At 47.0% G+C, this 142,944-nt stretch overlaps 2 protein-coding genes, 2 long non-coding RNA genes, 2 other non-coding genes and 1 pseudogene across 14 annotated transcripts in view; 3 read left to right on the forward strand and 4 right to left on the reverse strand.

Moving 5' to 3' along the window:
• Positions 1–25,659: 25,659 nt before the first annotated feature.
• Positions 25,660–26,186, reverse strand: LOC116555382. The gene is made up of 2 exons (XR_004270514.1): positions 25,971–26,186; positions 25,660–25,804 (listed from the first exon to the last, which is right to left on the reverse strand). It is a non-coding gene; the product is annotated as an uncharacterized LOC116555382 (long non-coding RNA).
• Positions 26,187–26,537: 351 nt separating this feature from the next.
• On the reverse strand, positions 26,538–48,764 carry LOC116555557. Of its 2 annotated transcripts, XR_004270580.1 has the most exons (4): positions 48,426–48,764; positions 36,682–36,853; positions 34,811–34,845; positions 26,538–27,135 (listed from the first exon to the last, which is right to left on the reverse strand). It is a non-coding gene; the product is annotated as an uncharacterized LOC116555557 (long non-coding RNA). The 2 variants fall into 2 exon arrangements; XR_004270579.1 differs by lacking the exon at positions 26,538–27,135 and having other exon boundaries at positions 34,698–34,845.
• Positions 45,722–45,867, forward strand: LOC116555873. The gene has a single exon (XR_004270716.1). It is a non-coding gene; the product is annotated as a U4 spliceosomal RNA (small nuclear RNA).
• Positions 48,756–73,181, forward strand: ZFP90 (ZFP90 zinc finger protein). 8 transcript variants are annotated; one of them, XM_032284261.1, is made up of 5 exons: positions 48,756–49,018; positions 49,302–49,369; positions 63,733–63,859; positions 64,206–64,301; positions 69,057–73,181. In XM_032284261.1, the coding sequence occupies exons 2-5, from the start codon at positions 49,337–49,339 to the stop codon at positions 70,700–70,702; spliced, it is 1,902 nt and encodes a 633-aa protein (XP_032140152.1). In that variant the 5' UTR covers positions 48,756–49,018; positions 49,302–49,336; the 3' UTR covers positions 70,703–73,181. The 8 variants fall into 8 exon arrangements, 5 of the variants coding, with proteins under 5 accessions (XP_032140152.1, XP_032140151.1, XP_032140154.1 ...); XR_004270577.1 differs by having other exon boundaries at positions 48,814–49,028; positions 64,108–64,301; XR_004270578.1 differs by having other exon boundaries at positions 48,814–49,018; positions 64,108–64,301.
• Positions 73,182–115,338: 42,157 nt separating this feature from the next.
• Positions 115,339–115,469, reverse strand: LOC116555863. The gene has a single exon (XR_004270710.1). It is a non-coding gene; the product is annotated as a small nucleolar RNA U109 (small nucleolar RNA).
• Positions 115,470–133,975: 18,506 nt separating this feature from the next.
• The window catches only part of CDH3 (cadherin 3), a 51,391-nt gene continuing 42,422 nt past the window's right edge, over positions 133,976–142,944 (forward strand). Inside the window, exons 1-2 of the mRNA XM_032284266.1 lie at positions 133,976–134,708; positions 134,923–135,037. Coding sequence (XP_032140157.1) covers positions 134,664–134,708; positions 134,923–135,037 — 160 coding nt within the window. The 5' untranslated portion in view covers positions 133,976–134,663. The remainder of the gene's footprint in view (positions 134,709–134,922; positions 135,038–142,944) is intronic.
• Positions 139,681–141,887, reverse strand: LOC116555559 (annotated as a pseudogene).

A 142,944-nucleotide genomic window follows, 5' to 3' on the forward strand; every position in this document is an offset into this window, starting at 1 on the left:
TTTCACCATGTTGGCCAGGCTGGTCTTGAACTCCTGGCCTCAGATGATCCGCCTGCCTCAGCCTCCCATAGTGCCAGGATTATAGGCACGAACCACCACACCCAGTGGTTCATGAGTAGAGGTTTTATGAACCACGCAAATGATATGAACTTGGGCCGCCAATCTAAGTGATGGCCAGCTTGTGCTTACCACATCTCAGGGACATCTCCTCCCCTTTTCTCTTACATTCCCAAAGCAGGGAGACCTGTGAGAGTGCCAGCTTAATCTAGGAGAGCCTCCTGATAAATTCCCCACTGGGGACAGGCCTTTAGTTTCGACATTTGTCACACTGGCCCACAAGATCATTAAAACTGAGGTTCTTGGCTGGGTGTGGTGGCTCATGCCTATAATCCCAACACTTTGGGAGGCCTAGATGGGAGGATCACTTGAGACTAAGAGTTGGAGACCAGCCTGGGCAACATGGTGAAACCTTCTCTCTACTAAAAAATACAAAAATTAGCCAGGGATGGTCGCATGTGCCTGTAATCCCAGCTACTCATGAGGTTGAGGCAGGAGAATCACTGGAACCTGGGAGGTGGAGGTTGCAGTGAGCCAAGACCACGCCACTGCCCTCCAGGCTAGGTGACAGAGAAAGACTCCATATATTTTTTAAGAAGAAAAAAAAGAAAAAAGAAAACCTGAGGTTCTCACTTATATATCAGCAAACACCCACAGTGTCAAAATGACTTCAGTGCTTATTACTTGGCTAGGTTCTTACCTCTCCTTAGATTCTGACCTTACTCTTTTCTCTCTTGCCAGTTCTTCATTGCTTTTAACAAGGTGTTTTCATGTTTTAGCATTTTTGGTTGTTTTCAACAGTTATATCCTGTAAAACAGAACTTGGCAGATCTTGCTGCGTGACCTTGAATAGGTCACTTCCCCTCTCTGGACTTCAGCCCTATCTACCTCATGGCATGGTTGGGAGGATTAAATGAGAAAACGAAGGGAAAGGAGCTAGCACAGCGCTCAGCACTTAGGGCACTCAATAAACACAAGTTCTCCTCCCTCTTACTGCCTGGTGGGGTTGGGTCCTTGGGATAAAGCAGACACTCAGTCATCCAATCTGAGGCATAAGGTCTAAGTTACGGCAGCAGCTGGGGTTTGAGTGCCAGTGCCCAGAGTTCTTCATCCTTTTCCAACCCCTGTGGTACCAGCTAAAAGTTTGCTCCTGGAGATGGGAGACCTGTAGCCTAACCAAGCTAGGCCAGATGCCAATGGCAGGGGAGGCACATGACCACAGTGCCAGTGCTGGGGAGCATGAAGGGCCCCCGGGGGAGCCTGGACGCATGGCCTCTGCCCTGCAGCATCCCTGGAAGTGCTGCCGTTTGGCTTGTGAGGGTGGCTTAACTGCAAGTGGCTTGGAGTTACCTGGCTTGTGAGCCAGGTCTCTAGGGAAAACCCTCCCACTTGGATCTAGAAGCCAGTGGTATGTGTCTATCCTGGAGGGACCAGCTTCCTAGACCAGAAAGCCATGGTGCTCCTCTGCACTGTGGGGAGCTAGAATAAGAGTCTCCTGGGGCAGCACAGGCTTTTCCCTGAGTCAATTCTAACTTCTCTGTCCCCTCCATTACAGTCTCCCACCTGGCCACCCACCACCTGACCAGGGTCACCATAGCCCTCCCTGACACCAGAGGGGTTTTGTTTGTTTGTTTGTTTTTGAAACGGAGTCTTGCTCTGTCACTCAGGCTAGAGTGCAGTGGCGTGATCTTGGCTCACTGCAACCTCTGTTTTCCCAACTCAAGGGATTCTTCTCCTGCCTCAGCCTCCTGAGTAGCTGGGATTACAGGGGCACCTCACCTGGTCCAGCTAATTTTTGTATTTTACTAAAGACAGGGTTTCACCATGTTGGCCAGAATGGTCTCGAACTCCTAACCTCAAGTGATCTGCCTGCCTTGGCCTCCCAAAGTGTTGGGATTACAGGCGTGAGCCACTGCGCCTGGCCCACTAGAGGGTTTTAATGAGAGAATGTGGATGTCATTCTCTCCCCAGCGAGGGTTCCCAACACTCAGGATCAGCTGGCATGGCAGCCTCCTGTCCCCTCAGCCCCACTTGGAATTGGTTAGGAAGCCTCCTGTTCTTCCCTGATCTTACCGCAGTCATTTCTGTGCCCATGGCCCTTACACCAGATCCCTGGAAGGTGATGTCTGGCCAGGCAGGCTGGGCATGTCCACTCTAACAGTGTGCATCGGAAGGTCCCAGTCCAGAGAAACCCTTCTAGATTTCAGAATCAGGTTGGGGTGAGGAGCAGGTTGAAAACCACTGTATTGGCCACAGAGCAGCCCAGGTCTGGAAGAATGAAAAGTCCTCTGATCCTAAATCATTATAGACTATATTACAAAAGGATGCATTTTCAAATCAAATGCAGCACTTTAGCCATTTTACCTGTAGACATGCATAGACGGATTTTTAAACAAGCTCATCCAGATGGCGAAAAAAGGCACTTGCCCTTGCAAAATGGAAAATGAGATTCAAATATGGATCAGATGTATCAGTTAAGGAGTCCCGATCCCTGCGCTGCGGCAGTTATAGCCTTCAGAGACCGCAACCATTCTGGGAAGCTTCAACTACATCCTAATTACCCAGTGGGAAATCAGTGTGTCTTCGGAGGAAAACATTTCTAAGGGCTTTTAGCGAGAGCTGTCTCCTCCCTACAGAGGCAGAGGGAGGAGAATAAGGCCAGTGCCAGACTCAGAGGCACACATTCAGGTATCAAGAGGCAAACATCACTGCATCTTTTTCAAATCTGAGAATTTCTCTGGAATTCTTTGAATTCCCATAGCAAAGTTGGTATTTCTTTTAAGGCACTTCTTATCTTACACCGTAAGATGTTTTCTGAGATTCTCCCATGTTGTTTCTTTGGCCCGGACTGCCCCTTCTCCCTTTATTAGCCAGGCGAAGCTTTGTTTATGACTCAGGAGACTGTTCGAATGGCCCCTCCCCATAAAGCCTGCCCTGACCCTTGGCACTCCCAACAGACAGACCAGCTCAATGAATTCTGCTGAAGAGTCAGCTATAAATGAGAATGAGATAAAACAGGTGCTATTCCCACCTTCTTCCTATACACCTGTTCTGGAACATTCTTCCAGCAGCTCATAGAACATTCTGCATTGTGTTTGCCTCTTCGTGCCTCTACAGGTCTGTGAGGTCTTTGAGAGAAGGTCTGAGACCTCCACTTCTTGCACCCACTCTCCATCTCCCGAGACCCTTGCTGGGCTTGGCTCTGCAGGCTATGGCAGTCAGTGAGCATCTGAGCGAAGCTCCCTCTGGTAGGGTATTCATCTGCCGTCCCCAAGGCATCTAGTACAGGGCTCCACATGCAGCAGCCACCTTAAACATACTGTGAAATGCAAAAAGAAAACTGGCTTTATTTTAGATCCTTTGCAATGGAAGATGCCGAGAGCCTTAGCAACTTTCCTAAGCTAAAGTCTGTTGGCTTTAAAGTGAGTTTCTAGGACTTCACTTTGGGTACCACCTTGAGAAATTTTAAGGCAATGTGACATTAGGGGGCCCATCCCCCAAAAAAGGTGCCAAGGGGTACCTTCTAGGAGAGGCTGAACTTTGAGGAGCCCTTTAATGGGAAACCAGTTACTAATCCAGCTGGGAAGAGATCTGAGAACAACCAGCTCACATGGCTGGCTCTACTCAAGGATGAACAAGGTAAGCAGGCCCCGTGGGTGTCACTTGGGTTTTGAAAGAAGTGTTACATAAATGATTGGCTGCCTGTGGCATGAGGAAATCATATGACCACCATTGGACAGCACGTCTACCTCAGGCCCAGGCCTATTACACAGGCTCAGTGCCTCTGGCTCTTGGTTGCTCCTCCCCACAAATACGCTGCTATGTGCAGAGACTTTTGGCCCTTGGTACACATGTGTCTCTAGCTACCAACATAGCAGCTTGGGGGGTATCATTTTGGGGCATTATTCTCCTACATTTGATCCCCAAAGACTAATTCCCGCAGGGCTTCTTATACTTGTCCTCTGCCCTGTTCCCTGATTGATCTGGGCAGAGCAGGAGTTCTCACCTGCCTGAACGACCCAGCCCTCCAAGAAGGACCAGCTCATCTAAGGATGGAGCTGAACAGAAAGGCCAAGGCCATGGGGCTGTGTAGGGAAGGAGTTTCCCTTAAGCAGTTATCAGGCCATAGACCTGCTCAGGACCCCTGAACAGGCTCTCATGTCTGTAATATCAGCACTTTGGAAGGCTGAGGTAAGAGGATCAGGACAGGAGTTCCAGACCAATCTGGGCAACAAAGGAAGACCCCTTCTCTACAACAAGTAACAAAAGTAGGCATGGTGGCACACGACTATAGTCCCAGCTACTCAGGAGGCTGAGGTGAGAGGATCGCTTGAGCTCAGGAGTTTGAGGCTGCAGTGAGCTATGATCACACCACTGCACTGTAGCCTGGGCAACAGAACAAGATCCTGTCTCGAGAAACAAAACAAAAACAGCTTTATTAAGGTCTAATTGAAATATGTAAACCGCACATACTTAAAATGTACAATATGGTGAATTTTAACATATGTATACATACACCTGTGAAACCACTACCACCGTCAAGATAATGAACACATCCATCAACTCTAGAAGTTTCCTCCTGTCCCTTTTGTGATCTCTTCCTCCCGTCTCCACCATCTCCAGGCAACCATCCATCTGCTGCTCTGTTACTGTAGATGAGTTAGCATTTTCTGAATTTTAAATAAATGGAATTATCTACTATGTACTATTTTTGTTTCTTCTTTCATTCAGTGTAATTATTTTGAGATTCATCCTTGTTGTATATATTAATAGTTAATTTCTTCTCATTGCTAAGTCATATTCCATTGTATAGATTATACCACAATTTGTTAACTCTTCACTTGCTGATGGATATTTGGGTTGATTCCAGTTTGGGGTTATTACAAATAAAGTTGCTATGAATGTTCATATGCAAGGGTCTGTGTGAATATATGCTTTTATTTCCCTTGGATAAATGCCTAGACGTTAAGGCTGGGAGTGGTGGCTCATGCCTGTAACCCCAGCATTTTGGAAGGCAGAGGTGGGAGGATCACTTGAGGCCAGGAGTTCCAGACCAGCCTGGCAACACAGTGAGACCACTTCTCTAGAAAATATTTAAAAATTAGCTGTTCATGGTGGCATGCACCTTTAGTCCTAGCTACTCAGGAAGCTGAGGCAGGAAGATTGCTTGAACCCAGGAGTTCGAGGCTGGAGTAAGTTATGATTGCACCATTGCACTGCAGCCTGGGTGACAGAGCAAGACCCTGTCTCAGTCAAACAATCAATCAGTTAATACCTAGGAGTGGAATGGCTGGGTCATGTAATAGATATGTGTTTAATGTTTTGTTGCTGTTGTTCTTTAGGCCAATACAGCAGAATAGAAATATTTAACTTTTAAAGAAACTGCTGGCCAGGCACAGTGGCTCATGCTTATAATCCCAGCACTTTGGGAGGCTGAGGAGGGTGGATAACCTGAGGTCAGGAGTTCAAGATCAGCCTGCCCAACATGGTGAAACCCCGTCTCTACTAAAACTACAAAAATTAGCCGGGCGTGGTGGCTCACACCTGTAATCCCAGCTACTTGGGAGGCTGAGGCAGGGGAATCTCTTGAGCCCGGGAGGCAGAGGTTGCAGTGAGCCGAGATCACACTATTGCACTCCAGCCTGGGCAACAAGAGCAAAACTCCGTTTGAAAAAAAAAAAAAAAGAATGAAACTGCTGAAGTGTCTTCCAAAACTGTCATTCCATCTGCCATTCCCATCAGCATACATGAGCCTTCTGTATAGCCTTTCTTGGCTGGCTACAAACTACAGGGGAAGCTTCAGAACTGAGTCTCCCATTAGGTTTACCTGGCTGGTGACTACAACCAAGCCCTGAGGCCTGCACTCCCTGGGTCCAGGACAAAGAGGGAGGGGTGTGTCCTGGAAGTACTTCCTGAAGACAGTATCAGGAATCTGCATTCTCTAAGGAAGCTTTTTGGCACCAGGATTGCCCCAGGGGTTGGCAATATTCAGCAGGACCCAAGGGGTCCTCTAGCTCAGCATTGGAAAAAAATCCCTCTGCACCTGAAGAGGCCACAGTCCCATATTACAGCCCAACTTTCATAGGAACTCACTTTTGCATAACTAAGTATCTGAGCTGGTGTCAGGGCCCTCATGAGCTGTCATGTTCCAGGGAGGTGGTCCCCCAGCCAGACTTCCCAGGAATGAGCTGCAGAACTGAGGGCCCTAGAGCCCTGAGGACCCTCCTGGGTGGAATGATGCTGATCTAGGCCCATTCCCCACTGGAAGGAGTCATGGGGCAGTGCCCAGGACTAGAAGACAATGTCAACGTCCATGTCCCTACCCATCACTGCTGGGGCCTGGCCTTTCCAGCTGGCCCTACTTGTGGCTCAGGATAACCTGATGTTTGGAACTGATACAATCTGTAGGGTGTGAGTCCCTCCAGAGTTTGGGGTGTGCTATGCATTCATTCATCCATTCATTTCATAAACATTTTTCATGCCTCATAGGAGCCAGAGATGACTCAGGCAGGTTGGATCCAGTTGTGAAGCCTCCTAGTCCCTGCCAAGGGATTTAGACAGTATTTAACAAGAGAGACACCTGTTAAATACTGTCCAGGGTTTTTCTTTTTTCTTTTCTTTAAGGAGACAGGATCTTTTATTGCCCAGGCTGGTCTTGAACTCCTGGCCTCAAGCAATCCTCCTGTCTTGGCTCCAAAAGTGCTGGGATTACAGGTGTGAGCCACCACCTGTGCCGACCAAGGTTTGTGTTTTAGAAAGATCTCTGGCAGGCAACATGGAGAGTGGTTTAGAGCACAGACGGCAGTGGGGAAGGAGCTTATAAGGAGGAGGCGAGGGAGGGTCTGCTGGGGCAATGTGTCAGGAGGACGGGGTGGGGACACGTGGGGTGAGGGTGGAGGAGAGTCAGCACATCCTTGGTGCCGCCTGCCCTTTTCTCTCATGGTTTCAGTGATGCTGCTCTCACTGGTTCCCACCACACACTGTGTGCGTAAATAGATGGAGGGGTGGTGGGAGGGATGGTGGATGGGTGTTTGAGCTCAGAGAAGAAGTCTGGAATGAGCACTGTGAGGTGGCAGCAGGGCCAAGGCACGCATCTCCCCACCCACCCATCCCCCACCAGTATGGAGCAGCCATCCTCCAGCCAGGTTCGGGTGGGTACTGCAGGTGTGCTCCCTGGTCCAGCAGGAAACCACTGACTCATGTCTGACGGCTCTCCGCTTGGACGGGCTCCCGAAGGCTGTTAGTCACCCATGAAACAAGGGCACGTGATCCCTTCTTGCCCTGAATTCCTCAGGCTGTGGACTCCCTGGGGCCACAAGTTTGAACTTCTTGGAAGGAAAGGACTCAGGCTTTCTTGGAGAACCCCATCCTCAGGGGCGGGAGAGGAGGGGAGAGGAAGCCCAAGCCTGGTGAGGAGGTTAAAAGTCTGAACTTGATCCCTGCCAAGGAGGAGTTGTGTCTCAGCTGTGGTCACTGAGGCTTTGCATCCTGTAACCTTTTTCTGGTCACGCATGACGAGTACAGCACTGGCCAGGCACGTTTCTGTCATTTACACTGATCCATGGAAGGCTCCATTCGCAGATGACCTCAAAATGGCATTCACTATAAGCAGAGGTCACCTTCAAAACACTGTGTGAGGCCAGGGGGCAGAGGAGAAGAGGCCGGAGGAGCAGTGGGGTAGGGGCTGCGGGTCTCTGTGGCGTGAAGCTGCAACGCCGGGGATGTGCAGGGAAGCCTGGAGGCCTGGGTCCCAAGCCCCTGTACCACTTGCTGGGGGTCCACGAGACTCACTCCACCTTGCTGGGCTGATTCTGGACCCCGATCACAAGGGGCTGCAAATCTGTTTTCTCTCACCTTCGATCTGGGCCTGCCAGGGTGGAGACACAGCACAGACCCTCTGAGTTGGCTTTGGGAAGATAGATGGAAGCCGTTCCCTCTTGCTTCTCCGGTGCAGGCTGCAACTTGTCGGTCAGTTGATATCAAGTGTTATAGCACGTGAATCTTGACCCGAGATCTACAACAGGCAGCTGGGAGAATTGCATTTGATTGTGAGGAATGCGATTATTTGGCCATTGACCCCTGGCCTGTGAAACACTCACGAGTCTTGTCCTGTTCCTCGTCCTGTGGAACACCGGTGGGGCCCTCCTCTCCTTGTCCATCAAAGCTCTGAGAGAAGACAGCCTGGCTGGTCAGGCCTGGTGGGTGAACAAGGACTTCATGTTAGCCAGGCTATTGCAGCAGTAGCAGCCACAGGGCTGGGGGGGACTGTGCAGGTGCAGGGTCCACGCCCAGGTAACAAAGGTGGGGAGTTCAAGGCCAGAGTGGAGGCAGGGGCCTTGGCTCTGCCCCAGTGGCAGGAGATAAGGTTTGTGAGGAGCTGGGCCGTGCCTGGCACAGGGTGGAGAGCTGCGGCTGTATCTGCTATTCTCAGTCCAGGGCACTCCCCTGGGGCCTTGACAGTGAAGACTGGAGCCAGGCACTCAATGCGGGGCCAGCCTGAGGAACCCAGGGCGGAGGCTCCGTGAGGAAGGGTCAGCCTGGGGAATCCCCGCACTGGGAGCACAGAGTCCTGTCAGCAACTCAGGTGGAGCCAGCGGGGTGCCTCTCATGCCTCCTGTAGCCCTGCTGGGAGGCCCCCTGGGATGGCTGCCGCCTGCCTCAAGGGCAAAAGAATGCTGAGGAACCAGGCGGGGTGTGCCCTGAGGAGGGAGGCTGTGATCTTTGTGTTTACTTGTGCAGCAGACACTCCCCTAGGCCTCCTGGCACCACCTGGTAGCTACAGATATGGGGTGCACGGCCCGGGGGTGTGTGGTTCTGCCGTAAGTCTCAGTCACTCCCTCAAAGATCCTGTGGGCCTTCCTCTGTGCCCTCCAGGTGCCACCTGGGCCCTGTGAAGAGGAGTGGCAGTGCCCCTGGCTGCATGCCCCTACAGAGCCATGGAAGGTGCCCAGACAGATGGGCCCTCAGCCCCCAAGCCTCCACTGGCCCGCAGGGGAGGGAGGATGTCTTGGGGTTCCAGAGTGTCAGGGAAAGGAGCAGGTCAAATGAGTCACTGTCCTTGGCCTTCTTGATGGCCACCAAGCACTTCCAGCGTCAGACTGCTTGGGGCTGTGGTCAATGTCAGACACAGGACAATGGGGAAGGGCGAGAATCCTGCGTGTGGGCCTCTCTGGATGGTGGGGTGAAGGGCGAGGCCCAATTGCCTGCGGCCTCCCTTGGGGCTCTTGCCAGCAGGAGCTGGGAGGTGGGACAGGATGACAGGACCTGATAGGGAGTCACTGGGGAGCCCACTTTGGGTGCAGAAACAGACACTGCCCCACTTTGTGAGGCCCCAACCATTCAATGGGGCAGCACCCATCTCCTGACAGGTTTGGAGTGGACTCATGGGAGGAGCACACAGGACTTTAGCCTGGGCAGCTCCACCAGATCACTTACTCCTGGTACTACAAGCGCATCCGTGCTCTGAGAGCAGCCACTACAGATGGCTGGAGGAATTCTCAGCACCTGGTACTGCCTGAACCAGGTGCCACCCAGCAGCTGGCCTGTCACAGGTAAGGGACTGAGCATGAAGGGGTGGTGGGCACCACTCAGTGTTCAGCTCTTCCTCTGCTCAGGAGGTGTCTGTGTCTGCTCAGGTGAGACAGGAATGGCCTTGGGTATTAGTCTGTTCTCATGCTGTTAATAAAGACATACTGCTATGAAGAAATACTTGAGACTGAGTCATTTATAAAGAAAAAGAGGTTTAACGGACTCACAGTTCCACATGGCTGGCGAGACCTCACAATCATGGTGGAAGGTGAAGGAGGAGCAAAGGCATGTTTTACATGGCAGCAGGCAAGAGTGTGCAGGGGAACTGCCCTTTATAAAACCATCAGATCTCGTGAGACTTCTTCACTATCAGGAGAACAGAATGGGAAAAACCTGCCCCCATGATTCAATTACCTCATACATACTAACTTCTCAGTTAATAGGGTAGCTAAGAAAAAATTTATTAAAAAAAGAAAGATACATTTTAACTTTAGAACTTGGTTAGCTCTGGGGAGGACATTTGCAAAACAAACAATCAAAAGCAAAACACTGAAAAGCAAATATTATGGCAAAATGTTAGCACTTGTTAAGTCTGAGATGTCTGAGTTAAATTACGGAGGTGTGCTGTATATTGTTTTCTGTACTTTTGCTTGAAATATTTCATATCTTAAAAACAGACCAAATGAACCTTGAGAACATTATGCCAAGTGTGTAATCCCAGCTACTTGGGAAACTGAGGCAGGAGAATCGCTTGAACCCGGGAGGCAGAGGTTGCAGTGAGCCGAGATCACGCCATTGCACTCTAGCTTGGGCAACAAGAGCAAAATTCTGTCTCAAAAAAACAAAAAACAAAAAAAGGCTGGGCATGGTGGCTCATGCCTATAATCCCAGTTCTTTGGGAGGCTGAGGCAGGTGGATCACCTAAGGTCAGGAGTTCAAGACCAGCCTGGCTAACATGATGAAACCCTGTCTCTACTGAAAATACAAAAATTAGCTGAGTATGGTGGCTGGCCCCTGGAATCCTAACTACTCAGGAGGCTGAGGCAGGAGGATCGCTTGAACCTAGAAGGCGGAGGTTGCAGTGAGCTGATATCGTGCCATTGCACTCCAGCCCGGGCAACAAGAGCAAAACTCCGTCTCAAAGAAAAAAAAAATTATGCCAAGTGAAATAAGCCAGACACAAAAGAACAAATACTATATGATTCCATTAGTATGAGGTCCTAGAGTAGTCAAATTCATAGAGACAGAAAGTAGCATGATGGTTGCCAGGGGCGGGGAGAGTGGGGAGTTAATGTTTAATGCTACAGAGTTTCAGTTGGGGGAGGTGCAAAAGCTCTGGAGATGAATGGTCGTGAAGTTTGAACAATAAGGTGAATGTACTGAATGCCTCCGAATTGGACACTTGCAAATGGTTAAAGTGAAAAGTTGTATGTTATAGATATTTTGCCACAATAAAAATAAATAAAAACAAACCAAAGTAGGCAAATCTCTAGAGACAGAAAGTAGATTCGTGGCTGCCTAGGGCTGGGGAGGACGCCAGGAAAATGGCCAAGGGGTGTAGGGTTTCTTTCTGGGTTAATGAAATGTTCTAATATTGATCGTGGTAATGGATGCACAGCTCTGTGAATACGCTAAAAGCCACCGGGTGGAATGCATTCAATAGGTGCAGTGTGCGGTATGTAACTTAGATCTCAATAAAGCCCAAAGGGTGGGGAGATCCTTTCTGTGTCGGCTACTCTAATAGAAGCCTGTGATCTGTCTGGTCTGAACTGGGCTCTTCTGTGAGAGTCACAGAGTTATTAGGATCCCCAAAGCCTCCCTGATGTCCGTCATCCCATAACATGGGGTGGGAACTCTGCCAGCCGGGCTCCCAGGGCCGCAGCCATTGCTACATCCACGGGGCTCTGGCAGGAAAGCAGAGTCGTAGCCTCTGCCGAATGAGGTTAATGAGAATCTGCTGCAGGCTCCAGGGGTTTTGAGGCTTAATTAATACTTGGCAAGGCCCTTGGTAATTGTGAAATCAAAGGTTTTGTAAATGTGTACAACGCTGGCCTTATTAGCACCAGCAAATTACGCAGGAGAAAGAAACCAGTCTTCTTATCTCACTTAGCTGCCTAGTGGGGCTGGTCCCAGGGAGTCCAGGCCAGGCTGCCACTTGTCTTGCTTTCCAGGCCACTCCTAGGGTTGGGAGCTCCAGGGCAGCCACCCTGAGTGGCAGGCATGTCCAGACTCTCAGTGGACAGCGAGCAGAAGACCTCCACTTTGGGGATTTGGAGAGGCAGCAAGGCAGACCCCCTGCAGGAGTCTTGGTGATCCTCCCTCCAAGCCTAAAGAAGGACTCCCAGTGAGGGTGCCTGTCACCTTCCCAGATGGCTGCTCCTTCCTGTGTTAGATGTGCCTCTTTGGACTAAGCATGACCAGGCTCTCTGGAGCCCTTCTGGGAGGATTAGCACTGCCCTGTAGCCCAGGGCAGCCTGGTGCGGGAGCCATTCCATCTTGCCTCAGCTCTGGTCTTTCCTGCCTGCTGCCTACTTTCCACTTGGTCAAGAACCATCCCCCTCCAACACCTCCTACAGAAGGGTCCTGTTCTCCCCAGGCCACAGGGCACAGACCCTCTCCTTTGTTCTGACACCACAAGCAGAGATGGAACCTCAGACTGTTACCAGGAAGGAATCCCAATCCAGACCCCAAGAGATGGTTCTTGGATCTCACACAAGAAAGAATTCAAGGCAAGTCTATAGAGTAAAGTGAAAGCAAGTGTTTAAGAAAGCAAATAATGGTCTGGTGTGGTGGCTCACGCCTGTAATCTTAGCACTTTGAGAAGCCAAGGCTGGTGGAACACCTGAGGTCAGGAGTTCGAGAACACCCTGACCAATATGGCAAAACCTCATGTCTACTAAAAATACAATAATTAGCCAAGCATGGGGGTAATCCCAGCTCCTCAGGAGGCTGAGGCACGAGAATTACTTGTAGGAGGCAGAGGTTGCAGTGAGCCAAGATCACACCCCTGCCCTCCACCCCAAAAAAATAAATAAATAAAGTGGAGTAATAAATTAATGGCTACTTCACAGACAGAGTAGCCCTGAGGGCTGCTGGTTGCCCATTTTTATGGTTATTTTTTGATGATATGCTAAACAAGGGGTGGATTATTCATGCCTTCCCTTTTTAGACCATATAGGGTAACTTCCTGATGTTGCCGTGGCATTTGTAAACTGTTATGGCACTGTTGGGAATGTAGCAGTGAGGACAACCAGAGGCCACTCTCATTGCCATCTTGGTTTTGGCCAACTTCTTTACTGCAATCTGTTTTATCAGCAAGGTCCTTATGACCTGTATCTTATGCTGACCCCCTATCTCACCCTATGACTTAGAATGCCTAACCATCTGGGAATTTAGCCCAGTAGGCCCCAGCCTAATTTTACCCAGCCCCTACTCAAGATGGAGTTGCTCTGGTTCAAATGCCTCTGACAAGACCACATAATTCTGTAAGCCAAGAGCCTCTCACACCAACACAGGGTCCCCGGTTGATGGCAAGAGTGTCTAGATTCCATGTGGAACCCTCCTCACTCTAACAAAGCCTCGCTGTCCTTGGATACTGACCACAAACCCATTTGTAACCCCCAGGGTGGTTCTCTGGCCAGGGGAGTAGAAACTAGAAGGAGACATGGGCCAGGAGCCAGCATCTGTGGCCCCAGGCGCCCCCTACTCTGGGGCCAATAACCTTGGGGATCCTTTAATTTAGGAACCCTGGAGGCCCATGAACTTGAGGATGTGCAGCCCAAGGGATGCGTAGCTTGGGGTGTTCTCAACACTGGGGACCCATAGTCCCCAACCCCTGCTGACCCTGGGGACCTGTGACCCCCGGCCAGTTTCTGGTATGTTGGCTTTTCTAATCAACCCCCTTTGATGGGTACCAGTTGTGTGCACTGCTGCTGAGACACAGTGCAGCCTCCCCCATGTCGGATCCTGTTTCTGGGGACTAGTCCCAGCTGTCCCCATTTCCCCTAGGTATGCTGCATCTTAATGGATGTAACTCGTCACTTGTGCCAGGAGGCTCCAAGGATCATGAACATCATCCTCCACGTCAGCTGTCCCTCCTTCCCTCTCCCCCTACTGGCTTCCTGTCTTCCTCAAACATAGCCAGCCATTATTTCTCTCTTCCCTTATCCAGGGCCTGCCAAACCAGATGGGGCTGAGCCCATAGCCTGCTGGCTCCCTGCCGGAGCCATCCCTCCATAGGTCTCTCCCCCAGCCCTCTGGGGGAAGTGGTGTAGTGTCGTGGTTACACCAACAGGCACAAGAGACAGGTTCCTAGGTTCAATCTGTCTCTGCCTCTTACCTGCTGCGTGACCCTGGGCAAGTTGCCTAACCTCTCTGTGTGCCATCTGTACAATAAGGACAATCCTAATACTACTGCACATTGTTATTGAGAGGATTAAATGGGACCATTTATGGAAAATGCTTAGCATTGGGCTGGCGTGCAGTAAGTAGCCAAGGAAGGTCAGCTGACGACAGTGCTGAACCGCCTGCCTCTGGATCTCCCAGAACACCCACCATCCATACCTAAGAATCTGTCCTAAGAGCGTAGCCAGGAATCTTACACAAGCCCAGGTGACCCCTGTCCACAACCTGCCCCCAGTCCTGCTCCCAGCCCCTTGCCCCTACAGAGGAAATGTGGCCCACAATGGAAGGATGCTGAAACTCTCTCCCCAAAACTTTATGGGATGTGCCTGGCAAGTGCCCCCGCCCAGCCCTGCTAACAGCCTCACCCATGCCCATGCCCCGCCCAACTGCCTCCCAGGGCCCAAGGGAGGGCTGTGAGGCTGCTTAATGAGAGGGTGCAGGTCCTGCCTAAGCAGAAGATCCCAGGGGCAGCTTGGAGAAGGCCAGCCCTCTTCTATCTATAGTTCAACTCCTCTGCCATTATGGTCCATCTGTCATTTGGGAGGTCTCTTATTATGTTTTCTCTATGTTCTCATCATGTTGATCGGTGGGAAAACAAATGAAAGGGGAAATCATGGGTGCTGTGGTTAGGAAAAACTACTGAGGAGAAGAGTGGGCGTTGTGTATACTCTGCCTTGATGGCATGTCTGGGGTGTCTCAGGGCATCAGAACCAGAAACAGCTTTTCCTGGGCATATTATAAGGGTATCATGGGGCAGTACACTCATTGCTATAGGAATAGACTGAAGCTTGAATCCTGGCTCTGCCATTGGCTCTCTGGGTGCCCTTGAGCAGTTCATACCTCTCCAGACCTCAGCCACCTTGCCTTTAAAGTGAGAATAATGGGGCTGGATGGGGTGACTCATGCCTGTAATCCCAGGACTTTGGGAGACCAAGGTGTATGGATCACTTGAGACCAGGAGTTTGTGGCCAGGCTGAGCAACACAGCAAAACTCCATCTCTACCAAAACGAAAAACAAAACAATAACGAAAAATTAGGCAGGGGTAGTGGTGCATGCCTATAGTCCCCGCTACTCAGGAGGCTGAGGTGGGAGGATCACTTGAACCCAGGAGTTGGAGGCTGCAGTGAGCTATGGTCACACTGCTGCACTCCAGCCTGGATGATAGAGCAAGACTCATATCAAAATGAATAAAGAATAAAATGAAATGAGAAGAATGGGCTGGCTCAGCTTCCTGGTGGGCTGAGATGCAGAGTCCCACGGTGATGACAAAGGATAGCTGAGCAGCAGGAGTGGGAGAGTCTGAGGCCAAGTCTGGCCTGCCCTTTGCACCCAAGCCCCATCCTCATGCCTCTTGGGGCCCAGGGAACAGCTGCCCCTCCCTCCATTTCTGTTCAGCAGTGACCACTGGTCTGGGAGGCAGGAGAGCCCAGAATGACAAGACCAAGAGGAGAAAAGCAATGGTGTCTGAAATGGGGTACCCTGCAGCCTCCCATGGAGGCCGCCCTGAAGCCAGTAGCGGGAGACGTAGGGAGGGACAGCTGACGTGGGTCAATGTGGTCACCGTGGGTCACCAAGATGCATGCCTAGATCTTCTTGCACATTTTAGGAGGGTGGCCTGACATTTTAAACTGGGAGGAACAAAGAGCTCCGTGTCTTTGTGGTCTGTGGTCTGTGCACATGGCAAGGCTGTGGTGGGTGGGACTCATGGGCCTAGCTCTTGGCTCTCATCTGACCCCCTGTAGGCCAGCCTGCCTGCAGGGTGCCCATTCTTCACCCTAGAGATCTGGCTTGACTCCCCTCAAGCCCGGTGGGCAGGGTGGAGCAGACACTAGGAGTAGGCAGGTAGCCAAGGTCATGCCCAGAATCCATAGCTAGGTCAAAGTCACTCAGCCCTGGTCAATACTCAGGTCCTCAGGCCATGGGGATGGAAGCATCTTTGGAGATAGGCAAGGTGGGGTGGGGGTGCAGAGAGGGAAAGGCTGAGGAGGGTAGGTGGGAGGAATGGGTGGGTGCAGGTGCACTGTGGTTATACTGGACACCTGGGTTCAAGCCCCAGTCTGGTCAGTGTCCAGGTATGGTATAACCTTGGGCAGGATGCTTAACCTCTGTTTCTCTATCTGTTCATCTGTAAAATGGGGATAATAATGGTCACTTGTGCCAAGGATCATTGAGAGGGGTAAGTGAGTTACATGTGAAATACTTAACTCCACGTTTGCCATGTTGCCCAGGCTGGCCTCAAACTCCTGGGCTCAAGCGATCCACATGCATCAGCCTCTCAAAGTCCTGGGATTATAGGTATGAACCCCAGAACCATGCCTGGCACCTCCCAGCCCCTTGTAGCCCAGCCTTAGCTGGCCCCTCTCTGTGCTTCAGTGAGTAGATGAAGGACAGTCAGTCACCTGCAACCCCACCGCAAAGGACAGGGAAGGGAGTCCGAAACTGGCAGTAAGACAGTGCAGGCTGCCAGCTGCTGTGGCTCTCCCTGGTTAGGTGGTGGGCACTTGTAGGATTCAAGCCCCCCTCACCTTCTACTGACATCTCTGCCCCCTTTCATCTGCTCAGGAAGGAGCTCTGGCCAAGTTCTTAGCCTTCCCCATGACCTTGCCCTCAGGGTCCTTGTCGTTGTGCACCGTGTCTGGTGCCCTGCTGTGTTGGTTGGGACCCCCAGCGACCCTCTGGCACTTTGGCTATTTCTCTGAATGTCCCTGGTGAGTGGGTACCTGGACACCCACAGAGCCACACACAGTGTCCTCCACACAGCTCCTGGCATCTGTGTTTGTCTACAGACTTAGGACTGTGCCCCTGCTCCGAGCAGAGCTGGATTCCAGTCCTGGCAGCATCACTGCCCAGAGGACTGGGGCTTCCAACCAGTAACTGGGCTTCTCTGAGGCCCCTCCTCGCTGACTGTGTGGGGATGATAATTCCTACCTCAAGGGTCATTTGAGGATTATTCGGGAGAACAAGTGGGGAGACCCAGCATGGAGTCTGGTGCGCAGTAGGTGCTCAGCTCCTCCCACAGGCCTCAGTGACTCACTGGGGCATCAATGGGCCCTGAAACTAGTTTATAGCATGGCCTGCCAGTTTCACTTCCTTAATTTTGCACCATTCACCCCCGCTTTGCCAACTCCATCACCTCTGTCCTAGTTCAGGCCTCTCCAGGCTGTCCTGGCGTCTCCACCCCACGCTCCATACTTACAGCTGGTTGTTGACAGGAAAGCCTTTCCCTAGAAGGGAGACAAAGGTTGCTTCTTCTCAATGGGGCGGGTGGAATTTAGGTTTTGTTTTGTTTTGTTTTGAGGCAGAGTCTTGCTCTGCCACCCAGGCTGGAGTGCAGTGGTGCAATTTTGGGTCACTGCAACCTCTGCCTCCTGGGTTTAAGCAACTTTCTGCCTCAGCCTCCCAAGTAGCTGGAATTATAGGCGCCCGCCACCATATCCGGCTAATTTTTGTATTTTTGGTAGAGATGAGGTTTCACCTTCTTGGGCAGGCTGGTCTTGAACTTCTGACCTCATGATTCATCCACCTCAGCCTCCCACAGTGCTAGGATTACAGGCGTGAACCACCATGCCCGGCCTGGAATTTAGGTTTTAACTCCCTTTGTAAGACCTACCCCAACATTCAGAGTTCCAGTCAAGCCGGGTATCCCAGTAGGAAATAACTGGGACTCTCTCCCAAAAACTGGGGTTTGTAAGTCCTGAGGACACGAGTCATAGGTTAGCAGCCTCCCCTCGCCTGCAGTCTCTAGAACAGTATTGGAGATAGAGATGCTCAGTAATAGCTCTGCCTCGCCCTGTCTTTCCCAGGCACTTCACCAGCCTCTTCAGTTGCCAACAGTAGGCTCTATTAACAGGGGATGTTTCACATTAGCGCTAATGAGGGGTGATGCCCAGAGCGGGGTTCCCCAGATGCTGGGACATGGACTCCTCTCAGATTATTTGATGATTGAGGGGCAGTTGCCCCAGAAACAAATAATCTCCTTAGATAACTGTCTTAGAAGTGATTGCTCTTGGGGACAGAAGGAGGATACTGGTAGAGGGAGAGACTTCTTTTCTCTCTGCAGATGTTTGAGACCCCTGGATTCTGAGATGTGTGATCAATTACCCCATTGAAAGTTTTAGCACTGAAAATCTTGCATCCCAGGAAACCCCTCCGACCCAGGCAAAGCAAGACGATTGGGCTACCCTATGAGGAGTTGCCTGGGTGGTTCTAGTGTGGGGACCCAGCTGCCCATGCGGAGGCAGAAGGAGCAGGGGAGTAGATAATAGAGCGGGCTGCTTTTGGCTGGGAGGGGTTGGCGGCAGCAACTCGGGGCGATCACAACAGTAGCTAAAGGCAAGCCATTTCTGGGGCTTTGACTTTGAAAAGTCCTGACATCTGCCAATAAGCCCTGTCAGGACTGATCTGTCCGCCCCAGACAGAGAGAATCCCTTCTGGAAGCCAGAAGGGGGCCTTGGGGTGGTGGCTGGAGAGGCTGAGCATGCCACCTCAGAGTTGCAGGCAGCGGAGGCAGCGTGGTGGCTGGAGAAATGGCAGATGTGTCTGACACTCAGGTAAGGCCCCCGGAATGTCCCAGACACTGCTGGGGGGTTCGCCTGCATGGGGTGCTAAACACAGCCTGGCCCTAGTGGGGACTGCTGCCTCTGGAATTGGGCACAGAGGTTAAAGCAGAACATTCAACCTGTTTTCAAAAATTTGGAGAAATAGATTTTTTTTTAGTGAAGAAAAAATTTACTCCACTTACTAAGAAGAGTCCTCAAGGGAGAAGAACGTTGTCTCCAAGGCACCAAGTTCCTCAAAAGGAAAATTCAGGAGAGGCTCTTCCCTCTAAGCCCTGTTGTAATGTGAAGCTCATAATTTACATATTATCATAGACATACCAAAGAAAGGGAACACTATGACTGATATAAGACTTAGCGGCAACTGGCCGGGCACAGTGGGTCACGCTTGCAATCCCAGTACTTTGGGAGGCCGAGGTGGGTGGATCACCTGAGGTCAGGAGTTCAAGACCAGCTTGGCCAACATGGTAAAAGCCTGTCTCTAATAAAAATACAAAAATTAGCCAGGTGTGCTGGTGGGTGCCTGTAATCCCAGCTACTCAGAAGGCTGAGGCAGGGAATTGCTTGAGTCTGGGACGTGGAGGTTGCAGTGAGCCGAGTCTGTTCCATTGCACTCCAACCTGGGCAACAGAGCGAGACTCCATTAAAAAAAAAAAAAAAAAAAAAAAAAAAAGACTTAGTAGCAATCAAGGAGAGAATATCTGGGCATTTCTGAGTCTTAAATTTGGGGAAAAGTCCCTCTAAGCCTTAGTGTCTCCTTATGCAAGTTAGGATTGATTTGTCATAAATCATATGTGTATAAAAGAAAAGTGTCTGGCACACCTCACTGCTATGTGAGGGCACCTGGGGGCTCATTCTGGCTGCTGAGAGAAAGGCTGGCAGAGGTGCCAGTGGGGCAGTGGGGCGGCTCTTCCCACCTCTGACGACAGGGTTCCCATTGTTTTAGCCCTGGTTTTGTGGGGACCTGACTTTGCCAGGTGTGACCCTGCAGGGCAGGGACTAGCTGTGCCTTGTCCACTTGTACAGTGCCTGTGCCCGGGCCTGGCATGAATAGATGTCCCATGAATGTTTCTAGAATCTTACTGAATGATTCCTACAGCCCTGTGCAGTGAAATACTTAAGTGACAGGCATCCACAATTCTGTTGGTAACGGCTTTCTTTCTGGCCACCTTACAGTGAAGCCTGTGGAAGAAGACACGTGCCACTCTGGGCCCTGGACCCCTCATCCAGCCAGCTCCATGGATCCCAAGGCTGTCTCGATCTATCCAGAGCCCCAAAGCCACCTGCGGGCAAGCATGCCTGTTTCTCCCTCCCCTTTGCTCATCCTGGTGGAGCACTCATTGGCCAGTCAGTGTCCTTGGTGCTGGGAACACAGCAAGTCCACGAGACAGGCAAGGACCCTGCTTGGAACGCTGCCTATTGAGGTGCACAGAGAGAGAAGCTGGTCTTTGCTTCTCAGAGAGAGAAGGTGAAGGGACTCAATTGCAAGTTACCCAGGGACGTGAATATTCACTTCCGGGATCTTCTGCTGTCCATTCCCACTTCCATTGGTCCAGTCTTCCACATTTGATTTGGGTGTCTGTCCTTCCCCCATGCAGCTCAGGGACTTCTCCCCCTCTCCCAGCTGCAGAGACAGGCCTTGATAGACTGACACTCATCAGCATGTTCCAGCCACCTGGCCACTGTGGTTGACTAAGGGACGGGCGCCAGACCTAATTGGGACCAATCAGACTCACAGGACTTTTGATGGGCCCCTGGGAAGATGCTTTCTTATTTATTTATTTAGAGACAGAATCTCACTCTGTTGCCCAGGCTGCAGTGCAGTGGCACGATCTCGGCTCACTGCAATCTCCGCCTCCCAGGTTCAAGCAATTCTCCTGCCTCAGCCTCCCGAGTATCTGGGATTATAGGAGCCCGCCACCACGCCCAGCTAATTTGTGTATGTTTAGTAGAGAAGGGTTTTTGCCATGTTAGCCAGGCTGGTCTCAAACTCCTGACCTTAAGCGATGCACCAGCCTCAGCCTCTCAAAGTGCTGGGATTATAGGTGTGAGTCATCAGACCCAGCAAGGGAAGATGCTTTCTTGATCATTTGTAGAAACCACCTGGAAAAGGAACTCCTGGCTCTACTGGGCAGTCAGAGGGTGAACCAGGGTTTGGAGCACCTTTGACCCCTTTGCTGTGTTGGGCACGGCAGGCCTGGGGATAAAACCCATAGCCCAAGGCAGGCAGGTGAAAAGAATTTTAGAGCAGCATCAACAGTGCCCTGCCTGAACCTCAGCTGGGGCTTCAAGACTCTTTGGTTCTATGGGATACCCCATTTCCTTTAACTTGTGTTATTTTGGGTCGAGTGTTCTGAAAGCTGCAACTGAGAAGATGCTAGCTGATCTCACTAAAGAGGAATTTCCTTTCAGGTCACAGGGTCAGGACTGAGGCAACCTGGGCTTGGGAGAAGGAGGACCAGGCAGTTGATTGGTGACCCCCATTCAGGAACCAATATCCTTGTGCCCAGGGGCTGTGGGAAGGGGGATCTCAATGCAGGCAGAGGAGCAGCAGGTCCGGAGCAGAGAGGGACAATCATGTCCAGGGCCTTCGCTCCCAGTGCAGCTGGAGGCTCCCTTCATAGAATTCCACCTGCCTGGTAAATGCAGAATGCAGTCCACTTAAAGAAATCAGAGCAGCTGCCACGTCAAAGCAGAAAAGATGTGTGGAGGTGGGCGGAGAGGAGGTGGGTAATTATGCAGGAAAAATAGTTTTCTTGATACTCTTCTGGAAATATGCGTGGAACAGAGGGAACAGCGGGAGAGATGACAGGCAAGGAGAAAATGTATGAATAGAAGGCATGCATGGTGTCTCTCCAAAGGTAGACAGAGGCAATGCTGCTTTAACCACAGCATCCTTTTGTGGGGAGCACCTGGGACTCCATGAGACACTTCTGCAGGTACTCAATGTGGAACTTTATCCACGGGTCCACTACAGGATTTGCTGGGAATGATTGAGCCTTTCTTCACTCTGTAATCCTAGCACTTAAGGAGACAGAGGTGGGAGGATCACTTGAGGCCAGGAATTCAATACTAGTCAAAGCAACAAAGTGAGATCCGGTCTCTAGAAAAAAAAAAAAAATTAAATTAGAAGAAAATGAGTAGGAGGGGGGCGAGGGATAAAAGACTACACATTGGGTACAGTGTACACTGCTTGGGGGATGGGTGCATCAAAATCTCAGAAATCACCACTAAAGAACTTATCCTGTAACCAACACCATTGGTTCCCCAAAAACCTATGGACATTTTAGAAGAAAATAGCCAGGTGTGGTGGCATGCGTCTGTGGTCCCAGCTACTCCGGAGGCTGAGGTGGGAGGATCGCTTAAGCCCAGGAGTTCAAGGCTACAGTGAGCAATGTATCACAGAGCAGGACTCTGTTGAGAGAGGGACAACACAGAGAGAGAGAGCACGCCAGGATCTCCCCATGCCACCTCTATGCCCCCTTAGGAATCTGTGCACAGAACCCATGTACTCTGCATGCCCAAGTAGCAGAGAGGCACCCCAAACTCTGAGAAGCAGCTCCGAGGTTGTGAACACTGAATGCAGATAATTATCCAGCTGTGAGGAAGCTGAACATTTCTTAGGGCTATTTCTGCATAATTATAAATATTTGAGAATATTAAACTCCCAGGTTACATATTGAGGGTATTGTTTGAGTAGCAGTTGGCTGCAGAGCTGGAAACAAACATCTTTTCATTCCTCCCTCCTGGTGTACTCAGGATATGTTATGGGATTCAAAAGAAAAAGCCGCAGTTGAGAAAAAAAAAAGCACCAACAACCTGGAAGCAAAGTCAGTTGCTAATATTTCTAAATAGTTTTAAATCAAAGAGGAGGAATGTGACCACTTTAGTTAATTGTGCTGGGTTTGTGATGCATTTTCTTTATGGTTTAGGAAAGCAATTACCACGAAACAACCTACTTGTGCCTCGACGTGATAAAATGTTTCCTCTAATAGGGCCTACATGCCCAGCAGTAGGCCTTTACAAGCACTCAGCGCTTCAGGGAGCATTTTCACATGTGGGGCTCCTTGGGGTGCAGTAAGAGCCCATGACTCACTCCCTAGGGACTAGTCATGGTGCAGGAGGTTTTTTTTTTTTTTTTTTTTGAGATGGATTTTTGCTCTTGCCGAACAGGCTGGAGTATAAAAGTGCGATCTCGGCTCACTGCAACCTCCACCTCCCGAGTTCAAGCGATTCTCCTGCCTCAGCCTCCTGCGTAGCTGGGATTACAGGTGCCCACAACCATGCCTGGCTAATTTTTGTATTTTTAGTAGAGACGGAGGATTTTGCCATGTTAGCCAGGCTGGTCTCGAACTCCTGACGTCAGGTGATCCACCTGCCTCTGCCTCCCAAAGTTCTGGGATTAAGGCATGAGCCACTACACCACGGGGTTCTTAATAGAGATGGGTCTTTCCAAGCAGAAGCTGGTGTCTGGTCTGTGAGTGGAGGCTCTGCTGCCCTGGTTCTGTCCAGAGTCCCATGTGGTGAGCCCAGGGTCCTGTCCAGATTCCCACCCTCACACTCTTGGTCACCCCATCTTGTCCTCCCACCCACTGAAGTCTCATATCTTCTCACCCACTCCCCATGTGCTGTCCTCTATACCCTGGAAAGCAGGGACCATCTGTTACAGACACAGCCTCTCCTTTCATCTCCTGCTTTGCAGGTGTCCCCTGCTGGCCACAGCTTCCTCACATTTCCTGGGAGTTGTCCCTTCTCCAGACCCCTCAATATCCCTTGAAACCATTGCTCAATGGGTACCTTTGAACAATTCCAGCCCCCTCTCATCCCCTCCCTGCTGCCCCAGTTTTTGAGGCTCCTGTTTGCTGTTCTCTCTTCCCAGCCCTTGCTCTGGGGCTTGGCTCACCTTTTCTCTCCCCACCTTTTTCCCAGACTGGAGTGCAATGGTGCAATCTTGGCTCACTGCAACCTCTGCCTCCCAGGCTTGAACCATCCTCCTGCCTCAGCTTCCCAAGTAGGTGGGACCGCAGGTGGGCACCATGTCGCTTCATGACTGGCTCATTTTTTGTAGAGACGGAGTCTCACTATGTTGCCCAGGCTAGTTTTGAACTCCTGGGCTCCAGCCATCTGCCAGCTTCGGCCTCTGAAAGTGTTGGGATTACAGGCGTGAGCCACTGTACCCAGTCTTCCCTGCCCCACCTCCCCGCCATTTTTTTTTTTAAGAGACAGAGTCTCACTCTGTGACTCAGGCTGGGGCGCAGTGGCATGATCATGGCTTACTGCAGCCTTGAACTCCTGGCCTCCAGCAATCCTCCCACCTTAGCCCCCCAAAGCACTGGGATTACAGGCAGACACCCAGCCCCTTTCTCAACTCAAGGACCTGCCTTCATCTTGGGTAACTGTGACGGGTAAGAACGACCCATGTCACTGTCCAGGTCGCCAGCTTCCTTGGTCCCTCTCCATTCCCTGCCACATCCAAGCTGCCATGTCCAGCCCTGTACAGTCTTGGCCTTTAGGATGACACCTCTGCACACCAAGTACCCTGTGTCTCCCTCATCTTTGGCCACCACAAGAGGCCTCTGGTCTGCAGCCCCAGGATTTTTTTGTCCCTTCATTTCTGGCTGGACCCTGTGGCCATCCCATTGCCTCCCTATCAGGCTCCTGAACCCCATGGTCTACATCCATCCATCGCCCATGATGCTGCTGTCTAAGGGCTCTGCCTGGTAAGGATCTGCTGCCTGGTGACCCCACCAACCGATCCTGGTGGGAACCCCCGCCCTACAGTCTCTGGCTCCCCAACTCCCAGCCCTAGCCTCCATCTCCAGTTCCTAGGTCACGGTGAGACGCCAGTGTAGACGAGTAAATGTGCAAAACCAGAACTTCATTTCCCACCCCTCTCCCCCCAGAGGCTGGCAGCTGGCAGGGGGCGTCCTCCCATACCCTCCAGAGAGCGGCCCCGTTTGGCTCTGCAGGTTTGCGGTGGGCGGTGAAACTATCTGCTGACAAATCACCCAAGGTCGGTTTGGAAGCCCAGAGTCCCATACAAACGTGGGACGAAAAAAGACCTGTCACGAAGGCTGCGCTACGTGTCCGGCTGCCCGCTCCGAGCGCCGCTCCAGTTCACTGTCCTTTGGTAGGGGAGAGGGAGGAGGCTCGGGAACCAAGAAGACGAATCCAGGTGGACTACTCGGATACGAAGTTCTCCCGCCCGGACGCCACGGGCCGCCGCGTCGAGGGAGCGCGGGCCCCGGGCGCCCCCTGGAGGTTGTACCGGCCTCGGCCGCGCAGCGCAGACCGAGGAGGGCGCTGGTGTTACTAAGAACACCAGCTGGTCAACTGAAAACACACCTCCCAAAAAAACCGTCAAAGGGCAGGGACAGAAGCATTTGAAATGAAACACCAGGGCCAGGCGCGGTGGCTCACTCCTGTAATCCCAGCACTTTGGGAGGCCGAGGTGGGTGGATCACCTGAGGTCAGGAGTTTCAGACCAGCCTGGAAACATGGTGAAAGCCCATCTGTACTAAAAATACGAAAATTAGCTGGGCATGGTGGTGGGCGCCTGTAATCCCAGCTACTCAGGAGACTGAGGCAGAAGAATCGCTTGAACCCAAGAGACAGAAGTTGCAGTGAGCTGAGATGTCGCCATTGCACTCCAGCCTGGGTGACATGAGCAAAACTGTCTCAAAAAAAAAAAAAAAAGGAAAAGAAAAAAGAAAAAGAAACGAAAGTGTTTAATAAAACGTCAAGCTGATATTGACATGGACAGGATCTGTTGCAAGCCCTGGCACATGACAGACAGCTCCTTAAATCTCATAAACAATGCTACTAGAGAGGGGCAGATTATTCCTATTCTACAGATGAGTGAACTGAGGCACAGAGAGGCTAAGTGACCAGGTCAAGGCCACACAGTAAGTAGCAGGGCCAGAAGCCCAGCCAACGGCCTGACACCAAGTTCTATGGCCTTACTCACTACATGAGACCAATTCTTAACATAATGAAAAACATACACTGGCTAAAAACCAAAGTGTAAATGGAAACAATTCATTCAATAAACGGAGGGAATCCAAGATGGAGGATTCTGCACCTACTGATGGGCCAAGCCGGAGCCTGGGTGTGTTTCCATCTGTGCTCCCTTCCAAGGTCCAGGGTCGTGCTGTCTTACGAGACCTTGGAGGTACTTGGGGTTCGAAGCAAGCTTCCCTTCTGTGAGCCTCCTTGTCTGTTGGCCTGGAGTAGGAAGGCCAGGCTGTAGCATCCTTTCCTCCTGAGACAGAAGCGTAGAGGCGAGGTTAGCGGGAGGTCACTCCAGGGAGGTGAGCCCCATCCTCCCCTAGTGCCTGCCACCCTCCTCCTTGCTTTGGCCAAAGGGCCATTTTCTGCCTCACTGGTCTGGCCTCATCATTTCCCTTGTAGATTATACAACTCACTCTCTAAAAGCCACTTGTGTTTCATATGGTGGTGAACTGCTCCGTAGTTCCTGCTGAAAATCTTCTGTTGATTCCCGGGTTCTCCCAGGTTCAGCTGGGCTCTTTTGAGTCCTGCTTAGGCCACCTTAAGAAGGGCTGCGGGCTGGGAGTGGTGGCTCACAGCTGCAATCCCAGCACTTTGGGAGGCCAAGGTGGGAGGATCACTTGAGACCAAGAGTTGAGATTAGCCTGGCCAACTTGGCAAAACCTCATCTCTACTACAAATACAAACATTAGCCAGGCGCAGTCATGAGCGGCTGAAGTCCCAGTTACTCACTCAGGAGGCACGGGAATTGCTTGATTCTGTCAGGCAGAGGTTGCAGTGAGCAGAGACAGCGCCACTACACTCCAGCCTAGGTGACAGAGTGTGACCCTATCTCAGAAAAAAATAAAATAAAATTTAAAATAAGCAAATAAAAATCAGCTGTACATGTTGGTACATGCCTGTGGTCCCAGCTACTTGGGAGGCTGAGGTGGGAGGATCGCTTGAACCCAGGAAGTTGAGGCTGCAGTGAGCTGTGTTAGCACCATTGCACTCCAGCCTGAGTGACAGAGCAAGACCCTGTCTCAAAAAAATTTTTTTTAAAAAGAAGGGCTGAGCTTGCTTTCAAGATGAGTGCAACAAACTGGGACAGAGCCTGGACCAGAGGCAGGAGAGGGTGAGGCTCACTCTGGGGGCTGGCTGGTTACTCCAGCACTCTCCGAGTCACGTGGTCACTCTCTGACCTCTCTTCTCCTTTCAATTCCTGCACCAGCTGCTGGTCTCCTCCCTGCGGGAACTCCTCTTTCACGTTCCTAAGGCAGCCCATCTATTTTTCTGCCAAGGCACATGATACATCTCTGGATTGGCTGCCTTGGGTCCTGGTTCCCTCAGGGTTTATCAGCAAGGCCGAGAAGGGAAGGCGCTAAGGTGGCCGGCTCGAGACTGTCCCTTCAGTGAGTACTGTGGGTGATACACTGCACCATTAGACGGTCCACTGCAATCTTCAGACTCTTCTTCCTGTTTATTCATACTTGGGTTTCATTTGTTGACCTCTGTTATGGTTGCCTAGAGGTCTTTAAAGGGTACTTAAAAATGTCTTAGGTACTCACCCTTGTTCACGGTAGAGGCTGGCTACCCAGAAACCTGGCAAGAGACTCATTCATAGTTAAACAAACAGGAAATCATCTCTTCCTCCTTCTTTAGTCTCACCTTGCATTTAGAAAAAAAGTAGGCAGACCATACTTAATAAACACCATCCATTAGATTAGATCAACAGGCTCCAAATAGTGCATTTCTTCTAGAAACAGTATCTCCTGGTCTCACAGGAGAGCATGTGGTCAGGAGGAAATTGAATAAAGCCTTTTAATCAGCTGCAGTAGTATTTGAATCATTTAATTTAGAACCTGACAACCACAAATTATTTTTCTGGGCAATTTTAGCCAACCAGGAGAGCTAAGCCAGTCCAGCTCATGCTTAATAAATCACCCTCTTGCCTGATGGTGGCTAGTTTGGGGAAGAGGTTTTTTTGAGGCTTTTCAAAAATAATCAAAAACAAGCTGGGCGCAGTGGCTCGTGCCTATAATTCCAGCACTTTGAGAGGCTAAGGCGGGTGGATCACCTGAGGTCAGGAGTTCGCGATAAGCCTGACCAATGTGGTGGAACAGTCTCTACTAAAAGCACAAAAATTAGCTGGGCGTGGTGGTACATGCCTATAATCTCAGGTATGAGGGAGGCTGAGGCTGGAGAATTGCTTGAACCCGCGAGGTGGAGCTTGCCAAAATCGCACCACTGCACTTCAGCCTGGGTGACAGAGTAAGACTCTGTCTCACGCACAAAAAAAAACAAGGCTGGGCGTGGTGGCTCATGCCTGTAATCCCAGCACGTTGGGAGGCCGAGGCAGTGGATCACAAAGTCAGGAGTTCAAGACCAGCCTGGCCAAGATGGTGAAACCCGATCTCTACTAAAAATACAAAAATTAGCTGGGTGCGGTAGAAGGTGTCTGTAATCTCAGACACCTTGAAAGACATACTTGAAAGGCTGAGGCAGGAGAATCACTTGAACCCAGGTGGCAGAGGTTACAGTGAGCCGAGATCATGCCACTACACGATCAATAGAGTCTGGGCAATAGAGTGAGATTCCATCTCAAAAAAAAAAAAATTAAAAACAATCTCTCACACCATGTATGCCTGACATGAATTATTTGACACACTCCTTTCTCATCTCTCTGTGGCTATAGAGTGAACCCTTGGGGTGGAGCGAGACAAGACATGTGGCAGGGAGCTGTCATCTCTGCTGCTTGTGCTTTTTATCCCTGGCTCCAAGTTCTCATGGCCACAAAAACAAGTCAAATCAAATTAGACACAAGACATACACTGTCTCATGGCAGCTCACCCACTGCCTCCTCAGACTTCTCAACACCTGCTGAAACTCATTCACTGGAAAAAATGAAACAGGAGCTTCAAAAAAATAACACCCATTGGGCACCCTAGATGTAGCCTCTATCGGAGTCACATTAAATCACCTGTGAAGTCTTGTTAAAGGGCAAAATGCAAGACTCTTCCTTCAGAAATAGTCCAATGTCAGCTGCGCACAGTGGCTCATGCCTGTAATCCCAGCACTTTGGGAGGCTGAGGTGGGCAGATCACTTGAGGTCAGGAGTTCAAAACCAGCCTCGCCAACATGGCAAAACCCCGTCTCTACTAAAAATACAAAAATTAGCCAGACATGGTGGTGCATGCCCATAATCCCTGCTACTTCGGAGGCGGAGGCAGGAGAATCGATTGAACCTCGGAGGCGGAGGTTACAGTGAGACGAGATTACACCACTGCACTCCAGTCTGGGTGACAAAGCAAGACTGTCTCAAAAGAAAGAAAGAAGAAAGAGTCTAATGTCAAATAGTCCAATGTCTGCTGCATCTAAGCCACTGGCAGACATCTCTTCTGACCTCCAGGCACATGTGGCTGGGCTCAGAAAAACCCATGGGACTTCAGTGCACCCCTACTGCAAGCAACAGCCACGGGACTGCACTAGATAGCTGCTACTAGGCTGGCCTGCCCGTTTTCATCCATCTATTCCAAGGGAATGAAATGGCAGGAAGGAGGCTGGGGACACAAGCCAGGGCCTGTGGGCTTCTTGGGGGCCTGTTGCACGCTTGAAGGTACAGTACCCATAAGTAAGTGGCATTAAGAAAGGAAGGATCCAGTTCATACAAGAAATTTTAAATTTTTCATGAAATCTAGGTTTTTAGAATTTCTGTCTTGGTCAGGGATGTGTTGATGTGAAACCAGAACCATCCACAGCCAAGTTTGCAAAGGGAAGGGTGTCCCTGCAGAGACCCTGGGGAATCTCTGGGAGGGAACCAGAGGTAAGAGCCTTGCCAGGCCTCCTGGGAACTGTCCAGTTGCAGGTAGCATCCCTCTGGCACTGGGCCTTGAGCTGCTCACTTGTCTCCTGGCCCTGGACACCCTGTTCCCCACAGATAGACTCTTGGTTCTTACTCCCCGCACAACTTGAGCTCACTCAAACAAGGCTCTGGGTTTATCAATTTTGATGATGACACTTGGCCCACTGTTCATAGGGTCTTCAAGAGACAGAGTAGCTGGGTGTAATGCATGTCTGTAGTCCCAGGTAACCCAGAAGGCCGAGGCAAGAGAATAAATTGAGCCTAAGAGTTTGACATCAACATGGGCAACATAGTGAGAAATCTTCTCAAAAAGAGAGAGAGTAGGCCAGGCATGGTGGCTCACCCCTATAATCCCAGCACTTTGAGATGCCAAGGTGGGTAGATCACCTGAGGTCAGGAGTTTGAGACCAGCCTGGCCAACATGATGAAACCCTGTCTCTACTAAAAATATAAAAATTAGCCCAGCATGGTGGCACATGACTGTAGTCCCAGCTACTCAGGAGGCTGAGGCAGGAGAATCTTTTGAACCTGGGATATGGAGGCTGCAGGGAGCCAAGATTGCACCATTGCACTCTAGCCTCTGGTCAACAGAGCGAGATTCCCTCTAAAAAAAAAATAACAACCCACAGAGAGAGAGAGAAAAGGGGGGAGGAGGGGGAGAGAGGGAGAGAGAGAGAGAGAGAGAGAGAGAGAGAGAGAGAGAGAGAGAAAGTGATGCATCCTTGTCGAAGTCCTGGTTGCCATAGTGCCACTGTTCTAGAAGCATCTTTCAAAAGGCCCCATCCAGAATCTCCCAGAGGGCATCTAAGCAACTGCCTATACTTAAGAATGGAGATGTGACTGAGATCATCTGAAGGGGACTGCTGTCTTTGTCCATTTGGACTGCTATAACAAAATGCCATAAACTGGGAAGCTTAAATGCAACAAAAATTGATTTCTTACAGTTCCGAAAGCTAGGAAGTCCACAATCATGGTATCAGCAGTCAGTGTCTGGTGAGGGTCTGCTTTCCAGTTCATAGACGGTGCCTTCTCATTGTGTCCTCATGTGGTGAAGGGGTGAGCTAGCTCTCTGTGACCTTTTTTATAAGGGCACTAATCCCCAGCATGAGAGCTTCACCCCTATGACCTAATCACCTCCCAAAGATGCCCACCTCCTAATACAATCACACTGGTGAATTGTGGAGTGTTGGGAACAAATGCTCAGTGCCCCAAAGAAGAATCAGCACTGAGACAAAGGATCTCGCAGCAAGGCAAATTTACTTTCTGCAGAAAGGGTGCTGCTCGCGATGGAGCAACAGCGAGAGCAACTTGAACAAAGGAGGGAAGGAGTTTTTATTTCTAATGCAGCTCATTCCTGCTACTATGTCCTGTATCCATTGGCTGGAGTTGGACTGAGCAATCTAAGCTGAACCTGGTTGGCTAAAATGAAATTGCAGGAATTCTGTTATACCCACAGAGAGTGCAGTTTTGGGGGAAGGAGCTGTTGCAATGGAAAGAGTAATCTATAGAGTGGGTGACAGATGTAGAATGTGATCTCCATAGATAAGCACTGGCAGGAAGTTTGTTTACCAGGGCAGGGGATACAGGGAGTAAGGAAGTCTGGCCTTGAAAGCCGGTAGCAAAGAGCCAAGACGCTGGGCAAATTGACCCTTTAAGAGGAACTCTTTTTATACATAATATGGAGGGACATAAACATTCAGTCCATAGCAACCACTGAAGCCTGCTGCCAAAGCCCCTTGACACCCTCTATTGGCACCACCACTGCCTGCACCCAAACCCAAACGCCAGACCTGACTTTTCTAATCAACCTTGACTCTGTCACTTACTCCTTGGACCTGTTTCTTAATTTCTGATCCTCAGCATAGAACATGGAGAACAAGAGCCCTTTTCTCTCAGGGTTGTTGTGAAAATTAAATGAAATAAGAGTTTGAGGGCGTAAACCAGAAAATAATAAAGATAATAGATTGTTTGACCTAGATGCAATTGGAGATCATAGAAAATACAGATGAAGGTAGACTGGAGATGTGATCTTGTTCTAGAAAGATGCATACGTGTTGAATTGACACAAGAATAACGTATATTTCAGGCCAGTTACAGTGGCTTACACTTGTAATCCCTACACTTTGAGAGGCAGAGGTGGGAGGACCACATGAGACCAGTTGTTCAAGCCCAGCCTGGGCAACATAGTGAGATCCCATCTCTACAAAAAAACTTTTTAAAAAATTAGCCAGGTGTGGTGTTGCACACCCATCTACTCAAGAGGCCGGAGGATCAGCTGAGCCAGGAGTTTGAGGCTACAGTGAACTATGATTGCATCACTGCACTCCAGCCTAGGTGACAGAGGGAGACCCCCATCTCTTAAAAAAAAAAACAAACAAATTAGCTGGGCATGGTGGTGCCCCTCGGTAGTCCCAGCTTCTCAAGAGGCTAAGGTGGGAAGATCCCTTGAGCCTAGGAGGTTGAGGTTGCAGTGAGCTGTGATCATGCCACTTCACTCAGCCTGGGCAAGAGAGTGAGGCCCTGTCTCAAAAACAAACAAACAAAAGAATAAAGCACATTTATTTAAATAAAGACATTAAATGATCCTAACAAGAAAAAAAAAGAAATTAAATGAGATAATATATGTGTAGTCCTATAAATATGACTCATAACATGTAACTATAAAACAATTTCTATTTGTCTCCCTTTGTCCTTTAAACTGATCCTATGGAGTTACTTTTCCCTTTGTCCCTCAATGAAATTTAGGCTAAGTCCCCTGACAACCCCTTCTTCACCCCTTGGCCCAGGAATAACTTTTAGCTTCTTTCTGCTGACATCTTTTTGCTCCTCTCAAGACGCTTTTGTTTTTTGAGACAGACTCTTGTTCTATTGCCCAGGCTGGAGGGTAATGGCACAGACTCGGATCACTGTAACCTCTGCCTCTGGGTTCAAGCGATTCTCCTGCCTCAGCCTCCCTGGTAGCTGGGGTTACAGGTGCCCACCACCATGCCTGGCTAAATTTTGTATTTTTAGTAGAGACAGGGTTTCACCATGTTGGCCAGGCTGGTCTCAAGCTCCTGACCTCAAGTGATCTGCCTGCCTCAGCCCCTCAAAGTTCTGAGATGAAAGGCATGAACCATGCCGGCTGGCCAGGAGGCTTTCTTGATCAGGCTCTGAGATGACTCCATGCTGCTCTCTTATGGCAGCGGCCGCCACTCATCCACTAGGAAACTTCACTCATCCTCTGCCCTCGTGACCTCCCGGCATGCAGGCAGATCCTAATGCGGCTCCCCTCCTTGCTGCACTGCCAAGTCATCTGGCCACCATCTCCAGCCACTGAGATTCTTCTGGCATGAGTCACTCCAGTTCACTGTGTCCATGAAGCTCTTGGTCTTGTTACCCAGGCTGGAGTGCAATGACATGATCTCGGTTCACTACAACCTCCTCCTCCCAGATTCAAGCGATTCTCCTGCCTCAGCCTCCTGAGTAGCTGGGATTACAGGTGCCCACCATTATGCCTGGCTAATTTTTTGGATTTTTAGTAGAGATGGGGTTTCACCATGTTGGCCATGGTGGTCTCAAACTCCTGACCTCAGGTGAGCCACCTACTTCAGTCTCCCAAAGTGCTGAGATTACAGGCGTGAGCCATCATGACCAGCCAGAATGTGCGTTTCTGATCTCCTCCAACTATCTCCAGGGAGACTAATACTCCCCCGGCTACACTGTGAGAATGGGGGGTGGGCAGAGGGGAGAAGGGTACCCCAGCCAGCCCTGGGAATGCAGCAGGTGTGGCAGTGTCCCAAGCAGGCACCAAACAATTCCTACACTGGCTACCCTGCTAGATATTTTGTCCCTTTAAATATTTACTCATCAATCCCACTGAGAGAGGAATTATGAGGCCACTTGCTCCATGTGACCAAAGGGGCTACAGAAGTGCCAGGTCAGGAGGCAGAATGAAAACCATACCCAGGAAACAGAGGAGGAGGAGGCTGGAGAGGAAGGCAGTGGGTGGGTTGGGGGCAGGGAGGACCCTAAAGTCAGTTGCCTTGGGGAGAAACCTGGGATCTGAAGGTAGCCCAGACACCCTGTTCCCTGGGGGAGGGGTCTGGATCCATTCTCCTAGTGGCCCAGGAGGAGACAGATGGTCTGGGAAGGCGAGGCCAGTGCCCTAGGAACAGCCACACCAGCAAGCTTATCTCAGATGATTAAATGGCAGCAGATAAATTTAACTAAACGTGAGTAATGGGGACACAAAGGGGAAGTGAAGAGAAATAGAATATTTTAGCAACATAAGGAAATGAGAAGAAAATGACTTTGCAATGAAATGTCAAACTTCTGTGCCTGGAGGAGATGTAATCTGGTCATTGCAGGCCCAGGAGAGCGGGGAAGTCTGTAGTTATTTCAAGCAAATTTTAATTCACTTTAATTTAATAACATACAACCAAATACCTTTGAGACAGTGACAAGGGACAGAACTGGAAATCAGACAGTGCCAGCCCTGTGAACTGAGGTGTTTCTTGTTTGATTTTTGGAAAGAGAAGCTGTACTTATATTCATTCATTCATTAACTCATTCATTCAGGGTGTGAATGTTAAAGGCTCAGGATTAATAAAACATATAACTCAGCTTCCCCCAGCTCACAGGAAATCCTGGCCAGCTGGGACGACTGACAAGTGAACAGAAAGTTGCAATGTAGGGGCTGGGTGCAGTGGCTTACACCTGTAATCCCAATACTTTGGGAGGCCAATGTGAGAGGATACCATAAGGCCAGTTCCAGACCAACCTGAGCAATAAGCAAGATCCCATTTCTACAAAAAATACAAAAATTAACCAGGTGTGGTGGGACAGGCCTGTAGTCCTAGTTACTTGAAGGCTGAGGTAGGAGGGCTGCTTGAGCCCAGGAATTCAAGGCTGCAGTGATTTCACCACTGCACCACAGCCTGAGCAACAGAGTAAAGCCCTGTCTCAAAAAAAGAAAAAAAAAAAATTGCAATGTTAGGCCACATCCTGGGCCTAATATACTCAGTATTCAGTAGAAGTTTGTGGAATAAATACAGGATGGAAAGGGTGGTTTGGGGAAGGTGCCAGAAAGAGTGAACATCTAGCTGGGCCTTTTTCTTTTTGAGATAGTCTCGCTATGTGGTCCAGGCTGGAGTGCTGTGGCACACTCTTGCTCGCTGCAACCTCAGCCTCCTGGGTTCAAGTGATTCTGTTGCCTCTGCTTCCCAAGTAACTGAGATTATGGGCGCCCGCCACCACGCCCAGCTAATTTTTGCATTTTTGGTAGAGACGGGGTTTCACCATGTTGCCCAGGCTGGTCTCAAACTCCTGACCTCAGATGATCCGCCTGCCTCAGCTTCCCAAAGTGCTGGGATTACAGGCATAAGCAACAGTGCTCGCTCTTCTAGCTGGGTCTTAAAGGATGAATAAGCTCACCAGGAAGGCAAGTAAGTCCAGAGCACATCCAGGAACTGCATGTGACAAGGAGAAAAGGATCATGTGTGACAAGGGGATGCTGGTTACATTTGTTGGGCTGGGGAAGATTGGCCAGGGAATGGGGACAGGGTGAGAAGAAGAAAAAGGCAAAGAGGGGCCCTGATGAGGAGTGACACTCAGGAAGGCGGACTATGAAAAGAAGTCCTCCCCTACCCCTCATGCCATCACTGAGATCTCTAGCCCAGCCCAGCCCAGTGCCTTCTCATCCTTCAAGGCTCTAGCATCACTTCCTCCAGGAAGCCTTTCTGCCTAGCTCAGGCTGCAATTGGTCCCATCCTCCTCCTCCCATGTGGTGCTCCCCGCACACTGCGCCACCAACCTTGTGACTGCCTATCTCCAGTCCCCTATTGGGTTGGCTTGCCTGTATGCTTGCCTGTCTCTCAACTGAGCCTGCATGCCCAGTTCTGCTGATGCTGCCCCACCCCACACACTAGTGGCTCCCTGGATTCCGGCCAGGCTGCGCTGTCTATGGGATTCCATTGCACAGACGCACAAGGTTGACAGGGAAAAGTGGCTCCCAAAGCTAGACTCTGAATCAAGGGTTGCTAAGTGTGGGGTGGGTGGGGCGGGGGTGTTGGGGAGTGTTGGCTAAGGGAAAGATATTTTATTCCACATCACGTAAGATTTTTGCACTCATGGCCAGGAGCAGTGGCTCACGCCTGTAATCCCAAGGCACGGGGATCACTTGAGGTCAGGAGTTCAAGATTAGCCTGGCCAACATGGTGAAATCCCGTCTCTACTGAAAATACAAAAATTATCCAGGCCTGGTGGTGCACCCCTGTAGCCCAGCTACTCCGGAGGCTGAGGCAAAAAAATCACTTGAACCTGGGAGGCGGAGGTTGCAGTGAGCTGAGATTGTGCCACTGTACTTCAGCCTGGGTGACAGAGCCAGACTCTGTCTCAGAAAAATAAATAAATAAATAAAAGAAAAAACAAATTTGCACTCTCTCTCTTTTTTTTTTTTTGAGACAGAGTCTCTGTCACCCAGGCTGGAGTGCAGTGGCATGAACCTCTGCCTCCCTGGTTCAAGCGATTCTCCTGCCTCAGCCTTCCAAGTAGCTGGGATTACAGGCACCCACCAACATATCCAGCTAATTTTTGCATTTTTAGTAGAGACGGGGTTTCACCATGTTGGCCAGGCTGGTCTCAACTCCTGACCTCAGATGATTCACCCACCTCAGCCTCCCAAAGTGCTGGGGTTATAGGCGTGAGCCACCACGCCCAGCCAGACTTTTACACTCTAGAGAGGGACTTTGGAAGTGCCCTGGGTGACAGCCCTTCTGAAGTCCCCAGGAACCCTGGCTGGAAGGAATTTGTAGTTAGAGCTGTTGTGCCTGAGTGACAAAGCCAGAGAAGCCTGGCCCCAGGTGGAGAAACTGAAATGGCTGGAGTGGTGGGGCGGGTGGCCAGGTTCAGGATAGAGAGAAGCAATATGTGGACCGGGTAAGAGAGCCGCCGTCTCTGGACAGAGCTGCCAGTGAAATACACCGCCCGAGGGGAAGGAAAGAACTGCAGGTTCTGTAAGTGTCCGCTGGGGGGCTACAGAGGCTACACCAGATGGGTCGCCATGGTAACCACGGAGCTGCGGCTCTGTTGTCCCCAGACTGTGGCGGGGAGGTACCGAGAACGCTCCAGTGGCGTCCCACATCCCGGGGCGAGGCAGGGGGCAAGGGGGGATGGGAATGTTGGGGAGTGGGGGTAGGGGTGTGGGAGGGTGGGGTGACCATTAGCCCCATGCAGGCCGTGAGCCCAGGCCAAGGTCCAGGCAGAGATGAAGGACCCAGCTGACTTTCACCCTCGTGTTTTCTCACCTCTGCGCAGGTCACACCTTCACTGGTTGAACCGGGCTTAGCAGTTGTGGTAGAAAAAAATTAAAAAGGTGTTTCGGATCAACCAAAACAGCTCCTGCACTGTACAGATGAAATAGCAACCAGACAGGCAAAGGCGCTTGGAGATCACACAACAGCAGACCTGGAAACAGAGCTGAAGAGAAAGTGGAACACAATGGAAGAAAGCAATGCAAATGAGCAAAGCCCAGTCAAGCAATATAAATATTTATATATTTATTGAGACGGAGTCTTGCTCTGTCTCCAGGCTGGAGTGCAGTGGTACAATCTTGGCTCACTGCAACCTCTGTCTCCCAGGTTCAAGTGATTCTTGTGCCTCAGCCTCTCAAGTAGCTGGGACTACAGGTGCATGCCACGAGGCCCAGCTAATTTTTGTGTTTTTAGTAGAGATGGGGTTTGACCATGTTGGCCTGGCTGGTCTCAAACTTTTGGCCTCAATCGATCCGCTCGCCTCAGCCTCCCAAGGTGCTGGAATTACAGGCATGAGCCACCGCACCTGGCCCAATCTTGTTTAATTTCTAGCCCCTCATTCTTTCTCTGCCCTCCTTCTCTATTCTTGGCTCATTTTGTCCACTTTCTCTTTTCTTTTTTCATTTTTTTTTTTGTTTGTTTGTTTGAGACAGAGCTTGCTTTGTTGCAAAGGCTGGAGTGCAGTGGCATGATCTCAAAAAGCCACTAGGCCAGGCTAATTTTGTATTTTTAGTAGAGATGGGGTTTCACCATGTTGGCCAGTCTGGTTTCAAACTCCTGATCTCAGGTGATCCACCCACCTTGGCCTCCCAAAATGCTGAGATTACAGGCGTGAGCCACCATGCCCAGCCTTGTCCACTTTCTTGTCTCTAAGCAGAGTCCTCTGCTTGGCTGCAAAAACCCTCAGATGGCATCCATATCTTGAATGGCTGCATGGAATCAGACCTCTCCCCACAACCAGCCACATCCCAGGGTCATTGAATAAACTTGTCTCAGGTGCACAGAGGTATCTGGGGAAAGCCTTGCATGGGTGGACATTCTTCATGAATTCAAGCCCATGAGGAAAGCCTGGGATAAAAGAGACCAGGCCACAGGGTGAGGGCAAAGACGGGATGCTAGGGTACTCCTGGGGCCCACCATCAACTGACAAAGGGACAAGTGACTGGCCTGAGGAGGGCCTCTCTGGGAGACCCAGGTGGCTGAACTAGAGCCCAGTGCGAGGTCTCCTGACTGCTGGCCCTTGTTAACTGCAGGAACTACATCACCTTGAGGTGACACCACTTGCCTCTGGCCTGAGTCACCCCAGTTGAGGTGAATCAAGAGTGTGTGGAAGGTTGGGCACAGTGGCTCATGCCTGTAATCCCAGCACTTTGGGAGGCGGAGGCAGGAGGATGGCTTGAGCCCAGGAGTTCAAGACCAGCCTGGCTACATAATGAAACCCCATTTCTGTATAAATGAAAATATATGAAAAATAAAAAAGAGTTTGTAGAGCCCTTCAGATTGGCCCAGGGTTGCAAGAGAACACCAGAGGAACTCAGACAGCTTGGCCTCCTAGGTGCTCAGTGAACTTTTGTTGAACCGAAAGTCATCTTCTGGGGCTTGTGGAGGTGTCAACAACTTGACCAAGATCAGACCTATCAGACATCACCACAGGGTGTCTGTGACGAGGCCCTAAATGCTCACAGTGCACTGAGTGGGTCCGGGGAACTGAGTCCCTGTTTTTTTGTTGTTGTTGTTATCTGCCCTCCCCAGCATATATCTGAATAAGAAACTTTAATTAGACTGAACTAACAACAAAGTGTGGTATAGTTTTCCATACAAGGAAATGGTATTCCATACAATAGCACAGTCTTCAGCAATAAAATGGAATCAATTATTAATACACATGATGACTTGGGTGGACTTAAAGCGCATTATTCTAAGTAAAAAGTAAATACAATCTGGGCTGGGCTTGGTGGCTCACGCCTATAATCCCAGCACTTTGGGAGGCCAAGAAGGATGGATCACGAGGTCAAGAGATTGAGACCATCCTGGCCAACATGGTGAAACCTTGCCTCTACTAAAAATACAAAAATTAGCTGGGCATGGTGGTGCATGCCTGTAATCTCAGCTACTCAGGAGGCTGAGGCAGGAGAATTGCTTGAACCCAGGAGGCGGAGGTTGTAGTTTGCCAAGATTGCGCACTCCAGCCTGATGACACAGTGAGACTCCATCTCAAAAAAAAAAAAAAAAAAGTAAATACAATCTCAAGTATGCTGCATGATTTCATTTATATAACATTTAAAAGTAATAGAGATTTTAAAAGTATAGAGATGGAGAATAGATTAGTGATTGTCATGGATTAGAGAAGGAGCTAGAGAGGGCATCACCAAAAGAGAGTAGCCCAAAGGGAGTTTGTTTGTGGTAATAGGAGTTTTGTATCTTAAATTTATGATGGTTCTATGAATGTACACATATGATAAGATGCCATAGAATTATACACAAATACATAAAAAATATATGCAAAGCAGGTAAAAATCTAAGTAAGGTCTCTAGATAAATACATTGTGGTAATATCAATTTCCTGATTTTGAGAACGTACTAGAGTTATGTAAGGTGCCACCATCGAGGGAAACTGAGTGATGGGTACCTGGAACTTCTTCGTTCTACTTTTCCAACTTCTTGTGCATCTATCATTAACTCAAAATTACAAGTTTAACAAAAACTGTACCAACTTTATTCTGTTTTGAATATTTTGAGTTCGGGGGTGGTTAGTGTCATGGAATTTTTTTTTTTTTTTTTTTTTTTGAGACGGAGTTTCGCTCTTGTTACCCAGGCTGGAGTGCAATGGCGCGATCTCGGCTCACCGCAACCTCCGCCTCCTGGGTTCAGGCAATTCTCCTGCCTCAGCCTCCTGAGTAGCTGGGATTACAGGCATGCACCACCATGCCCAGCTGATTTTTTGTATTTTTAGTAGAGACGGGGTTTCACCGTGTTGACCAGGATGGTCTCGATCTCTTGACCTCGTGATCCACCCGCCTCGGCCTCCCAAAGTGCTGGGATTACAGGCGTGAGCCACCGCGCCCGGCCCAGTGTCATGGAATATTATCCAGGACTCTTTGGTTGCTGAAGTCAGAGAAACCATTTTACTTATTCATTGACTTTATTTATTTGAGACAGAGTCTCACTCTGTTGCCCAGGCTGGAGTGCAGTGGCGTGATCTTGGCTGACTGCAGCCTCCATCTCCCGAAGCTATTCCCCTGCCTCAACCTCCTGAGTAGCTGGGATTACAGGTGCACGCCACGACACTCGACTAATTTTTTGTATTTTTAGTAGAGATGGGGTTTCACCATGCTGGCCAGGCTGGTCTGGCACTCCTGACCTCAGGTGATCCACCCACCTTGGCCTCCCAAAGCGCTGGGATTACAGGTGTGAGCCATCACGCCTGGCCAGAGAACCAATTTTAAACTGGCGTAGGACAAAACAGGAAGAAATTATTGGTGCATATAATTAAACTGAAACGAGCAGGGCTAGAGCTGCACGCAGGGCTAGCTAACTTGGGATTGGCACAAAGAGAATTTCTCCCTCTCTCTCTCCCTCTCTCTCTCTCTGCCTCTTCCTTTCCCGTCCCTCCTCCCTTCCCCATTCCCATCCCTCATCTCTTCCTCCCCTCCCTCTCTCTCAGCCTGTACTCTGGACTCCTGTCTGTGTGTTGGCTTCCAGTTCTCACCGCTCTGCTATAATCTAGGGGGAAAGGCTTCCTTCTACAGAGTATCTACATAAAACATCCAGAGGGAAGCATCTGATTGGCCTGCTGGGTCACACGGAGTCTGTGACGTCACCAGAACTTCATAGAGGAGGGAGAAGAAGTGTCCCCAAAGGAAGAGAGTGCTGTTACTGAGAGATGAAGGAAGGGATGCTGGCTGGGTGGGTGGGGCAGGGGAGAGATCCCCATGACAATATATAAAATAGGTAAACGTACATGCTGATTCATAGAAAATTAGTTCCTAAATCTACTGGGTATAAGTAAACAATTTGCTAGTTCAGTTCAGGTTCTCGTGTGGTGGCCTGCACACATGGTGTTGGTCATCAGATCAGCGCCAGCCTGTCTCTCAACCCGGGGGGGGTGGTAGGCAAAGGGGCCTGAAAGCCCTGGAGAAAAACCGTGGTGAGCCCACAAGGTCAGAGGCAGGCCAGAAGGGCTCCTGGAGGGCCCCGGAAGACAGAATCACGGTGGGCTCAGCTGTGACATGGGAGGGTATATACAGCTCCGGAGACAGTGGCTTCTTGAATCCTGCATCTGACACTTGGCGTCAGAGTGGGCTTGGCAAGTTCCTTAAATTCTCTGAACCTGTTTCCCCAGGTGTCAAATGGGGATGAGAATATCTACCTCACAGGTTGTTAAATTCAGTTGAGATCATGTATGCGCAGTGCTTCGCCCGGGCCCCAGCAGGTAGGGCTGCTACGTGGTTGACTTTAGAGCAGTAGTGCGCCGCAGAGGACGGCAGGTGGCGCTCGAACTCAGCAGTTTTGAGATGGAACCCCGGGAGGGTCGAGGCAAAGCAGGCGCCTGGTGTCAGTAGAGGAAGGGTACCCGGGTGCTGGTTCACGTTTTCCCGGGATCGAAAGCAGGTGGACGCGCATCTCGGCCTCAGACCCAGCAGAGGAGGTGAGAAGCCACCCAGGCCCCACTTAGCAGTTCACCCTTGTTTTCCTGTCATGGGACCCGGGTTCCCTATTGCTCCGGGAATCCCAAGCCCTCCAGCTTAACAGTAGTGGACCTGGCTACTTTCGCTGGATCCCATCTCTTCTCACGGTTTTCGTGGAAACCAAAGGGTGGGGCACTTTAATGAACGTTTTAAGTTACCGGAACTTGGATATTCTTGTGTTATGGGGGAGGCCCCAGCCAGAAAGCTGGACCCACACCGGGCAGAGTGAGGAACTGGAGGTCCAGTGCACGTGGATGTTAAAGTTTTGTTTTCTTTCTTTCTTTCTTTTTTTTTTTTTTTTTTTTTTTTTTCAGAGACACGATCTCACTCTGTCACCCAAGCTGGGATACCCTGGCGCGACCATAGCTCACTGCAGCCTCGATCTCCTGGGCTCAAGAGATCATCCTGCCTCAGCCGCACAAGTAGCTGGGAATACATGCGTGCGCCGCCACGCCTGGCTAATTTTTGTTTCTGTTTTTTGTAGAGATGGGGTGGGGTCTCACTATGCTGCCCAGATTGGTCTCGAACTCCTGGGCTCAAGCCATCCCCCAGCCTCGGCCTCAAACTGTGGGGATTACAGGCGTGAGCCACCAAGCCCGGTCCTTCGTGGATGTTGTTTTTTTAATTTTTGTAGGTACATAGTAGGTGTATAGATTTATGGGGTCCATGAGATGTTTTGATACAAACATGCAACGCGAAATAAGCACATCATGGAGAATGGGGTCCTCGTGGATGTGAAAGATAGAGCAGGCGATAAGGAAGGCAACCGAACATTATGCTCTCCTTGATGCTCTCCTAGGCTGGGATGCGAGTAGGTCCTGCTGAGTGCCTCATCCTCCGCCCTCCAAGCCCAGGAGCACCCTCTTGCCCACCGGGGCGCGGGCTTTGAAGAGGCTTTGGGGCACCACTCGGGCACCTGGAGACCTCCGCCAGTCTCTCTGGTCCCGCCTCTGTGTTGCCGGTTTCCAGTGGATGTGCTAGTCGGCCTTTTTCGCCTCTGAACTCCGAGTAGCTAGCGGAACACAAGACCATTGTCATGGAGACAGCGCGCCAAACTACGTGGCTTCTGATTGGCTGGGAGGCACGCCCTTCCCTCCCCTCCCTTCCTCGCCCTCCCCTTCCCGTCCTCTCCTCCCCGCCCGCCGCTTGGCTGCGAAAGCAGAGGTAAGGATCCGCGGGAGAAAATGGCTGCCGGCTCTCAGCACCTGGGGAGCTCTGTGCCTTGCAACCCGATGTTGGCTGGAACGGAGTCCAGCTGCCGGTGACCCACTGCGGCAGGTGCTGGGCGAGGCAGGGCTGCACTTCCCACGCGACTAGTCTGCCGCTTCGCTCCCGGCGTCCCGCGTCCCCAGCTCTGAGCGCGGGCCTGGAGCGGAGAGGAGGGGGCGGTGCCTCGAACCCGGTACGGCAGTCGAGGGGTGCGCCTCGCTGCTCTGGCACTCACTGCCGACCAGCCCCCATTCCTCAGGGGCTCGGCTCCTTCCCCAGTGCTCAGGGAGTAGAGCCTGGGCGGGGCCCCCTCCGCAGCAGCAGTCGGCGGACTTGCACGAGTCAGACCCCACTTCTGGTGCACCCCTGACCCTTGGTGCGCAGGGCTGAGGGCTTACGGGGGTTCCTGATTGGGGCGGCGTTTAGGAACTGTGAGCAAGAGCCGATGAATTCTCCCAAGTGTGTGTTTTCGTGTGTCTCCGTCTATGGAGAAATCCGAGGCAATCACACTAGAGTTCTGTGAATGGGGAGAGCTTCACCCTCCAAAATATCCAGTTGGTCCCCTCTCCCATAGCAACTCCAGGTTTTATAAATAATAATCCTTGAGACCGGGCGCGGTGGCTCACGTCTGTAATCCCAGCACTCTGGGAAGAGAGGGAAGCGAATCGCTTGAGCCCGAGTTGGAGACTAGCCTGGGCAACCTGGCGAAAACCCGTCTCTATAAAAAATACAAAAATTAGCCGGGCATGGTGACGGCGGCGTCTGTAGTCCCAGCTACTTGGGAGGCTGAGGTGGGAGGAGAATCGCCTGAACCTGGGAGACAGAACCCGGGAGGCCCAGGATACAGGGAGCAGAGATCACGCCATTGCACTCCAGCCTGGGCGACAGAGCGAGACTCCATCTCAAAAACAACAAAACCCAAAAAAACTGTCAATAGGCTAATTTTCCCAGCAATTTTCAGGTGACACGATATTGGCTTTTGTAGGGCAGTTTCAGCATAACGTGGGGATAAAGGAATCAAGAGCCCTGGTAGGAAAAAAGTTCAGTTGACTGACTATGAGGTCTTCATAAAGGAGGAAGAGAAACAAATTCTGACATTCAGAGAAAGTAAGAGACCAAGAGGCCATAGGGACCTTTCTGACATCTAGTCAGCCTACTGAAGTCCCTCTTTATCCTCCAAAACAATATAATAACCTTAGAACCTTTAATCTCTCGTCAGCAGCACCTTGATTTTTTTCTGTTGACTTGGATTTTAGTTTTATCTTTTTTTAAACCCACAAGACATAATTGTTTTATACAGTTAATTTTAATTTAGATTTACACATTTCCCACTTTCTTTGTTCACTGTTTCTTTGTCTATATATGACTTTCCATAGGGAATCATTTTCCTTCCATTTGAAAGACACTCAACTTTAATGAGTCTCTGTTGATGACATTGTTTTTTTTTTTTTTTTTTTCCAAAAATGCCTTTATAATCCTCATTCATGAAGATACAATTCCAACTATCTCCCATTGTTGCCATCTTCTAATTTTGCTTTTGTTGTTGTTGTTGTCATTGTTGGTGTTATTTTGAGACAGAGTCCTGCTCTGTTGCCCAGGCTGGAGTGCAATGGTGCAATCTTGGCTTGCCGCAACCTCCACCTCCCAGGTTCAAGCCATCCTCTGCCTCAGTCTCCTGAGTAGCTGGGAGCCACCATGCCTGGCTAGCCATCTTCTAATTTTCGTTCCTTCAAAGGTAATCTATTTTTTCTCTCTAGGTTTTTTTTTTTTCCTTTTTGAGACAGTCTTGCTCTGTCACACAGGCTGGAGTGCAGTGGTGCAATCTCAGGTCACTGCAACATCTGCCTCGGGTTCAAGTGATTCTCCTGCCTCAGCCTCCTGGGTAGCTGGGACTACAGGAGCGTGCCACCACACCTGGATAATTTTTTGTATTTTTAGCAGAGACAGGGTTTCACCATGTTAGTCAGGATGGTCTCGATTTCCTGACCTCATGATCCGTCCGCCTCAGCCCCCCAAAGTGCTGGGATTATAGGTGTGACCCACTGTGCCCAGCCCTCTAGGTTTTTAAAGATCTTCTTGGGTGTTCTACAGTTTCACTAGGATGTGTCTCAGTGTAAATTTATTTATTTATCTGGCTTGGAGTGTCAGGATTCCAGAATCTTTAAATTTATATCTTTTGTCAGTTCTGGAAATTTTCAGCCTTTATCTTTTCAAATATTGCCTCAATTCTCTTCTTTTCTTCTTCTGGAATCCAGATTAGATGTGTTATAGCGCTCTGCTTTTTTTTTTTTTTTTAACTTTTTTTCATCTCTATTTGTGGATAATTTCCTAGATTGACCTTCTATTCACTAATTTTCTCTTCAGCTGCATCTAATCTATTGTTAACCTTGTGCATTACATTTTTAACTTAAAGATTTTCATTTTTAACATTCTATTTGATTCTTAAGATTTTAGAGTCTTGTTCTTTATTAATATGTCCATATGAATAAAGTTTGGTTTATTCATATGGACATATGAATAAATTTAGTTTATTGAAATAGATTTTTGGAACATATTAGACATAGTATTACAAATTCTGTGTCAGACAACTCTGTATATTTGAGGTTGTTATAAATATTATTATACTATTTTTTTCCTGTCATTCATGGTTCCATGTTTTCTATATGTGCTTTGTGTTTGTGATTCATGACTATGAGCTCCGATTTCTTGGGATTATATGTGGGGAAGTCCTTTGAAGCCTGAACTGAAGGTAAGTCCTCCCAGACTGGATTTATGTTTGATTCTTCCAGATGCCTGGAAGCACTGTTAGCCAAGAACCAATTTAAACTACATTCTCAGCTTGCAGGTTTTTGGACCACTCAGGGACTGTGAATACAGGCTGTAATTCCACATAGGAACCAGCTCGTGGTTATAAATTCTCAGGGAAGACATCCACCATGACGAGCCCCCCTACTCATTGTTAAAGTTTGAAAAAGGTAATTTACCTTGCAGTCTCTACCATGGGAGTATTCATCCATGGAGTTCCAATTTTTATTGCAGCATGGGGAGTGTCTCCTATTAGATACTCTACGTTGTATGGGGTCTGGGTTTTGTCACCTGGCTCTCATGCCTACAGGACTATGAAAAACAAAGCTCTTACCTTCATGCAATGGCAGTATCGTAACCAGTGAGGTTTATCTGAGGCGCAATTATTGCTAATTGAAAACTTTTCTGAATACACTGCCATAATGACTTGAAATATACTCGGCATTGGCAATTTAATTTTTGACAGTCTCTACAGAGACTGAAGAAAAAAAGAAAAAAGAAAAAGCTCAAGTTTGCCTCATTTGGCAAATGATTCCCAGATGAAAGCTAGTGTTCTGTGTTCTGCCTACTACTCTAAGTTATTCATTTTGTTTTGTTTTTGGCCTTTCTGTATTCCTTACCAATTTTCTAGCTCGTCAGTACATTTTAAAAGATTTTAAAAATATTTTATCCAGCATTAAAGTTGCTGAACCACACTCCCAGAAGCAGAAGTGCATCTGGTGAGTTCCTTAGGGGAAACCAATAGATACCTGACTTGGAAGACCCAGCTCTGCTTCAGCTTTCTTCCATCTTCAACTGGGTATGAGCTCCTCTCACACCCAGTTAATTCCGCAGTGTCTTACTGTTGTGAACTGCATACCTCTCCCCTGGGGGCTAAAGCCCAATTATTTTCTAGTACATCCACTTTCTACATAAACAGCGGAAATTCAGGTTGCTTTCCTTACAAACAGCATTGTTCTCTTTCCTTTTCTCTTTAAGAGGTAATAGGGCAGTTTTTAAAACCTCCCTCTCTCCTGGGTAGGCTCAATGTTTGAGTGCCTCCCTTTCTCACATTCGTCTTCAGGTGGGGGTGGGAGTGGGAGTGAACACTGCCTTCTGCACTAGGTGGAAGGCTTGCTCTTCCGAGGAATTCTTTTCTTTGTTTTGAGAGAGGGTCTTGCTCTGTCACCCAGGCTGGAGGGCAGTGGCACGATCTCAGCTGACTGCATCCTCAGCCTCCCCTAGCTCAAGCTGATCCTCCCACCTCAGCCTTCCCAGTAGCTGGGGACTACAGGCACACCACCATGCCTGGTTTTTTTTTTTTTTTTTTTTTTTTTTTTTTGTAGAAACAAGGTCTCACTATGTTGCCCAGGATGGTCTGGAACTCCTGGGCTCAAGTGATCCTCCCTCCTCAGCCTCCCAAAGTGTTGGAATTACAAGTGTGACCCACCGTGCCTGGGTAGGGATTTTTCCTTTTCTTTCTGATCATACTCTTATATAGCCTGGGAAAGAGGGGTGGGATTGAGGCAATGGTTAATAATAATAGGGCAAATTCAGAATTCAGCACCTAGCCCTCTTTGTTAAGACCTGAGAATTTCTCACCCCAAATGTTTTCATCTTTCCTTAGAATGCAAAACTTAATCCTCAACTCACTCTGAGTCCTGGTTACCTATTCTGAGACAACAGGAAAAATTCCTTTTATTCTCTCATAGTAATAAGTGACTCTACTGCTGTTACTAAGCCAGTGGCTCTCATCACACTCAGAGTAAAATCTATACCCCTCATCACGACCTCCAAAGCCTTGCTCCATCAAACCCCAGTCTACCTTCCCTACCACTGCCCTGCTCACTCTCTTATCCCTCACTCTGCTAAGATACATTAGGCATCTGTTTCTAAGCACACCAAGCTTGTTCCCACCTGAGACTTTTTCACCTCCAGTTCCTTCAGCCTGTAATTCTTTCCCCCTTATGCACCTGCAGCTCCTTTTTTTTTTTTTTTTTTTTTTTCTTTTTTTGAGACAGAGTCTCCATCTGTCTCCCAGGCTGGAGTGCAGTGGTGTGATCGCAGCTCACTGCAACCTCTGCCTACCACGTTCAAGTGATTTTCCTGCTACAGCCTCCCAAGTAGCTGTGACTACAGGGGCAGGCCACCACACCTGGCTAATTTTTGTATTTTTAGTACATGCAGGGTTTCTCCATGTTGGCCAGCCTGGTCTTGAACTCCTGACCTCAGGTGATCCACCCACCTCAGCCTCCCAAAGTGGTAGGATTACAGGCATGAGCCACCATGCTGGGCCCACAGTTGCCTTCTTAAGTCGCAACTACTAAGTCACTTGCCTCAGAGAGGCCTCCCAGACTACAGAACAGTGATAGAAAGCATTCATTAGTTTTTATATTTATTTTTTTGAGACAGAGTCTTGCTTTGTCACCCACGCTGGAGTGCTGCAGTGCAATCACATCCCACCTCAACCTCTGCTCCGGGTTCAAACGATCCTCCCACCTCAGCCCCCAAGTAGCTGCGACCATAGGTGCCTGCTACTGCAACCAGTTAATGTTTGTATTTTTTGTAGAGACAGGGTTTTGCCATGTTGCCCAAGCTGGTCTTTAACTCCTGGGCTCCTCTTTCCTCAGCCTCCCAAAGTGCTGGGATTACAGGCATGAGCCACCGCGCCCGGCATAAAGCATTTATTTTTGAATGTTCATACCTTTGATAAAGCAGTGTGACATCAGGAACATTTTGTTGCAGTCATTTTCTACCATGTTGGTATGCAATGCTGTAATGTTAAGAAATCAAACCGAAATCTAGGAAATGTAGACTGAATATCTGTCATATATAAGACATAATTACATAAACCTAAAGCTGTATCTAAAAGTTGACCTATCTTTGTGTTGAAAATTTCCATCACTGTTGGCTTGTCCCAAACACAAAATCCTGCACAAGGGGCTACCAAATAATGAAATAACGCGGCAGTAGCACAGTCTGCCTTTGCACACTGTTCAGGAGGCCACGGATTTATTCGAAGTTTCTCTTTTCTCTGAAATGAGAAATGGAAATTACCTTTTGATGAAGTTGCAAGTGCCCCGCGCTCTGACGCTGCCTCACTCCCTTGCCGTGTCCCTCTTACAGCATAAGTCAGGACCATTATCTTGTGGATATGTTTGCATTTTTATAGTCAGCCTTGTCCAAAGGGTCATACGCTTGCTCCCCGAAAGCAGGGTCTTTCCCACTTCCCCGGCTAGCAACAAGCCCATTGCACAGAGGAGGCGCACAGTGTCTGTGGAATACATGGACACACGCACACTTCAGCATCACCGGCCGCCTCGCTCGACCTTCGCAGGGGTCCCTAACTCGCCTTGGAAGGCCGCCTCTGCGGGGGCCCGCACGCGGGGCCCTCTGGGAAGTGTAGTTCGCGCGCCGTAGGCGGCCCGGGGATTGCGGGAGCGAGGCACCGCGTGCGCAGGCGCACTTCCGGCTTTGCCCTGCCGCTGCGGCCATTGTCCGGCCCCCGTGCGGCTGAGGCCCCTTCGGGCAGCCCCTCCGCAGATCAGATTTGGAGATAACCGAGCCTGCGGCGGGGGCGGGAGGAGCTGGCCCGAGGCTCTGGGTGGGCCGGAGGTCGTGAAATCTGGAGCCCCCCCCTCCGAGAGGCGGTGATTCCGAGTGCGCGGGTCGGGGCGGCACCCCTTCTGGGTTTAGGGGGTGTCAGCCGGGCCTCGCCCACCACCCTGCGAAGGGGACTGGGCGTGGCTGGAGGGGGGTGTCCGGGAGGCCGCTGCGCCTTTCGTTTCGGGGATGGGGAGCTGCAGGCCCGGGCGGGGTCCGCGGTCCTCGCCTGCGTCTCCGCTAGAGATGTGGCTTAGGGGCGGAGGCGGGGCGGGGTAGGGTGGGGTTGGTGTTGCAGCCGCGTGAGTGGGCCCTGTCCTCTCTCCCCAGCTCCTGCCCCGAAGCCGGGCCCTGGCGAGGCAGGAATGGCCCCGAGGCCTCCGACGGCCGCGCCCCAGGTGAGCAACGCGTTTCTAACTGCCTGGGCATCCCATCCATCCATCCCATCCCCGAGGGTGTTTGGAGCAGTCATTGTTCTCCGCCTGGCAGCTCCCTTGCTTAGCTGTATCGCCCCCTCGGAGCCTCCTAGCCTTGCAAAACCCCAATCTTCGGGGAACGGGATTCCCAAGGGGCAGGCTGCGCTGTGGGGTCTGGGGGGTGAGTGTGGTGCGATCTTGTGAGAGGAGTTGAGATTGGATGCGTTAGGATGTATCTGTTTTGAGAATCCGGAGTGCTACACCAGTTTTTTGAACTCAGCAATATGGAATGGAGAGAGAGTGGGGTGACAGGATGGAACACTGTAGAGGAGGAAGTGACTGTCGGCGAGTGAGGAGAGAGGAGCCCCAGCTTCTGACTCAGGGCTCCTAAGAGAGTCCGTGAGGGGCTGTAGAAGCCTGGTCAGAACATGTCTAGGAAGAAGCTGGAGATGGGCTTTCTTCAGCAAGGAGGCAAAAACAAAACAAAATAAAAACCAAAAACAAAACCAGAGCTGATTCTCCCAGAGCTTTTTGTGTCCATTTCTGCTTTAACAAAAATGTAATTGAGCACACCACCTCCCCCCAGAAGTCCAGCCTTCACCTTAATTAATATGAGGCTGATTCGGGAACCCATTTATTCTTGTGGCAGAAGGGGCCATTTTCTAGAAGCATCACAACTCTAAGGTTGATTTACATTGATTTACATATCGGTGAAAATACATCAAGATCCAGATGGTATCTGAATATTTGAATCTACACTCTTTAGGATTAAGGAAAAATGACCGATTGTAGTTGCTAGGTGTGTGAGACATCAAGATCAATCCAAATAAAAATACCAGGTTGCTAGGTACAGTGGCTTACACCTGTAATTCTGGCACTTTGGGAAGCTGAGGCAATAGGATTGTTTAAGCCCGGGAATTTGAGACTCTGTCTCAAAAAACAAAAACAACAACAACAAAAAAAACTACCAACTTAGTAATGTCCTTTAAAAGCAGTTTACAGTAAATTAAGCATACTATACATCATGGTTTTTTGTTTTTGTTTTTAAGATAAAGTCTCTCTTTGTCACCCAGGCTGGAGTACAGTGGCATGATCTTGGCACACTGCAACCTCTGCCACCTGGGCTCAAGCAATCTCCTGCCTCAGCCTCCTGAATAGCTGGGACTACAGGTACACGCCACCATGCCCAGCTAATTTTCGTATTTTTTGTTTATTCTATTTTATTTTTTGAGACACAGTCTCATTCTGTTGTCCAGGCTGAAGTGCAGTGGCATGATCTCAGCTCACTGCAACCTCCACCTCCTGGGTTCAAGTGATTCTCCTACCTCAGCCTCCCTAGTAACTGGGATTATAGGCACACCCACCACACCCGGCTAATTTTGTATTTTAGTAGAGTCAGAGTTTTACCATGTCGGCCAGGCTGGTCTCCAACTCCTGACCTCAAGTGATCTGCCCACCTCGGCTTCCCAAAGTGCTGGGATTACAGTTATGAGCCACCACGCCTGGCCTAATTTTTGTATTTTTTGTAAAGATGGGGTTTCACCAGGCTGGTCTTGAACTCCTGAGCTAAATGATCTGCTCGCTTCAGCGTCCCAAAGTTTTGGGATGACAGGCATGAGCTACCACCACAGTGGGCTGCCTTTATATGTAAATTTTTTATTATATGTTTCTGTTTTATAGGGATGCGCCTTAAGGAGTAAGACACCTTGCATTACTAAAACAAGACAGTTATTTGATCTGAGGAGAGCCAGAGCATATCATGATTATTATCTCCTTTAAAGTGTCTTCCATAGGCTGTGAGAATTAGATGACTTAACACCTCATCAGGGATTCTGGTCTTTTCCATAATGGGAGGATACCTTTTTAGTGGCAAAAGTGGATTCATATCTGAGCAGTGAATTTTAAGGACCACTCGAAACTTTACTTTTCAAAGTGTGTTCCCTAAGCACTCTGGCTCAGTTGCTTTCTCATGGAATGGCCTGATGTCCATGTGGGTTATTTAACTTAGGGTGCAGATGATAACCGGAGATGAAGGACAGAACAAACACTGGTCCTAAATGGGGCTTTTCAGGCAGAAATTTCCCTTTAGCAGTGATTCCCCTTCTCTGAGCATCGCCCTCAGGAGAATACAAAGATGAATAATGAGTCCTATGACTACTTAACTGGCAAGTTAATTTAGTGGGAGCAGACAGTCTCCTGCACAAGTAGAGCACGAGAGCTGGTGCCAAGTGTTGTTGATGAGGTCCAGAGGCTGCTGGGAGTTAAGAGAGGAGCCAGGACATTCTGCCAGTGGGAAGGAGTCAGTGGAGCTGTCACCTTTGAATAGGAACAGAAACTAAGCAGGTGAAAACAAAAGGGGACTGTAATCCCAGCAATTTGGGAGGCCAAGCCAGGCGGATCACTTGAGGTCAGGAGTTCGAGACCAGGCTGGCCAACATGGTGAAAACCTGTCTCTACTGAAAATACAAAAATTAGCCGACCATGATGACAGGCACCTGTAATCCCTATTTGGGAGGCTGAGGCAGGGGAATCGCTTGAATCTGGGAGGCAGAGGTTGCAGTGAACTGAGATCCAATCACTGCACTCCAGCCTGGGCAACAGAGTGAGACTCCATCTCAAAAAAACAAAAGAAAACAAAAGGGGAGAGGGGAGAGCTGATTGACTTGGTGGGTCAGGGGAGTTGGGAGGCAAGAAGATGGGTGCATGTTCATTAAAGCATTGTTTTGTGTAACATCAGCTGTGGGCTGCTGGCAGTGGGTAGAGGAGAATGGAAGGAGTTTGGACTTTTTTCTTTTTGGCCTTATAACTCATTCATCCATTCATCATTCATTCATCTACTCATTCATTTGATAGTCATTGAGCCCTATGATGTGTCAGGCACTTTTCTAGGCAGTTGAGATACTTTAGTGAACAAAATGAGAAAGGACTCTGCTCTTAAGGAGCTTACATTCTACAGAGAGCAGACAGAAGAACTCAGTAAATAAGTAAATTGTATGGTATCCTAGAAGGCAGTAGTATCTCAAGAGGGAAAAAAGGTGGAGAAACGTAAGGGGGATTGAGGGAGGAGGTGGGGGCCTTGTAGTAGGGGTGCAATTTAAAATGATGTGGTCAGGGCAAGCCTTATCCTTACTGAGATGGTGACATCTGAGTGGATTTGAAGGAGATGAGGCAGTGGATGTCTAAGAGAAGAATGCTCTGGGCAGAGGGAACAGTCTTAGCAGCAGGATGTGTGTCTGGTGTATTCAAGGAGCAGCAAAGAGGCCAGTGTAGCTTGAGCTGATGATTTTGGGCAGGGAACTAATACGACTTCTTAGATTTAAAGATTGCCATGAATGATGAATCCTAGGAGAAAAAGGTTGATATTACGTTTGATAATATAGTTCCTTTGGAGAGGTGTCTTGATGAGTGGGACCTTTCCCCTGAGCATAGTTAGCAGATACCGGAACTGGCTCCACCTGAAGTGGGATGGGACTGGAAGCAGAGATGGAGGAGCCAGGATACACTTAGAATGTTTACATAGATATAGCTATGTATCTATAGGATCATTAGGAGCTGTATCTATGTAAACATTACGTATTTTCATTTGCCTTTTTTTTTTTTTTTGAGATGGAGTCAGCCAGGTGGGGTGGCTCATGCTTGTAATCCTAGCACTTTGGGAGGCCAAGGCAGGTAGATCACCTGAGGTTAGGAGTAGATCACCTGAGGTTAGGAGTTTGAGACCAGCCTGCCAACATGGTGAAACCCCGTCTCTTTAAAAAAAAAAAAATTTGAATGCCAAGTGTCTACTTTGTTCTAAAACAACAACAACAAAAAACAAGAGAGATGGAGTCTTGTTCTGTCACCAGGCTGAAGTGCAGTGGTGCGATCTCAGCTCACCGCAACCTCCGACTCCCTGGTTCAAGCAATTCTCCTGCCTCAGCCTCTCGAGTAGCTGAGATTACAGGTATGTGCCACCACACCTAGCTAATTTTTTGTATTTTTACTAGAGATGGGGTTTCACTGGTCTCAAAGTTCTGACCTCAAATCAGTGATCCACCTGCCTTGGCCCCCCAAAGTGCTGGGATTACAGGTGTGAGCCACCGCACCGGCTTGTCTTTTCTTCATCACACGTGTACTACATTTTTAGTTAGGAAATGAAAAAGGCATTTGCCATTCTTAAAGCTGAAGCCACCAGAACAGTAAGAAATGAGGGAAGTTTTAAGCTGGGTGTGGTGGCACACACACCTATAGTCCTAGCTACTTGGGAGGCTGAGGTGGGAGGATCACTTAAGCTAAGGAGTTTGAGGCTACAGTGAGCTATGATTGCACCACTGCACTCCAGCCTGGCAGCAAAGAGACATCCCATCTCAAAAAATAAATAAATAAATAAAACAGAAAGAAAAGAGAAATGAGGGACATTTTATAAGAAAGATGTTACATATGGAGACCAGATGTCTTCATGTTAGAGAAGATATTTCCTCGATAGAGAGGAAATGGAGAGGAGGGGTCAGAGCCTGGTCTCTGTTAACTCCAGATCCCGAAACCTCTGTGGTTAGATCATCAGGGTGAACAGACCCAGCAAAACTGGGCTTAGGTCACCCAAACTCAGGCAAGATGCTCCTGGGCCACCAGGGGAAGCCAGGCCACTTGCTAAATCAGGTCAGGATGTTTGTGGTCAAGGATATCTGAGCTTCCTCTGTCCAGAGGTTCCCTTTCTCAGCTTCGGCCTGAGCTGACAAGAGGTGGTCAAAAAAAACACCTCAGCTCAGATCCCCTGGGTAAGGTTAGGTACCCATCCTGTGCGTGCCCGTAGCACCTGTGCACACCTATTATAGTACTGTTCTTACGTGAAGTGGAGTGGTGTGTTTACCCAGCCTTCTCTGCACCAGCCTTTGAGCTCCTGTAGAGTATGGCAATTTGACTCTTCCCTTCAACCCCTTGCCCAGATCAAACATGAGGTAACATGAACATTCATAACCACTTAAGCCCAAGCATCAATTTTATGCTTTCTGCTCCTAATGTAGCACAAATTATATTTTCCAGTCATAATGACTCCCATTTTATTTTCTGATAAAATGATTGCATGAAACAACATGATTCACACTGAACAGTTTTAAGAAAATTTGTCTTTAGGATGTCAAACCTGTTCCCCTAAGAACTGCTTCAAAAATAAGATAATTTTCCTTACTTTTCTGTGTTGTATTACTTTAATTTATTTTTTAAATTTCTATTTTATTTATTTTTTTGAGGCAGAGTCTCACTGTCGCCTGGACTAGAGTGCAATGGCACAATCTTGGCTCACTGCAACCTCTGCCTCCTGGGTTCACACGATTCTCCTGCCTCAGCCTCTCTAGTAGCTGGGATTACAGGCACACGCCACTATGCCTGGCTAATTTTTTGTATTTTTAGTAGAGATGGGGTTTCACTGTTTTTTTGTTTTTTTGTTTTTTTTTGAGATGGTGGCTCACTCTGCCGCCAGGCTGGAATGCAGTGGCGCAATCTCAGCTCACCGTAACCTCTGCCTCCCTAGTTCAAGTGATTCCCCTGCCTCAGCCCCCTGAGCAGCTGGGACCCTAGGCACATGCCACCACGCCCAGTCAATTCCAACACCTAGCCAATTTTTGTATTTTTAGTAGAGATGGAGTTTTACCATGTTGGCCATGATGGTCTTGATCACCTGACCTTGCAATCCGCCTGCCTTGGCCTCCCAAAATGCTGGGATTACAGGTGTGAGCCACCACATACAGCCAGAATCATACAGTATGTATCTTTTCGTTGCTGGCTTATTTCACTTATTATAATGTCTTCAAGATTCATCTAAGTCATAGCATATATCAGAATTTCCTTTCTTTTAAAGCCTGAATATGATGCTTTAAAATAAAAGCCTTCCTAAGGCTAAATACAATTCCATTTTGCTTATCCATTTATCTGTCGTTGGACATTTGGGTTGTTTCCATGTTTAGCTATTGTGAGTAATGCTGCTATGGTACTGAACATGAACATGAGGCATTGAACTATTAAATGTGGGGGTACAAATATCTCTTTGAGACTGTGCTTTCAATTTTTTTGCTTATATACCCAGAAGTGGAAATGCTGTGTCATATGGTAATTCTATGTTTAATTTTTTTTTTCCTTGAGATGGAGTTTCGTTCTTGTTGCCCTCTCTGGAGCAATGACACGATCTTGGCTCACCACAGCCTCCACCTCCTGGGTTTAAGTGATTATCCTGCCTCAGCCTCCCAAGTAGCTGGGATTACAGGCATGTGCCACCAGGCCCAGCTAATTTTTTTTGTATTTTTAGTAGAGACAGGGTTTCTCCAGGTTTGTCAGGCTGGTATTGAACTCCCGACCTCAGGTGATCTACCCACCTCGGCCTCCCAAAGACATGAGCCACTGGGCCCGGCTTCTGTGTTTAATTTTTTTCAGGAACCGCCATACTGTTTTCCAAAGCAGTGGTACCTTTTTACACTCCTAATGGCAGTGCACAAAGGGTTCCAATTTCTCCACATCCCCAACACTTGTTTTTTTCTGTTTTTTCTTGATAGTAGCCATCCTAATATGTGTGAGGTGGTATCTATCTCATTGTAGTTTTGATTTGCATTGCTCTAGTAATTAATGATTTTGAGCATCTTTGTATATCTTCTTTGGAAAAATATTTATTCAAGTTCCTTGCCCATTTTTGGATTTTTTTTTTGGTTGATTTTTAGAAGTGCTCTCTATATTCTAGGTATTAATTGCTTAATAATCTATGCTTTTTAATAGAAAAAAGACATTTATGATCCCTCTTCCTTAGGACCTCTGTATTTGTTTTGAGGAATTTCCTTTTCTCATGCATGTTTTTCCCCTTAAACATTTTAAATTATAACATATTTTAAACTTCCTATCAGTTTTATGAGGATTCTTTTCATGTTGTTGTTTAAAATCAGTTTTAATGACTGTATAATATTGCTTTGTATGAATGTACCAAAATTTGTTTAGCCATTTTTCATAGAACATTTAGGTTGTTTCTAAAATTTTTACTATTATACATAATGCTGGGATAAAATCCCATTTGGTTACATTGCATAAGTTTTTCAAAATACAGTTGATCTCTTTTGTTTGTTTGTTTCTGAGATGGAGTTTTGCTCTTGTTGCCCAGGCTGGAGTGCAATGTTGTGATCTCGGCTCACTGCAACCTCTCTGCCTCCTGGGTTCAAGTGATTCTCCTTCCTCAGCCTCCCAAGTAGCTGGGATTATAGGTGTCCAGGTTTCCAGTCTGGAATACTGCAGATGGTGATGCAGTTAGGAATCTCAGTGTGTGCAAAGGTTGACAGTGATATTTCTTCTGTCTGTACTCCCTTGTTAGTTAACGCTGTCAACTCTCAGCTTATTAAAACTGTGATCGGACTGGTATTAGAGGGCACTGACTGGGGACACCACACTGTATTCAGTAAATGTGATGTTTTCTAATTGGGCAAACTCTGTATTTGCACATGTCCCTTCTGGAAGTGCCCTTTTACCCCATCTGCTCATAAACTATTTCTCTAGTTCAGGGAAGTCATGTTATTGATGAGGTAATTGGATCTCCAGGAGGTGTGAGATCTCCTTAAAGATATTATGCATTTATTCATTGTTGAGCTTTTTAGGAGCCCATGGAATTGAGTCTTCTCAGCTTAGTGTATGCTGTTCTTAGTTCATTGCTTTGGGCTCCACCATTTGGCCAAGGTCCTTGTTTGTCAGCATGAGGAAAGGGAACATGTGATACTTCTTAATAACTTAGTTTTTAAAAGGGCTTGATGATGAAGTCCTGTTATATTTGGAAGAAGGATGAGCTGTCTGCAAGGTGTTACTGAATCATTTATTAGGGTTCAAGGTATGACTACAGCAAGAGAATGCCCTGAGGTTGATCTGACTCAGAGCGACTAACTTCCACCAAGCATCTCAGAGTACTTTTTACCTGTTTACTCTAGCAAACTTTTGATTGTCTTTTTTTTTTTTTGAGACGGAGTTTCGCTCTTGTTACCCAGGCTGGAGTAGACTGGTGTGATCTTGGCTCACTGCAACCTCTGCCTCCCGGGTTCAAGTGATTCTCCTGCCTCAGCCTCCCAAGTAACTGCAATTACAGGTGCCCGCCGCCACACCCAGCTAATTTTTGTATTTTTAGTAGAGACAAGGTTTTGCCATGTTGGCCAGGCTAGTCTTGAATTCCTGACCTCAGGTGATCCGCCCACCTCAGCCTCCCACAGTGCTGGGATTACAGGTGTAAGCCACCGTGCCTGGCCTGATTGTCTTTTATATACCAAACTGGTTCTGGCCTCTGGAGATTTGAAGGTGCCTCAGTCAAGGTCATGAATGACTCCCTAGGAGCACAGTTTGGTAGGAGTGATCACAAGGTAACAGTAGTGTCTTAGGAGCTGTGGTAGAGAGAGGCCCAGGGAGGAGAGCTGCTGGGATGGGAGGAGGACACAGCCCAGACCTGGGGTACGAATAGGGCCCCAGAGCAGAGAACTTGACCAAATCTTGGTGAACAGTGAAGAGTAAGTCTTAGCCAGGCTGACGAAGAAAGGCTGAGCTCTTGAAGCAATGCTTGCCGAGGTGAAAGAGCATTCTGGTTACGGGAGCACTCTTTTGCACGGCCAAATGTTAGTGTCTGAGGGGAGGAGAAGCCAGAGTGGGGCTGTGGAGGTAGCCGGGGTACTAGGCCATGAAGGGCTCTGAAGCTCGCACTGAAGAATCTAAGTTTTAATCAAGACAAATATTGATTAAATATTTGTGGGTGAGGCACAGTGGCTAACACCTGTCATCCCAGCACTTTGAGAGGCTGAGGCAGGTTAATTGCTTGAGCCCATAAGTTCAAGACCAGCAGTGAAGGGTGTGTGTGTGTGTGCGCGCGCACACACCTATACGCGTGCGTGCGTGTTTTGAGATAGGGTCTTGCTCTGTCGCCTAGGCTGGAGTGCAGTGGTGTGATCTCGGCTCACTGCAACTTACACCTCCCGGGTTCAAGTGATTCTCCTGCCTCAGCCTCCTGAGTAGCTGGGATTACAGGCATCTGTCACCACACCTGGCTAATTTTTATATTTTTAGTAGAGACGGAATTTCGCCATGTTGGCCACACTGGTCTCCAACTCCTGACCTCAGGTGATCCATCTGCCCGCCTCAGTCTCCCAAAGTGCTGGGATTACAGGTATAAGCATTTGTGAACATGACCAAATTTATGTTTTGAAGTGACTCTGATAGTGCCCAGAGAAAAAAAGGTTTTGGAATCAAGAGTTAAAAACAGAGGCCGGTGGTTTCCCTGTCAAGGCAACATAGAGAAACGCTGTCTCTACAAAAATTTAAAAAATTAGCCAGGCATGGTAGTGCACACCTGTGGTCCCAGCCTCTTAGGAGGTTGAAACGGGAAGATTGCTTGGGCCTCGAAGGTCAAGGCTTTAGTGAGCTATGATTGTGCTACTGCACTCAAGCCCGGGCAACAGAGCAAGACGTTGTCTCAAAAGAAAAATGTATTAAATATTTGTGGAGTACCTACTACATGCCAGGTCTGTTCTGGGCAATGGAGATTTAACAGTAAAGAAAATAAATAGTATTCCTGCTCTCTTGGGGTTTACATTCTGCTGTGGGATACAGACTGTAAACAGACATATGATATGTCAGATGGCAAAGGCTATGAAAAAAAAGTGAGAATATTGAATGGGGCGCTATTTTATGTAGGATGGTGAGGGAAGGTTGCTCTGATGAGGTGACATTTGAACAAAAGAGCTGAAGCCAGTGAGTGGGGAACCACAGGCATACATGCAGGAAGAGGCTGTCAAGTCGAGGGAACAGGCAGAACACAGGCACTGAGGAGGAAATAGGTTTAGTGTCTTCCAGGAATTAGAAGGAGGGCGGGGTGGGTGCAGGGGAGAGCTGCAGGCAGGGGAGGAGGCTTGAGGTGAAGTCAGGGAACTAGCTGGCACCCAGATTGTGAGGGGCCTATAGGCAGCTATAAAGACTTTGGCTTAACTTGGAATGAATCAGGGTGCCATTGGAGGCCTTGAAACAGAGGTGACTTGATCTGGCAGATTCTTTCTTTGTTTTGTTTTGTTTTTGCCCTGTCACCCAGGCTAGAAAGCAGTGGCATCATCATGGCTCACTGTAGCCTCAAACTCCCAGTCTCAAGCAATCCTCCTGTCTCAGCCCTCCAAGTAGCCGGGACCACAGACGCAAGCCACCATGCCCAGCTAATTTAAAAAAATTGTTGTGTGTTAAGAGATGGGATCTCATTATGTTGCCCAGGCTGGTCTGGAACTCCTGGCCTTCAATGAGGAACTCCTGCCTCCCACCTCAGCCTCCCAAAGTACTGGGATAACAGGTGTGAGCCACCGTGCCCAGTAGTCTGGCAGGTTTTAACAAGATCTCTCTGGTTGTCATATGGAATATGTACTTGGGTGGTGGGGCAAGAGTGAGAGGAGAGATGAACTAGGAGTTTGTGGCAATAATCTAGGTAAGAGATGATGACACCAACTAGGGTGAGGGTGACAGGAATAGAGAAGCTGGGAGGCAGTGAAGGGTGTGTGCGTGTTTTGAGACTGAGTCTTGCTTTGTTGCCTAAGCTGGAGTGCAGTGGTGCGATCTCGGCTCACTGCAGCCTACACCTCCCAGGTTCAAGTGATTCTCCTGCCTCAGCCTCCTGAGTAGCTGGGATTACAGGCACCTGTCACCACACCTGGCTAACTTTTATGTTTTTAGTAGAGATGGGATTTCGCCATGTTGGTCACACTGGTCTCCAACTCCTGACCTCAGGTGATCCATCTGCCCGCCTCAGTCTCCCAAAGTGCTGGGATCACAGGCATGAGCCACTGCACCCGGCAGCAGTGAAGCATTTGTGAACATGATCAAATTTGTGTTTTGAAGTGACTCTGATAGTGCCCAGAGAAAAAAAGGGGTTGGAATCAAGAGTTAAAGAACAGAGGCCAGTGGTTGTCTTGTCAAGACAAGAAATAATGAGTGACTTGGAGCAGAGGTTTGCTTGCTGGTCAGCACGTTCTTCACCATGAGTGCAGACTCTTTGGGAAAGCAGAATGAAACCGGGAGGCCGTCCAGGCTCAGAGGCTCACACTTGTAATCTCAGCACTTTAGGAAGCCGAGGTGGGAAGATCACTTGAGCCCAGGAGTCTGAGACCAGCCTGGGCAACATACCGAGACCCCATCTCTATTAAACAAAACAAAAGAAACCTCATATTTAACCTATGTTAAATATGAGGGACCAGTTAAGCAAAGGAGTCCTAGTTGGGTGACGACTGTAACTAAACCAAAGAGACAATATGTCTAGAGGGCAGAGTAGGCAATGGGAAGGAGATTTGACTTCTTACCACCTACCTCAAAATGGCTGGTCCAACCCCTTTGTCTTTCCTAGCCATGCCTCTACCAAGACCAGCCTCCCTTCGCAAGCCACCCAATCCCTGGATTGGATTCCCACATTTTCTTCTTCCGTGCAAATGGCACTTACCTCTTAGGACCCGGTACAGAGCCTACCTTGAAGTGTTCCCTCCCTCTCCCGCTCTTTCCTGCTTTGAGCGCCTGCAGCACCTCACCTTACTGTGTATCGTCTCATATTGTGCTCTAATAAATAACGCTTTTAAAATAAACTGAACCGTATTCAAGGACTGCAGTGTTTTTCTTTTGCATTTTTAGTTGGCCACAGTATATATAGTAAAGCCAGCCACCTCGTAAATACCTAGTCGGTCAGATCTCTAACCTTGGTCAGAAAAATGGCCTCTGTTTCAACCCTGCCCTGTTCCTGCAGGAACACAGCCAAGTATTGAGCAGGAATATGGGGCAGAGGAGGCACTATGGTGTGAGGATATGGTCATGCACCTCACTCAGTAAAGGGGCCACACTTGCCTTCTTTAATAATCAAATTTCATCCATCTCCTTAAGGCTCACCGCATTCAGGAAACAGATGTCTACTGTGAGTCAGGCACTTGTTGGGCAATGGTATTGTAGAATTTTAAAAAACAGCTAAAAGTATTATCCCTGTCCTTATAATGTAAGTATTATACCTGCCCTCATAATGTGTATCATCTAACTAGGAAAACATGCATTAAATAGATAGGTTTTAAATAGAGTAGGTTTGTTTGAATAATGTAGGTGTGCCAGAGTGGTTTAAAGCACATGATAGGGAGGCTGACTCTCCAGTGGGAGATCAGAAGACTTCACTGCAGATCTGCTAACCAGCACCTGAAGTATGAAATGGAATTAGCTATGGGAAATAGGAGGAGAGAATGATACCCTTGAGGAATTTGAGTGAATCCAGTTCAGCTATAGCTAAGCAAACAGGAGAAGAGTACAGAATAAAGCTGAAGCCTCCGTGAAACCTTTCCTCCCTGCTCCAGCTAACTCAGCTCTGCTTTCAATGTCTTTTTACACTAATTGTCTTTACCATACTTTATTATATACTCTGAGACAGAAGTCTAACCAGGAATTAGCCAGATGTGGTAGCAGATGCCCATGGTCCCAGCTACTCTGGAGGCTAAGGTAGGAGGATTACTTGAACTCAGGCAATCGAGGCTGCAGTGAGCCATGATTGTGCCACTGCACTCCACAAAAGGACATAGCTCAAGGAGGCCATGGTCACAGGTGACTCGTGGTTTAACAAGGCCAAGTGATGCTAAACAATCAGCCCGCAAGCATCAGAACTGACAATTGGGAGGCATGGGGCACCTCAGCCAGCCACGTGTCCATGGGATGGTGGAAGAAGTGATTGGAGTAGGGTAAGAAGCCGTGAAAGACCCTTGACCTAGCCTTTCTAATTCTAGCTAGCAAGTCTGGAGAAATGCTAGCATGTTCACCCAAAGAATATTTATTACAGTAATGTTTGTAATAGCAGAATACGGGAAAGAATCTCAGTACCTGTTAACATGGATTGGTTCATTGATTCAGCAAGTATTTTTCCAGTGCCCGCTATGTGCTGGGCATTGTTCTGGGTATCAGGCATGTAACTGTGATCAAGACAGATAAAGTCTCTGTCCCCTGGAGCTTACAGTGGGGAGACAAACAATAAGGTAATAAGCTCATCTCCAATTGTTGCTAGAAGCACAAGTGTCCTTTCTGTCAGAATCTGTTACATTCTTGAGTTCAGGTTAAAAGAATTAGGCAGTGAGATAACTGGACTAGTAGGAAAATTAAACACGTAACGTGATGGATAGTGGAGGTGCTAAGACAGCCTTTCCAAGGAGGTCATGCTTGAGATGATGCCAGAATGACTGGTAACTAGTTGTCAACCATGTGGAGATGTAGGAGGCTAGGCAATCACAAAAGGGTTGGGGTGGGAACAAGTTTGATGTAGTCAAGGAATATCAAGATCAGCATGTGACAGTCTAGTGAGCCATGAGGGAATTGCACTTTACTTTCTTTTTTTTGAGACGGTCTCACTCCATCATCCAGGCTGGAGTACAATGGCATGATCATGGCTCACTGCAACCTCCGCCTCCTAGGCTCAAAGTGATCCTCCCAGCTTAGCCTCCTGAGTAGCTGGGACTATAGGCACACACCACCACACCAGACTAATTTTTTGATCTTTTGTAGAGATGGGGTTTTACTGTGTTGCTCAGGCTGGTTTCAAACTCCTGGGCTCCTGTAACAAAGGAGGTGAATAGGCTCAAATGATCTACTGGCCTTGACCTCTCAAAATGTTGGGATTACAGGAGTGAACCACCATGCCCTGCTGCATTTTATTCTTAATACAGTGAGGTGCTGTTGGTTTTAAGCAGTGGGTACCTGTGGTACAGCTGTTCTATAGAGTACTATGAAGCAGTTCAATAAGAAGAAATTATTCCACTATGCAAAGATCTCCAGAATACATAGCTAAATGCAAAAAGCAAGTTGTAAAACAATATGTATGGTGTTCCATAAAACAGGATTCTGTGTTAAGGTGTGAGTATGATTGAGTGGGTGGGTGAGGTGTTAAAAAACATGGACAAGGGACTTTGTGATTATACCAAACTATTAAGAGTGTTATTTCTGGAAAGTAAAGTGGGATTGGTTATGGGGTAAAGGAGAGTTATCACTTAATACTGCCTACTGTATTTGGATTTTGTAACAAAGAAAGTGAATGGGCAACAAGGAATTGATGTTGTATAAAAAGGCTTGGCTTTGAAGGAAACCAAGAAGATAGCTAGGTAGGGATACAGGTTTGCAGGACAAATTGCCCATAGCTTTCCTGCCTGACATACTAGATTCTTTACACAATTATGTAAACAGTGAGTTTATATAACCCAACATTGCCTCCTCAGTCTAACAAATGTGTGATCGCCATTTCTGATAGATCCTATAGTATGCTCCCAGCGTTGCCGTGGAACATTTGTGGGGTTGATCCCCAGTTGAGCAGGAATGTAATCTTACAGGAATCAGTGACATTCAAAGATGTGTCTGTGGACTTCACCCAGGAAGAATGGTACCATGTCGACCCTGCTCAGAGGAGCTTATACAGGGATGTGATGCTGGAGAACTATAGCCACCTGGTTTCTCTTGGTAAGGACCACTTCTCTGAGTGTCTTTCCTGCTGTTGGGTCTTTCCTTCCTTGGTTGCTGTAGTGGTGGTGCCCAGAGTGTAGGTAACTGAGCAGGGTGCTCAGGGATCAGAGCTTGTTAATCTCATGGGGACCCAGCTTTATGGGGTTTTGAGCCTGCTCTTTAGGTAAAAGGCCTTTATTTTACAGAACTGGAAATAGGCAATTTGATTGCATGACTCCTTAAGTTGCACCTTTTTTTTCCTTCAGAGTTCCTGAGGATCAAGGACTAGTACTGACTTGTCCTTAGGAGGGTTCTTTGTCCACTTGCACAAACAACCAAATCTTGTGTATTTACCCATGAGCAGGATATCAAGTTTCCAAGCCAGAGGTGATCTTCAAATTGGAGCAAGGAGAAGAGCCATGGATATCAGAGGGAGAAATCCAAAGACCTTTCTGTCCAGGTAAATGAGTGAGAGTCAGGTGTTAGGAATGAATGCAGATAATGGCACAACTTAGGGAGGGAGAAGTACCTTCCTGCAGCTGGCTTGTCGCCTAGATCTGCATAAGAGGCTGAAGCCATTGCCTGGCTGACACCTTGTAGTTCTCTCCTCTTCCAAAAGGTGTTCCAGCTCTTGCTGGTTTATTTTTCCTCTGGCGGCCTCTGATTCTCTTTGTTAATTAGAGATCCCTTCTGTTACTCATTCGGAATCTAACTCTCATATCTCTTCCTTGTATTGAACTCCCCATCTCTTCCCTGTTTAATCTTGCTGCTTTCACTGTCAGAAGCCCCAGACTTGTAGGAAACACCCACAGCTTCCTTCATTCTCCCTCCCCTCATAACCTGCCCTCAGATTCCATGCCTCACCACCATCTTTCTTCCGTCTCACGTTCATGCTGAATTGACTCATTACCTCGCTCCACGGTTCCTGTAGTATCCTGCTATCCCAGTTCCTTGCCTGTTAAGTGCTTCTTAGCTTTAGGTCTTTAGCTTTTCTTGCTTTTTCCCCTAAGTGACTCTGCCTTAAGGAACCTGCCTAGCTTCCTTTTTCTGTTACCTCCTTAACAGGGTGCCTCCCTCCTGCTAGTTGCAGCTGTTTATTCTATGCAGTAGACTCAGAAGTCTTCCTTATTTGTGTGATGATGACTTTGTTTCCTTCTCAGAAGTCACATAGTTCATATGTATACCTAAAATCTAAATTCATCACCTTTCACCCCCCACCAGAATATTTTGCTACCTTGCCTATTTCCCATTTCTATCCTTGCCTATTAGAATCCAATGGATTCTTAATTGCTCAGGCTGGACACCGTAATTAGTTTAGTCTTTTATTTCAACCCAGGTTATTTTCTTCCTATGAGAAGTAGCTTAGATTTTCTTGCCTTTTAACTTCTACTAGTGGCACTGTAAACCAGGGCCCCAATTTTTAAATTATTTATTTATTTGTTTGTTTGTTTATTTTATTGAGACAGGCTCTCACTCTGTCACCCAGGCTGGAGTGCAGTGGCATGACCTTGGCTCACTATACCCTCTGCCTCCCAGGCTCAAGCAATCCTCTCACCTCAGCCTCCCAAGTAACTAGGGCTATAGGCATGTGCCACCATACACAGCTAATTTTTTGTATTTTTGGTGGAGACGAGTTTTCCCTATGTTGCCCAGGCTGGTCTCTGAAACACCTGAGCTCAAGCGATCCACCCACCTTGGCCTCCCAAAGTGCTGAAATTACAAGCATGAGCCACTGCACCAGCTTTATTTTTTATTTTGAGACAGGGGCATGCCCTGTCACCTGGGGTGGAGTGCGGTGGCTCAATCACAGCTCACTGCAGCCTTGACCTCCTGGGCTCAATTGGTCCTCCTCCCTCTGCTTCCCAGAGTGTTGGAATTATAGGTGTGAGCCCCTGCTGAGGTCCCAGATTTAGATTGCTATAATTCCCAATTGGAATAGCTCACTCTGTTTTTTCTTTTTATAAATCAAATGGATTTTTAAAATTATAGCTTTATTGTGATATAATTCACATACCATGAGATTCACCCCTTTAAAGTGTGTAGGTCAGTGGTTTTTTCATATATTCAGAGAGTAGTATTAGACAGTTATAACACTATCTAATTTCAGAATATTTTCCTCACCCAGCAAGAAACTTCATACCCATTAACAGTTACTCCCCATTCCCTACTCCTTTCAGTACCTGGTAACCATTAATCTAATTTCTATTTCTATGGATTTTTTATATCCTGCATAGTTTGCATAAGTGGAATCATGCAATATGGCACTGGCTTCTTTCACTTAGCATCATGTTTTCAAGGTTAATCATGTTGTAGCATGTATCAATACATCATTCTTTTTTACCATTGAGTAATATTCCATTGTATGGATATACCACATTTTGTTTAATTATTTATCAGTTGCTGGACCACACTGGATTTTATTTATTTATTTGTTTATTTATTTGAGACAGACTCTCACTCTGTCAGTTGCTGAACCACACCAGATTTTACTTACTTATTTATTTATTTTTGAGACAGATTCTCACTCTGTCTGCCAGGTTGCAATGCAGTGGCATGATCTTGGCTCACTATAACCCCCACCTCCTGGGTTCAAGCAGTTCTCATGCCTCAGCCCCCCGAGTAGCTGGGACTACAGGCATGTACTAACACGCCTGGCTAGTTTTTGTATTTTTATTAGAGATGGGGTTTCTACTAAAACTTCTGTTGGCCAGGCTGGTCTCAAACTCCTGACCTAAAATGATACACCCGCCTTAGCCTCCCAAAGTGCTGGGATTACACGCCTGAGACACCACGCCCAGCCACTGGGTTTTAATTCTTTATCTTCTCTCTTTATTTTATTTTTTTGAAATGGAGTCTCATTTTATTGCCCAGGCTGGAGTGTAGTGGTGTGATCTCAGCTCACTGCAACCTCTACCTCCCAGATTCAAGCAATTCTCCTGCCTCAGGTTCCCAAGTAGCTAGGACTATAGGTGCACGCTGCCACACCCAGCTAATTTTTTGTAGTTTAGTAGAGATGGGGTTTCACCGTGTTGCCCAGGCTGGTCATGAACTCCTGAGCTCAGGCAATTCTCCCACCTTGGCTCCCAAAGTGCTGGAATTACAGGCATGAGCCACCATGCCTGGTCTAATGCTTTATTTTCTTAAAACTTCTGACAAACCCTTGCTATTACTCTCTGTACTTTACTATAGGCAATAGAAACTTCTTTGATTTAGAAGTTCCCTATCAGCCTGGCATGGTGCCTCATGCCTGTAATCCCAGCACTTTGGGAGGCCAAGGTGGGCGGATCACCTAAGGTCAGGAGTTCGAGAGCAGCCTGACCAACATGGAGAAACCCCATCTCTACTAAAAATACAAAATTAGGCAGGTATGGTGACACATGCCTGTAATTCCAGCTATTCGGGAGGTTAAGGCAGGAGAATCACTTGAACCTGAGAGGTGGAGGTTGCAGTGAGCCAAGATTGCATCATTGCACTCCAGCCTGGGCAACAAGAGTGAAACTCTGTCTCAAAAAAAGAAAAGTTTCCTATCATTCAGTATTATCTTTCTATTCCTGCTAAAACAGATCCCCTTGGGTTGAACTTCTCTTAGTATTCTCTGTAAGTAGCATATCTTTTCCCTCATTAGGCAATATATTCTGCCTATCCAAAGCCATTTGTTATTTGAGTTCAAGGCCTGTCTAATCCATGAGACCTGATACTAATATATTTTTCTTCCTTCCCTGACAACAAATACCATTTATATCATGTACACTATAAAAACTCAGATTTAATAATATACCATCTGATGGTTTTACCCTTTTTTAGTTGCCAAAAGGTTGTCTTGTTTCTATTCAAGCTATTTAGGAGCTGGCTGGGAAGAGAACTTTTCTCATTTATTCATTTTAACAAGTATTTTTTGCAAGTCCCACTTAGAAGCATTCTTAAAAAAATACAAGGCATTCTCGGCCCTCAGGAGTTGAGTCAGTTCTCATTGTAGGATAAGGAATTTGGAGGTTTAGGGCCTTATTGTTGTGATTTCCTGCTCAACATTTTATTATGAAAATTTTCAAATAGGAAAGTTGAAAAAAAATTTACAGTCAATACCACATGCCTACCACCAAGATTATCACATTTGTTGTTGTTAACATATTATTTGCTTTGTTGGCATGTTGTTTTAATTACTTTATCATGTATTTCTTCATCTAGCTATCTATCACTCAATCTTACTTTTTTGATGCATTTCCAAGTAAGTTGCAGGCATAATTACATTTCACCCCTACACTTTTAGCATGTATGTTATGTCATTAACTAGAATTTAATATTTATTTTAGTTTTTAAAAGAAAATGTTACATACAGTGAAATGTGCAACTCTTATATGTACCATCCAGTTCATTTTAACAGATCCATTCACTTGTCTAACCCAAATTCCTATTGATATGGAACATTTCTATCACTCTAAAAAGCTCTCTGCCCTTAGTTTTTAAAAGTTACCATTTTTAAACCCTAAAAATTAATCAATTCACTTGTACCAGTGTTCTGAAGTAAAAGCAGGGACTTAGAGATCAATTTATTAGGCAGCTTGAAATAAATCCTTTTTGGTCAAGGGAGGTAATTAGTATAAAAGCAGAGCTCACATAGATGGAAACCATAGTACCAGTTGTAAAGACAAAGATGATTTCCCTCCTGATCAAGGATCTCCTTGATCTCCAAGGGTTATACTTTAAAAACTGAGAAAATGTAGTATTTCAAATAATCTTTTCAGTTATATCACTGGGTACAGATTTTCTCTGCAGCAAATGCAGAGGAATGAAACCTGGAACCTCAGAGTTGACAGTAAAGAAATTATGAAATGGATGTATTAGGAAGACAGATTTTGTGGTGGTTTATAAAAGGATAGGCATGGAGAGTTATAGGATCCTAAGATGGACTATGATCCTGTCGCATTTGTATCTGTGCCTAACACAGTCCTGCTCACTTACTTTTTTATTTTCTAAGCAGCCCTCCTAGATGGGCTTTCCTCATTCTCTGGACTTACCACCCACATACTCTGGATCTGCAGTGTTCAGTATAATTTATTCACTCCTCCCTTTCTCCATTTTGGGTCTTGTTCCCAGGATACAGGACTGATTTCAAAACAGAGTTATGTGTAACTTATATTTCTTTCTTCATTCCTACTGTAGCAGTTTGTTTCAACAGGAAGGAATAGGGGACTTTTGCACTTTGGATTTCTTTCAGACTGGAAGACCAGGCCTGAATTCAAATCATCACATCTGCAGCAGGATGTATCCCACTGTACAGATGATTTCTCACGTGCTACATTAGAAGACTCCTGGGATGTTAGCAGCCAGTTAGACAGGCAACAAGAAAACTGGAAGAGACATCTGGGATCAGAGGCATCCACCCAGAAGAAAATAGTCACACCGCAAGAAAGTTTTGAGCAAAATAAATTTGGTGAAAACTCAAGATTGAACACTGATTTGGTTACACAACTGAACATTCCTGCAAGAATAAGGCCTAGTGAATGTGAGACCCTTGGAAGCAATTTGGGACAAAATGCAGACTTACTTAATCAGAATAATATTCCTGCAAAAAAGAAACCCTATAAGTGTGATAAATGTAGAAAAGCCTTTATTCACAGATCATCACTTACTAAACATGAGAAAACTCATAAAGGAGAGGGAGCTTTCCCTAATGGAACAGATCAGGGAATTTATCCTGGAAAGAAACACCACGAATGTACTGACTGTGGGAAAACCTTTCTCTGGAAGACACAGCTTACTGAACATCAGAGAATTCACACTGGGGAGAAGCCATTTGAATGCAATGTGTGTGGAAAGGCCTTCAGGCATAGCTCATCTCTTGGTCAGCATGAGAATGCCCATACCGGAGAGAAACCCTATCAGTGTAGTCTCTGTGGGAAAGCCTTCCAGCGCAGCTCCTCCCTTGTTCAACACCAGCGAATTCACACTGGAGAGAAACCCTATCGATGTAATCTGTGTGGGAGGTCCTTTAGGCATGGCACATCCCTCACTCAACATGAGGTCACACATAGTGGAGAGAAGCCCTTCCAGTGTAAGGAATGTGGCAAAGCCTTTAGTCGATGTTCTTCCCTTGTCCAACATGAAAGGACTCATACTGGAGAGAAACCTTTTGAATGTAGCATATGTGGGAGGGCTTTTGGTCAGAGCCCATCCCTTTATAAACATATGAGGATTCATAAAAGAGGCAAACCTTACCAAAGCAATAACTACAGCATAGATTTCAAGCACAACTCATCTCTCACTCAAGATGAAAGCACTCTTACTGAAGTGAAATCCTACCATTGTGATGACTGTGGGGAAGACTTTAGTCACATTACAGACTTTACTGACCATCAGAGGATCCATACTGGAGAGAATCCCTATGATTGTGACCAGGCTTTTAATCAGCAAGCTATTTCTCATCCTGGAGAGAAACCCTATCAATGTAATGTATGTGGAAAAGCTTTCAAAAGGAGTACAAGTTTCATAGAGCATCACAGAATTCATACTGGAGAGAAACCCTATGAATGTAATGAGTGTGGAGAAGCCTTTAGTCGACGCTCATCGCTTACTCAACATGAGAGAACCCACACTGGAGAGAAACCGTATGAATGTATTGACTGTGGGAAAGCCTTTAGTCAAAGTTCGTCCCTCATTCAGCACGAGAGAACTCATACTGGAGAGAAGCCCTATGAATGTAACGAATGTGGGAGAGCTTTCCGAAAGAAAACCAACCTGCATGATCATCAGAGAATTCATACTGGAGAAAAACCCTATTCTTGTAAGGAATGTGGGAAAAACTTCAGCCGAAGTTCAGCTCTTACTAAACACCAGAGAATTCACACTCGAAATAAACTCTAGGAACCTTGAAGTTAACGAATTTTCAGAATGCTTTAGCTAACGTGTTGTTCTGATTCAGGATCAGAGGATTCTTAAAGAGAGAGAGTTTGGGAATGTAATGAATTATGTGTGTGTTTGTATGTTGTGTGTGGAGAAAACTGCCAATAGATAGATGTTTTTTTTTATATAAATAAAAGCCACATTCTCAGATCTGATTACAGACTGGTGTGAAAACATTTACATATATCGTATGTAGCTGGTTGAAAATTAAATGTCTGTATATTGGACTTTATAAAGCTTTTGAATATATGTATGCAGGAGATCATCAAGTTTCAACATCTTGACTTATAACCCCCAATGTTAACAGCTTAAAAAAAATAAATTCCTGCAGTAATGACCAAAAATCATTTTAAAAATTGCTTGACAACTGCACCCAACTGCAGCTCTTACATTAACTTCACCGTGGAAACCAGTTCCACCTCCAGGAAGTCACCATTCAAAGAATTAGATTAACTAGCCCAACCACTTCATTGTACAGATGAAGAGACTGAAAGCCAAAGATGTGAAGTGGTTTCCACAGTATGATACAGCCTGTAGGGGTAAAGCTGGGTTAAGAATGCAGGTTTCCTGGATTTGGGGCCCCATGGCCTTGTCAGAGAAAAGGTATTTTAGAACTCAGAGGGCTTTAAAATAAATTTTAAGATATATCAGATACCCAAACATTTAATGAGCACCTATGGGTTGGACACTTTGGGAATTCCTAAAAGCATAAGTGGTAGCAAAATGTATGTAAATTTATCACAAACTGTTTAAAGCAACTTCTTAGAGGCGTACAAACCACAATTTAACAGAAACTATAGATGGTTGAACTACTAGTGACTTTTTTTCCTTTTCCCAGTTACACTTATTATACTTTCAGCTAATATATGCCAGTTTCACAGAACTATTAAGTCCTCTTATTGTGATTTTTATGGCATGCCCATGAAAAAGCACTAGCTTAAGCCTGCAATATCAGATCAATGGCAAAACAACACAAAACTAAGAGGAGAATTTTCCCCTGTTAATTTTATTGTGGAAAAGTATAAGTCTAATTGCCCATTGCCATAAATTTTGTCTTTTACTCAATTTAGAGTAACACCATATACTGGCTCATTTTGTGTGTAAAGAAAATATTTCACCATTAAAAAAATTAACTTGGCTAGGTATGGTGGCTCACACCTGTAATCCCAGTGTTTTGGGTGACTAAGGCACATAGACTGAGCCCAGGAGTCCAAGACCAGCCTGGACAACATGGTGAAACCCCACCTCCTTAAAAAAAATCCAAAAATTAGTGGTACATGGTGGCATGCAGCTGTAGTCCCAGCTACTCAGGAGGCTGAGGTGGGAGGATTGCTGGAACCCAGGAGTGGAGACTGCAGTGAGCTGAGGTCACAATACTACACTCCAGCCTGAGCAACAGAGCAAGACCCTGACACACACAAGTCAACTAAAATTTAGTTCTGTAATACCTTTCCATCAGCTAAGCTTCAGTGGCCACACCATCCTGTAATGCCTCCCATGGACTATCCTAAAGGAATTTTGGGAACCTTCATTGGTCTGTTGACATTGACCATGCAGACAAATTTGGGCACAACTGGACACTGATCTCTTTTATACAAGAGCTGCCTCCCAAAGATAGGTAAATTTTCCCAGCCCTAAATATGAATTGTGGGGCAAGATGATGTTAGTGGTATTAATGGTGAACCTTTCCTACTGGCTTCTTTGCTTGCCTTTCTCTCATCCTGGATGGCATGAGGCAGCACCAAAGCATTCTTCATTCTTTGCAGGGAAAAAAAAATGTGCATGGGGGCTGAAATGTAGTATGTATAGCTCTATTAGTCTGTCCTCTGTGATGCAAAATGAAATATTCCATAGCAGATCTGCCCTTCTGAGATGCTGACCATCCAAAAACCCTTGTTTTTGGTACTCCATGATTAGGTCATACACTGTGCCAAGGCCATACTTGTATTGTCTGATAACATAGCTTGACAATGGGTAATTCTACTCACACCCTCCCTACTGATTGGCTAGGATGCCTGTCAGGAACTCATTTTGCTACTGGTTGTTTGGGGGTCCCCATAGTGAACTGCTTTCAGGAATGGCAAGAATTGTAACCAATTGAGTGCTGCCCCCACTGTTAATGGAAGTTTATAAAAACTTAGTTCCAGAAGATCCAAAGGAGACCACTGGTTTAAGTTTGGAGCCTGGCCTAGATCCAACCACCATCCTCTGAACTGCAGCACATCATCATTGACAGGGAGGGAGCTTAGGATGTATGTGTGGCTCATTGACAAGGTTTTCTTTTTTTTTTTTTTTTCCACTTAAGATTTCAGAGGACAGAAGGTTTTCTTAGTCCCAGCAGCCATACACTATGCACTTATAGATACCCAGCCCTTTAGGGCTATGTGAAATGCATCCTTGTAACATCATTGTATTCTTTCAATAAATAGCTTTCTGAGTTGAATGGGAGTCAGTTTGTCTTTTTCAATTTTCAGAACTTGGCTAAGATTAAAGAGTGATGCACCAAGAAGGAGGAATTAACTGCTAAACTCATCACAGCCAGGTGAGTTAATAATAGCTACCATTTACTGAATGCTTACTAATTTAAAGACATTCTGCTAAGTGTTTCACATCTGTCGTTTAATTCAATCCTTATAACTCCTGGTTAGTGGTGTTGTGGTAGCTATTGTCTTTGTCTGCCCAGCATTTTCCCCCTTTTCCAACAATCTGACTGTACTGACTGTAGGAACCCGTCAGGATGTCCCTGGAGCTCACTGATAGTTCTAGGGGCAGGCATGAGACCTAGTTCAGCTAATCAGAGTCCTTTGCCAGAATTTTTTCAAAGTAGAGCTGGAAGGAGCTCTACTTTGCTCTTTTCTGTTGCTAGGCCAAAAACATAAAGACCTAGAGCTTCCTGGAACCCAATTTCTTAATCAGAGATGGGAAGTAGGAGAGGACAAGGTTGATGTGATGGTGTTCTTGTTTCTGTTCCCTGATGTCCTTGGACCTGGCCTAATTTCTGAAGCTCTCTGGAATTTAGGGAGCTTCCCATCAGTCCAACAATTTATCCTTTTGCTCAAGCTAGTTTTTTATGTTTCTTTGCTTGCATTAAAGAAACCTGAAATATGTATGATATACTTGTATCTGCCAGAGCATCTAGCACAACTCCCTGGAAGATATGAAAAGACTTCTGCACTTTTAGGCGTATTGATGGTGGTGATGCTTGGTTTTTATAGCTGCAATAGGCTTTTCAGTATTCTGACTTCAAGATTGAGCACCTTTTAAAAATGCTAAGGTGGTTAATTCCTACTCGTCTGTTAAAATGCAAGTGGTGCTTCAGGAAAGGTTTTGCTGACTCTTCCATTTCAATTACATTGGTCTCCCTTTTAAAATTTTTCATAGATTACTGTCAGTGTCCTCCATGTTACCATAATTTGCATTATTTGGTTTTTTCCTGCACTAGATGATGAGATCCAGGAAGGCAAGGGTCCATGTCTGTTTTGATAGCTCTTTTTATTACCCTGCTAATTAATGCCAAACATATGGTAGGTACTTAATATAGTGTTTTAAGTGAGCAATTGAGTGGAGATTGACCAATAGATAAAGAAGACTGGCCAGTAAATAAAAAGATGCTCAATCTGGAAGTCAGAATATTGCAAAATAAAACAATGTAATATGGTTTTATACCAAGTAGGCTGGCAAACGTTGAGAAATCTGGCAGAGGGGTATTAGAACTTTTATACACTGCTGGAAAGAGGGTAATTTGGTATAATCATTTTGGGGATTAATTTGGCAATATCCAGTAAAATCAAAGCTAAGCATATCTCATGTCTCAGCAGTTTCACTTGGAGATATATATCCTAGACTAGAAATTCTCCCATGTGATCAAAAGAGACAAATACAAAGATGTTTATTGAGGCAGTGTTTTAAAGAGTAAAAATATGAACACAACAGAAATATTGGGGAGTGAATAGGTTAACAGTAAGTTGTGACATATTCTTTTTGAGACAGGGTCTTACCCTGTCACCCAGGCTGGAGTGCAGTGGTACGATCTTGGCTCACTGCAGCCTCCCCCTCCCAAGTTCAAGCAATTCTCATGCTTCAGCCTCCTGAGTAGCTGAGACCACAGCTGGATGTGCTGGACCATATCCAACTAATTTTTATATTTTTAGTAGAGATGGGGTTTTGCCATGTTGGCCAGGCTGGTGTCGAATTCCTGGCCTCAAGTGATCCACCACCTTGGCCTCCCAAATTGCTGGAATTAAAGGTGTGAACCACCATGCCTGGTCAATCATGGCATATTCTTATAATTTAACATATAGTTTTTAAGTGAAGGAATCAGAGCATCTGGCAAAACAATAAACAAGAAAAGCCTAGTGCTGTCTATTCCATTCCTATGTCCATGCAGCTCAATGTGACTGAAGAAAAACAGAACTATGACAGTTAGTCCCACTTTAATTTCTTGTATGCTAACCTCCAGCATTTGTTTTCCTAGTCTAGTCATTGTCCCACTGTTTTAGGTTGCTATTTTATGACTTCTCTCTTTAACCTCCACAACACTTCACCCATTCCTCACTCAGCTGGTAACCTTATTTCCTAGTTAACTAAGAACAATTAAAACGAATTAGAAGAGGCCAGGTGCAGTGGCTCACACCTGTAATCTCAAGACTTTGGGAGGCCGAGGCAGGCGAATTGCTTGAGCCCAGGAGTTCAAGACCAGCCTGGGCAACATGGCAAAACTCTGTTTCTTGCAAAAAAAAAAAAAAGCTAATCTCATAACCTGGTCTCAAAAAAATAATTATTATTATTTTAAAAAAGAAATTGGAAGATAATTCCTCTTCTCTGTGCATGTTATTCTTGCATTCTTTCTGTTGCTATGGTTGACACTTTGTTCTCTTATCTGAGACCAAATCCTCTAGTATATTAGATCCCATCCTTAAACTATGGCATCATTCCTACAGTTGTTCTCTTTCCTGCATCTTTTTTCTTATCTACTGGATCTTTCCCATTAGCATAATAACATGTATTTTTCTTATCTCAAAGATATATATATATATATGTTTTATATTCCCCTCTACCTACCTACCACTCCATTTTTTGCATCAGTTAATAGCAAGATTCCTCAGAAGTGGTGTGGAATATTCATTGTCTCTAATTCCATTCTTCCATTCACTCTTGCACCCTCTCCAATCAGATCTTTTCGTCTGCTCTTGTCAAAGTCCCTGATGGATTCCATGTGGCTAAATCCAGTGGTCCTTTTCAGTCCTATTGATGCAGGGCAGATGAGTCCATACAGGTGCTTTGCTTCTCCCAGGAAAGAATCCAAGGGCAAGCCAGTGGTATTAGCAAGTTTTATTGAACTGGAATTGCTTCTTGTGAAGCACATCCAACTCCTAAGCAGTGCACCCCAAGTGAGCATTTGTGGACAGTTGGCTAGCTACATTTATACCTATTTTTAATTACATGCTAATAGAGGGGAGGGTTATGCAGAAATCTCTAGGAAAAGGGTGGTAATTTTTGGTCATTGTCATAGAAAGAGGTGGTAACTTCTTGGTCATTGCCATGGTATTAATGTCATGGTGCAGGTAGGAGTGTCTTATGCTAATGAGCAACGAGAGAAGCTAGAGGTTGCTTTCAGCACTGTCTGCTGGTTCCCATGGTTTCTTCACTTTATCCTGTTGAGACTGGGAAATAAGTTCTGCTGGTATCCTACCTCACTTTTACTGGTCTTTTCAACATTGTTTGATAACAGTTGATCACTTCCTCACACCCATTTTTTTCACTTGGCTTCCAGGTTATACTTACTAGATTTTCTTATCGTTTATTGACAGCTACTTCTCCCAAGTGATCTTTCCTAGCTCTAGAGATAGGAATTCCCCAGGGCCCAGTTTTGTGGAAGGGCTATGTATGCAAAGCAACCCTCAAATGCTGAAGGAGCTGAGAAACCAAAGAATGAGGCAGACAAATCCAGTTTGTCTGTTTGGGTAATTTTTAGGAGGAACTTAGAGACAGAATTGTGGTCTTGGGTAGCCAAAAGGTAGATCTTCGCACCACACCCCATCAGAACCAGGGCTTGTATCTTGGGGGAAAGTATATGCTGTGGAAGGAATGTGCTGAGGGAATGCTCCAGGATATCACAGCCTATGATTTCTGCAACAGCATCAAGGGTTGTTTTAAGGGAAAGAAAATAGGTGTTTCCACATAAACAATAATACAGCAACTAGACATTTAGAGGCATTCCCAGAATAAGGGTTAGTCAGAAATCACATGGTGGATTAACATTTAAGTCACTCTTCTCCAAACTGGTCTTTATTAAACTCATTTGAAAGGCAAATAATAATAATAAAAGTTAAAACTCTTGTCCCCACAGTGGTGCATATGTATTTGTTGTATGTGCCTCTCTGAATGTTTAAACTCATTTACAGTTAAAGTTGGCTTTTTCTTATTTGATCCTTCGTTCCACATAACCACCTGCTTGGTTTCCTTCAGGGTATAAGCCTGGATGACTTGTAAACCAGCACATCTGAAGGATTTAGGGGAAGGAATAATGAGCATTGATGCTCCCTAGGGTGAGAAGCCGATCCAAGCCCAAGAAAGAAGGGAGGGACCCAGCATGGTAGCTCACGCCTGTAATCCCAGCACTTTGGGAGGCCAAGGTGGGAGGATCACATGAGGCCAGGATTCGAGACCAGCCTGAGCAACATAGTGAGACTCATCTCAACAACAAAAAAGATAATTTTTAGAAATAAAAAATAAAAGAAAAATTTAAAAAAGAAAAAAAGATCTTGGCGCTATCAGAATCAAGCAAAGCATTGCCACTCCCCAGATATGCCTTTTAAGACACCAATTAAAAAGAAGGGAGGGAAGGGGAGCAAAGGGCCTCCTGCAGATGAGGAGCGAAAGTAACTATTTGCAGGAGTTGGTGGAAGGATATTACTAATTTTTGCTAATAACTTTTAGTAAAACCCTAGTAATTTTGGAAAAACATACTTTTTCTAACAAACTTTTTTTTTGACATGGGGGTCTCTGATGCAGTGGTGTGCTCATAGCTCACTGAAGCCTCAAACTCCTGGGCTCAAATGATCCTCTGTCCTTAGTCTCCCAAGTAGGGAAGACTACAGGTGCATGCCACCATGACCAGCTGACAAAACATTTTTTTTTTTTTTTGCCATTTAGAATGGTAGCAGACACACTAAAAGTGTGACAAACACATTTTAATGGATAAAGGTGCCAAGAAATCTGGACCTGAATTATAATGGTATTTTATTATGCTGTGAACAGGGAAGTATTAATGTAGTAATTAATGGAGCTTTTGTTTTACTGTCTGCATTAAAGAACTGGCAATTTGCAATTCCAAAGTTAGAGTTCTCACAGGATCTTGACAGGGACTTTTCTGTTGGCTTGGAGTTGCTGATAAAGCTCCTAAGGTGAAAACAAAATGTTTTCCTCTGCTTTCTAAAGGGTGCCACAAAGACTGGACACATGGTCCCACAGGACTTGCTAGATGTAACATTCACACAGCCACTTGATCCTTGGCCCCTATAGATATAAAAACATGTAAGGAGGTTCTGATCCAGAGGAGAGGGGCCTCATGCTCCTGGGCTGAAGCCCCTACCCTGCCTCTACAGGGATGGGGGACTCAGGCACCAAGAATGAGATATTGGGGGATCTGAAAGCATGGGAGCTTGGCGTCTCCATCTCCAGCAAAACCACAGGCCCACTTCAGAGCTGTCACCTGGAGTTCTTGGGATAACTTGATGTTTTTTCCTTAAAATGTGATTCCTGAAGTGTGGAGGTGGAAGGTGGTGAAGGATTGAACAGGGGTGCTGGAGTAGCCCCTAGCAGCCGAGTGAAAGACCTCTAAAGGTCTGTATTTGTGTTATTATTGAGCAGAAAAGGATAGGACCACTCCCATCTGTTTTCCTTGACATCAGAGATCACAAGTCAGGATTTCAGTTGTTCCTGGACAGGGTGTCCTTATAATTGATTGTCCAAACAGGGACCCTGAGAGCGAAGGGGCAGCTAAGCAGACAGGAAGCTCGGACTGTGCGCTTAAAACCCAGATGTATATTCACCCTGTACCTGGTGCTCCCAGGAAGGAGGACCAGTGGGCAGGAGCCACAAGGCTCTTCTCCACCTTCCTCACCCTTCAATTGTCAATGTAACCTCAACCACTGGAAGGAGCAGAATAGGTTTGAAGCTTCTTCAAAGCCCCATTCCCAGAGAATTGTCATTATTTGACCTGTAAAGTGAAAGCAAGTTTATTAAGTAAGTGAAGAAATAGGGCCAGGCGCAGTGGCTCACGCGTATAATGCCAGCACTTTGGGAGGCCGAGGCGGGTGGATCACCTGAGGTCAGGAGTTTGAGACCAGCCTGGCCAACATAGTGAAACCTGTCTCTACTAAAAATATAAAAAATTAGCCAGGCATGGCGGTGGGCAACTGTAATCCCAGCTACTTGGGAGACTGAGGCAGGAGAATTGCTTGAACTTGGGAGGCGGAGGTTGTGGTGAGCTCAGATCACACCATTGCACTCCAGCCTGGGCAACAAGAGTGAAACTCTTGTCTCAAAAAAATAAATACATTTAAAGAACTAAAGGAAGAGAACTAAAGGAAAATATGAGAACAATATTTAACTAAATAGAGACTATCAACAAAGAGGTAGAAATGATTTTTTAATGACCAAACAGAAATTTGGGAATTGAAAAGTACAATAACTGAAATGAAAAATTCACTAGAGGGGTTCAGCAGCATATTTGAGCAAGCAAAAGGAATATTCAGCAAACTTGAAGCTGCATCAATTAAGAGTTTCAGTCTGAGGAACAGGATTTTAAAAGGAATGAAAAAAATAAACAGAACCTCAAAGACCTGTGGGACACCGTCAAGCATAGCAACATATGTGTAACAGAAGTCCCAGATGAAGGGAAGAAAGGGAAAGAAAGAGGAAGAAAGAATATTTGAAAAAATAATGGCCAAAACTTCCCAGATCAAAAAACATAAATCATATCCCAGAACCTCAAAAAACTCCAAGTAGGATAAACTCTTAAGAGGTCCACACCTAGAGACATCATAATCAAATTAAATGATACACTGGAAAATACTGTTTAACACAAAGAAAACAGTAAAGTCATATCAAAAAGACATAAGACCTGTAGATATAAATAGCAAAATGACAGATATCAACTCTACCTTACCAGTAAATACATCAAGTGTAAATGGATTAAGCATTTCAGTCAAAAGGAATAGATTGGGCCAGGTGCAGTGGCTCATGCCTGTAATCCCAACACTTTGGGAGACCAAAGCAGGTACATCACTTAGGAGTTTGAGACCAGCCTGGCTAACATAGCAAAACCCCATCTCTATTAAAAATACAAAAACTAGCTGGGCGTGGTGGCAGGCATCTGTAATCCCATCTACTCGGGAGGATTGCTAGGATAGATTGGCAGTATGGTTTTTCTTTATTGTTTTGTTTTGAGATGGAGTCTCACTCTGTCACCAGGCTGGAATGCAGTGGTGCAAACTTGGCTCACTGAAACCTCTGCCTCCCAGGTTCAAGCAATTCTTGTGCCTCAGCCTCCTAAGTAGCTGAGATTACAGGCACCCACAACCACACCTGGCTAATTTTTGTATTTTTAATAGAGACAGGGGTCTCACCATATTGGCCAGACTAGTCTCAAACTCTTGGCCTCAAGTGATCCACCTGTCTTGGCCTCCCAGAGTGCTTATGGCTTACAGCAGCCGCAAGCCACTTCCCCACACCAGCAGAATAGATTTAAAACCATGATTCAACTATATGCTGCCTGCAAGAGACACAAATTCAAAGGTACAAACAAGTTAAAAGTAAAAGGACAGGAAGAAATTTATACCACACAAATAGAAACCAAGAGAGAGCTGTGGTGACTATACCAATGTCAGAAAAAAAATAGACTTTAAGAAAAAAGTTTGGCTGGGTATGGTGGCTCATGCCTGTAATCCCAACAATTTGGGAGGCCAGAGAAGTAGGATCTCTTGAGGTCGGGAGTTCCAGATCAGCCTGGGCAACACAGTGAAATCCCATCTCTTAGAAAAAAATTTTTTTAATTACTTGAGTGTGGTGACGTGTGTAGTCCCAGGCACTCGGGAGGCTGAGTTGGGAAGAGTGTTTGAGCCCAGGAGTTTGAGGTTGCAATGAACTATGATTGTACCACTGCACTTCAGCCTGGGCAACACAGCAAGATGCTGTCTCTAAAAAACAAAAGGAAACAAACATGTCCATACAGATCTGTACATGAATGTTCCTAGAAAATTTTTTTGCAATAGTCAAAAACTGGAAACAACTCAAAGGTGCATCAGCAGGTGAATGGATAAACAAATCATGATGTATCCCTACAACGGAATACTACACAATAATAAGAAAGAATGAACTATTAATACATACAACATGCATGACTTTTAAAATAATTATGCTGAGTGAATGAAGACCCAAAAGGTTGCATACTACAGGATTTCATCTGTAGAAAATTCTAGAAAACACACCTTTATTGACAAAAAGCCAATCAGCAGTTGCCTAGAGCCAGGAGCAGAAGGAGAGAGAGACTGGCTGCAGAGGGACACAAGAAAATTCCGGGGGGTGACAGAAATGCTTGATAACTTGATTGTGGTGATTGTTCATAAGTATTCACATCTGTCAAACCTCACTGAATTGTATATACATATATTATTTTTTCTGAGGCAGAGCCTTGGCTGTGTCATCCAGGCTGGAGGGCAGTGGTGTAATCTCTGCTCACCTCAACCACCACCTCCTGGGTTCAAGTGATTCTTGTGCCTCAGCCTCCCCAGTAGCTAGGATTACAGGTGTGCACCAACATGCCCAGCTAATTTTTGTATTTGTAGTAGAAACAGGGTTTCACCATGTTGGCCAGGCTGGTCTCGAACCCCTGGCCTCAAGTGATCTGCCCACCTCAGCCTCCCAAAGTGCTGGGATTACAGGTGTTAGCCACCATGCCCAGCCTGAATTGTATATTTTATTTTATTTTGTTTTTGAGATGGAGTTTCTCTCTTGTTGCCCAGGTTGGAGTGCAGGGGTGCAATCTCAGCCCAGCAAGGAAGCTGGACAGAGAGAGAAATGGAGCACCAATTTGCCACTCCTCTTAGTGTCTGGCCCCCAAGGGTGCTCGCTTGCCCTCCTTCATTACTGTCCCAGAGGTTGCCAGGTCACAGGCATTTCCTGCCCCAAGGATTTGACTCTGGGATGGTACTGGGGGATGGAGGCAACTCCACTGACCCAAGGACTCAGCAACCCAACAGGACAATGGTGAGTTTCCCAAGAAGACTGCAGCTCTGGGGCCTTTCCATGGGACAAGAATGGCCTCCGTGTTGGGGAGCCTGATGAGCCACAGCACTGTCTAAAGGGGGTGCCCTGCAGGACTCACTGAACCACGCTCCACCACTGAGGTCCTCATAGGGACCAGCAGGAAACCAGGCAGTGACCTCTGTGTCACAATCCCCTCATCAGCACCTGGAGACCAGGGAGCACAGAAAAAGGGGATAGAAGTAAAAAGCCGGAGTTGCCCAGCACTTTGGGAGGCCGAGGTGGGCAGGTCACTTGAGGTCAAGAGTTCAAGAACCAGCCTGGCCATCCTGGTGAATCCCCATCTCTACTCAAAATAAAAAAATTAGCTGGGTGTGGCTTAGCTACTCAAGAGGCTGAGACATGAGAATAGCTTGAACCTGGGAGGCAGAGGTTGCAGTGAGCCAAGATCGGACCACTGCACTCCAACCTGGGCAACAGAGTGAGACTCTGTCTCAAAAAGAAAAAAAAAGAAAAAAGAAAAGCTGGAGTTGGTCAAAAGGGGACAGAGAGAGTGGGAAATCAAGAGGAGGAGCAAAAAGTGATGAAGAGAAAACAAGGGACAGATTTAGGAGTGGGGGGAGGGGTAGAGGAGGAATGACTTAGGGGCAGAAAAATGCCCCAGGGGACCCCTCCTGGGAGCTCAAGGGTGCTTGGTTAAGGGGATCCTGCAGCTGTCGGGAGGGAAATTTTTGGTTCTTTTTTACTTTCTATTCATTTTATAATTTCACCACACAATTTTGGGGAGGGAAGCGGGATGGAAGAACCCATCCCTAACTTTGCCCAACCCATCTGGACACTACCTGCCTCCAGGTTCCTGGGACCTGTTACCTCAAGTAGAAATGTTGGGTGGACAACCCCATCCCCATGCCAGGCATCCTCTCCACTCATCCACCAGTCTCTTGCTGCTCTTTGTTTTCTTTCAGACAGTCACTCTGTCGCCCAGGCTGGAGTGCAGTGGCATGATCTCGGCTCACTGCAACCTCCACCTCCCAGGTTCAAGCAATTCTTGTGCCTCAACCTCCCCAGTAGCTGGGACTACAGGTGCCTGCCAACACACCTGGCTTCTTCTTATTATTATTATTATTTTGAGACAGAGTCTTGCTCTGTCACCAGGATGGAGTGCAGTGGCGCGATTTCGGCTCACTGCAACATCCGCTTCCCGGGTTCAAGCGATTCTCCCACCCTAGCCTCCTGAGTAGCTGGGACTACAGACACGTGCCACCGCACCCAGCTAATTTTTGTATTTTTAGTAGAGACAGGGTTTCACCATGTTGGCCAGGATGGTCTCAATCTCTTGACCTCGTGATCTGCCTTCCTCAGCCTCCCGAAGTGCTGGGATTACAGGCATGAGCCACTGCACCCACCCCTAAATTCATTATTTAAACATCACCAAATTCCTAAGAGATTTGGTTGTTGTGCAGTATGGTAGTTCTCAAAATTGAGCATTTATCAGAATCAGTTGGAGAGCTGGTTAAAACACAGACACCAAGCTGGATGTGATGGCGCATGCCTGAGATCCCAGCACTTTGGGAGGCCAAGGCATGAGAATCTCTGGAAGCCAAGAGTTCAAGACCAGCCTGGACAACAAAGCAAGACCCCCGTCTCAGCAAAAAATAAATAAATACAATAAAAAACAGGCTCCAGCCTATTTTCTGATCCAGCATGTCTGGGCTGGTTACTGAGCATGTGCAATTCTGAAAAGTTCCCATATGATGCTGATACTGCTGGCCCAGGGACCACATTTTGAGAACCACTGATACAGATAATAAAAAAATGCAACTACTGGGTGGGTACACTGGCTCATGCCTGTAATCCCAGCACTATGGAAACAAGGTAGGATTGAGGCCAGGCGTTCAAGACCAGCCTGGGAAACATGGTGAAACCCTGTCTCTATAAAAAAAATACAAAAATTAGGTGAGCATGGTGGCATCTGGCTGTAGTCCCAGCTGCCCAGGAGGCTGAGGTGGGAGGATAGCCCTAAAGTTTGAGGCTGCATGGCACTGTGATCACACCACTGCACTTTAGCCTGGGCGACAGAGTGAGACTCTGTCTCAATAAAAACAAAACACACAGCTACTTTTGCGGGATGCTGTGTTTTGCTGTTGTGTTGTTTTGGATCTAACACGCCCTCCGGCTTACTCAAAGTCTTAGCCAGTTTTTCCAGCCATATCTTTTCCTCAAATACGTCCAGACAGTATTTCATGGAGGATGTAGGTCAAAATATTAACAGGGATAAGATGAAAATGATGAAGCCTTGTGCTTTTCATTTTTCTACACCTTTTTCTGCATGTGTCTTGTATGACTATGTAAGGTATGTAAGCTAAAAAAAAATACATATAAAAGTTTGCAGGGAGGCGGAGGCAGTGCCCCACTGGTGCTGAGCGCAGTCACAGTAAGGCTGTAGACGGAACCCCCCAGGAAGGCTGCTTTTCCCTGGGGTTTTGCCCACCCAGTTAAGGACAGAGTGAGTCTCTGATGATGGTTGGCAAGCCCAAATCTGGGGCCTTCAAAGAAACACAGTGCAGCAGTGGGCCCGAGAGGTACAGGAGAGAGGGGGTGGCCTAACAAGAGCTAGGCAAATGGCCTTCCTCCGGCCCTGGAGGGGATGAGTACCTGGCACTACAACAAGGTGCTCTGCATGAGGCCAGAGGCTTGGAGCGGGAGGAGGTGATTGCAGGTGGTAGCTAACTGGCATCCTCTGAAAGTCAGATTGAATCACCAGATTCTGTTTATTACGAGTAGGACTTTCAATACAGTTTTTAAAACCTACCCCTTAATTTCTCAGGAGAATGGCAGCTCCCTCTTTTGTCATCAAAATAAATATTCAGCCAAGCGTTAAATTAGGACTTACTGGTGTGTTACTTCTGCTGGTGGATTACAGTGAAAGGGTGTTTATTCACTTCACCTGTCACTTCTCTCCCGGAGAAGTAGTCAGCTGTTCACATTTACTTTTATTTCTAAATGATCTTAAACCATTCCATTCTCCACATTAAGGATCTTATTTTCAGTAACACATTTGTAATTACATTAGGTTTGCTAGTTGTAGTTTTCATTTTTCAATTCAATAGTATTGGTTGTCGTCTTTCTCTCTCCCTGCATACTGAGGTCTTAGTTCAGGGTCTTGCACTTAGTAGGTGCTCAATAAACATTTATAAACAGAATAAACAGACAATCCCAATGTTGCTCAATACTTTTCCAGTCAATACTCCTTGCTCTCAGAGTGACCTGGGACAAATTTCTTTCTTTTTTTTGGAGACAGGATCTCTCTCTTGTTGCCCAGGCTGGTGTGCAGTGGCGTAATCACAGCTCACTGCAGCCTTGACCTCCCCAGGTTAAAGTGATTCTCCTTTAAATCACATTAAAGGTACTACCACCACTCCTGGCTAATTTTTTATTTTTTATAGAGATGGGGGGGGTGTCTCACTATATTGCCCAGGTTGGTCTTGAACTCCCGGGCTCAAGCCATCCTCCTGCCTCAGCCCCCTGAATAGCTAGAACTATAGATGTGAGCCAGCATGTCCAGCAAATTTCTTAAGCTCTCTGTACTTAAGTTTTCTCAATTGTAAAATGGCCATATTAATAGAACCTACCCTGTAGGGCTGTTGTAGATTAAATGGGTTAATATGTTGCACTATGTGTGGCCCATGGTCAGCACTATAGACGTGTCCTGCTATTATTTTGTTATCGTCATCACAGAAACACGTGCACTGTGGTGGGCCGTGCATTGGACCTGGAGTCAGAAGGTGCAACTCTAGGCCCGGTTCGGTGGCTCACACCTGTAATCCCAGCACTTTGGGAGGCCAAGGGAGGCGGATCACTTGAGGTCAGGAGTTTGAGACCAGCCTGGCCAACATGGTGAAACCCCGTCGTTACTAAAAATACAAAATTAGCCAGGCGTAGTGGTGTGCTCCTGTAATCCCAGCTATTTGGGAGGCTGAGGCAGGAGAATTGCTTGAACGCAGGGGCAGAGGTTGCAGCAAGCACCACTGCACTCCAGCCTGGGCAAAGTGAGACTTCATCTCCAAAAAAAAAAAAAAAAAAGAAGGCGCAACTCTAGCTGTGCAGTCTTTGCTGGTTAAAACACAGGCCCCAGGCCAGGTGAAGTGGCTCACGCTTGGGATCCCACCACTTTGGGAGGTCAAGGGAGGAGGATCACTTGAGACCAGGAGTTCCAGACCAGCCTGAGCAATCTGCATTGCCTTTCTGAGCCTGAGTTTGTCTGTAAAATTGGGGCTACCATAATCTCACCTGTTAAAGCTGATGTGAGGATTAAGTGAGTTAATAGCTGTAGAGCACCTGCACCTGCTCAGCTCACAGTAGTTGCTTTTTACAACGTGCTAACCCAAGGCGATTGTGGGGGCGCCGGCCTGCCTGGAGCTGTCTCGGGAGCCTCCAGGAGCACGGGCTGCAGGATCCCTCCCACCTCCCTGCAAGGCGTCGCGTGCTTGCCTGCTGGCCACCGGGGGGCGGTGACGCACCGCGAAGGGCGCCCAGGACTGCGGAGCTCGGAGCCGCCCGGACGCGCGGAGCCTGCAAGAGGTGAGCTTGTCCGGCTTCCTCTCCTTGTCTTCCTTCTTTTCTCCCTTCCCTCCTTTAAACGGTGCTGGGATTTCTCCTTGTCTGATGAGATACCTGCTCTCTGCGGCGTCCATCCACAGGTTCTGCACGCGAGAGGGATGGATTTGGGGCACCCGGCGACAGCCAGCAGGGATCGGGGCCAGCGTCAGAAATAAAAGAGACCTGGCGGGGCGCGGTGGCTCACGCCTGTAATCCTAACACTTGGGGAGGCCGAAGCGGGTGGATCACCTGAGGTCAGGAGTTTGAGACCAGCCTGGCTAACGTGGCGAAACCCCGTCTTTACCAAAAATACAAAAATTAGCCGGGCGAGGTGGCGGGTGGCTATAATCCCAGCTACTCAGGAGGCTGAGGCAGGAGAATCGCCACTTCACTCCAACATGGGCGAAAGAGCAAAACTCCATTTCTAAATAAATAAATAAATAACAAGACTTGCAAATCCACACATCCAAGGCATCGGTGGGGGACGCAGGAGCAGCCAGCATCTCCACGAGCAAAACGTTCGTTTTTCCACACAACTAATTATTTTGAAAATTTTCATACCCACAGAAATGCTTTAAAACCCCACAATCAACAAACATCCTTATTTCTTCCGTTTGGATTCACAAATTGTCAACACATTTTGCACACACATTTCATTTTTATTTTTATTGAACCATTTGAGAGTTACTTGCAGACATCCTGACACGTCACCCCTGTATCTCCGTAGGCAGCTGCAATGCCATTATCATACCTAAAAAGCTCAATGTTCATATAATGCTATTATCTCACCTATACATACCCAAATGTCCCCAGTTGTCTCATTCATATCCTGCATAGCTGTGGTTTTATTTGTGATCCAGGATCTGATAAATGTTCACATCATTTTTTCTTTCATGATGTTTTTAGAGTCCAGGCAGTTATGTTGTAGAAGATCCCATAATCTGAATTTGTCCTGTTTATTATTCGTGGTTATATTCAGGCAAGTCGCTTTTGGTAACAATATTGCATAGGTCTTGTTATCTATTTCCCACTATATCATATCAGAATGCCCATTGTGTAGGTTTGTACTATTTTGTGACACTAAGTTTGATCACTGGGTTATCTGTCACAGTCCTTCCTTCTCTCCAACCACCCCCCCCCCCCGCCACCAAAAAAAAATAACTAAATCTGACATCACAAGAAGCAACCAGCTATATCCAAGATGTGGGACAAATAGCCCAACAAACCCAGGGTGACCCAAGCCTCCCTGCTGCCTTTCAGAAAACCTGGGCACGTTCCTGGCACAGGAGCTTTGGACTTTCTATTCCTGACACCTGGAATGTGCTTCCCCAGGAAGAGCATGGTTTCCTCCCTAACCTTCAAGTCTTTTCTTAAATATCAGCTTTTCAGCAAGACCTTCATTAACTAGCCTAGCCCCCAATATGGTTTGGCTGTGTCCCCACCCAAATCTCATCTTGAATTGTTATGTGTTACGGGAGGGACCCAGTGGGAGATCATTGAATCATGGGGGCAGTTTCCCCCATACTGTTCTTGTGGTAGTAAATAATTCTCATCGATCTGATGGTTTTATAAGGGGTTTCCCTTTTTGCTTGGCTTTCATTCTCCCTCTTGCATGCCACCATGTAAGACGTGCCTTTCATCTTCCACCATGAGTATAAGGCCACGTGGAACTGTGAGTCCATGAAACCTCTTTTTCTTTATAAATTACCCAGATTTGGGTATATGTTTATCAGCATCGTGAAAACAGACTAATATACCCCCTTACCCTCCTCTACTTTTTCCCCATTGCAATTATCACCTTCTGACATGTCATATAATTGTCATTACTACATTTGCTGTCTATCTCCCTCTGGTAGTATGTAAACTCTGTCAGCATAGGGATTTTCTCTGTTGTATTAACTGCTGTATTCACTTACAGAATTGCTTTTCACTGGGCTGGACCCTTCCCCACTTTGAGGTCTCAGTTCAAATGCAAGTCTTCCCTGACCTCCCCTTATAACACAACAACTTTCTATTTGTTCACTCCATTTTCGTGTATCTTATTTACTGTTTGTTTGCTGTCTAATGTCTTTGTATTTTTTGTTTGTTTGTTTTGAGATTGGGTCTCTGTCACCCAGTCAAGAGTGTAGTGATGCAATCATGGCTCACTGCAGCCTCCACTTCTCAGGCTCAAGTGATCCTCCCACCTCAGCCTCCCAAGTAGCTGGGTCTACAGGCATGAGCCACCGCGCCCGGCTGAGTCTAGTGATCTGTTATACAGCATAGTGATAGTTAATAATAAATATATTTCATAAAAACTAAAAGAACAGATCTTAAATGTTCTCATCACAAAGAAACAGTAAGTATATGAGGTGATGAATATGTTAATTAGCCTGATTTGATCATTCAATAATGTATATACATACTGAAACATCATATTATGCCCCATAGATATACACAATTATTATTTGTCAGTTAAAAATAAACCTTGACTGGCCGTGGTGGCTCACACCTATAATCCCAGCACTTTGGGAGGTCGAGGCAGGGGGATCATGAGGTCAAGAGATGGAGACCAGCCTGGCCAACATGGTGAACCCCCATCTCTACTAAAAATATAAAAATTAGCTGGACATGGTGGCAGGCACCTGTAATCCCAGCTACTTGGGAGCTGAGGCAGGAGAATCACTTGAACCCAGGAGGCAGAGGTTGCAGTGAGCCGAGATTGTGCCACTGCACTTCAGCCTGGGAAACAGAATGAGACTCTATCTCAAAAAACAATAGCAACAACAAAAAACTTAATTGCCCCGCACAGTGGCTCACGCCTGTAATACCAACACTTTGGGAGGCCGAGGCTAGGGAATCACTTGAGTTCAAGACCAGCCTAGCCAATTTGGTGAAACGCTGCCTCTACTAAAAATACAAAAATTAGCTGTCCGTGGTGGCATGCACCTGTAATTTCAGCTACTTGGGAGGCTGAGGCAGGAGAATCACTTGAACCTGGGAGGTGGAGGTTGTAGTGAGCCGAGATAGCACCACTGCACTCCAGTCTGGGCAACACAGTAAGACTGTCTCAAAAAAAAAAAAGAAAGAAATGAAAACGTGTGTCTACATAAAAACATGAACATTAAAGTTCATAGCAGTACTATTCATAATAGTCCCAAAATAAGGGAAAAAAAGCACAAATGTCTATCAACTGAAGAATAAATACATAAAATGTGGCATACCCATACATTGGAATATTATTCAATTCTAAAAAGGAATTAAATGTTTATGCTACAAAATGGACAAGACTTGCAAGCATTATCCTAAATGGAAGAAGTCAGTCAAAAGACAACACATTATATGATTTCATTTCTATGAAATGTCCAGAATAAGCACATCTATAGAGATAGAAAGTAGATGAGTGCTTGCCTGGGGATCAGAGGCCTGAGAAGACTGGAGGGTGATAGCTCCTAAGTAGGGTTTTGGCTGGGCGCAGTGGCTCAGGCCTGAAACTCCAGCATTTTGGGAAGCTGAGGCAGAGAGGATCCCTTGAAGCCAGGAGTTCAAGACCGCTCTAGGCAACAAAGTGAGACTCCATCTCTACAAAATAAAATTAAATAAAAGAGTATGGTTTTGTTTTTAGTTTTAGGTTTTTTTGGGGTTTTCTTTTGAGTTGTCTTGCTCTGTCGCCCAGGTTAGAGTACAGGGGTAGGATCACGGCTTACTGCAGCCTCAAACTCCTGGGCTCAAGCAAGCAATCCTTCTGCCTTAGCCTCATGAGTAGCGGGGACTACAGACTTGTTCCACCGTACCCAACTAAAGTTTTTTTGTTGTTTGTTTGTTTGTTTGTTTTTTGTCGACAGGGAGGGGGTTCTTGTTTTTAATGTTGCCTTCACTGGTCTTCAACTCCCAGACTTAAGCAATCCTCCCTCATTGCTGAGACTACAGGCAGGAGCCACTGCTCCTGGCAAGAGTATAGGTTTCTTCTTGGGATGATGAAAATGTTCTAAAATTTATTGTGATCATGGTTGTGCAACTCTGTGAATAGACCAAAACCTGCTGAAGCACACATTTAAAATGGGTGAATCGTGTGTTATGTGAATTACATCTCCATAAAGACATTTAAAGAAACAAGGCAAGGCGTGCCATAGTTTGTTCATCACTGACAGCACTGTAGTGGCTTAGCCTTTTACAAAGCACCTTTCCTAGAGCTGTTACAACCGGCTAGGCATTAACCCCTTACACAGCTGAGCAAGACAAGGCTCAAAGCAGGAACTAATTTGCCCGAAGTCACAGGTGACCAATGTGAGGTGTGAGCAGAATGCAAGTTTTTGGACTCCATGTCCAGTGCTCAGCCCAGCACAGACCTTCCAAGAATGACATCCAGAGACTGAGTAATCACACCCTCAAAGCTCCAGGGCAGAGAAGATGACAGGAGGGGACCACTCCTTCTATCTGTCCCTCCCTGCTGCCTCTGCCACATCCACCAGCCATTCTGATGTCAGTTTTCTCCCCCTTGCCTCATGTGCCCCACCTTCCTTTTCTCTCCCTCCCTTCCTTCCTTCCCAGCACTGCTGAGCAATGTAGTCACTCTCTGTGTCTTGCTTAACAGTGCTGGGAAGGAAAGGATGAAAAGAACTGGGAGCCTTTTCCAGAAATTCAGTCCACATGACGTATATGAGAAAGGGCTCAGAGAGGGTGAGGAATCATCCAACGCCACACAGCTGGCAATTTGACCTTGATTTCCTGGATATTTTTGAAAATAAAAGGAGAGGGTTTTGGGCTGGAGTAGGGCTTGAAGTGAGCAAAATCCTGTCCCGTTCCTAATTATCTTCCCCCTCCACAGCTTCCCCCAACTTTCATATATCCAAAGCCGCTACTGTAAAGGTGGCTGGGGTAGAAATCTCTTAAAATTAATTGCAGAAAAATACAGAAAAAGAAAATATCTTAGGCCAGGCGTTATGGCTCATGCCTGTAATCCTAGCACTTTGGGAGGCCAAAGCAGGTGGATCACCTGAGGTTGGGAGTTCAAGATCAGCCTGACCAACATAGAGAAACCCCGACTCTTCTAAAAATACAAAATAAGCCGGGCATGGTGGCGCATGCCTGCAATCCCAGCTACTCAGGAGGCTGAGGCAGGAGAATTGCTTGAACCTGGGAGGCAGTGGTTGCGGTGAGCCAAGATTGCACCATTGCATTCCTGCCTGGGCAACAAGAAGGAAACTCTGTCTCAAAAAAAAAAAAAAAAAAAAAAAAAAAAATCTTTATATCTGGTCCTAAACTCCTGACATCAGGTGATCCACCCCACCCAGCCTACCGGAGTGCTGGGATTATAGGCATGAGCACCGCACCTGGCCATTGCTTTTAGGTATATGTTTAGGAGTGAAATTTCTGGGTTGAATAGTAATTGTGTTTAACATTTTGAGGCTACAGCTGTTTTTCACATTCCAGGAGCTAAAAGTGGTTTTTACATTTTTAAATGGTTGGCAGGGAAAAACAGGAGAATAATATTTTGTGACACATGAAAATTACATAGAATTCAAATATCAGTGTACACCAAGCTTCATTGAATGGGTGCATTCATTTGTTGGTGGATATCTATGGAAGCTTTTGCACTACAATGGCAGAGCTGGCTAGTGTGACAGAGACCATATGTCCTGCAAAGCCCAAAATATGTACTATCTGGCCTTTGATAGAAAAGGCTTAACAGGCTGGGCACAGTGGCTCACACCTGTAATTCCCAGCACTTTGGGAGGCCAAGGCAGGTAGATCACCAGAGGTCAGGAGTTCATGGCCAACATGGTGAAAACCCGTGTCTACTAAAAATACAAAAATTAGCCGGGCATGGTGGCTCATGCCTGTAATCCCAGCTACTCGGGAGGCTGAGGCAGGAGAATTGCTTGAACCCGGGAGGTGGAGGTTGCAGTGAGCCGAGATCGTGCCACTGCACTCCAGCCTGTCAACAGAGCCAGACTCTGTCTAAAAAAAAAAAAAAAAGAAAGAAAGAAAAGAAAGGCTTACCAACCCTGAACTATGATTTGGTATTATGAATTTTTGTTAGCCACTTGCTAGGGGCAGCTTGGGCATGCACTGTCTCCAGATCGGGTGGTAACAGGACCCAGGTCACCAGCCCTTCTCTGCAGGTCCCAGTCTGGTAGAAATGAGAGCTGGCCTGGCATGGTGATTTATGCCTGTAATCCCAGCACTTTTAGAGGCCAAAGTGGGTAGATTGCTTGAGCCCGGGAGTTGGAGACCAGCCTGGGGAACATAGCGAAACCCCATCTCTACAAAAATAAAACAAAATTAGTAGGCGTGGTAGTATGCACCTGCAGTCCCAGTTCACACCTCACACTGGGGAGGCTGAGGCAGGAGGATAGTTTGAGCCTGAGAGGCAGAGGTTGCAGTGAGCTGAGACTATGCCACTGAACTCCAGCCTGGGCATCAGAACAAGACCCTATCGCAAAAAAATTCAAAAAACAAACATACAAAAAAACAAATGAGAACTCACATCTGGCCCCATATTCAGCGCTGAGAAACTGAGTCCTGTGGGGGCTGCTCAGGCTCATACGAACTTGAGGGGAAGTGAGAGCTTAGCTTCTACTCCTAGTAGCCTCCTCTCCCCCAGTTAAGAAGACCTGGCCATGAATAATTCATGACTGGCATTTGCAGAACTCTCCTTCTTGTCAGAGCACTTTGATCATTAATTAGTCAGAACCTGGCTCCATTGTTGCCCAATAAAACAAAAACAGAAGTGGCTTTGATGCCCTGGGAGCTTCCATCTCTACATCAAGACTTTGACCTGCAGATTCCTCCTCTCTGCCCATTGTCCCATCACCTCTCAAAGCCCGAAAGCCTATTGTTTTGGTCCAAAAGTCAGGCTTCCCACAGGAAACAAGGTAGTCTCAGGCTTGAAGCCCTGACCCTTATAGCTGATGTCTCCTCTCTGCCCTCATTGTGCTTGTCTGAAAGATTACGGCAATGATGCCTATCTCTGGGGTTATTATGAAGGTTATCGTTGTGAGTTTATGTTTATAAAAGTGTCCTAAGCTGAGTGTGGTGGCTCTTGCCTGTAACCCTAACACTTTGGGAGGCCAAGGTGGGAGAATCCCTTCAGCCCAGGAGTTCAAGACCAGTTACATAGTGAAACCTCATCTTTACCAAAAAAAAAAAAAAAAAAAAATTAGCTGGGTTGTGGTGGCTCCCACCTGTGGTCCCAGCTACTGGGGAGGCTGAGGCGGGAGGATCACTTGAACCCAGGAGACTGAGGCTGCAGTGAGCTGTGATCGCACCACTGCACTTCAGCCTAGGTACACAGTGAGACTCTGTTTCAAAAAAAAAAGAAAACCAAAAACGAAAAAGTGTTCTGAAGAGAACTGTCAAACACAGCTTATGGGAATATGAAATGGTGTAGATGGTTTGGAAATCAATCTGGCAGTTCTCCACGTGGTTGAAGATACAGTTACCATACAACCCAGCAATGCCACTCCTAGGTATCCACCCAAGAGAAAAGAAACAGGTGTCCACACAGAAGCTTGTAGTACACAATCGTTCATAGCAGCATTATTCATAATAACCAAAAAGCAGAAACAACCCATATGCCCCTCAACTAATGAATGGACAAATATTAATAAAACATGTAGATCTATACAATGGAATATTATTTGGCCATAAAAAGGAATGAAGCACTGATCCATGCTACAACGTGGATGAACCTTAGAAACATTAAGAAAAAGAAGCCAGTTGGGTATGGTGGCTTATGCCTGTAATCTCAGCACTTTAGGAGGCTGAGTTGGAAGGACTGCTTGAACCCAGGAGTTTGAGACCAACCTGGGCAACATAGCAAGACCTCATCTCAAAAAAAAAAAAAAAAGAAGAAAAAAGAGAAGCCAAACACAAAAGGCCACATATTATATGATTCTTACTTATAGGAAATGTCCAGAATAGGCAAATCCATAGAGACAGAATATCAGAATATAGATTAGTGGTTCTCTTGGCCTAGAAGGGAATGGAAAGTGACTGTAAATTGACACAAAGCTTTTTGGGGGGGTGATGAAATTTTTTAAATTAGCTTTTATGTTTTAATTAAAAGTATAGTAAATGTGGGTCTGATACAGGAATAAATACACAAATTACTGGGAAAAAAATAGAAATACGTAAACATGCCCTATTACATATGACCTCAGTAGGGTATATAGGAAACATCACAAAGCAATGGAGAAAAATGAACATTCAGTAAATTGACTGGAGAAAAAACATATATATGGCCGGGTGCAGTGGCTCATGACTGCAATCCCAGCACTTTGAGATGCTGAGTCATTTAGATAACCTGAGGTCAGGAATTTGAGACCAGCCTGGCCAACATAGTGAAACCCCGTCTCTACTAAAAATACAAAAAATTAGCTGGGCATGGTGCCGGGTGCCTGTAATCCCAGCTACTAGGGAAGCTGAGGCAGGAGAATCGCTTGATCCCAGGAGGCAGAGGTTGCAGTGAGCAGTGATTGCGCCATTGCACTCCAGCCTGGGCAACAAGAGCGAAACTCTGTCTCAAAAATATATGTATATGTATGTATATATATGCATGTATATATTCTTATTTCTTCCCTCAACAATAATATAAAAGTATTAAAGAGTAAAATGTACATGGAAACAGAAGGGTATATAGGAAAATATATTTCCTATATAAGGGTATATAGGAAAAAATATTTTAGTTGTTAAGTTGGTGGGTACCTTTTTTATCCTTTATATGTTTTGATTATCATAGGTTTTTACCATTAATTTTTTTAAATCTTATTTTGTCTTGTTTTCGGTAGAAACAGGGTCTTGCTGTGTTGTCCAGGCTGGTCTTGAACTCCTGAGCTCCTCCCGCCATGGCTTACCAAAGTGCTGGGATTACAGGCATGAGCCACCACACCTGGCCTGATCCGAATTTTGCAAAATATGTATGTATACATTTGCATAGGAAAAAAGAATGGAAGGAACCTAAATTGAGGGACATTTCACAAAATAACGAGCCCATATCAATGTCAAGGTCAAGAAAGACAAAGGAAGGCTGACAAGCTATTTCAGTTTAAAGAAGAGCTATGACAATTAAATGCAATGCAGAATCCTGGATTAGATTCTGAACTGGGAAAAACATATATACACTGGTAATTGATTAAATACAGGCTATAGATAGATAATAGTATTGTTGGAATGTTAACTCTCCTGAGTTTGATAATTATACTGTGGTTATGCATGAAAAAGCCTTTGTTTTTAGGACTACACACTGGAATATTTAGGGCATGATGTCTCCAGTGTATCTCAAATGGTTCAGAAAAATATGTATACATACTTATATACACAGATAGATCCATATGTATGTAAATATTTATATATTGTCTTAGTCTGTTTTCGTACTGCTATAAAGAACTGCCCGAGACTGGGTAATTTATAAAGGAAAGAGATCTAATTGACTCAGATCAGCATGGCTGGGGAGGCCTCAGGAAATTTACAATTATAGCTGATGGTGAAGGGGAAGCAAAGCACCTTCTTCACATGGTGGCAGGAAGGAGAAGTGCCAAGTGAACGGGGAAAAGCCCCTTGTAAAACTATCACATCTCTTGAGAATTCACTATCATGAGAACAGCGTGGGGGAAACCACCTCCATGATTCAATTACCTCCACCTGGTCGCTCCCTTGACACCTGGGGATGATGAGCATTACAGGGATTACAATTCAAGATGAGATTTGGGTGAGGACACAAAGCCTAACCTTATATCACAAACAGAGAGAAAATTAAAAAGCAAATGGTAAACAACTGGTTAATGCAGGTAGAGTTTCTGGAGTTTCTTGTACTATTCTTGCGATTTTGGTTTCCATTTAAAATAATCTCACAATTACAAGTCATCAAAAAAGAGAAAGATACACAAATTTTCAATCTTTGCTGGGTGTGGTGGCTTACACCTGTAATCCAGCACTCTGGGAGGCTGAGGCAGGTGGATCATTGAGGTCAGGAGTTCAAGACCAGCCTGGCCAAGATGGTGAAACCTCATCTCTACCAAAAATAGAAAAATTAGCCGGGCTTGGTGGTGGGCACCTGTAATCCCAGCTACTTGGGCAGCTGAGGCAGGAGAATCGCTTGAACCCGGGAGGCAGAGGTTGCAGTGAACTGAGACTGTGCCATTGTACTCCAGCCCGGACAACAAGAGCGAAACTCCATCTCAAAAAATAAATAATAAAACAAATTTTCACTCTTCTAGAATTAGTACTAAAATCTAGAATTGGAAAAAGGCAGTACAAATTTTCCAAATTACCTTTTAAAAAGTAATAAAATAATCTGGACGCAGTGGCTCACACCTGTAATCCCAGCACCTTGGGAGGCTGAGGTGGGTGGATCATGAGGTCAGGGGTTAGACCAGTCTGACCAATATGGTGAAACCCCATCTCTACTTAAAAATACAAAAATTAGCCCGGTGTGGTGGTGCGTCTGTAATCCCAGATACTTGGGAGGCCAAGGCAGGAGAATTGCTTGAACCTGGGAGGCGGAGATTGCGGTCAGCTGAGAGTGCACCATGGCACTCCAGCTAGACAACAGAGCGAGACTCTGTCTCAAAAAGAAAAAAAAAGTAATAAAATAGTGGTACCATTTCCTGAAAGGAAAAAATGTGTGGAGGGACATATACTCCTTGGTGTTGTGCGAGGCCTGGGACTAGCTAGCTTGGATTTAAATGCTGTCATGCTATTTACTAAATGTATCACACTGGACAAGTTACTTACATCTGTCCCTCGTTTCCTCACCTTCCCGGTGCAATGAGGATAGCAATGTCTACTCATGGGGTCTTCACAGGAGACATTAAAGTGTAAAAGATTTGTGACGGTGTAAAAGATTTGGCACACCCTAGGGGCATGTAAATATCAGCCATGATCATATCTGCTTGGTGGGATTATGAGTGAAACAGTCTATGCATTTTCCAAGCACCATGAAGTGAGCACACAGTACTTCTGAAATCAGGGCAACAACAAAACACCAAATAAAAATGTCATTGGCATTATTTCAGGGGACGGGGAGACTCCTTTCCAGTGGCTCAGTTTTTCCCTCTTAGGCCTCCCTGTCTCTTCCCTCTCTCCACCCCTTCCTCCACCTCTTTCCCCTCTCCTCCTTCACTCCAGACCCATCCCCTCTGCCCACCAGATTGCATTCCTGGCTTTTTTTCCCCCCAAAGAACTATAATTAAGCTCTTACTCGGTAATTGCCAATTCATGGTTCCCCATCTGAAATCACACTCCTGCCTGGTCTGTTTTCCTTCTTCTCCACCTGGGGAAGCAGAGACGGGAATCAGCAGAGTCCAGGATGCACCTTGTATGTAAGAATGCTATGATCTCTATTTGCTGTATATTCGCTCTGTGTGAGCCAGGCAGTGTGCTCAGCCCCTTCTACACTTTACCTCCTCTGATCACAACAGCCTGAGTGGAAACTGAAGCTCAAGAGATAGAGTAACTCACCCAGACACCTCACAGATAGTTGGTGGAACTGGGATTTAAATCCAGTTTGATCTGGCCTCAAAGCTGGGAGATGATACTCCTGCTTCCTCGACTGACAAGTCTATTCTAAACTCCCCAAGCCCAGGCACTTATGCTGTGGTAGTAGTTTAATATCAAAACTGGCCACTCTGACCCCTCACTGTATCTTCATCTTTCATAATAAGAGTTTGCAGCCTCTCCTATCTAAATGGTGGCATCTGTTTCTCCAACCCTAGAATCTGGGCTGGCCTTGCTTTGGCCAGCATGATGATGGTGTCCACATTTGGGCTTTGCACACTTCTGCTCTTCTCTTAAGAAACTCCCTCTGCTGTGAAAACAAGCCTGGGCTAGATTGCTGGAGTATCGTGGCCCAGTCACCTCTGTTGCTCAGATAACAGGCAGCCAACAGCCAGACATGTGAGTGAGGCCGTCCTAGACCTGCCAGCAACCAATCGACCTGGGACCTGGCAGCTGCCTGTTGATTCATGTGTGAGCTCCATGGAGGTGGGCTAAGCCTGCTGAAATCAGTAGAACGGCCCAACTGACCCACAGACTCTTGAGCAATCATTTTAAGCCACTGGATTTTGGGGGCAGTTTACTATATAGGAGCAGCTAACAAATCCAGTCCCTTAAAGAGACTAGGTGAAAGGCTGTTGGGAAGATCTCGAGAAGAAAGAGCCAATTTAGCAAACATTTACTTAATGCTTACCATGCACTAAGCATTCTTATTTAATCATCACAACCTTATGAAGTAGGGACTTCATTTTTTTTTTTTTTTTTTGAAGTGGAGTCTTGATCTGTTGCCCAGGCTGAAGTGCATTGGCACAATCTCAGCTCACTGCAACCTCTGCCTTCTGGATTCAAGCTATTCTTCTGCCTCAGCCTTCCAAGTAGCTGGGATTATAGGTGACCACTACCACACCCTGCTAATTTTTTGCATTTTTAGTAGAGTTGGGGTTTTGCCATGTTGGCCAGGCTGGTCTTGAACTCCTGACCTCAGGTGATCTGCCCACGTTGGCCTCCCAAAGTGCGTGAGCCACCAACCTGGTCAAGGTAGGGACTTCTATTGTCCCCATCCTACAGATGAGGACACTGAGGTAGAGTGATAATTTGCTTAGGATCTCACAGCTAGTTAGTAAATAGCAGCTGCTTAAGAAAGTGAGATGTGGGAAGCAGAGTCCAGAAAGATGCCTTGTGAACCTACTGGGAGCAAAATACAGGCATTCAGAAACCAAATGATGAGGTCGGGGGTGGGGGCTTACACCTGTAATCCCAGCACTTTGGGAGGCTGAGGCAGGTGGATTACCTGAGGGCAGTAGTTCAAGACCAGCCTGGGCAATATGATGGAACTCTGATGAAAATACAAAAAATTAGCCAGGCGTGGTGACGGGCACCTGTAATCCCAGCTACTTGGGAGATTGAGGTAGGAGAATCACTTGAACCCGGGAGGCGGTGGTTGCAGCGAGCCAAGATTGAGCCATTCCAGCCTGGGCAACAGAGCAAGACTCTGCCTCAAAAAAAAAAAAAAAAAAGAGAGAGAGAAACCAAATGATGGAGGTGCCTCTCAACTGGACAGCCAGTCAGAGGGGAGGGTGGCACTTTAGGAATATGGGTTCTTTTTTAAGAGATAGTCTTGCTATGTTGCCAGGCTGGTCTCGAACTCCTGGGCCCAAGCAATCCCCCTGCCTCAGCCCCCAAAGTGCTGGGATTACAAGTGTGAACCACTGTGCCTGGCTGAGAATATGGGTTCTTTAAAGGGACAGAATTATAACAATAATAATGCAATCTACAGCTCTTGCAAATTTCATCTTATTTATGTTTATTTAATTAACATCTGTTAAATATTTATTACATAAATAAATATTTGTTAAGTATGTATTAGGGGCCTGCCATGCCCGGGCATTCTGCCAGACACTGGAGGCACAGTGATGTAAGAGACAGAGTCTCTGTATTACGGAGTGTTCAGTCTTGTGGGAGATATAAATAGCAAACAGGAGGCTGGGTGCAGTGGCTCATACTTGTAATGCCAGGGCTTTGGGAGTCCATGGCAAGAGGATCATTTAAAGCCAGGAGTTTGAGACCAGCCTAGGCAACACAGTGATAGCCTGTCTCTACAAAAAATTAAGGCTGGGCACCATTGTGTGCGCCTGTAGTCCCAGCTACTCGGGAGGCTGAGGCGGGTGGATCACTTGAGCCAGGAGTTTGAGACCAGCCTGAGCAAAATGGCAAAACCCGTTATAAAAACATACAAAAATTAGCCATGTGTAGTGGTGCACACCTGTGGTCCCAGCTACTCAGGAGGCTGAGGTGGGAGGATCACTTGAGCCCAGGAGATTGAGGCTGCCATGAGCTGTGACCAAACCGCTACACTGCAGCCTGGGTAAAAGAGCAAGACCCTGTCTTAAAATAACATAAAATAAAACAGGAAAACAATTAAAGATGTAAGTATAGATTGTGGTATTTGCTGGGATGAAAATACACAGAGTTGAGATCAAGAGTAATGGAGTGGGGGATGAGATTGAATGAGAAGGAGATTTTTCTAAATTGTTACCTGAAGAGTGAAGAGCTGCCCAAGAGAAGCAGAACAGAACAAATGTTTTCTCTAATGGGCCAGTTAAAGTAAATATCTTCGGCTTTGTGGGCCATACAGTCTTTGCCTCTTGTAGCTTACTTTTGCTGTTATATTTAGAAAGCAGCTATAGACCATACATGAATGAATGAGTGAGGCTGTGTTCCAATAAAACTTTGTTTATGGATACAGTACTAAAATTTCAATTTCATATGATTTTCATGTATCTGAAATATTGGTCTATTTTTATTTTTCTAATTACTTAAAAATGTAAAAACTGGCTTGCCATGGTGGCTCACAACTGTAATTCCAAAACTCTGGGAGGCCAAAATGGGAGGATTGCATGAGGCCAGGAGTTTGAGACCTGCCTGGGCCAACATAGCAAGACCCCACCTAAAAAAAAAATAGGTGTGGTGGCTTGTGCCTGTAGTCCCTGCTCAGGAGGCTGAGGCAGGAGAATCCCCTGAACCCAGGAGTTCAAGGTTATAGTGAGCCATGATCACTCCACTATACCCCAGCCTGGGCAACGGAGCAAGACCCTATCTCAAACAATATAAAACCAAAAAATGTAAAAACCACTTGTAGGTCATGGGCAGTATGAAAACAGACAGCAAATCAGATTTGGTGCACAAGCTATGGTTTGCAAACTCCTGAGCTGCAGAGTAAGAAGGGACCAGGCAGAGAGAACAGCAAGCACACCGGCCCTGAGAGTAAAATAACTGAGACCAATTGAGGAGCAAAATAGAGAATATGAGCTGGGCGCGGTGGCTCATGCCTGTAATCCCAGCATTTTGGGAGGCTAAGGCGGGTGGATCACCTGAGGTCAGGGGTTCAAGACCAGCCTGGCCAAGATAGTGAAACTCCATCTCTACTAAAAACACACAAAAAAATTATCCCAGCTACCCAGGAGGCTGAGGCAGGAGAATCACTGGAACCCGGGGGACAGAGGCTGCAGTGAGCCAAGACTGCACTACTGCACTCCAGCCTGGGTGACAGAGCAAGACTCCATCTTAAAAAAAATAGAGGGAATGGATTATTTCTATGAGAAATGGAAAGCCACTGAAAGATTTTATGCTGGGGAGTGACGAGATCTGATTTTCCATTTTTAAGAGATTGTTCTGGCATCTGTGAGAAGGATAGGCTCTAAGGCAGCAGGTGCAGAGGAAAGTGGAGCAGAGACTGCTGCAATAATCCAAGTAAGAGATGGCGGTGTCTTGGGCCAAGGTAGTCAGAAATAGCTGGATTCTGGCCAGGCAAGGTGGCTCATGCCTGTAATCCCAGCACTTTGGGAGGCCCAGGCAGGCTGATCACTTGAGGTCAGGAGTTTGAGACCAGCCTGGCCAACATGGTGAAAACCTGTCTCTCCAAAAAATACAAAAATTAGCTGGGTGTGGTGGTGCACACCTGTAATCCCAGCAACTTGAGTTGAGGCAGGAGAAGTGCTTGAACCTGGGAGGACAGTGAGCCGGAGGTTGCAGTAAGCCAAGATTGCGCCACTGCACTCCAGCCTGGTGATAGAGCGAGACTCTGGAAAGAGAGAAAGAGAGAGAGAGAGAGAGAGAGAGAGAGAGAGAGAGAGAAAGAGAGGAAAGAAAGAAAGAAAACGAAAGAAAGAAAGAGAGAGAGAAATGACGGATGGACTAGAAAGGAAAGTACCAACTTGGGCCACATGCTTATTTTGTTGTTGTTGTTATTAGGTTTTGTTTTCTTTTCTCAAATATCTTTTTTTTAAATACATGGGGCTATGACCTCACTTTTATAAAATCATGTATTATTAGTATTGTGTGTGTTTTAAAACATAATATATGTGGTCTTCTAAGTCACAAGGCTTGACACTGGTCAGCTGAAGAGGTTTCTGAGGAAGTGTTAGGGTGTATGTGTGCATGTTGTTTTGTTTTTGTAAAACCATGTATTATTTGGCCAGGCATGGTGGCTCAGGCCTGTAATCGCAGCACTTTGGGAGGCTGAGGCGGATGGATCATCTGAGTTTAACAGTTCAAGACCAGCCTGGCCAACATGGAGAAACCCCATATCTACTAAAAATACAAAATTAGCTGGGCGTGGTGGTGCATGCCTGTAGTCCCAGCTACTCAGGAGGCTGAGGCTGGAGAATCGCTTGAACCCAGAAGGTGAAGGTTGCAGTGAGCTGAGATTGTGCCATTGCACTCCAGCCTGAGCAACAAGAGCAAAACTTGGTCTCAAAAACAAAACAAAACACACACACACACACACACACACACACACACACACAAAATATGTATCATTTTTAATCCTCACAAAAACCCTGTGAGGTAGGATATTGTTAGCTCTCCTTTACAGGCGGAGAGGCCGAGGCTCAGAGAGAGTTGGAAGCACTTGCTCAGGGTCATAGCCAGTACTTTACGACTCTAGCATGCCTTCCCCAGGCACCTGGAAGAAATAACCCAGGGGGCATCATGATTAATTGGATTGGGACAGGAGGAAGGGGAGAGGAGAGGATCAAAAATGACCAGAACACTTCAAGCCTAATTAAGTGGAAAATAATCAGCAGGTCAGGAGGGAGTGCTGGGTTGATAGGGGAATGTTTAAGCCAAAGGAGTGAATACCTAATGGCAAAATTTGGTGCATCATATTCGGGTTTGCAGGGAAGTCCGTAAGTGCTCTCCTTGTTGGCTGACCTTGCCACTGAGCACCTGAAGCCTGCTAGCAACTGAACAATTGGGAAAAAAAAAATCAACCCCATACTTCCTGGCGAATGGTATGTTCCTTTGAGTACTTGGGTTTCTTTCTACATCAGCAGATTGTACTATCTGTGGCTCTGACTACACAGCCTGATTGATTGACCAAGCTTAAAAGTCCTGTTCTTGAATTTGAAATCTCAGGCTTCCAGTCCCTATAGGTCATCAACAAAGACCAAAAGGCCTGGCATGTATCCCAGGTTATTATTCACTGGAGAAGACATTATAAATCACAGGAACGTAAGCCCAGCAAGCAGGAGTGGCCACCCAGCTCACTAGGCATGCTATGTCCTCACTTCTCCATCCAGCATGATTCATGATTAAATCTTCAGACGGGAGGCAAACTAGAATTTTGTGTAAACTGGCATTGGAGAGACACTACTTTGAGTGCAGCTTAGTTTCAAAGTTCTAGAACTCCAGAATTTGACATACTTGTGACATTTCAAGTATGAGCTGTCCCTCACTACCCCTCACTGGGACTACACCCTGGGGAGAAATGACCCAAAGGAAAAAAAATTGTTGAATCACTTGCTAAACTCTAGGTTTGGAAAACTGTGCCATTATACAGGCCCCATCTATGTTAAATATATCATTGTGGGAAAAAAGACCATCTGTAGGCAAAAGACATACACAATTCATACATAAAGAAATTTAAATGGCATTTATTCATATTACAGGGTCATCATCCTGCACAACTCCAGGGGGCAGCACTCACATTGGATCCTATTCACAGAGATATACATTTTGATGGTTTGTAAGATAAGATACTCAACCTCTCATAATAAGAGAAATGTTGGCCAGGTGCAGTGGCTCACGCCTGTAATCCCAGCACTTTGGGAGGCTGAGGCAGGCAGATCATGAGGTCAGGAGTTCGAGACCAGCCTGGCCAACATAGTGAAACCCTGTCTCTACTAAAAACAAAAATAAAAATAAATTAGCCAAGTGTGTTAGCACACACCTGTAGTCCCAGCTACTCTCAAGGCTGAGGCAGGAGAATCATTTGAACCCAGGAGGCAGAGGTTGCAGTGAGCCAAAACCACACCATTGCTCTTCAGCCTAGGTGACAGAGTGAGACTCTGTCTCCAAAAAAAAGAAAGAGAGAGAGAAATGTTAATTGAAACAATAAGGTACTGTTTTCCATGTGCTGGATTAGCAAGTCAAAGAGTTGACAGGATCCTGTGCCGGTGAGTGTAATTTGGTACCCCTTTTATGGAGGGTGTAGAGAGTACTGTGCTCTGGCTCTCTCAATCTGACTCATTCTACCCTCTTCTAGGTGGAGACACTGGAAAGTTAAACCTACATGTTCTAGACTCCCTTGCAGCTAGAGTTTTGGAGATAAATTAGGTCCTACTAGTTAGAAGAATTAATGAGACATGGGTAGGTGATGGAAAGACAAAGGCCATTTTCCCTGTACTCTTGGCTGTCTCTTCTGTCAAGTAAGGTTGTGGAGACCTGAGATTTTTCTGCAGCATATTCAGAGTCCATTATCTGGCATCCTAGGTGTCAGTAGTGACATTTTGGTCCTAACTGCTGGCTGCAGTTCCAGTAGTCATCTCAGAGGAGTGGCTTCCCCAGAAAGTTAGCTGTGTATTGACCTGGGGACTTCTTGGAGGCCCAGGCTACAGTCATTTCAATAATTTCGTGAGCACCTAATCTCCTCTATTAAATCTCTTTCTGCAGCCGGGCATGGCGGCTAACACCTGTAATCCCAACACTTTGGGAGGCCGAGGTGGGTGGATCACAAGGTCTAGAGATCAAGACCATCCTGGCCAAAATGGTGAAATCCCATATCTACTAAAATACAAAAAAATTAGCCGAGCATAGTGGTACGAACCTCTAGTCCTAGCTACTCAGGAGGCTGAGGCAGGGAGATTGCTTGAACCGGGAGGCAGAGTTTACAGTGAGTCAAAATAGTGCCACTGCACACCCGCCTGGAGACAGAGCAAGACTCCCTCTTACACACACACACACACACACACACACACACACACACACACACATCTCTTTCTGCTTGAAATACCTAGAGTGGTTTCTGGTTCTTGCACAATGATATAGAGCATAATTTAAACAAGTCTATAAAAGTTGAAAATGCAAATATGAAGTCAGGCATGGTGGCTCATGCTGTAATCCCAGTACTTTGACAGGCTGAGGAGGGAGGATCCCTTGAGCCCAGGAGTTCAAGACCAACCTGGGTAACATAGTGGGACCCTATCCTACAAAACATCAAAAAAATTAGCTGGATATGGCAATACATGCCTGTAGTACTGGCTACTTAGATGGTTGAGGCAGGGGGATTGCTTGATCCCAGGAGATCAAGGCTGCAGTGAGTCGTGGCCCCGCCACTGCACACCAACCTGGGTGACAGAGTGAGTACTTGTCTCAAAAAGCAAACAAACAAATGCAAAGAAAATAAGCCTCTTAGCCAGTACTTCTACGCCTAGGAATGTATCTAAAAGATACACTCTTACATGTGTGAAATAATTTATGCACAAGGATATTCACTGAACCATTGTTTATAGTAGTAAAAGATCATAAACAAGCCAAATGTTCATCAGTAGAAGATCAGTTAAATAAATTAGGGAGACTCATTTCAGTGGAACACTATGCAGTCGTTTTTTGTTTTTTTAGAAAAAGGAAGAAAAATAATCAAACAGCTTGGTATATACTCATAGAGAACAACCTCTAAGTTATATAAAGTGAAAAAAGTAAGGTCCAGAACAGTGTATCAAAAATAAAAAGAAAGGCCAGGCATGGTGGCTCAAGCCTGTAATCCCAGCACTTTGGGAAGCCGAGGTGGGTGGATCACCTGAGGTCAGGAGTTCGAGATCAGCCTGGCCAACATGGCAAAAACGCTATCTCTACTAAAAACACAAAAAATTAGCTGAGCATGGTGATGGATGCCTGTAATCCCAGCTACTCGGGAGGCTGAGGCAGGAGAATTGCTTGAACCTGGGAGGCAGAGGCTGCAATGAACCAAGCTTGTGCCACTGTACTCCAGCCTAAGCAACTCCATCTCAAAAAAAAAAAAAAAAAAAAAAATGGAAAGAAGATATCTTCTTTGGAATCTCTCTTTTGGAATATCTCTGGATGGACACAGAAGGAACTGGTGACATTGGTTGCCTCAGGGCAAGGAATGGATGGCTCAAAGACTGAGGAGGCTTACTTTTGTCAATCCCAGCACCTTGGGAGTCTGAGATAGGTGAATTATGAGGTCAGGAGTTCGAGACCAGCCTGGCCAACATGGTGAAACCCCATCTCTACTAAAAATATAAAAAATTAGCTGGGCGTGGTGGCACCGACCTGTAATCCCAGCTACTCAGGAGGTTGAGGCGGGGGAATTGCCTGAACCCAGGAGGTAGAGGTTGCAGTGAGCTGAGATCATGCCACTGTACTCCAGCCTGGGCAACAGAGTAAGACTCTGTCTTGGGGGAAAAAAAAATCATAATACTTTATCTATTTTTTTAGAGCTGGAGTGCAGTGGTGCCATCACGGTTCCGTGCAGCCTCAACCTCCCGGGCTCGAGCAATTTTCCCACCTCAGCCTCCCAAGTGGCTGGGACCACATGCATGTGCCACCACACCAGCTAATTTTTGTATTTTTTATAGAGACAGGGTTTTGCTGTGTTGCCCAGGCTGATCTTGAACTCCTGGGCTCAAGACATCTGCCTGCCTCAGCCTCCCTAAGTGCTGGGATTACAGGTGTGAGCCACCACACCTGGCCAATAAAATTTTATTAAAATAAAATAACCCTCATTTCCCCACAATTTAGAGAATCTCAGAGAGTCCTTTCCTTTCCCTCTCTCTCTCGTTGTCTCCCCTAGGAGAATCAGCTAAGGGACTTAGGCAGGGTTGTGGCTCAAGCTGATCTCTTGTGACAAAAGTTCTTTCTCCTGAAGCCTCTGTGACATGATAAGAAGAGGTCCCAGCAAATCCCCGGGCACTGGTCTGTGAGAGAGCGCCCATCCGGGCCTCTCTTTTCTACTCAGCTCATTGCTTCATTCATCCCTGCCCCTTTCTCCTGCATCATTAATCTCCACCCATCAGATTTTCTCATCAGCCTTCAGTCATCCTTAATTTATCAATGTTAAAAAAAAAACAAATACCCCCACCCAGCGCTGTGGCTCACGCCTGTAATCCCAGCTACTCATGAGGCTGAGGCAGGGGAATCCCTTGAACCCGGGAGGCAGAGGCTGCAGTGAGCCAAGATCACGCCACTGCACTCCAGCTGGGTGACAGAGCAAGGCTCTGTCTCAAAAAAATAAAAGAACATTATGCTAGTGAGAAGTGCCAGTCACAAAGGACCAAATACTATAGGATCCATTAATGTGAAAGGTCCAGAATAGAGGATCCATACAGACAGAAAACAATAGTGGTTACCTAGGGCTGAGAAGGATGGGGAGACAGGGATTGATGGCGAAGGGTTGTGGGGTTTCTTTGTGGGATCATGAAAATGTTAATCGATTGTGTTAATGAATGTGCAGCTCTGCGAATATACTAAAGCCATTGAATTTTACACTTTTTTAAATGATCTATTTTTGGATAGTATCTCACTCTGTCATCCAAGCTGGAGTGCAGTGGTGTAATCATAGCTCACTGCAGCTTTGATTTCCCAGACTCAAGCAATTCTCCCACCTCAGCCTCCCAGGTAGGTGGGCCTGCAGTACAGGAGCACACCACCACACCCAGGTAACTTTTTCCTTTTTTTTTTTTGGTGGAGATGAGGTCTCTTGTCTAGGCTGATCTGGAGCTCCTGAACCCAGACAATCCTCCTGCCTTGGCCTCCCAAAGTGCTGGGATTACAAGCACGAGCCACCATGCCCTGCCCAATTTACAATTTTAATGAATAGATTATATGGTATGTGAAGTATAGCTCAACAAAGCAGTTATTTATTTATTTATTTATTTAGAGACAGAGTCTTGCTCTGTCACCCAGGCTGGAGTTCAGTGGCACAATGTTGGCTCACTGCAACCTCCGCCTCCTGGATTCAATCAATTCTCCTGCCTCATCCTCCTGAGTAGCTAGGATTACAGATGCACACCACCACACCCAGCTAATTTTTGTATTTCTTTTAGTAGAGACGGGGTTTCACCACATTGGCAGGCTGTGCGCATGTGTCCTTATAGTAGAACGATTTATACTCCTTTGGATATATACCCAGTAACGGGATTGCTGGGTCAAATGGAATTTCTATTTCTAGGTCCTTGAGGAATCGCCACACTGTCTTCCACAATGGTTGAACTAATTTACACTCCCACCAACAGTGTAAAAGTGTTCCTATTTCTCCACATCCTCTTCAGCATCTGTTGTCTCCAGATTTTTTAATGATCGCCATTCTAACTGTGCAGAATCTGTGGAGTTTGATTAGGTCCCATTTGTCTATTTTGGCTTTTGTTGCCAGTGCTTTTGGTGTTTTGGTCATGAAGTCCTTGCCTATGTCCTGAATGGTTTTGAGCCCTCATTTTTTTACTATAAAAAAAAATATTTACTCTGGGAGGCCTAGGTGGGCGGATCATGAGGTCAGCAGTTCAAGACCAGACTAACCAACATGGTGAAACCCCATCTTTACTAAAAATACAAAAAAATTAGCCAGGCATGGTAGCATGCACCTGTAATCCCAGCTACTCAGGAGGCTGACAAAGGAGAATCACTTAAATCCAGGAGGCAGAGGTTGCAATGAGCCAAGATCGAGCCATTGTACTCCAGACTGGGCAACACAGCAAGACTTTGTCTCAAAAACGAAAACAAAACAAAAAATTTAAAATTTTTGAAATACATATAAAGTAATAAAAATTTATTCATCAATAATGAGAAACTTTCTAAACTGCTACTACTAATCAATAGTTTTTGTTCAACCATTCTAGAAAAAAGACTAAATTATTTTCTGCTGTCTCTACAGAGAATATTGTAAACTCATTGTTATATGAAGGGATTACAGGTATGAGCCACTGCACCCAACCTCCTTCTCAATTTCTTTCTTTTTTTTTCTTTTTTTTGAGACAAAGTCTTGCTCTGTCACCCAGGCTGGAGTGCAATGGTGAGATCTCAGCTCACTGCAACCTCCACCTCCCAGGTTCAAGCGATTCTTCTGCCTCAGCCTCCTGAGTAGCTGGGATTACAGGCGTGTACAACTGCTCCTGGCTAATTTTTGTATTTTCAGTAGAGACAGAGTTTCACCATGTTGGTCAGGCTGGTCTCGAACTCCTGACCTCAGGTGATTCACTCGCCTCAGCCTCCCAAAGTGCTGGGATTACAGGCATGAACCACCGCATCCAGCTCTCCTTCTCAGTTTCTATTCAGAAATAAAATAAAATTTTTATTGCCTTCCAAGAGGCAAACACTCTAAAGAGGTAGTTTATGTCCTTTCTGCACTCTTTTTTCTTTTTTTATTGGAGACTTTTTTCTTGCTCTGTTGCCCACGCTAGAGCAGTGGCACTGTCATGGCTCAGTGCAAACTCGACCTCCTGAGCTCACGCCATCCTGCAGTTTCAGCCTCCTGAGTGGCTAGGACAACAGGCACGCGCCACCACACCCAGCTAATTTTTGTACTTTCTGTAGAGGCGGGATTTCACCATGTTGCCCAGACTGGTCTCAACTCCTGTGCTCAAGCAATCCACCCACCTTGGTTTTCCAATGTTCTGGGATTACTGGCATGAGCCACCTTCTCTAGCCAAGGCTATGAATTTTTCCTGCAGTTATTGAGATGATCATATTCTTCTCCTTTAACCAGAGAATATGGTGCATTACATGAAAATATTTTCTGCTATTGAAATGCCCTTGCATTCCTGGGATAATCAATAGCATTTATTTTCTGTGAGTTTCTCTTCTAGCTCCCTGTCTCAGTCCCTGCCTTGGAGGGACAATGTCATTTCCTGTCTTGGCTCCTTGTCAAAAACTCCAGTAGCTCATCTGGAATGTTCTAGAAGCTTCTGGAAACTTGGTCTTTAGTGATGTGATGGGGGTGGCCAAGAGGCTCCAGGAGAGAACCTAGTGCTTTAGGCTGTGTGGATATTTGCCCCATAGGAATCAGATGAAAGCCAGGTAGCGCCTCCCAAAGTTACCTACTTTTGTTTTTTAGCAACAGAATTCAAATTCTCTGCCCTTGTCTGGAAAGTTTGTTCTGTCTCATAGATATTTTTCTTGTAAAAAGTATAACTTTATCATTTTGTGTTTCGAACACTCCCTAAGGGCCAGACACTATGCTGTTTTATATATGCCTTACTATTAATGACGCCAGTTACCATTTACTGATCCTTTCCCCAGTTCTAAGCACTGTGCTCATTGTTCTGCAAATAGTATTTTATTAGCCAGATGAGGTGGCTCATGCCTGTAATCCCAGCACTTTGGGAAGCCGAGGCGGGTGGATTACCTGAGGTCAGTAGTTCAAGTCCAGCCTTACTAACATGGAGAAACTCCGCCTCTACTAAAAATACAAAATTAGCCAGGCATGGTGGCACATGCCTGTAACCCTAGCTACTTGGGATGCTGAGGTAGGAGAATCGCTTGAACCCCAGAGGTGCAGGCTGTGGTGAGCTGAGATCGCACCATTGCACTCCAGCCTGGGCAACAAGAGTGAAACTCCAACTGAAAAAAAAAATAGTATTTTATTTAATCCCCTTAATCTCCCTATATGGTAGGCATTAGCTCTATTCTACGCATGAGAAAACTATGACAGAGAGGCTAACTTGCCAGTGGTCACAAGACAGAGGCCAGATTCCAAGTGGAATTTGTCTCATTGCAGAGCCTTTGCTATGAACCATCGCTATACACGCTCTGGGAAATTGGCTTTGTCAGCCTGAGCATGGCATCTAGGAAATGGCCTGTAAACTCCCATGATCAGTGTTATTAAGAACTGGCAGCTCCGTGTGACCGGTGCATGACCAAGCATTGCCAAGTGCGATTGGCTGCAGTCATTTGTGGTCTGACTGGTCTCAGTGTCAGCTGTGACACATGTTCACAATGGGTTTCTGCAGTAATAACTCCCTTAGGGAAATTGTGGTGTGCACTACTTTTTTAAGCTTCCAAAAAATAACAGCCTTATTTGAGATATAATTCATCAGCCACACAATTCCCCAAAGTGTACAATTCAGTGGGTTTTGTATATTCACAGACTTACACAACCATCACCATAATCAATTTTAGGGCATTTTCATCACCCTAAAAAGAAGCCCCGAACCCATTAGTAGTTATGCCTCATTTCTTCCCAAACTCCCCAGCACCAGCCAAACACCAATCTGCTTTCTGTCTCTATAGATTTGCCTATTCTGGACATTTTGCATAAATTAACACAATTTTCAATTAATACGATTAATTGTATTCATTTACATGAAATATCCAAATAAGCAAATAATAAGCAATTGTTGACTAATACAACAATTAGTTGTATTTTTTGTGACTGGCTTCTTTCACTTTAAATAATATTTTTCTTTTCTTTCTTTTTTTTTTTTGGTGGCACAAACTCGGCTCATTGCAATCTTGGCCTCTTGGGTTCAAGCCATTCTCTTGCCTCAGCCTCCTGAGTAGCTGGGATTACAGGCACCTGCCACTATGCCCAGCTAATTTTTGTATTTTTAGTAGAGACAGGGTTTTACCAAGTTGGTCAGGCTGGTCTTGAACTCCTGACCTCGTAATCCGCCTGCCTCAGCCTCCCAAAGTGCTGGGACTACAGGCGTGAGCCACCTTGTCCAGGTTTAAATAGTATTTTCAAGGTTCATCCACAGGTAGCTTGCATCAGTACTTCATTTCTTTTTCTTTTTTGAGATGGAGTTTTGCTCTGTTGCCCAGACTGGAGTGCAGTGGCGTAATCTCTGCTCACTGCAACCTCCACCTCCCAGGTTCAAGCAATTCTCCTACCTCAACCTCCTGAGTAGCTCGGACTATAGGCACCCACCACCATACCAGTTTATTTTTTTGAGTTTTTAGTAGAGACAGGATTTCATCATGTTGGCCAGGCTGGTCTCAAACTCCCGACCTCAGGTGATCCACCCACCTCAACCTCCCAAAGTGCTGGGATTACAGGTGTGAGCCACGGTGCCTGGCCAGTACTTCATTTCTTTTCAATACTGAGCTTTTTTTTTTTTTTTTGGAGACAGAATCTTGCTCTGTTGTCCAGGCTGGAGTGCACTGACATGATCTTGGCTTACTGCAACCTCCACCTCCTGGGTTCAAGCAATTCCCTGCCTCAGCCTCCTCAGTAGCTGAGATTACAGGCACACGCCACCATACCTGGCTAATTTTTGTATTTTTAGTAGAGACGGGGTTTCACCATGTTGGCCAGGCTGGTCTTGAACTCCTGACCTTATGATCCACCCACCTTGGCCTAGCAAAGTGCTGAGATTATAGGCTTGAGCCACCACACCCAGCCAATACTGAGCGTTTTAGTTCACTTTGTGTTGCTATAAAAGAATCCCTGAGGCTGGGTAATTTACCAAGAAAGATTTATTAACCTCACAGTTCTGCCAGCTGAGAAATTCAAGGACATGGCCTTGGCTCTGGCAAAAGCTTGTGTGCTGTGTTCAGTGTGGTGAAGGTCGAAGGGGAAATGGACACCTGTGAGGTGGGGAAAACCTGATGGGCATCCTGACTTTATAGCAACCCATTCTCAAGGGAACTAATTCATTGCTGTGAGAACTATCCAGTCTCCTGAGAGCAAGACCTCCCTCACTTCCTTCTGTTCCCACTGCATTGTCCCCACCTCAGCAATGAGTGAGACCACCCCTACCACATCACCAATGAGCAAACCAAGTTTTTGGAAGCTTCTAGAACATTCCAACTAAGAAACTGGAGTTTTTGACAATGAGCCAAGACAGGAAATGACATTGTCCCTCCAAGGCATGAACTGAGGCAGGGAGCTAGAAAAGGAACTCAAGTAGAAAATAATTGCAATTGATTGTTCCAGGAATGCAAGGGCATTTCTTTTTTTTTGAGACAGAGTTTCACTCTGTCGCCCAGGCTGTAGTGCAATGGTGCGATCTTGGCTCAGGACAACCTCTGCCTCCTGGATTCAAACGATTCTCTTGCCTCAGCCTCCTGAGGAGCTGGGATTACAGGCACCCACCACCATGCCCAGCTAATTTTTTGTATTTTTAGTAGAGATGGGTTTCACCATGTTGGCCATGGTGGTCTCAAACTCCTGACCTCAGGTGATCCACCCCCCTTGGCCTCCCAAAGTGCTGGGATTTCAGGCATGAGCCACTGCACCTGGCAAGGGCATTTCAGCTGCAGAAAACCTATTCATGTAATGTACCACTTTGCGTGGTTAAAGAAGAAAAATATTATCATGTCAATATCTGCAGGAAAAAGTAGTAGCTTGGGCTGGATGCGGTGGCTCATGCCAGTAAACCCAGAACTTTGGAAGGCTGAAGTGGGCAGATCGCTTAAGCCTAGGAGTTTGAGACCAGTCTGGGCAACATGGTGAAATACCATTTCTATAAAAAAGAAATTAGCTGAGTGTGGTGGTGTACTCCTATTGTCACAGCTACTTCAGAGGCTGAGATGGAAAGATGGTTTGAGCCCAGGAGGTAGAGGCTACAGTGAGTCATGATCGCACCACTGTGCTCCAGCCATCGCACCACTGTGCTCCAGCCTGGGTGACATAGCAAGTCTCTAGTTCAAAAATAAAAATTAAAAGAAAAAAAAAATTTAGGCCGGGTGTGATGGCTCACACTTGTAATCCCAGCACTTTGGGAGGCTGAGACAGGTGGATCACTTGAGATCAGGAGTTCAAGACCAGCCTGGCCAACATGGTGAAACCCCGTCTCTACTAAAAATACAAAAATTAACTGGGCTTGGTGGCATGTGCCTGTAATTCCAGCTGCTTGGGAGGCTGAGGCAGGAGACTCGGTTGAATCTGGAAGGCAGAGGTTGCAGTGAGCTGAGACAACTCCACTACACTCCAGCCTGGGTGGTGGAGTGAGACTATCTCAAAAAAATAAAAATTAAAATTAATAAAATAATTGTTTTTAGATGTTAAAGTTATACAGAGGAAAAAGACGAGGAGCAAATAAACTAAACTTCTAGTGTAGGTTAATTTCATCTGGAGAGATAACCAGTGATTGTTGTTTTCTTCTTCCTTGTCCTTTACCCGCCCCTTCCCAAATTCCTGTATTAATTTAATTACAATGTTTCAGAATTCTTCCTTTTCTGCAGTATCAGCTTAGGGAACTGACCTTCTTGAGCCAGCCCTTACACCTGTCTGTCGGCAGGCGGGTCCAACCCGAGTGTGCACAGCTGCCCTGTGTGATCTGGGGCCTCTTGGCTTGTGCCCACCCACGCCTGCAAGTGCTGTGTTCTTGCCAAGGCCTTAGATCTCAAGCTTTGATCCTCCAAATGCTTGAAGAACATTGACTCATTAGTTTCACTCCCGTGACTATACAGTGGGGGTAATGGGGGCTTCCCCTTCCTCCAGCTCCTCAGGCAAGTGGATCTGGTGCCCTCCAGCAGGCAGCTGAAGCCCAGTAGAGAAGGGGATGTTTGTAGAAAAGGTGTTGGGGGGTGGGGATGGGGGCAGTAACAGAGCACTTGCCAGAGGCCATTTCCTTCCTTCCCTGGCAGATGCGGAATGGAGGACTTTATCAGTCTTTAAATTTTTAAAGACTTTTGCTGGTGATGTTTTGTCTTGCTGTCACTGTTTTATCAAAGAGAGCAGGCAAATAGGCTTTGGTGTCCTTAACTATTGTGTATGAGGGTGTGAAAGCCAAGGCTGCTACAGTGACCTGCAAAATGCAGATTAGTGGAGGGCGGAGGTGGGGCAGCGGGTACTGGGAAGCAGGAGAATTGTTAGCGCCTAATGCAGAATTGCTGCTGGATTCTTCTGTGTGGGCTCTTGTCTCTTCTCACCCTGGGATCCAAAGGGAGACCTCAAGGTTGTTCTTTCTGGTTTTGATCCATAGGTTCTGGATCATACCCTGGAAAACTAGAACTCAGATAAGACTGGAATTATTTTTTGTTTCTTTAAACTTTTTTTCCTTTTTTGTTTTCTTGGTCTTTTGTGTAGGAGAAATATACTTCCACCTCAGCTTCTACTATAAGGTTGGCAGCCCTGAGGATCCCTTTTTTTTTTCTTTTGAGATGGAGTCTCCCTCTGTCGTCTAGGCAGGAGTGTAATGGCGCCATCTCAGCTCACTGCAACCTCCACTTCCTGGGTTCCAACAATTCTCCTGCCTCAGCCTCCTAGCAGCTGGGATTACAGGCACCTGCCACCACACCCAGCTAATTGTTTTGAGTTTTCCGTAGAGATGGGTTTTCACCATGTTGGCCAGGCTGGTCTCGAACTCCTTGCCTCAAGTGATCCACCTGTCTGGGCCTCCCAAAGTGCTAGGATTACAGGCGTGAGCTACCATGCACAGCTATTATTTTTTGAGAATGAGTCTCGCTCTGTCGCCCAGGCTGGATGCAATGGTGTGATCTTGGCTCACTGCAACCTCCACCTCCCGGGTTCAAGCGATTCTTCTGCCTCAGCCTCCCGAGTAGCTGGGATCACAGGTGCATACCACCATGCCCAGCTAATTTTTGTATTTTTTAGTAGAGATGGGGTTTCACCATGTTGACCGGGCCGGTCTTGAGCTCCTAACCTCAGGTGATCCACTCACCTTGGCCTCCCAAAGTGCTGGGATTACTGGCGTGAGCTACCACACCTGGCTTAATATTTCTTTAAAAAAAAATTTTAGTTTTAGTAGAGATGAGATTTTACCACGTTGGCCAGGATGATCTTGAACTCCTGACCTCAAGTGATCTGCCTGCCTTGGTCTCCCAAAGTGTTGGGATTACAGGTGTGAGCCATGACTCACCATTTTATTATAGAAATTTTCAAAGACACAAAAGAATGAGAGAATTGTGTAATGAGCACCCATATGCCACCACCTAGATTCTCTTATTAACATTTCTGTGTATTTGCTTTATCACATATCCATCCAGCTAGCCATCACTCTATCTAGCCATCCATACATTTCTTATATTCAACAACACATTGTGTACATCTTTTTCATAGAAATAAATATTTTTCTACAATAGCATGTTAAATGGCTATTTCCTACTCCATCAATGAATGCAGCATTTATGTAACACTTGAAAAACTTGCCTTATTTAGAAAAGGCTTTGAAAGAGAATATTCTAGGCTGGGACATGTCAACAAAAAGAGGCAAACTCAGCCGGGCACGGTGGCTCAAGCCTGTAATCCCAGCACTTTGGGAGGCCGAGGCGGGTGGATCACGAGGTCAAGAGATCAAGACCATCCTGGTCAACATGGTGAAACCCCGTCTCTACTAAAACTACAAAAAATTAGCTGGGCATGGTGGCGCGTGCCTGTAGTCCTAGCTACTCAGGAGGCTGAGGCAGGAGAATTGCCTGAACCCGGGAGGCGGAGGTTGCGGTGAGCCGAGATCGCGCCATTGCACTCCAGCCTGGGTAACAAGAGTGAAACGCCGTCTCAAAAAAAAAAAAAAAAAAAGAGGCAAACTCTATAAAATATGTAGAGGTTTGTTCTGAGCCAAATATGAGTGACCATGGCTGGAGGCACAGTCTCAAGAAGTCCTGAGAACATGTACTCAAAGTGGTTGGGTTACAGCTTGGTTTTATACATTTTAGGGGGACATAAGCTGTCAATCAATACGTGTGAGATATACATTGGTTTGGTCCAGAAAGGCAGGACAACGGGAGGCAGGGGTTTACAGGTGGATTCAAAGATTTTTCTAATTGGCAATTGGTTAAAAGGGTTATTATTCTAAAGACTTGGAATCAACAGAAAGGAATGTCTGGGTTAAGAAAAGGGTTTGTGGGCCGTGCACGGTGGCTCACACCTGTAATCCCAGCACTTAGGGAGGCTGAGGCAGGTGGATCATGAAGTCAGTAGACCGAGACCATCCTGCCTAACATGGTGAAACCCCATCTCTACTAAAAATACAAAAAACTAGCTGGGCATGGTGGCTTGCACCTGTAGTCTCAGCTACTTGGTAGGCTGAGGCAGGATAATCACTTGAACCCGGGAGGCAGAGGTTGCAGTGAGCCAAGATCACACCACTGCACTTCCAGCTTGGGCAACAGAGAAAGACACCATCTCAAAAAAAAAAAAAAAAAAAAAGGGGTTGTGGAGACCAAGATTCTTATGAACGTCTCATAGGTGGCCAACCTTAGAGACAAAAGATGGCAAATGTTTCCTATTCAGACTTTTTAATTTTTAATTTAAGTTTTTTGAGAGGGAGTTTTGCTCTGTTGCCCAGGCTGGAGTGCAGCGGGGTGATTTCGGCTCACTGCAAACTCTACCCCATGGGTTCAAGGAACTCTCCTGCCTCAGCCTCCTGAGTAGCTGGTATTACAGGCATCTGCCACCACGCAGGGCTAATTTTTATGTTTTTAGTGGAGACTGAGTTTCACCATGTGGCTGGGCTGGTCTCGAACTCCTGACCTCAGGTGATCCGCCCACCTCTACCTCCCAAAGTGCTAGGATTACAGCTGTGAGAAGCACTGCTCCCTTTGACAACATCTTCCTTTCTTTTTTTAGACGGAGTCTCGCTCTGTCGCCAGGCTGGAGTGCAGTGGCACAATTTCAGCTCACTGCAATCTCCGCCTCCTGAGTTCAAGCGATTCTCCTGTCTCAGCCTTCCAAGTGGCTGGAATTACAGACGCATGCCGCCACACCCAGCTAATTTTTGTATTTTTAGTAGAGATGGGGTTTCACCGTGTTGGTCAGGATGGCCTTGATCTCTTGACCTCATGATCCGCCTGCTTTGGCCTCCCAAAGTGCTGGGATTGCAGGTATGAGCCACCGTGCCCAGCGGACAACTTCCTTTTTTAAACAAAAAACTGGTCCTGTGCTCAGCCACCAGCAGGCAGCAATACTGAGCTAGAATTTAATGATGAAACCTTGAATTCCTGGGCTCCAGCAATCCTCCTACCTCAGCCTCCCAAGTAGCTGGGACTGCAGATGGACGCCACCACTGCTGACTGAATTAAAAGTAAATTGATTTTTATTTGGAGACAGAGTCTTGCTCTGTCGCCCAGGCTAGAGTGCAATGGTGCTTCACTGCAACCTCTGCCTCCCAAGTTCAAGCAGTACTTCTGCCTCAGCCTCGAACTCCTGACTTCAGGAGATCCACCCACTTTGGCCTCCCAAACTGCTGGGATTCCAGGTATGAGCCACCTCTCCTGGCCAGATTTGGGAGTTTTAAAAGAGCAGTCTGCCAGTAGTGGGGAAAACAGATTGGAAGGGCACTAAGGAAACTATTGCAGTAGTCCAGGTAAAATAAAATGAAGTAACGTGGACAAAGCGCTTAGCACTTAATGACATGGAATAAGCAGGAGCTATTTGTATTTTATTTTATTTAGTTATTTTTGAGATGGTGTCTCACTCTGTTGCCCAGGCTGAAGCACAGTGACACCATTTCAGCTCACTGCAGCCCCCACCTCCTGGCTTCAAACAATTCTCCTGCCTCATCCTCCTGAGTATCTTGGATTTTGCCACCATGCCTGACTAATTTTTGTATTTTTAGTAGCGACAGGGTTTCACCATGTTGTGCAGACTGGTCTCAAACTCCTGACCTCAGGTGATCCACCAGCCTTGGCCTCCCAAAGTGCTGGGATTACAGGCATAAGCCACCATACCCAGCCAAGAGGGAGCTATTTTTTTAGGAATCAACAGGCACTTGAGAACTGTTTGAATTATAACTAAAGTTAGGAGTTAGAGAGATAGAGGAATTTGTGTGTCCCCTGGAAACTTTGAGCCTCTAATCTCCTCCTCTGGTGATAAATACTAGAATTTCTTATCCCTGTCAAGTTATTTTGGTAGTTTATTTTGCATTCATACCTACATTCTTCTGCCTCTGTTCCTTCTCATCACTTTCATCCTATCAGCTGGGAGAGGAGAATTTCATGAAGAGAGTTTGTAATACCTATCATTGGTGATGTGACCTGGCAAGCCACCTAATCTCTCTGAACTCAGTTTTGTCTTGTGTATGCTGGGGACTATGTTGGTCAGGGTTCCCTAGAGGGACAGAACTAATAGGATACATCTATATATATGAATTTATTAATAATTAATTTACATGATCACAGCATCCCACAATAGGCTATCCTTAAGCTTGAGGACCAAGTAGAGTCGGTCCAAGTCTCAAAACTGAAGAACTTGGAGTCCAATGTTTGAGGGCAGGAAGCATCCAGCACAGGAGAAAGATGTAGGCTGGGAGGCTAGGCTAGTCTTGCCTCTTCACGTTTTTCTGCCTGCTTTATATTCCCCGGCAGCGAATTAGATTGTGCCCACCAGATCGAGGGTGGATCTGCCTTCCCCAGCCCACTGACTCAACTGTTAATCTCCTTTGGCAACACCCTCACAGACACACCCAGGATCAATACTTTGTATCCTTCAATCCAGTCAAGTTGACACTCATTAACCATCACAGAGACTTTTCTGAATATTGGGATATACAGGTATTTGTTCTGTCCATCGTGAGGATCAGTGAATAACTGTCCAGAAAGGATTTTCAAAATACAATAAAAATCATTATTATTTCATTCAATAAATATTTATTAAGCAGCTGGGTGTCATCCAGGCTGGAGTGCAGTGGCGTGATCAAGGCTCACTGCAGCCTTCATCTCCCAGGTTCAAGCAATCCTCCCACCTCAGCCTCCCGAGTAGCTGGGATCACAAGTGTACACCACCACACAAAAGTCCAATTCTTATGGAGCTGACACTTTGCTGAAGTCCATTCTGATTCTGGGCTTTTTGGATTTTGATTCTATTTTCTTAAATTGTCACATAACTTTGGGCCTCTGTTAAAAAATACAGATTCTTAGCGTGACCACAGTCTTAATGAATTAATAAGGGGAAGGTAGTATGTGGAAGAGTTAACAAGCCCTCTAAAGTTATTTAGAACGAATGGAAAATAAGAGATTAAGTAAATTAAAATGCCTCCCTTTTCCTTTTCCCAAACATTGATGAGCCACTCAGCAATCCTGCATACACATGTTTATATATTGAATTCTCCAAAATATTTCTATTAAGAAGTGGCTTCAGATGGCTTCAAGGAGAAGCAAGTCCAAACATCAGAACCAGGCATGCACCCTTGAACGAGAAAGTGGTGGGCGGGGGGGCAGAAAGTGCTGTCCTTGGCCCTGTTTTTTGTCTGCCACTGAGCTTGCTGTGCAGCCATGGGCAGGGACTCATCTGAATATTGGGATATACAGATATCTGTTCTGTTCATTGTGATCAGTGACTAAACTGTACAGAAAAGATTTTCAAAATACAATTTAAAAAAAATCAGGTAATCTAAATCTAAGTCTGATCTAAATCTTGGTGTGCTCATCACCAAAACGAAGTTATGCTTTCTCAGATAGTACCAGTTCATACAAAAGTGCTGGGTTAACTGCAACAGAATCACCTGGAGAACTTATTACATCTCCAGATTCCTGGGCCCCATAGATTGATAGAGTCTGATTCAGTGGGGTTAGGATGGCATCCATAATTTCCTCTATTTTTACTTTATTTTTTATTTTTGTTTTTTCTGAGACTGTTTTGCTCTGTTGCCCAGGATGGAGTGCAGTGGTGCCATCTCCGCTCACTGCAACCTCTGCCTCCTGGGTTCGACTGATTCTCCTGCCTAAGCCTCTTGAGTAGCTGGGACTACAAGCCTGTGCCACCACACCTGGCTAATTTTTGTATTTTTAGTGAAAACGGGGTTTCGCCATGTTGGTCCGGCTGGTCTCAAACTCATGACCTCAAGTAATCCACTGCCTCAGCCTCCTGAAGTGCTGGGATTACAGGTGTGATCCACTGCACCCAGCCTTCCTGGGGAATTTTTGATATGGATCCAGACATGGGATCTCACTGGGCTAGATCAAACTCTCAGTGCCTCAGCTTTCTCATCTGTACCATATAATCATTCCCCTGATGGTAAAATTAAATAAGCTAACGTCCATCATGCACTTAGAACAGCATATGACATGTAGTAAGTACTGTGTAAGTTTTAACTGTTCAATCAGCCAGTGTCTAATCAGGAAGACAAAAACCACTGTAAGTATTTAAACCAGAGGTGCCTGGGTAACACAGGGAGACCGCATCTCTACAACAAATAAAAATTAGCCGGGCATGGTGGTGCTTACCTGTAGTCCCAGCTACACAGGAGACTGAGGTGAGAGGATTGCTTGAGCCCCAGAGGGTGAGGCTGTAGTGAGCTGTAATGGCACCACTGCACTCCAGTCTGAGCAACAGAATGAGACCCTATCTCAAAAAAAAAAAAAAGTAATGAAGAGGATGAGAATACAAACAGCAGATGGTGATGCAACACAGAGATTAGACAGCATAAAGTCTGCTACCCCTTAGCCAAAGGAAGAAAGAGAAAGCTGGTATCACTGTAGTCTAGAGTCTGAGGTCACCTGGCAGACCCTCAGTCAAGCTGGATCTGCAGACAAGACACAGCCACTTCCAAGACACTGCTGAGTTTGGCTGGGCGTGGTGGCTCACGCCTGTAATCCCAACACTTTGGGAGGCTGAGGCGGGCCAATCACCTGAGGTCAGGAGTTTGAGATCAGCCTGACCAATATGGAGAAACCCCATCTCTACTAAAAATACAAAATTAGCCAGGCATGGTGGTGCGTGCCTGTAATCCCAGCTACTTGGGAGACTGAGGCAGGAGAATTGCTTGAACCCAGGAGGCAAATGTTGCGATGAGCCGAGATCATGCCATTGCACTCCAGCCTGGGCAATAAGAGCAAAACTCTGTCTAAAAAAAAAAAAAAAAAAAAAAAAAAAAAGACAAAAGAAAGACACTGTTGAGCAAGCTCTCTGGCTCTTTCATTTGTCCTGCCTCCTGTTCTCTCAATAGTGCCTCCATCAGCTGAGCCTGGCAGGACGTCATCTTCCCAGGGAGCCTGGGAAACAGTTTGTAGGGGTCACCCCTGCCTTTTAGGGGAAGGATGAAAAATGGCTCTGAAGGCAGATTTGTATTATTTTGTTATTATTATTCTCATTGTTATTTTCTTTAAGGTCCTTTTTGGCCCTAAAGTTCTCAGAGTTTCTAGATCGTAACCAAGCACTGCAGTGGGACTCGGGGCGTTGTGAGTGCTTATTGATTAATTGATTCCTTACCCTCAGTGTACATATATGCATAAATGCTTGGCTTCTGTTCTCTGAAAACTGACAGCTCAGGCCTTGGCAAAAACTCCCCAGTGCTGACGGCAGTGCAGCCCCACCTAGGATTCAGGGAAAGGGAAGGTGTGCAGCCCAGGCTTCTCGACCTAGGCAGGCTGCCTCAGCACCTTTAAGGATTCAGAAGTGGTAAATAGGAGGAGCTGGTTGGTGATATCACAGGGCACAGAGAAGGGTCCTGAGGAGGTCAGGAACAGACGAAAAGAGATCAGATTGTGGAATAATTCTCGCAGAGCCCTGGGGTGTGAGGCACCAGGAAATAGAGCTTCACCCCGTTTTAAGGCCACTTCTTGGAAGCCTGGAAAACACCCACTTGTCTTTGGGACACATCCCTTTCAGTGTGTGTGGGAGTGAAACTCTGGAAACTTTACTACCAAAAATGGGCAGAAAAGCTCTTTCTTAATGTTTCTTGGAAGATCCAGAATTTAACCTTGACCAAAGGCAAATGTGTTTATTTTGAAAGGTTTTTAGAGAAAGGATTGAATATCGTGGAATTCTTCCAAATGCACCAAAGACCTGCTCCCCCAAATCATTCTTCCAGCAAATATGTATGGGTAGCAGGTTGCCTACTAAGTCAGGCAGTGAATTTGGGAGTGAGAGCTAGGTTAGCCTGCTGCTTTGCCTCTGCCCTGGCTATGTGGCCTTGGGCAAGGGCAATGACTTCAGTTTCTTTGTCTGTAAAACAGGAATAATATGAACTACCTTGTAAAGTTAGGAGAATTAGAATGAGTTCATGCATTAAAGTATTTACACAGAGCCTGGCATCCAGTGAGTAATCAGGAAATGGTAATAATTTATTTTATTATGCCTTGCCTGACCTGTATGACACTTTGCAAAACACTTTCCTTCTTTTATATTAGTTGATTATATCTCTTATCAGCTGGGAGACGTGGGTCAGGAAACCAACACTGAGGCCAGGCATGGTGGCTCACACCTGTAATCCCAGCACTTTGTGAGGCCGAAGCAGGCAGATCACGAGGTCAGGCGATCAAGACCATCCTGGCCAACATGGTGAAACTCTGTCTCTTTAATTAAAAAATTACAAATTTATAAAGAAGGAAACCAACATTCATCTTGACTCAACTGTGGATCTGGCACCCTGCTGCATGCTTAACAGTGATCATCTTGTTGGTTTCAGTTATTCAATAAATATTCTAGTATCTATTTTATGCCGGGCTATTCTATGCACTGGAGATACAGCAATAACAAATGAGACAAAACTCCCTGCCTCTCTCAGAGGACACATTCCATGCAGGGAGACACACAATGAGTACAATTTAACAAACTCTTATGTAAACTATCTCCTGACATGCTTTACAAATATTAATTCCCAACCTATGAGGAAGGTGTTATTATGCTTATCCCATTTTACAGATTAGAACACTGAATTCCAACGGGATTGAAAGTCACTTGCCCAAGGTCTCACAGCTAAGGAGAGCTGGATTCAAAGGCAGGCAGTGTGACTCCAGAGTCCATGCTCTTAATCTCTCTCTTTTTTTTCCTTTTTTTGAGACGGAGTCTCCCTCTGTTGCCCAGGCTGGAGTGCAGTGTTTCCACCTCGGTTCACAGCAAACTCCTGGTTCAAGTGATTCTCCCACCTCAGCCTCAAGAGTAACTGGGACTACAGGCATGAACCACCATGCTTGGCTAATTTTTTTTTTTTTTTGAGATGAAGTCTTGCTCTGTTGTCAGGCTGGAGTGCAGTGGTGTGATTTCACCTCACTGCAACCTCCGCCTCCTGGGTTCAAGTGATTCTCCTGCCTCAGCCTCCCGAGTAGCTGGGACTATGGGTGCTCGCCACCATGCCCAGGTAATTTTTGTAGTTTTAGTAGGACAGAGTTTCACCATGTTGGCCAGGATAGTTTCCATCTCTTGACTCTTCATCTTTACTCTAGGTCATCCTTCAAAAAAAATGATATATGTTCTAATAAAGTGTGATAAGTGCCATGAAAAAGAATATGCTGGGTGTGGTGGCTCACACCTGTATTCCCAGTGCTTAGGGAGGCTGAGGCAGGAGGATCGCTTGAGCCCAGGTGTTGGAGACCAGCCTGGGCAACAGCAAGACCCCCGGCTCTACAAAGATAACTTTTAAAAAGCCAAAAAAAAAAAAAAAAAATTGCAGAGGAAAGGGGGAAAAGAGAGTGATGGGAGAGTACCATCTCTGCAGGGGGCTGGGGAGGGCCTCTCTGAGGAGCCATACCTGAGCAGAGACCTGAAGACGGTCAGGGAGAGGGGCAGGTGGGTGTCCGGGAGAGCGATCCAGGCAGAGGGAAAGGCAATTGCAAAGGCCTGAGGCCGGCCCTTCCCTGGTGTTGGGGAAGCTCCAGGATCTAGTGGGAGCCAGAGGGGGAGATGGCTCAGCTGGAGCCTCTGGAAGGAGAGTGTATGAGGCACAGGTGTGCAGGGGAAGGCCAGGAGTTCAGTTTGGGATAATCTCACCATCACTCATCAAGTGGAAAGTTCCAGGGGGCTTAGAGGGGTCAAGGAACTCACACCAGGTCACTCAAGCAGTCATTTTCAGAGGCATGATTCACAACTCAGGTCTGCGGACCCTAACTTCAATGCCATGGGCATTTCCCAGTTTGGGTGCTGTGGGGAAGTCTGGAGAGGTAAGAGTCCGATGGCCCTGACTTCCTCTATTTGCATTGCTATAAAGGAATACTAGGGACTGTGTAATTTATAAAGAAAAGAGGTTTATTGGTCTGGGCATGGTGGTTCATGCCTGTAATCCCAGCACTTTGGGAGGCCAAGGTGGGCAGATCACTTGAGGTCTGGAGTTCGAGACCAGCCTGACCAACATGGAGAGACCCCATCTCTACTAAAAATGCAAAATTAGCCGGGCACGGTGGTGCATGCCTGTAATCCCAGCTACTTGGGAGGCTGAGGCAGGAAAATCGCTTGATTCCAGGAGGCGGAGGTTGCGGTTAGCGAACATAGCGCCATTGCACTCCAGCCTGGGCAACAATAGCGAAACTCCGTCTCAAAAAAAAAAAAAAAATAGAGACCTATTTTGGCTCATGGTTCTGCAGTCTATACAGGAAGCATGGTGCTGGCATCTGCTTCTGGTGAGGGCCTAAGGAAGCTTCCAATCACGGCAGAAGGCAAAGCGGGCACGTGTCACATGGAGAGAAAGGGAGTAACAGAGAGGTGGGGGAGGCACCAGGCTCTGTAAACAACCAGCTGTTGATGAACTAACAGAATGAAATCTCACCCATTACCATGAGGAGAGCATCAGGGTATTCAGAAGAGACCCGCCCCCATGACCCAAACACCTCCCACCGGCCCCTCCTCCGACAATGGGGATTACACATCAACATGGGATTTGGAGGGGACAAATATCCATACCATGTCAGGCCCAGAGGAGCTTCCCAGGAGGGAGGAAAGAGGTAGTGGAGAGAGAAGCAGAAGAGATACTCCAAGGACAGAAACGATGCCAGGGATTTCACACGGCAGGGGGTAGCATGGGTTTAAAAGTGAATGCAGATGAGAGGCACTGGGAGGTGCAGTTTTTGTTTTTGTTTTAATTTTTACTTTTTTTTTTGAGACAGAGTCTCTGCTGCTCAGGCTGGTGTGCAATGGTGCGATCTCGGCTCACTGCAACCTCTGCCTCTCAGGTTCAAGTGATTCTCCTGCCTCAGCCTTCCAAGTAGCTGGGATTACAGGTGCACACCACCACACCCAGCTAATTTTTGTATTTTTAGTAGAGGTGAGGTTTCACCATCTTGGTCAGGCTGGTCTCAAACTCCTGACCTGAGGTGATCTACTAGGCTTGCCCTCTTAAAGTGCTGGGATTACGGGAGTGAGCCACCGTGCTTGGCCACTTCAGTTTTTTAGGGGAGAACAGAAGGTGTCCCAGCCCTGTGTAGTTGGACAGTGTTGGAGACAGTATGGATGTTCTGACTGCTGAAGCAGGCCGTGCTCACTTAGAGATAGGGAGACCCTAGGGCTCGGCACGGTGGCTTACACCTGTAATCCCAGCACTTTGGAAGGCCACGGTGTATGGATCACAGTCAAGGGATGGAGACCATCCTGGCCAATATGGTGAAACTCTGTCTCTACTAAAAATACAAAAATTAGCTGGGTGTGGTGGCACGCATCTGTAGTCCCAGGTACTGGAGAGGCTGAGGCAGGAGAATTGCTTGAACTAGGGAGCCAGAGGTTGCAGTGAGCTGAGATCATGCCCCTGCACTTTAGCCTGGTGACATAGAAAGACTCTGTCTCAAAAAAAAAAAAAAAAAAAAGATAGGAGACCTCCTGAGCAAGCCTTTCTCCACAGGCTGCCCCAGAATGGATACTTTCCCATTGTGGCAAATGAATTTCCCCAGGCTAGACCTCTCCCCTGAACTGGTATATGCAACCACAGGCTTTCAACATGGTACCCCTAGGCATCTCTGAACATACCCCAAATGGAAGTTCTGATCTTCCCCCAGTCCCAAGCTTGCTCTACCTGGAACGAGACTCCAAGACGCCAATCCTGAGACAAGGATTCATGGGCCTGAGGTGACTTTTTTTTTTTTTTGAGACAAGTTCTCACTCTGTTGCCCAGGCTGAAGTGCAGTGGCCTGATCATGGCTCACTGCAGCCTCAACCTCCTGGGTTGTAGCAATCCTCCCACCTCAGCCTCCTGAGTAGCTGGGACCACAGGTGTGTACCACCACGCCCAGCTAATTTTTTATTTTTATTTATTTATTTTATTTAGCATTTTGAAATGGAGTCTAGCTCTGTGGCCCACCTAGGCTGGAGTGCAGGGTTCCATCTAAGCTCACTGCAACCTCCACCTCCTGGGTTCAAGCGATTCTCCTGTCTTAGCCTCCTGAGTAGCTGGGATTACAGGTGTGCACCACCATACCTGGCTAATTTTTGTATTTTTAGTAGAGATGGGGTTTTGTCATGTTGGCCAGGCTGGTCTTGAACTCCTGACTTCAGGTGATCTGCCTGCTTAAGCCTTTCAAAGTGCTGGGATTACAGGTGTGAGCCCGGCCCGCCCTGTTTTTGTTTTTGTAGAGAGCTGGTCTTGAACTCCTGGGCTCAAGTGATCCTCCCACCTTGGCCTCCCAAAGTGTTGGGATGACAGGCATAAGCCACGGCAGCTGGCCCTGAAGTGAATTATTAAGGAAGTGCTCCTAGGAGGAACTGGTAAATGAGTGGGAGAAACAGGATAAAGAGAAGGAAGCCCAAGAAGGATGTGATACCAGGCCAAGTCCCAAAGACGGTGGCTTCACCCCAGGAAAGGAAATGGTATCTTGGAGTTTGTCCAACAGGAGGAAAGGAGGCTGGGTTTTCATATTCCTGCACCAGTTGGTAACTGGCTATGGGCTGGGGAGTCAACTCCTGGGCACTTCCTTGCAAGGGCAGACAGACTGAAGAGAGTCACAGGCGCAGGACTGAGGATCACAGCACACAGCGCCAAAGGAGGGGAGCTCGGAAACTGAAAAAGTGATCCCAGGGAGTCCAAGCAGGGCCCTGACAGTGTCCACTACACTTCCCTTCCCTATTTCAGAAATGGCGTTGTCTGGCTGGGTGCGGTGGCTCACACCTGTAATCCCAGCACTTTGGGAGGGCGAGGAGGGAGGATCGCTTGAGCTCAGGAATTCAAGACCAGCCTGGACAATATAGCAAGACGTTGTCTCTACTAAAAATAAAAAACACTAGCTGCGCATGGTGGCATGCATCTGTAGTCCCAGCTACTTGAGAGGCTGAAGCAAGAGGATTGCTTGAGCCTGGGAGATCAAGACTGCCGTGATATGTGATTGCGCCACTGCACTCCAGCCTGGTGAGAGAGTCAGATTCTGTTTCATAAAAGAAAATGGCATTGTCATTCTGCTGGTTGCTCAGGCCAGACCAAAAACCCTGGAGTCATTCTTGACCTGTTCTGTCTCTCATATTCCATAGCAAGCCAATCTTTTGGCCAATCTTGTTGTTAATACTTCAAAATATACCCAGAATTTGATCACGGGGTTTTTTTAGTAAATAAAAAAACAATTGTGGTTAAAGTACACAAAACATAAAATTTACCATCTTAACCATTTTTTAGTGTATTCTTCAGTGGTATTAAGTGCGTTCCTATTGTGCAACCATTGCCATCATCCATCCGCTGAACTCTTCATCCTGCAAAACTGAAACTGTGTTTCTATTAAACATTACCCATTCATCTATCAGTGGATGCTTGGGTTGCTCCTACCTTCTGACTATTGTGAATAATGCTGCTATGAACATAGGTGTACAAATATCTCTTCAAGTCCTGCTTTCGTTTTTGTTTTTTGAGACGGAGTTTCACTCTGTCACCAAGGCTGGAGTGCAATGGCACGATCTCGGCTCACTCAACCTCTGCCTCCTGGGTTTGAGCAATTCTTCCACCTTAGCCTCCCAAATAGCTGGGATTACAGATGTGTACCACCACGTCCAGCTAATTTTTGTATTTTCAGTAGAGATAGGGTTTTGTCATATTAACCAGGCTGGTCTCAAACTCCTGATCTCAAGTGATCTGCCTGCCTTGGCCTCCCAAAGTGCTGGGATTATAGACGCGAACCACCGTGGCTGGCCCTTGCTTTCACTTTTTTTCAGTATGTACCTGGGCATGGAATTGCTGGATCATATGTTAATTCTATTTTTTTTTTTGAACTACCATAACGTTTTCCATAGCAATTGCGCCATTTTACATTCCCACCAACAGCACATAAGGATTCCAGTTTCTCCACATCCTCAGCAATGCTTGTTATATTCTGGGTTTTAAAAATTCTTCTCTCAGGTATGGTGGCTCACACCTGTAATCCCAACATTTTGGAAGGCTGAGGCAGGAAGATCGCTTGAGCCCAGGAGTTAGAGATCAGCCTGAACAACATAAGGAGATGCCATCTCTACAGAAAAAAAAAAAAAATTAGAAAATTAAAAAATTAGGCCTGACACGGTGGCTCACGCCTGTAATCCCAGCACTTTGGGAGGCTGAGGTGGTCGGATCATCTGAGGTTGGGAGTTGAAGACCAGCCTGGCCAACATGGTGAAACCCCATCTCCATTAAAAATGCAAAAATTAGGCCCAGCATGGTGGGTCACGCCTGTAATCCTGGCACTTTGGGAGGCTGAGGCGAGCAGATCACCTGAAGTGAGGGGTTTGAGACCAGCCTGGCTAATATGGCGAAACCCCATCTCTACCAAAAATACAAAAATTAACCAGGCGTGGTGGTGCCCCTGTAATCCCAGCTACTTGGGAGGCTGAGGCAGGAGAATCGCTTGAACCTAGGAGGTAGAGGTTGCAGTGATCCCAGATAGTGCCACTGCATTCCAGCATTGGCGACAGAGCAAGATTCCATCTTAAAAATAATAATAATAATTAGCCTGGCATGATGGCACACGCCTCTATTTCCAGCTACTTGGAAGGATGAGGTGGGAGGATTGCGCTTGAGCCTGTTAGGCTGAAGCTGCAGTGAGATGTGATCATGCCACTGCACTCTCGGGGTGGCAGAACCAGACCCTGTCTCAAAGAAAAAGCCTGTTTTAGACCCACTCCATAATGACCAACTTGAACCAAGCCATTTCCTCTTCTGACTGGATAACTGCAGTGGAGCCCCCGCCAGCCTCCCTGATTCCCTGGTCCCTTGTCATTTTCTCAACATCACTGCTCTGCACAAAACCAATAGTGAGTGGCTGCCTCTCCTCCTTCCCCAAGTAGAAGCCAAAGTTCTTACCATGGCCTACAGGGCTCTATAAGGTGTGCTCCCCATCCTCCCATACTCCGACTCACTTCCTACTTGCTCTCTCTACTCCAGCCACTGGCTTTCTTGCTGTTCCAAGTAATCCACTGCCTCGGGACCTCTGCCCTGTTTTCTCTGCCTGGAATGCCCTTTCTTTGGATAGCCTTAGCTGTAGCATGGTTCATTCACTTCCTTCAAGTCTTTGTTCAAATGCCACTTTCTGAGGAAGGCCTCTGGGCTTTCTTGTTTGCTCTCCCAGCTCCCATCCATTTTTTGCCCTTCTGTACCCTCTCCTGAGTCTGAGGAGAATAACCCCTATAGAAAGCACCTGGGCTTTTTTGCCTCAGGCTTCTGAGTGGGTTCGGTGAATGGGAGGTGCCACCAGGAGATGAAATGCAATAGGGGGAGACGCTGGGTATTTTTCTCCTGCACTTTCCCTGCTCTGCTCTGGGCTGGGGCTGCGCCTTCCTTGACCACAGCTGCATTTGGGAACGGATCCCACACTACCCTATCCCCTTATCCTCGGACTTCCAATAACAGGATTGCCTCTCTGTCCTCAGTCCTCAAAATAGTCATGCCTTCCAGCTCTTGCTTGTCTCTGGTGCCTCAACAACCCTGTTGTCCGGATTCGCTGAACCCTGCGTATTTTTCTAGTCCCTTCCTTAAGACTTAAACCTCTTGAGTTCTATTCTGTTTCCTGCTAGACCCTGACTAGAACACCTGTGAATCACTTTACAGTATTTCCAATTTCTAATTCCAATCCCAATCTCTCCCTCCCCCGCTTTTTTGAGATAGGGTCTCACTCTGTGCTGCTGGTAGGAATGTAAAATGGCCCAGTCGCAGCCAAGCGTGGTGGCTCACGCCTGTAATCCCAGCACTTTGGGAGGCCAGGGCGGGCAGATCACTTGAGGTCAGGAATTCGAGACCAGCCTGGCCAACATGGTGAAAATACAAAAATACAAAAATTAGCTGGGCATGGTGGCTTGCGCCTGTAGTCCCAGCTGCCGGAAGGCTGAGGCAGGAGAATAGCTGGAACCCGGGAGGCAAAGGCTGCAGTGAGCCTTGATCGCGCCACTGTACTCCAGCCTGGCAGCTGGCGACTTAGCGAAACTGTCTCAAAAAAAAAAAAAAAAAAAAAAAAAAAAAAATGGCGTAGTCGCTATGGAAAACAGTCTGGTGGCTCCTCAAAAAATAAAGCAGGCTGGAATACAGTGGTGCGATCATAGTTCACTGCAGCCTCAACCTCTTGGGCTCAAGCTATCCTCCCGCTTCAGCCTCCTGAGTAGCTGGGACTACAGGTCCTTGCCAGCAGGCCTGGATAATTTTTTTTTCTCGTATTTTTTGTAGAGACGGGTGTCTCGATATGTGTTGCACAGGCTGGTCTCAAACTCCTAGGCTCAAGCCATCCACCCACCTCAGCCTCCTAAATAGGATTACAGGCGTGAACCACAGCCCCGCCCCCGACTGCGTCCTTGTTCTTGTACACAGCGCACGTTACCATCTAACATATTGTATTTCCACTTATTTCTTCACTTTCCTCTACCCTCCACACTGGATGGCAAGTCCGAGGGCGCAGGGATGTTTGTTCACTGTTGTATCTGAAGTGGTTGGCACATCGCCGGCTGTCAGCAAATGTTTATGAAATGAATGAATGAGTGAATGACCTACAAGGGGAGCTAAGGAGAAGGGAGCGGTGCGGTCCGCGTCGCAGGCAGAAGAGCTGACTCTCCAATCTTTGCTCCCCTCCGCCGGAATGCTGAGTGCCCGGGAAGGAGGCGGAAATGAGCGCGCTTAACAGCCCTCCAGTCGGGTGTTTACTTAATTAGGGCCTGTATCCCGAGGCTCGTTTGTATTTAACCGTCCGCCTAATGGCTTCGTCTGGCTCCGGGCGGGCGCGAGGGAACCAGCGAGGCGATGGTAGGCCTGGCCATCCTGTCCAGTCTGGGGCCCACTCCGGTTGCGCCGCGCGGATGCGCAGAGACCTACTTCCCCTAGAGCCTGGGAAGCTCCCTACGGGAGATCCAGGCCGGGAGGGGCGGAGTTCGGTAAGCAGCCCCAGGCTTTCCCCCAGCGTGGTCCACTCCCAGCCTCAGTCCCAGCCCCAGCTGCTAGTCTCAGCCGCCGGATAAGGGAGTGCTCTCGTGGTACCAGATGCCAGTTGCTCGTTGTACCCTCAGCCATGAAATTGGAGGATGACGAAGCTTCTCATTCTCCTAATTCGGGGGATGTGGGGGTGCTAGAAAGAGCCAGGCATCTGAGAGCATTAATACCAGGCAGTATTTGGGCACTCGCTCTGTGCCAGGTACTGAGTTTAGCGTTTTAAACCTGCTAATTTATTTAATATTCATCTATGAGAGGATAAAATATTAAGATCATAGCAGCCCCATTTCACAGATGCAGAACTGAGGCCCAAGGGGTTCATTTTACTTGCCAGAGGCTTCAGCGCTACTAAGGGGTGGGACCCGAGTTTGAACTCAGGCGGGGCCGGCTTAGAGCCCATGCTAGGCCTGAGAGCAAGACCCCCACCATAGCAACTCAAGCAGTCCATCGCTTAGCCACAGGCCTGGCGGGAAGGAGGACGGGTAGGTTACCAGGTTAGCGCTTGAAGGTCAAAGAAGCTATCATTTAAAACTCCAAGCCAGGCACAGTGGCTTACGCTTGTAATCCCAGGACTTTGGGAGGCCAAGGCGGGCGGATCACCTTAGGTCGGGAGTTCGAGACCAGCCTGGCTAATATGGTGAAAACCCCTCTCTACTAAAAATACAAAAATTAGCGGGGCATGGTGGCGGTCGCCTGTAATCCCAGCTACTCGGGAGGCTAAGGCAGGAGAGTCACTTGAACCTGGGAGGTGGAGGTTGCGGTGAGCCAAGATCCCTCCACGGCAGGGGGCGACAGTGAAACTTCATCTCAAAAAACAAAAAACAAACAAAAATCCCTTCCAGTTAGTTCCTCAAACCCCTATATCTGAGCTGGGGAGGAGGAGAGAGAAGGACCAGGAGGCAGCATCCAGGGCTTCTCGAGGCAGCAAGAGAAGGCGGGGGATGAGTGAGGGGACCGGCGAGAGAGGCTGGCCAGGAAAGCTCAGCTCCGTGGGGAAGGGCATGCGGAGTAGTGATTTAGACTAAGGATCATTTTTATGGCCAGGGCCCACATGTTTGCGGCAAAGAGGAAAAGCACTTCATGTCTAATGTAGTGGAATGAGAGTAACCTAGAGGAACGAATCCCAGGTCTGGCGTTTATCTCCTAGGAAGAGTGTGGGAGAGCTGTTTTCGAAGAAAGACTCTGGAGGCTACTTTGCACAGCAAGCAGTTTTTAGTCAGATTATACACAGTATTTCAGACCAATTTCAAAACCTCTGCGTTTTAACAATGGCCTTTATTTACATTTTACAGGAAGTTGAGAAAGCGTTATTTACATGGGGGCTTGGGGTGCTGGAGGTTATGGGACTAATAACCGCGCTTTTAGCTCACACCCTTTGGCACCACTACAGCTTCCAAACTCTGGGACTTTCTCTCCTAGCTTCCATTTGTTTCGCTGTAAAATGGAAGCAGTGGACAGGATGCGGCGGCTCAGGCCTGTAACCTGAGCACACTGGGAGGCGAAGGATCGCTTTCCACTAGTTCGAGACCAGCCTGGGCAACATAGGGAAACCCCCCACCCACCCCATCTCTACAAAATTTTTTAAAAAGTTAGCCGGGTGTGGTGGCGCGAGCCTGTAGTGTCAGCTACGCGGGAGCTGAGGCAGAAGAATCACTTGACCCTGGGAGGTCGAGGCCGCGCTGAGCCGAGATCACGCCACTGCATTCCAGGGCGGCAGAGTGAGACCCTGTTTCCAAAAATATAAATAAATAAAATAAAATAATAAAAATATGGGGAAGTTGAATCCAATTCAGTAACGCGGTCCCTCGGGACCTGCTAGTTTTAAACCCCGGAGTATCCTCTCGGCGGGCTGGCATGGAAGGTGCAGAAAGAGTCTTGAGCGGCCCCCCTGCAGCTGGTGTGGGAGGACACACGGTCCCGCATCAAAGCTTTGGGATAACAGCGCCTCCGGGGAGCATGAATGCGGAGCCTCTGTTTTCAGTCGACTTCAGATGCGTCTCCACTTTTTTTCCGCTTTAGCCGCAAGGCAAGGAAACACTTCTCTTCCCACACTGCGGAGGCTGAGTGTGCTGGGTGTTCTTTTCTCCTCGAACCCAGAACTGCGAGACAGGGGCTGAGTCCCTGCCGAGAAAAGCTCCAGAAAAACCAGGAGAGCGAAGGAGGGCCTCCGGGAGGCTCGGAGGGGTTCGCTGGGGCCTCAACCGCACCCGCAGCTGTCCCACCTGCGAAGGGGCGGAACCTCGTGGCGCTGGACCAATCAGAACCCACCTGCGCTCACCTGGCCTCCTCCCGCTCACTCCCGCGTACCGCGGTGCTCAAAGGAGCAAGAGCTGAGCGGAGCAGCGGCTCGCCGTCGCGGCAGCTGCCTCACCCCTCTCTCTCCAGCCATGGGGCTCCCTCGTGGACCTCTCGCGTCTCTCCTCCTCCTCCAGGTACTCTACAGCCTTGCCCTGGCCCCGGCTGGGACCTCTCCCTCGGGGACTGGCGGGGTCCGCACGGGGAGGTGGCGCCTGGGAGAACTCCGGGCTGCACTACCTGGGGCCAAGGGAGTCCCGGAGGGCCCGGGAGAACCCCGCAGGTTGGGAGTACAGGGCCGGGCACGCCTGTGACCCAGCCTCCCTCTTCCCGCTCTGCCCTTCGGCGCAGGTTTGCTGGCTGCAGTGCGCGGCCTCTGAGCCGTGCCGGGTGGGCTTCGGGGAGGCTGAAGTGACCTTGGAGGCGGGAGGCGCGGAGCAGGAACCCGGTCAGGCGCTGGGGAAAGGTAAGACCCTCCGGGTGGAACCGCGGGGCAGGCGCCGCACGTGATCGCTCTGGTGTGGCCCGCTCGAGGGGTGTTCGGGCCGGGGCAAGGGACTCCTGGCGTCACCTCAGGTCCGAGGGAGACGCGGAACTCGTCTTTGGAGGGGGGAATGACTGGGATTGGGGGTGATGGCTGACAGAGAAGGCTGGGCAGCAGAGCGCCTGAAACATCCACCCCCTAGTCCGGTAGTCACTTCCTACCTTGACCCCCTCCTCCGGGGTGCCGGATGGCTGAGCCCCTCACCCAGTCTCGACGTGGGGAGTTCTCCTCCGCTGGCTCCAGCAGAGGAATGCGCCGGCCACATTCTTCCCCCAACCCCCTCGCAGGTGTGGGGATGAGCCTTGCCCTGGGCAGCCCCTTTCGCCCCTCTCGGGCCCCCTTTGTGAACCGTGCTTTGTGTCTCCGACAGACAGACTGGGTCTGTTTCTCTTCTCCGCGCTCCCCTACCCCGCCCCCCTTCTTCCTCGGCAGCTGGAATGCACTCTTAACCCTGCCCTTTCCGGAGGGCCTGCGCCCTTGCAGCCTTCCTGGAAACGGCCCTGGCACACCTGGGCTGGGGCCATCACCTACGGGACAACCGGGTCTCCAGCGTCTAGGGCCCTAGGTCCCCAGCGTCTGGGATGCTAGGTCACTGGGGGGAGTTGCGGGGGAGAGTGTCCCAAGCTGGCAGGCCTTGGGCTATGGGGGCGATGGACGGGAGATCAAAGCACATTTTTGATCCCTCAGTTACTCCTCCCCACCCTATCCCAAGTTCAAAAACCTGAGGGCGGGGGTGCCACTTTAGTGAGGAGAACCACTGTGTTATGAGACCCATGGGGTTGCTGGCTAGTGGGTGGCTTTCTCCCATTTTGGGGGTGGGGGGTGGAACTGTAGCTTACCTGGCTTTCAAAACATTGAGAACCATTGCTACCTAGCATTCTTCTAAAGTCTCCATCTGCATACTCCTCACCCCAGGCACAAATTCCCACTGCTTGAATGTGAATGCCTAGAGGACAGAGTGGCTCTCTTTTATTTCTCTAAAAGAGGATTGAGGACCTTGAGTCTGTGGAAGCCCTTTTTAAAAAATTCTTTCCCCAAATAACTCTGTAGATTGCCAAAACAATTAACACCCAGGCTAGGCCAGGCTCCTTAAGCCCTTGGCTGTAGGGAGCCGAGGAGAGGCATTAAGAAGCCATGCCTCATAAACTTTAAATTCTTGCACAGGGGTTTATTACTGGCTGGCTAACAAACTGCAACTCAGCCAACCTGTAAAAATGTGAACTCGGGCAGGGCCCCAAAACCAATTCCGGCTCCCTGAGGAAGCCTTATTGCTAACCAGACTATCCCCATTGTCAAATTTCTCTGACTGCAGTCTCCAGAGCAGGCTATAGCTCTGAGTGCTGTCTGTACCTTATCTTTCCTACTGAAGCAAGAAATATCAGATTAGCTGTCACTTCACTAGGCTTGAGGTTTTGGGGGGAAGCGGTGATCAGGTTTTCGGTTTCATGGTTGGGTTAGCGAGTGCTTCACGATGACGTCAGGCATTTTAAACCTTTAGAGGAAATTCAGCGTTCTCGGATGTCTGCTTTACGGTTGTAAAAATGGTGTTTGTGCCAGCAGCACACCTGGGTTACACAACAAAGGGTGGCTTAATGCGCTTTGGCGCACCTTGAAACTCCCTGCCACATGGCTGATTCTTCGAGTAGCCTTCCGGTGGCATGGGCTGCTGCTTTCTTTAAGTAAAATTGAATTTCTGGGTCCAGTTGGTCCCCATAAATTGGGACTTCCCAACAAAAAATTTCGCGATTTCTCCACATGATCTTCAGCGGGCACTTTTCTATCACTCCACCGTAGTTCATCAACCTCCAAACACAGAGCCCAGCCTGGATCCAGCCACGTTGAAAGGGTCATCCTGCAGGAACATATACACTCTAAGTTTAGCCAAGCAGACAAGTTTCCATATTGCTAAGGAACAATCGCCCCTGTTGTTCGCCCTGGGTTATGAATATCAAGGGTGTCTATGAAGTTCAGCTCAAAGAACTGATCTGATGTAATTAATGCCTTGTTTGTATGTGCATCCTCCTCTTCAAAGCCCTGCTGCAACTCTGAGCTTGCTTTATCCTAACATTCCCTTGAAGCAGGTAAGGTAAATATTAAACAAGTTGAGCTCTTAATCTCAGCGGTTTTGAACTTCAGAAACCCGGTAGTGTAGCCTTGCCTGAGGTTCTGAGGGTGGAGAAACAGAGGCACAGCTTAATGGATTGGATTCATAAGACAAACAGCTCGTGAACTTCTTTAAGGGTGACAGACACAACTCTTACCTCTTGGTATATGTCCAGGACCTGGCACCTTACAGGATGCCCAGTAGGTATCTGCATGGATTATGGCAACCTTGTGAAGGGTGGCCCATTTTATAGATGAAGGCTGAGTGACAGTGGCTTCACCAAGTCATCATTGCAGTGATCAGCTGGGATTTGAATGGAAATTTCTGACTCTTGAGTTCCCTGGCTTTTTTTTTTTTTTGAGATAGGGTATTGCTCTATCTCAGCCCAGGCTGGAATGCAGTGGCGCAATCACAGCTTACTGCAGCCTCTACCTCCTGGGCTCTAGTGATCCTCCTACTTCAGCCTCCCAAGTAGCTGAGACCACACATGTGTTACCACACCCGGCTAATTTTTAATTTTTTGTAGAGACGGGGTCTCACTCTGTTGCCCAGACTGGTCACAAATTCCTGAGCCCAAGCAGTCTTCCCACCACAGCCTCCAAGCACTGAGATTACAGGTATGGTCCACTGTGCCCGGCTCCCTGGCATTTTTTACTACCAGAAAGTAGAGCCTGAGTGGAGAGGGTGGAATGTTGGATGCCTGAATCCCACAGCTGTAAATAATACGCCCTCTTGACCCCAACCCAAAAGTGCTTAGTCATTTATTTTGTTGCTGTTTTAGAGTTTTCCAGAAATATTCATGTAGATGAAAGTGGTTTGGGTTTATTCTCTAAGGACCCAAGTGAGGGGGCTTGACTAGCTTAAGAGGAAAGGTTAATCTGGAGGGAAGGGGAGCAGGAACATTCCCCCATCCCAATCCCACAGTCTGGGGACCATCTTCCTTCGAGTGTGGTCTGGAAGCAGACAGTGGAGGGGTGTTCCACTAAAGCAATGAGCAAAACAAAGTCCCTGCCCTTGGGGAGCTTACAGTCTAATTTAGCAATTTATTTCCTTCCTTCCTTCCTTCCTTCCTTCTTTCCTTCCTTCCTTCCTTCTTTCCCTCCTTCCTTCCTTCCTTCCTTCCTTCCTTCCTTCCTTCCTTCCTTCCTTCCTTCCTTCCCTCCCTCCCTTCCTCCCTCCCTCCCTAACAAAGGTTTTATTTCGTTTTGTCCACAGTCGGTATTTCACATTACCTCATGGTGCAGGGCCCTGGGGTGGGGGTCCCTGTGCAGTACTTGGCAGGGCATGTGGCCAGGGGAGATGAAGCAGTATAGCTGCTCAGGCCCAGAAGGGGAGAAGGAGGGCTGGGGGCTCCTTAAAACCTACTGAGGGGCCAGGCGCGGTGGCTGACACCTGTAATCCTAGCACTTTGGGAGGCCAAGACGGGTGGATGACCTAAGGCCAGGAGTTTGAGACCAGCCTGGCCAACATGGTGAAATCCCATCTCTACTAAAAATATGAACATTGGTGGGGTGTGGTGGCATGCGCCTGTAATCCCAGATACTTGAGAGGCTGAGGTCTCTCAAAAGAATTGCTTGAGCCTAGGAGGCAGAGGTTGCAGTGAGCCGAGATCATGCCACTGCACTCCAGCCTGGGCAACAAAGTGAGACTCTGTCTCAAAAACAAACAAAAAACCTGCTGAGGACCACAGTGGCCGTGGTTAGCATGGAGGGGGGTCAGGCTTAGCCCCAACAACTCAGAATTCTACTTCCTTATAAGGGCCTCAGTTTCCCCACCAGCCCCTTGGGCAGGCCTGAGCGTCTGAGATCTGTTGGTCTGAGGGTTCTAGAGAAATCCAGCCACTCAGAAGCCTGAGATATTTTAGCATCATGGCCAAGACCCCTCTCCCAGGGGACCCATTTCCCAGTACCCTCTCCACTGGCCCCACCTCATTCCTCGGGGTAAAAAGTATATTTTTCTTCTTCTTCTTCTTCTTTTTTTTTTTTTTTCTTTTTTTTTTTTTTGAGACAGAGTTTCACTCTTGTTGCCCAGACTGGAATGCAATGGCACGATCTTGGCTCACTGCAAACTCTGCCTTCCGGGTTCAAGCAATTCTCTGCCTCAGCCTCCGGAGTAGCTGAGATTATAGGCATTCACCTCCATGCCTGGCTAATTATGAGTTTTTAGTAGAGACAGAGTTTCTCCATGTTGGTCTGGCTGGTCTCGAACTCCCCACCTCAAGTGATCTGCCCACCTCGGCCTCCCAAAGTGCTGGGATTACAGGCATGAGCCACCTCGCCCAGCCACATTTTTCTTTTGTAAATACTTCTTGAAACTTTTGTGGGTACAGAAACCACAAACTGATCCGCAGACAAAAGGGGGAAGATTCGAGGCAACTGGAAACCTTTGGGGACCCTTGCCCAAGTCTCTTCTCCCCAGCATGGCTTGGCCCACCACCTGGATGTGCCAGCAGGGACCCTTATCCTACACACATGGAGATATACGGCCTTAACCCCTTCCCCCACGGCCCAGTGGCTCAGTCCTGTAAGGAACCAAGGCAGGGGGGACAAACCCTGCTGCCATATCCTCTGCCACCACTCACAGACCCTTGGTTGATTTCTAGCACTAAACAAGTTTTTTTAAAAAAAAGATGAAAACACAGAAAAACTCCAAAGCCCAGACAGGGAGATGATATGGGGAGAGTGTGCTGGGAGCCTTAGCTGGCCTCCCCCTAGAAGTAAAGGGGATATTCAGGGGCTTCCCCTGGGCCTCGGCAGTCGCTGGCACCTGAGGGAGCCCTGTTGGCTGCTGGGCCTTGGGGGCAGTACTTGGGATCATATATATATCTGCTGGCCGAGGCCAAAGACCTGGCTGCTCTGGTTGGCACTCTGTGTGTAGCCTGTCTGCAGGGACATGGAGGAGTTATCACATTTGTTGGTTCTCAACTTGGTGTCATAGATGTGCCGCCGGGTCTGGGGAGCTGTCATGCCCACCTGGCTGGTGCACTTGTTTGTAGCCATCTGGATGCTGATGGTTGAGTGGTCCATGGTGGGCAGGATGTGGTTCCTGGGGTGATAAGAGATGCCTCCTCGTGCCATACACAGTCATGCCCGACTGGCACCACATATGTTGGTGCCCATCTGCCAGCCTTCTCATGGTGGTGTTGTCGAAGTTCTGTTTCTGCTTCTCCGAGTACTTGACCCTGATGTCCATCCCGCTCTACAGCCCCTTAGTCTTGGCCTTCCCTACCAGGGCGAGAAGAGACACCTGCACCTGCGTCATGTTCCTGCTCTCAAACACGTCGGTGGCCTCAAACAGGTCCACAGGGTTCATGTTGTAGCTGACCATGGCTTTGATGAAGTTGGAGAGGTTTTCCAGCTGGTACCAGTTCTGCATGGAGTGATTGATCTTGGGGACTGAGCCTGGCTGTAGCTTGTTCATGAGCTTGCATAAGATAATCCTGTCATTCAGGCCCTTCTGAAAGTTGGGGCCAATGGAGAGGCTGCTGGGTCCCTCAGTCCAGCTGCGGAGCTCTGCCTCCTTCTGGGGGTCATATTTGGACAGGAGCCAATTCTTGACCTCGGCCAAGAGCCAGTAGGAGAGGCCCTTGTTGAACTGCAAGGAGCTCATGGCTGGTGGGTGCGGCGGCAGGACTGAACTGTTGGGATGGGACCGATATGCCCTAATTTAGTAATTTTCTGTACTTATGGGCTGCCTTGCAAAGCAGTTGGTGATAATTTCCACTTAGCTGTAAAATGAGGTTAAGGAATTCAGTGAGAGGTCACTGGTACAATGAACAGAAGGCCAGGATTTAAACCCTGGTGTTCAGCCTCCACAGCCCAGGGGGATTCCATGGTGATGCCCCTGCCCTCCTGGCTTAGCAGCAGAGTAGGGTTACTTGCTGAACACTGTCCTGCATCACCAGTAGCTTGTGCCTGGGGAGCATGTCTCAAACCTCTAGTCTCCCTTCCTGCCTCCTCATGTGGTGTGTTCCTAGGTTACCCAGTGCAGAGTGCTCTCTCCTCCCTGCTGCTCAAGGAAGGCATTGCTCATGACAAGCAAAGAGTTTCTAGGGCCAGAAACTATAGCGCTGCACAAAGCATTTGGAGGATGATGGAAGAGAAGGAGGGAGGGAAGGGCCTCTGCAGCTCCAGTGAGTTGAGGCCTTTGGTCCTAATGCTGAATGATCTCCATCCAGAGACTCAATGTTATTGAAGAATCACAAATGTAGACAAAAGTGCCCAAATGATAAGTGTGCAGCCTGATGAACATCACAGAAACTTAAATAAAACCCCTGTGTTTCTGGCACACAGATCAAGAAACAGCATTACCAGGGCCTTAGATACCCCCTCCCACCTAATTTCAACCCGTCTCTCAAGATAACCACTGTTATGACTTCTGAATACCACAGGTGAATTTCCCTGCATTTATTCTTTCTGTAAGGGAATGATACAGTTATCCCCTTGCCTCTGGCTGCTTTCACTGCATCATTGAAAGATTCTTGCATAATCCTGGAGTCGTGGTTCTCACCTGGCCCTATGCTAAGAGACAGCAAGTCTTTATTATGTACTTGGTCTTATCCTTTGTTTTCGGGGAGAAAAGCTTCCTTTTCTTTGCCCTTATCCTGATGCTTGTTTCTTCCCCCTAAAACAGTAAGGGAATCTGGAAAGGGCCCTGAATTTCTTTTTTATTTTTATTATTTATTTATTTGTTTTATTTTACCTTTTTTTTTTTTTTTTCTAGATGGAGTTTTGCTCTTGTTGCCCAAGCTGGAATGCAATGGGGTGATCTGGGCTCACTGCAACCTCTGCCCCGTGGGTTCAAGCGATTCTTCTGCCTCAGCCTCCCAAGTAGCTGGGATTACAGGCGTGCGCCACCTAGGGCCCTGAATTTCTTAAGTGAGAACTTCTTCCTGGGTGGAGATTTATTTTTTCTTAATTTTTAAATTAAAACAAAAAAAAATTTTTTTTTTTTTGGCAGCTGGGCATGGCGGTTCACGCCTGTAATCTCAGCTCTTTGGGAGGCCGAGGTGGGCAGATCACCTGAAGTCAGGAGTTCAAGCCCAGCCTGGCCAAGATGGTGAAACCCCGTCTCTACTAAAAATACAAAAATTAGATGGGCATGGTGGTGTGTGCCTGTAATCCCAGCTACTTTGGAGGCTGAGGCTGGAGAATCCCTTGAACCCAAGAGGCTGAGGTCAGAGATAGGGTGACTGTATTCCAGCCTGGGCAACAGAGCAAGACTCCATCTCAAAAACAAATTGTTTAACAACAAAAATAGAGACGGCTGGGTGCTGTGGCTTATGCCTGTAATCCCAACACTTTGGAAAGCCAAGGTGGGCGGATCACTGGAGGTCAAGAGTTCAAGACCAGCCTGGCCTACATGGTGAAACCCCTGTCTCTACTGAAAATACAAAAATTAGCCAGGCATGGTGGCATGCACCTATAATCCCAGCTACTTGGGAGGCTGACAGGAGAATTGCTTGAGTTTGGGAGGTAGAGGTTGCAGTGAGCTGAGATTGTGCCACTGCACTCCTGCCTGGGCAACAGAGCAAGACTCGGTCTCAAAAAAAATAATAATAAAGATAGGGGACTCACTGTGTTGCCCGGGCTGGCCTTGAACTCCTGGCCTCAAGCAGTCATCCCACCTCAGCCTCCCACAGTGCTAGGATTACAGGTGTGAGCCACCATGCCCAGCCCTGGGTGGAGATTTTGATCCTGACCAGTGTGTGGGTGGGCAGCAGCCT

This window comes from Sapajus apella, unplaced genomic scaffold (genome assembly GCF_009761245.1).
Source record: "Sapajus apella isolate SASKATOON/1434 unplaced genomic scaffold, GSC_monkey_1.0 scaffold15, whole genome shotgun sequence".
Classification (NCBI taxonomy): domain Eukaryota; kingdom Metazoa; phylum Chordata; class Mammalia; order Primates; family Cebidae; genus Sapajus; species Sapajus apella.

What these genes read in the sequence shown, in the direction of transcription:
- ZFP90 (XM_032284261.1), top strand. Translation starts at nt 49,337, where the DNA reads ATGGCCCCGAGGCCTCCGACGGCCGCGCCCCAG. An exon ending in TAGCCACCTGGTTTCTCTTG is followed by an intron (nt 63,860 to 64,205) that starts GTAAGGACCACT and finishes ACCCATGAGCAG; the next exon opens with GATATCAAGTTTCCAAGCCA. An exon ending in CCAAAGACCTTTCTGTCCAG is followed by an intron (nt 64,302 to 69,056) that starts GTAAATGAGTGA and finishes GATTTCTTTCAG; the next exon opens with ACTGGAAGACCAGGCCTGAA.